Source organism: Homo sapiens (assembly GCF_000001405.40).
Source record: "Homo sapiens chromosome 14 unlocalized genomic scaffold, GRCh38.p14 Primary Assembly HSCHR14_CTG4_UNLOCALIZED".
Taxonomy (NCBI): domain Eukaryota; kingdom Metazoa; phylum Chordata; class Mammalia; order Primates; family Hominidae; genus Homo; species Homo sapiens.
The window spans coordinates 7,867-152,045 of NT_113888.1; the positions used below are offsets into that span (position 1 = coordinate 7,867).

Here is a 144,179-nt window from a genome sequence, read left to right on the forward strand (position 1 = left end):
ACACATAAGCAGACACCCTGTCGAAGCAAAGAGACATCTACTCCACCATTACCACCCATCCCTCTGCTAACGTGGCTGCTGAAGATGTTACCTAGAGCAGAGGACTTTGTGTTCAGCCTAAGCACTTTGTATCCTTTATTTTCAATTGGGTAGGAGATAAAATAATTCAGCAGCAATAAAAGTCACACTTCTTAAAGTTGCAGTCTCACCAATGCACCACAATGTAGCAGTCTCTCTTATGAGGTATCACGTGGAGTTCTTCATCTCACCACCAAGATGATTAAGGAACAGGGACACACGGGTGAGGTTGGAGGGAAAGTTTAATAATCAAAAGGAGGAAGCTCTCTGCAGCAGACAAGAGAGTCCAACTGGATTGCCGTTTTTACTGTTGAATCAAAAAGCTTTTATAAGAAACTCCTCTCAGCTCTATATAAAACTGTCTGCACAATTCCCTTTATATATCCAGCTGTGGGTATGTGTCTAGTCAAGCACAAAGTAGGCTTCTCTTGTTTGTATAACTGTGGGTTTGTTTTAGGTAAGCCCCCCTCCTCCCTGTGCAAGTTCCCACAGAGGCCGCCATGTATATGCCTGAAAAAGGGAGGAAAATTTTACCTGGGAGCTTGCCAATTACACAAAGAACAGAAGGCATGTGTGCTGGACCTTGCATGCTTATCTGTTCAGGACTTATCTGTAGGTGCAGTAGTTGTGATTTTTCAGGCAGACAGCTTCCCTGAGGACCAGTCTCTTACTTGTTTACTGAACTAATTTTCCTTTCCTTCTCCCTCAACATTATGCAGCAAAACAGAGTACACTTCTCTTTCCCAGTAAACCAGGTTGGTACTCCACTCTGAATACTTGTATTATTGGATTTCTTAGAAAAAAATATTTGGGATCATAATTTAGATGCCATCAAACAATGAACAAAAACATGCTACTTCGTTTCCCTTCTCTTCTCTTGTTACCAGACAATAGCTAGTTTTCTTTTCTCTCCAACCCCTTTTTTCTGTGCTTCTACCTGATTTTTGAAAAAACTTCTACACATTTCCAATCTTAGTATAGCAGACATCAAATATGTGGTCAAACTACATACATAGGAAGAATAGAATTATATAATTATATTCAAGCATTTTAAAATAATTCCCCTTCAGTTTGTTTTGCAGTTATTTTACATAATCAAATGTCTTCCTGATATACTTTCCAACCCAGTGGTTGTCAAGCTCTGCTTTGTTTTCTAATTGCATCAGAATTATCCACAAGTCTTTTTTTTTTTTTTTTTGAGATGGAGTCTTACTGTTGCCCAGGCTGGAGTGCAGTGGCGTGATCTCAGCTCACTGTCATCTCTGCCTCCCTGATTCAAGTGATTCTCCTGCCTCAGCCTCCCAAGTAGCTGGGACTACAGATGTGTACCACCATGCCTGGCTAATTTTTGTATTTTTAGTAGAGATGAAGTTTCACCATGTTGGCCAGACTGGTTTTGAATTCCTGACCTCAAGTGATCCACTGCCTGGGCCTCCCAAAGTAGGAATTATCCAAAATTCTTATGATAAATATGGATAAATCAGCACAACTCAAGATTTAAGAAATAAAAATTTCCAAGAGAAGAAACCCAGGAATATGCATTGAAAATGTCTCCCTCAGGTGATTCTGATGTGATATGTGGTCTGAGTTTAAAATGCAAGGAAAATTACCTTCCCTGCCCTCCAGTTGGCCCTTATGTCCAGATGTCCCTCTTCCCCTTTCTCATTGTGCTCTCTCCTTCTGTGCCTTTGTTCTATTCTCCCTCCACTTCTCATCCAGATGCCAAGCCCTCTTCCATCAATTGTCTTAAAACTCCAAATGGTCAGTTGCCTCTAAACTTTCCTCTGTCCCATGAACAAGTTATGCAGGCAAATGTAGAATTTAAGCTTGGACCAAGCTGAATCAAGAGCTGCAATTAAAGGTTTCCCTAAGCCCAGAGGGGACCAGCGAATACTTTACTTATAGAAGATTTTGGATTTCCTCTGAATGCATAAGGCTCTGGGTAACCTGATTCTATAGACCAAATGTTATTGTCCCACTCAAATTCAAGTGCTGGTATCTAATTCCCTATGTGATGATATTTGGAGGTAGGGCCTTGGGGAATGATTAGCTCATGAAGGCAGGGGCCACAGGAGTGGGATTAGTAGCCCCTATTGAAGGCACCATAGAGAGCTCCCTCATCCCTTCTGTCATGTGAGGACATGGTAGAAACATGGCTGTCTATGAACCACAAAGCAAGCCCACACCAGACATGGAATCTGCTAACCACTTGACCTTGAATTTTGCCATCTCCAAAACTGAAAGAAACAAATTGGTTTATAAGCTTCCTCATCTATGGCATTCTGTTTTGACTCCAGATTAGCTAAAAACACCAAAATATCAACTTGTACACCAAATTTTCGAAATGGATGCTAAAACTTTGATAGCAAAAGGTGACTGATCTGCCTGAGAAATGAAGCTACATGATCCCTCTTTCCACAAAGCTGGAGGGAGAGTCAACACAAGCAAAAATAGGTCAAATTCTTCTAAAAGCCATACCTGAAGGGTTTTCAATATCACTTGATCAGATCGTAATTTAATCACACAAAGAGCCATAACAAAACACACAACTATCAGAGGTTTTCAATGTCACCTTAAAAACATCATCTACAATATTAGGGAGTGAAAGAAGTCATGGAAGTTTCAAAAAGTCAAACTTTATTTCAGTGTTATGGTAGAAATTTGAGATTCTTAGTTAAGCTATGAATAAATCCTTGGGCAGGTGCAGGCATGGAGATTCTGGGGTGCAGATGCTGAGTTTAAATCTTCCTTTGGAGATGCCCCCTGGCCCCCTCAACCCCTGTCTGCCTGTCAAGAAGAGGCCATCCTGGGCAGAACATTAGAGGCAAATGGCCCAGATGCCTAGCTGAGGGCAAACCTCCATGCCTGGAGGAGGAGGTCGCCTCTGGGAGCAGGAGGACCTGCTGGAACCCCTGCTCACAGGCTCCTTTTCTTGCTCTCCAGCACCTCCTGTAGGCAGGCAAACACCCCCAGCAGCAGTAGCAGCAGGCTCTTCAGCAGCAGTGCTGCTGCTCTGCTGAATGAGAGAAGTCCCTCTCCAGTGAGGCAGAGGAGCCCAGGTTGCACACCCTGGTCTCTGCCTCCATAGCTTCCACTGTGCCCAGGACTGGGAGCAGTGTGGGAGCTGCTGGCTGGAGCTGTGCTGGTCACCCCCTCTCTGCCACCTCTAGCTCCAGCCACACTTTCAGCTCCAGGGCTGAGGCCGGTGGCTGTACAGGAGGTGCCATGAAGTCAGGCAGCTTCTCACTGGGCTGGTCCTGGGCAGTCCCAGGGCAATGGTAGGAGGGCTCTGGAGCCTCCTCTAGCTCCAGCGCTGTCCCTGGAGGGGGCTTTGACCCTGGTGCTAGCACTGGCTCAACAGCTGGCACTGGAAATAGCTGTATTTCTGCACCTGAAGCAGGAATTGAAAAAGGAGAGAGGTCACCAATATCACTCACTTTCCACTGGAATTTCCAAACATGAAAACAACCTCACTGAATTTAAAGGAATTTCAGCCTGAAAACATTGTCCCTGGAAAGACTTCCAGACTGCAGGTGACCTCAGCATGTGCCTGTGTCTCAATGAGCTCCAGAGGCTCCAGCTGGACAAGGACAATGTGCGGATGTGGCCCTGGTGGGATCACTGGTGAGGCCTGGCCTGGTAGCTCCATCTGGGGCCTGATGTCTACCTGGTGACTCCTGTCCTGTGGTACTTGGGGGCACCTTCTGCTAAATGGCCAGAGGCATCTGGGGTGAGGGATGAGCCTACAAGGGCATTGTCAGAAAAGAAAGATTCTCACTCCTGCCATTCCTGAAGCAGGAGCCTTGAGATGTGGGGATGCAGCACAAGAACATCTTGCTGTCTTGAGCATCTCCCACCAAGTGAGCTGGCTATGGGGCTAACTCTAGGATGTGGGTGCCTGGTTATCGGGATTCTTTTTTTTTTTTTTGAGACATAGTCTCATTCTGTTGGCCAGGCTGGAGTGCAGTTTCATGATCTCAGCTCACTGCAACATCCGCCTACCAGGTTCAATCAATTCTCCTGCCTCAGTCTCCTGAGTAGCTGGGATTACAGGCACAAGACATGCACCACCACACCTGGCTAGTTGTTTTTTTTTTTTTTTTTTTTTTTTGAGACAGAGCCTCGCTCTGTCTCCCAGGCTGGATGGAGTGCAGTGGCGCGATGTTGGCTCACTTCAAGCTCCGCGTCCTGTGTTCATGCCATTCTTCTGCCTCAGCCTACCGAGTAGCTGGGACTACAGGCACCTGCCACTATGCCCGGCTAATTTTTGTATTTTTAGTAGAGATGGGGTTTCACTGTGTTAGCCAGTATGGTCTCGATCTCCTGACCTTGTTTGTTTTTTGTATTTTTAGTAGACATGTGCTTTTACCATGTTGGTCAGGCTGGTCTCGATCTCCTGATTTCATGATCCTCCTGCCTCAGCCTCCCAAAGTGCTGGGATTACAGGTGTGAGCCACCGTGCCTGGCCTGGTTTCCAGAATTCTAAGTTCCGTTAGGGTCTGTTGCCAAGGAAGTGAGGTCGCTTCTTTAAGGTTCTGTCCCCTTGGCCTCCTCCTTCCTGAAGACCTACTCAGGACCCCAGTGGGCTGCTGACTGCTCACCTTCCACACAGGTCAACTCCTTACCTGTACACAGTTATGTCCACCCAGGGCCTGCTTGGACACCTGCACCTGATGTTCACCAGAGGCCTAGGAATCCACTTGGGGCCTGGGAACCTACAGGGGCCTAATGTTACCCTGCAGATTGGGTAGCCACCTGGGGACCAGACATCAACCTGGGTACTGTGGTTGACCTGTGGGCTAATGTCCGGCTGGGGACTGGTTATTCACCTGAGGCCTGATGCTTACCTGGGGCCGAATGTCCCCCTCAGGGTGAATTCCACCTCAGGCCTGTATGTCCACCTGGGGCCTGATGTCTGCCTTAGATCTCTGTCCCACTGGGGCCTTGTGTTCACCAGGGACTGGTATCCAGCTGTGGCCTGATGACCTACTGCATCCTGTTGCTCACCTATGGCCTGGTGTCTACCTGGGGCTTGGTGATCACCTGGGAGCTGGATATCAACCTGGGGCCTGGGTGTCCACTTAAGACCTGATGTGGGCCTGGGGCCTGACTGTCCACCCGGGGACTGGGTGTCCACCTGGGGTCTGATGTCCACCTGAAGTTAGGTATCTACCTAAGGCTTGGTGTCTACCTGTGACCTGATGTCCACATGAGTCTGGGGTTTGGTTGGGGCCTGCTGTACATCTGGGACCTTGGTGTCTATCTGAGGCCTGATGTCTACCTGGTGACTGCCATCCTCTTGAGGCCTGCTATCCACCTGGGAATGGTTTATCCATGGAAATGGTTATGTCCACCTGGGGCTGGATGTTGCCCAGCGGCTAGATGTCCACCTGTGGCCCCGTGTCCACCTAGGGCCTGATGTCCACCTGGGGCATGGTGTTCACCTGAGACCCGGGTGTTTACATAGGGCCTCATGTCCAGCTGGTGCCTAGGTGCCCACTGGGGGCCTTGTGTTAACCTGGGGACTGGTATCCAGCTGGGTCCTAATGACCACCTGGGTTGAATTATTCACCTAGAGTTTGGTAATCACTTAGGGCTTGAGTGTCAGCCTTGGACCTGGTGTCCACCTGGGCCTTGGGTATCAAACTAGGGGTTTGGTATCCAGTTGAGACATCATTTGCACCTGGGGTCTGAGTGTTCGCATGAGGCCAGATGACCACTGGGGGCCTGAATGTCAACCTGGGTTCTGAAATTCACTGGAAGCCTAGGTATCTAGCTGGGGCCTGATGTCCACCTGGTACTAGGTGTCAACATGTGGCCTGATGTAAACCTCTAGTTGAGTGTCCACCTTGGGCCTGATGTCCACTGGGGGACTGATGTTCCCCTTTGATCTGATGTCTACCTGGAAACCGTGTATTCACCCATGGCCTGATGGTCACCTGGGGTTGAATGTCCAACTGTGGCCAGATGTGCACCCGGATCCTGGGCATCCACCTGGGGCCTGATGTTCATCTGGGGCCTGGAGTTCACCTGAGGCACGATGTCCACCTGAAGCCTAATGTTCATCTGAGCACTGAGTCTAATGTACTCCTGGGTTCTAGTGTCCTCTTGGGACCTGATGTCTACCAGATCCTGGTATCCACTTGGGGCCTGGTATCCACCTAGGACTTGATATTCACCTGGGGCCTGGGAATCCACTTGATAACTGGTGCCCATCAGGGTCCTATGTTCACCTTGGGACTGGGTAACCACCTGAGGCCTGATGTCCACTTAGGGCATAAGTGTTTAGCTGGGGTCTAGTGTTCACATAGGGTCTGATGTCAACCTTGAGCCCAGGTATTCACCAGGAGACTAGTGTCCAGCTGGGACCAGATGTTCACTTGGGGCCTGGTGTCAACTTGAAGCATGGTTGTCAACCTAGGACCTGATGTCTAGTCCAGTGTCCACCTTGGGCCTGTTTACTACCCGGGGCCTGTGTGTCCACATAGACCCCGATGTCAATCTGGTGCCTGGGTATTTACCGGAGGCCTGGATATTCATTGGTACATTATGTCTACTGGAGTCTTTGTGTCAATCTGAGCTCTGATGTCCACTTAGAGATTGGGTATCCACCTAAGGCCTGTTGTTTACATGGGGCCTGTAACACGAGGTTCCAGATGAACTCAGATGTCCACCTGAGGCCTGATGTCCACCTGAGTTCTGAGTGTTAACACAGGGCCTGCTGTCAACCTGGGACCTAAGTATTTACCTAGGGCCTGGGTGTCCACCTGGGGCCTGACTTCCAAATAGATCTTGTGTCAACAGGTGGCCTGATGTGCACTTTGGGCCTAGGTAACTTCCTGATGACTAATGCCCACATGGCTCCTAAGGACCATCTGAGGCCTGGTATTAATTTAGAGACTGGTATACACCTGGAGTCCAGGTATCCACTTGGGACCTGATGTTCACCTGGAGTGTACGAATTCACGTGGGGCCTGGTGTCCACCTTGAGTGTGTGTATCCAATTGAGTGCTGGTGTCCACCTGGAGTCCAGTGTATACCCGGGGACTGATGTACACATGGGGCCTGGGCATCCATCTAGGACCTGATATTCAGATAAGGGCTGGCGTTCTCCTGGCCTGGTGTCCACATGGAGCCTGGATATACACTTGGAGCCTGATGTCCCAGGTGGATACCTGGGCCCCAGTGGTCATCAGATCCTAGGAAACTCTCAGGCCCCAGGTGCACATAAAGCTCCAAGTGACCACCTAGGCCACAGGTTGATACACAGGGTCCAGGTGGACACTGGGTGCAAGATGAACACCAGGCCCCTGGTGAACACAAAGCCCCAGGTGTCTACCTAGTCCTCAAGTGGACATCAGGCACTAGATTGACACACAGGTACCAGGTGGACATCAGGCTGCAGGTGAACATCAGGCCTCAGGTGGTTGGGTTACTTATAGCATAGGTGGCCATCAGGTCCCAGGTCTATATCCACTCCCCACCTGAAAATCAGGATCCAGGTGGATACCCATATTCTAGGTGAACACCAGTTTCCAAATGGACATCAGGCTCCAAGTGAACACACAGGCCCCAGTTCAATACCAGCCTCAGGTAGACATCAGGACCCAGGTGGACCCCAGGCCCAATGTGCATGCCTAGTCTCTTGGAATACATCATTTTCAAGATGGACACCCAGATTCCTCGTAGACATCTGGTGCCAGGTGGATATCTGGCTGCAGGAGGACATCAGGCCCCAGGTGGAGACCCAGTACACAGGTGTAAATCAGGCTCCAGTATTTCATCAGGCCCCAGCTAAACACTTGACTAAAGGTGTGCATCAAGACCCAGGTTGACACCCAGGCTTCAGTGCACACTAGGCCCAAAGTGTACACCTGTGCCAAGGTGGGCATCAGGCCCAAGGTGTACACCAGACTCCAAGTGGACATCAGGTTCCAGGTTCCAGGTTGACACCAGTCTCTAAGTAGATCCTTAAGCCCCAATTGGTCATCAGGCCCAAGGTGGATAGATTGACCCCAGGAGGTCTCCAGGTCCCAGGCAGGCCTCAGGTGGACACTAAGCCCTAGATTAACACAAGGTCTGAGATGGTTTCAGCCCCTGTGTGGACTTTAGTCATAAGGAGCTTACCTAGGCCCTAAGAGGACATCAGGTCCCAGGTTGACACAATGAACCATGTAGAAGTCAGGCTCTAAGTAGACACCCAGGCCCTAGGTAAATACTTTGGTCCCAAGCCAACATCAGGCCCTATGTGGACACCCAGACTCCAGGCAGATGTCAGGCCCCAGGTGAACACTGAACTCAGGGTGGTCATCAGGCCCTAGGTTGACACATAGGCCACAGGTAGACAACAGGCATAGGTGAACTTCAGGCTAAATATGAACGTCGGGCTCCAGGAAGAAGTCTGTGCCCCAGTTAAACACCGGGTCTTAGGTAGACATCAGGCCTCAAATGGATGCCCAGGCCCCAGGTGGATATAAGGCCTCAGGCAAACACCAGATCCCAGGTAGACATTAGGCACAAGATGGACACTCAGGCCACAAGTGAACATCTGTTCCCAGATGGACATCCATCCCAAGGTGGACATCAGGCCAGAGATGTACACCCAGGCCCCAGGAGAACCCCAGGCCCCAGGAGGACACTCAAGCGCCAGAAGGACACCCAGTCCCTAGGTAACTAAAAGGCCCCAAGTGGACATGATGTTCCAGATGGATATGAGGCCCCAAGTGGATACTAGGCCCAGGTGGACCCCAGGCCTCAGGGGCACACCAGGCCCCAGGGGAACACCAGGCCCTGGGTAAGCATGCAGTCCCAGGTGGACATCAGGTGCCAGGAGGACACCAGGACCCAGTTGGTCATCAAGCCACAGCTGAACACCAGTTCCCCATGAACACCAGTCCTCAGGTGGGCACCTAGTCCTCCCGTGTGCATCAGGTGCCAGGCTGACATAGGCACCAGCTGAACTCTGGGCCTCAGGTGAACATCAGATCCCAGGTTGTCACCCAGGCCCCAAGTGAATACCAGGTTTTAGGTGGACACGAGGTCCTAGGTGGATGTCTATGCTCCTGGTGAACCTCAGGCCCTAGTGGACACTCAGGCCCTTTATAGACATCTGGCTCCTTGTGCACTCCCAGGGCCCAGGTAGACATGAGGCCCCAGAGGAAAACCAGTCCTTAGTCATCTAACACTGAATTCCCCTAGGGCTGGAGACTGAGTATTCACCTTGGGCCTAGGAATCTACCTGGGGCCAGATGTTGATCTGGGGCCTGATGTCTACTCAGATTCAGCTGTCCACTTAGGGTGGGGTGTTTTTCTGGGACCCAGAGTCTACCTGAAATCTTGGTATCAACCTGGGGCCTATGTGTCCACTTGGAGTCTGATGTGCACTTGAAGCCTGAATTTTCACCTAGGATCTGATGAGCACTTGGGGCGCAGGTTTCCATCTGAAAATCAGGCTCTAGTTATACATCTGGGCCCCAGGTATACCCTGGACACCGAAAGAACTCCAGCCCCTATCTTAACATGAGGTCCTAGGTGGATGCCCAGGCGTCATGTCTACTTTAGGCCTCAGGTAGACACGACTCCAGGCAGGCATCAGGCCTAATATTGGCTCTATGTCTCCACCCAAATCTCATGTTGAATTGTAATCCCCATGGGTTGAAGAAGGGGCGTGGTGAGAGGTGATTGAATCATGGGGGCAGACTTCCCACTTGCTCTTCTCGTGATAGACTTCTTACGAGATCTGGTTATTTGAAAGTGTGTAGCACATCCCCCTTCTCTCTCCCTCCTCCTCCCCCATGGTAAAAAGGGCTTGCTTCCTCTTGGCTTTACATCATGATTGTAAGTGTCCCAGGCCCGCCCAGTCATGCTCCCTATTAAGCCTGAAGAACTGTGGGTCAGTTAAACCTCTTTTCCTCATAAGTTGCCCAATATCAGGTAGTATTTTATAACAGTGTGAAAATGGACTAATACAAGACCTTAGGATAACAACCATGCTTCAGGCCATAGGTGGACATCTGGCTGCAACTGGACACTATTCCCCAGGTGGATACTTAGGCTCAAGGTTGACATTAGTCCCCAGGTAAACAACAAGCCCCAGGTGAATACCTATGCCCTAAGTAGACATCAGGCCTCAGGCTGACACTCAGTCTAAGCTCAACATTAGGCTCAGGTGGACACCCAGACTCCAGGTGGATACTAGACCCCAGGGGTACACCAGACTCCTGGTAAGCATAAGGCCCCAGGAGGACACTAGAATCCAGGTGTACATAAAGCCACTGGTTGACTCCAAGCCCTCAGATGAACACCAGGCCAACTAGTGGACATTAGGCACATGAGAATACTTGGGCACCAGGCAGGTATCAGGCCCCGGGTAAACATCAAACTTCAGGTGGACATCGTTCTCCATTTAAACTCTAGCCCCAGCTAAACATCAGGCTCCAGGTGGAAGCCCAGACCCCAGGTGCACTTCTGGCCACAGTTGGACATCTGTCCCCAGGTGAATATCAGACCATGGATGGATAGCAAGTCCCCAGGTGGACATCAGGTCAAAAGAGAATATAAGTCTCTAGGAAGACATCTGGCCCCAGGTGGATACTGAACTAGAGGTTTACATCAGACCCCAGATTGACATTCAGTCCCCAGGTGGTCATGACACCTCAATTGGACACCAAGTCCTCAGGTTGATAACCAAGTCCCAGGTGGACACTACGTCAAAGATGAACACAAGACCTAAGGTTGTCATTCAAGCCCCAAATGGACACCAGGCCCTAGGTGAATAATATGACCCAGGGGATGATTGGGACCCAGCTGCTTACCAGTCCCCAGGTTTACACGAGGCCCCAAGTAGGTTCCTAAGCTCTAGTTGAACATGAGGTCTCCAGTAGACACCCAGGACTAAGGTGGACATCAAGCATCAGATGGACGTCTGGCTGCGGATGAACATCAAGCCTCACATGGATACCTAGTCCGCAGGTAGGCATCAGGCCCCAGTTTGACATCAGTTTCTGGGTGGATCCTTAAGCCCCAGGTGGATATCCAGTGTCCAGCTGGACATCAGCCCCTCATGGACGCCCAGTCCCCAGGTGAATATCAGGTCTCAGGTGAACACAAGTCCTCAGGCAGACATCAGACACCAGGTGTACACTCAGACCCCAAGAGGACATCTGTCCCCAGGTTGACATCACTCTCAAGGTGTACATTAGGCCACAGATGTACACCCAGGTCCAAGGCAGACACGAGTCCCCAGTAAAACTCAAGGCCCCAGGAGGATACTCAAGCCCTAGGTGGATGCCCAGACCCCAGGTAATTACAAGGCCCCAGGTGGATACCAGATTCCAGATGAACATTAGGCCTCAAGTGGATACCTAGGCACCAGGTAGACACCAGGCCCCAGGTACATCCCCTGGTCTCAGGTGCACACTAGGTCCCCAGTGAACACTGGCTACAGGTAAGCACCCAGTCCAAGGTAGACATCATGACCCAGGTGGTCATTAGGCCACAGCTGAACACCAATCTTGAGTGAACACCAGATCCCAGGTGGGTACCTAGTCCAGGTGGATATTGGGCCCCAAGTGGACACCCAGCCCCCAGGTGAACATCAAGCTTCAGGTGGACATCATGCCTCAGGTGAACTCCGGGTCCCAGCCCAGCTGAACATCAGGCTGCAGGTGGATGCCTAGGTTCCAGGTGCACAACAGGTCACAGTTGGACATTCAGCCCCAGGTGAACATCAGGCCATGGGTGGATAAACAGTCCACAGGTGGACATCAGGTCAAAGGTGAACATCAGTACTCAGGTGGACATCAGGCTCCAGGTTGACATCAAGCCCAAGGTGGACACTGAACTAGAGGTTTACATCAGGCCCCAGGTTGACACCCAGGCTCAGGTGGACATTGGGCCCCAGGTGGATACCTAGGCCCCTAGTAAACCTCAGATTCTAGGTTGACATTCAGGCCCCCAGTAGTCATTTGGCCCCATGTGGACACTCAGGCGCCAGGTTCACATGATGTCTTAACTGGACACCAAGGGGCCAGTTTGATACCCAAGTCCTGTGTGGGTGCCAGGTCCAAGGTTACACTCAAGCCCCAAGTGGACACCAGGCCCTAGGTGAATAATACAACCCAGGTGGTCATTAGGCCCCAGAATGACACCAGCCCCCAGGTTAACAGGAAGCCCCCAGTGGGTACTTAGGCCCCAGGTGGACATCAGGCCTAATGTGGACACCCAGGATCAAGATGGACATCAGGACTCAGGTGGACATCTGGTGACAGGTGGACAACAAGCCTGGTGTGTACCTTGTCCCCGGGTGGTCATCAGGCCCCAGTTCAACACCAGTCCCTGGGTGGATTCCTCGGCTCCAGGTGGACATCCGGTCTTCAGCTGAACATCAGACCCCAGGTGAACACCAGGTTTTAGGTGGACATTAGGCCCCTGGTGGACATAAAGTACCAGTGGACATCCATGCTGCAGGTGGACACCCAGCGCCCAGATGGGCATCAGGCCCCATTTGGACATTGAGGCCCCAGGTGGATATCAGGCCTCAGGTGAACCCAAGGTCCAACATAGACATCAGGCCTTAGGTTGACACTCAAGCACCAGATGGACTGCTGCACCTAAGCAGAAAATAGACCCCTATCTGGATATCTAAGATACAGGTATACAACAAGCCCCAGGCTGACATCCAGACCCCAGGTGGACACCATACCCCAGCTGAACAGCAGGCAACAGTTTGGCACCAAGTACCTAAGTGGAACAAAGCCTTAGGTGATTACCAGGCCATAGGTAGTCATTAGTCTCCAGCTGGACAATAGTCCCTAGGTGGATACCTAGGCCCCAGGTGGACACTAGATCCCAAATTAACACAAAAACCAAGTAAAAAATCAAGCCCCCAGTGGACAACCAGGCCCTAGGTAAATACACAAATCTCAAGCTGACACCAGGCCCTATTTGGACACCCAAGCCCTAGGTGGACTTCAGGCCACAGGTGAACACTGAACTCTAGAAGGTCTTCAGGCCCTGTGTTGACTACCTGGCCCCAGGGGGACACCAGGCATAGATGAACTTCAGGCACCAGCTGTACATCAGGTTCCAGGCAAATGTCCCAGCCCCAGGTGGATATCAAACCTCAGATGAACACCAGGCCCCAGGTAGACATCAAAAACCAGGTGGACACTCAGGCCCCTACTGAATATCCATCCCCAGGTGGACATCCATCCCAAGGTGGACATGAGGCCACAAATGTACACTTAAGCCTAAGGCAGACCCCAGGCCCCAGGAAAACTCCAGGCTCCATGAGAGCACTCAGACCTCAGGTGGATGCATTGGTCCTAGGTAAATACAAGGCCCCAGACAGACATCAGGCCCCAGTGAACACCGGAGCCCAGGTGGGTACCTAGTCCCCAGGTGTGCAACAAGCAGAAGGTTGACCCAGTCCCTAGCTGAACTCTGGGCCCCAGCTGAACATGATAACCCAGATGGTCACCCAGGCTCCGGGTGAACACACGGTCTTAGGTAGACATCAGATCCCACATGAACACTCAAGCCCCAGGTAGATATCAGGCCTTAGGTGTACACCAGACCTCAGGTGGGCATCTGGCTCCAGATGGCCATAGATGGATAACTAAGCCTCTCCTGGATATCAGGCCCCAGGTAGACACCAGGCTCCAGGCGAACATCTAGCCCCAGGGGGACATCCAGCCCCCGGTGAACATCAGGGCTCACATGGATAAACAGTTTACAGATGGGCACCTGCCACAGGTGCCTCACCTCTACTCCCTGAAACCTCACTTCCCCTCATGGGCCTTCTGTCCGACTTGGGGTACCCCTAGCCGCCCTAGGCACACACTGGACTCGAACCAGGGGCGCCAGCGTCCCTGGGGCTCAGCGCAAGGGTTCATGGGAATACACTTTCGTCCGTGGGGGACCCAGTCCTCACTTCTCGGCGGCGCAGTTTTTTTTTCTCTGTCTCAGGTGCCTCACCTTCCCCTCATGGGCCTTCTGTCCACCTTGGGGTACCCCTAGCGGCCCGAGGCATACCCTGGGCTCGAACCAGGGATGCCAGGGTCCCCGGGGCGCAGCGCAAGGGCTGATGGGGAGACACTTTCTTCCGTGGGGGACCCAGGCCCCGTTTCTCTGAGGCGCGTTTTTTTTTTTTCTGCCCCAGGTGCCTCACCTTCACCTCATGGGCCTTCTGCCCGCTTTGGGGTACCCCTAGCGGCTCCAGGCACAAGCTGGGCTCGAATAAGGGTCGCCAGGGTCCCCGGGGCCCAGCGCAAGGGTTGATGGGATGACACTTTCACCCATGGGGGACCCAGGCCCCGCTTCTCCGCAGCGCGTTTTTTTTTTTTTATTTGCCCCAGGTGACTCACCTTCCCCTCATGGGCCTTCTGTCTGCTTTGGGTTACCCCTAGCAGGCCAGAGGTGCACCCTGGATTCCAGCCAGGGATGCCAGGGTCCCCGGGGCCCAGTGCAGGGGCTGATGAGAAGGCACTTTCGTCCGTGGGGTGCCCAGGCCCTGCTTCTCTGTGGCGCGGTTTTATTTTTTTCTTTTCTGCCTCAGGTGCCTTACCTCTCCTCCCTCAAACCTCACCTTCCCCTCATAGGCTTTCTGCCCGCCATGGGGTACCCCAAGAGGCCCGAAGCGCACCCTTGTCTTGAACCAGGGATGCCAGGGTCCCCTGGGCCCAGCTCAGGGGCTGATGGGAAGACACTTTCGTCCGTGGGGGAACCAGGCCCCGCTTCTCTGCGGCACAGTTTTTTTTTTTTTTTCTGCCTCAGGTGCCTCACCTTCCCCTCATGGGCCTTCTGCCCGCTTTTGGGTACCCCTAGCGAGCCCAAGGCGCACCCTGGGCTCGAACGAGGGTCGCCAGGGTCGACGGAGCCCAGCGCAGGGGCTGATGGGAAGACACTTTCATCCGTAGGGGACGCAGGCCCCGCTACTCCGTGGTTCGGTTTTTTTTTTTTCCTCTGCCCCAGGTGCCTCACCTTTCCTCCCTCAAACCTCACCTTCCACTCCTGGGCTTTCTGCCTGCGTTGGAGTACCCCTAGCGACCCGAGCGCACCCTGGGCTCGAACCAGGGATGCCAGGGTCCCTGGGGCCCAGTGCAGGGGCTGATGGGAAGACACTTTCGTCCGTGGGGGACCCAGGGCCCGCTTCTCGGCGGCGCGGTTTTTTTTCTCTGCCCCAGGTGCCTCACCTTCCCCTCAGGGGCCTTCTGCCTACGTTGGGATACCCTAGCAGTCCCGAGGTGCACCCTGGGTTCAAACCAGGGACGCCAGTGTCCCCAGGGCCCAGCGCAGGGGCTCATCGGAAGGCACTTTCTTCCGTGGGGTACCCAGGCCCCGCTTCTAGGCGGAGCGGTTTTTAATTTTTTTCTGTGCTCCAGGTGTCTCACCTTCCCCTCATGGGCCTTCTGCCCGCCTTGGGGTACCCCTAGCAGGCCGAGGCGCACCCTGGGCTCTAACCAGGGATGCCAGGGTCCACAGGCCCAGCTCAGGGGCTTATGGGAAGACACTTTCGTCTGTGGGGGACCCAAGCTCTGCTCCTCTGCAGGTTTTTTTTTTTTTTCTCTTCCCCAGGTGCCTCACCTTCCCTTCATGGGCTTTCTGCCCGCCTTTGGGTACCCCTAGCGGGCCCGAGGCCCACCCTGGTTTGGAGCCAGGGATGCTAGTGTCCCTGGGGCCCAGCGCAGCGCTGATGGGAAGGGACTTTTGTCCGTGGGGAACCCAGGGCCCACTTCTCCGAGGTGAGCTTTTTTTTTTTTTTCTGCCGCAGGTGCCTCACCTCTCCTCCCTCAAACCTCACCTTCCCCTCATGAGCCCTCTGACCGCCTAGAGGTACCGCTAGCGGCCCGAGGCACACCCTGTGGCTGAACCAGGGACGCCAGGATCCCTGCAGCCCAGCACAGGCGCTGATGGGAAGACACTTTCGTTCGTGGAGGACCCAGGCCCCGTTTCTCAGTGGCTTGTTTTTTTTTCTCTGCCCGGGTGCCTCACCTTCCTCTAATGGGCCTTTTGCCCGCTTTGGGGTACCCCTAGCCGGCCCTATTCGCACCCTGCGCTCGAACCAGGGTCGCAGTGTCCAAGAGGTCCAGCGCAAGGCGTGATGGGAAGGCACTTTCGTCAGTGGGGGACCCAGGCCCCGCTTCGCTGCGGCGCCTTTTTTTTTTTCTGCCACAGGTACCTCACCTTCCCCTCATGGGCTTTCTGTCCGCCTTGGGGTACCCCCAGCTGCCCAAGGCGCACCCTGGGCTCAAACCAGGGATGCCAGTGTCCCTGGGGCCCAGCACAGGGTCTGATGGGAAGGCACTTTCTTTCATGGGGAACCCAGGCCTCCCTTCTCCGTGGCGAGGTTTTTTTTTTTTTTCTCCGCTCCAGGTGCCTCACCTTCCCTTCATGGGCTTCTGCTCACTTTGGGGTACTGCTAGCGGCCCGAGGCACACACTGCGTTTGAACCAGGGTCACCAGGGTCCACGGGGCCAAGCGCAGGGGCTAATGGTAAGGCACTTTTGTCTGTGGGGGACCCAGGACCCCCTTCTCCGTGGCGCGTTTTTTTTTTTTTTCTCCCACAGGTGCCTCACTTCTCCTCCCTCAAACCTCACCTTCGCCTCATGGGCCTTCTGCCTGCCTTGGGATACCCCTAGCAGCCCGAGGCGAATCCTGGGGTCGAACCAGGGACGCCAGGGTCCCTGGGGCCCAGTGCAAGGGCTGATGGGAAGATACTTTCTTTCGTGGGGGCCCAGGCACCGCTTCTCCACGGCGCATATTTTTTTTCTTTCGGCTGCCCCAGGTACATCACCTTCCCCTCATGGGCCATCTGCCTGCTTTGGGGTACTCCTAGTGGAGTGAGGCGCACCCTGGGCTCGAACCAGAGTCATCAGGTTCCCTGACGCCCAGCGTAAGGGCTGATGGGAAGACACTTTCGTCTGTGGCGGACCCAGGCCCCGCTTCTCAGCGGCGCGGTTTTTTTTTTTCTTGCCACAGGTGTCTCACCTCTCCTCCCTCAAACCTCAACCTCCCCTCATGGGCTTTCTACCTGCCTTGGGGTACCCCTAGCGGCCCAAGGCGCACCCTGGGTTTGAGTCAAGGTCGCCAGGGTCCACGGGGCTCAGCACAGGGCCTGATGGGAAGGCACTTTCGTCTGTGGGGGACCCATGCCCTGCTTCTCCGTGGCGCGTTTTTTTTTTTCCTTCCTGCCACAGGTGCCTCACCTCTCCTCCCTCAAACCTCACCTTCCCCTCATGGGCCTTCTGTCTGCATTGGGGTACACCTAGCAGCCCGAGGTGCACTGTGGACTCCAGGGTCCCTGGGGCCCAGCGCAAGGGCTGATGGGAAGACACTTTCGTCCGTGGGGGGGACGCAGTCCCCGCTTCTCCGCGGCGAGGTTTTTTTTTTTTCTCTGCCCCAGGTGCCTCACCTTCCCCTCATGTGCCTTCTGCACGCTTTGGGGTACCCCTAGCGGCCCAAGGCGCACCCTGGGCTCAAACAATGGAAGCCAGGTTCCACGGGGCCAAGCGCAGTGGCTGATGGGAAGACACGTTCTTCCTCGGGGACCCAGGCTCGGCTTCTCTGCGGCGTTTTTTTTTTCTTTTCCCCAGTTGCCTCACTTTCCCGTCATGGGCTTTCTGCCCGCCTTGAGGTACCCCTAGCGGGCCCGAGGCGCACCCTGGTTTCGAGCCAGAGACGCTAGGGTCTCCGGGGCCCAGTGCAGGGCTGATGGGTAGGGACATTCGTCCGTGGGGGACCCAGGCCCCACTTCTGGGCGGCGCAGTTTTTTATTTTTTTCTCTGCCCCAGGTGTCTCACCTTTCCCTCATGGGCCTTCTGTCTTGGGGTACCCCTAGCAGGCCGAGGTGCACGCTGGGTTCCAGCCAGGGATACCAGGGTCCCCAGGGCGCATTGCAAGCGCTGATGGGAAGACAGCTTCTTCTGTGGGGGACCCAGGCCCCGCTTATCCGCGGCGCGGTTGTTTTTTTTTTTTCTCTGCCCCACGTGCATCACCTTCCCCTCATGGGCCTTCTGCCCGCTTTTGGGTACACCTAGCGGCCTGAAGCACACCCTGGTCTCGAACCAGGTACGCCAGGGTCCCCTGGGCCCAGCGCAAGAGCTGATGGGAAGACACTTTCGTCCGTTGGGGACCCAGGCTCCGCTTCTCCGTGGTGCAGTTTTTTTTTTTTTTCCTGCCACAGGTGCCTCACCTCTCCTTCCTCAAACCTCAACTGCCCCTCAGGGATTTCTGCCCACCTTGGGGTACCCCTAGCAGGCCCGAGGCGCACCCGGGGCTCGAACAGGGTCTCCAGCGTCCACAGGGCCCAGCGCAGGGACTGATGGGAAGGCATTTTCATCCGTCGGGGACCCAGGCCCAGCTTCTCCTAGGCGCGGCTTGTTTTTTTTTTTTTTTTTTTTTTCCTGCCACAGGTTCCTCACCTCTCCTCCCTCAAACGTCAACTTCCCATCATGGGCTTTCTGCCCGACTTGGGGTACCCCTAGCAGCCCAAGGCGCTCCCTGGACTCGAACCATGGATGCCAGGGTTGCCGGGGCCCAGCACAGGGGCTGATGGGAAGGTACCTTCATCCGTGGGTACCCAGGCCCCGCTTCTCAAAGCTGCGGTTTTTTTTCTCCACCCCAGGTGCCTCACCTTCCCCTCATTGGCCTTCTGCCTGCTTTGGGGTAACACGAGCGGGCCCAAGGCGCTCCCGGGTCTCGAACCAGGGTCGCCAGGTTCTCAAGGCTAGCGCAGGAGCTGATGGGAAGGCACTTTCATCAGTGGGGACCCAGGCCCGGCTTCTCCGAGGCGCTGATATATATATATATATAATTTTTTTTTTTTCTGCCACAGGTGACTCACCTCTCCTCCCTCAAATCTCACCTTCCCCTCATGGGCTTTCTGGCTTCCTTAGGGTACTCTAGCGTGCCGGAGTCTCTTCTGGTCCTTGAACTAGGGTCGCCAGGGTCCAGGAGGCCCAGCGCAGGGGCTGATGAGAAGGCACTTTCGTCTGTGGGAGACCCAGGCCCCGCTTCTCCTCGGCACGTTTTTATTTTTCTGCCGCAGGTGCGTCACCTCTCCTCCCTCAAACCTCACCTTCCCCTCATGGGCCTTCTGCCTGCTTTGGGGTACACCTAGCGGGCCCGAGGTGCACCCAGGCCTAGAACCAGGGTCGCCTGGGTCCACGGGGCCCAGCGCAGGGACTGATGGGAAGGCACTTTTTTCCATGGGAGACCCAGGCCCCGCTTCTTCGTGGCGTGGTTTCTTTTTCTTTTCTGCCACTAGTGCCTCACCTCTCCTCCCTCACAGCTCACCTTCCTCTCATGGGCTTTCCACCGCGTTGGGGTACCCCTAGTGGCCCAAGGCTCTCCCTGAGCTCAAACCAGGAACCCCAGGTTCCCCGGTACCCAGCACAGGGGCTGATGGGAAGGCACTTTCATCCGTGGGGGACCCAGGCCCCACCTCTCCACGGCGCGGGTTTTTTCTTTCTTTTTCTGTGACAGGTGCCTCACCTCTCCCCTCAAAACTCACCTTCCCCTCATGGGCTTTGTGCGCCCAAAGCCCCCCTTGGGGTTCACTTAGCGGCTGAGGCACACCCTGAGCTCGAACAAGGGACACCAGGGTCCCCGGTCCCAGTGCAGGGACTGATGGGAAGACACTTTCGTTCGTGGGGCACCCAGGCCGTGCTTCTCCGCGGCGAAGTTTTTTTTTTTTTCTCTGCCCCAGGTGCCTCACCATCCCCTTAGGGGCTTTCTGCCCACCTTGCAGTACCCCTACTGGCCCGAGGTGCACCCTGGGGTCAAACCAGGGATGCCAGGGTCCCCAGGGCCCAGCGAAGGGGCTGATGGGATGGCACTTTCATCCGTGGGGGACCCAGGCACTGCTTCTTGGTGGCACGTTTTTTTTTCTCTGCCTCAGGTGCCTCACCTTCCCCTCATGGACCTTTTGTTCGCTTTGTGGTACCCCAAGCGGTCCCGAGGCGCAACCTGGGCTCGAACCAGGGTCGCCAGGGTCCACCACGCCCAGCATAGGGCCTGATGGGAAGGCACTTTCATCCGTGGTGGACCCAGGCCCCACTTCTCTGAGGCGCGGTCCTCTTTTTTTTTTTTTTCTGCCCCTGGTGCCTCACCTCTCCTCCCACAAACTTCAACTTCCACTCATAGGGCTTCTGTCCGAGTTGGGGTACCCCTAGTCGCCCGAGGCGCACCCTGGGCGTGAACCAGGGATGCCAGGGTCCCTGGGGCGCAGCGCAAGGGCTGATGGGAAAAAACTTTCGTCTGTGGATGACCCAGACACCGCTTCGCGGCGCATTTTTTTTTTCTTTGCCCCAGGTGTCTCACCTTCCCCTCATGGACCTTCTGACTTTCTGCACCTGCTCCGGCGCTGTGGGCCTCCCTGCGCCTGCGCCGGCGCTGTGGGCTCCCCCCCCCCCCGGCGCCTGCGCCGGCGCTGTGGCCCCCCGCCCCCCGCGCCTGCGCCGGCGCTGTGGGGCCCCCACCCCCCTGCGCCTGCGCCGGCGCTGTGCAACTTTGCGAGGGCGGAGCTGCGTTCTTCCCAGCACCGACACGGAGAGCATCGCCGGGGCGGAGCTGAGTTCTCCTCTGCACACACTTCGGAGATACAGCAAAGGCGGAGCAGTGTTCTCCTCAACACAGACCTGGGCAGGCCGGGGTCTCCATGAGGGCGGAGCTGCGTTCTGCTCAGCACAGACCCGGGGGACACCGCGAAGGCAGAGTAGCGTTCTCCTCAGCACAGACCTTGGGGGCACTGCCTCGCTTTGGGACAACTCGGGGCCGCATAGACGCTGAATAAAATCCTTCCTGTTTGCAGCCCTGAGTAATCAGGGTCAGCGACCAGTAAGAAGGGTTCAGTGTGGAAAAGGGAAACCAAAAGCCCCTCTGAATCCTACCCACCGAGGTTCTCCCCAGCCAAGGCGAGGCGCCGCAGTGCGAGATCCACACCGCAGCCTCAGAAGACAAATGCAACATTCCTAATGCGGACATGACACCCAAAATATGACACGCCCATTGCTCATGTAACAAGCACCTGTAATGCTAATGCACTGCCTCAATACAAAAATATTAATATAAGATCCGCAATCCCCTTGCTGCCATGCAGTCCTAAGACAGATCATAATAATTAACATTGACATAGTCAATACAAACGTAGTAACGAACCTAGGGTTAAGGTTGGTGTTAGGGTTAGGGGTTAGGGGTTAAGTTTAGGGTTAGGGGTTGGAGATAGGTGTTGGGGTCAGAGTTAGGAGTTAAGAGTCAACGTTTAGAGTTAAGGGTTAAGAGAGGTTAGGGGTTAGGGATAAGGGGTTAGGGTTGGATTAGTGTGAGGGTGAGGGTTGTTGTTAGGGGTTAGGCTTAGGGGTTACAGTTAAGGGTTAAGGGTTAGGGTTAGGGGTTAGGGTTAGGGTCAGGGGTTAGGGGTCAGGGGTTAGGGGTCAGGGTCAGGGGTCAGGGTCAGGTTCAGGGGTCCCACTCTGTGAGTTGTCTATTTACTCTGCTGACTGTTCCCTTTGCCATGCAAAAGCTGTTTAATTAAGTCCCAGCTATTTATCTTTGTTTTTATTGTATTTGCATTTGGGTTCTTGGTCATGAAATCCTTGCGTATGTCAATGTCTAGAAGGGTTTATCCAGTGTTATCTTCTAGAATTTTTATAGTTCAGGAATTAGATTTAAGTTCTTAATCCATCTTGAGTAGATTTTTGTATAAGATGAGAGATGAGAATCCAGTTTTATTCCCCTACATGTGGCTCACCAATTATCCCAACATCATGTATTGTAAAGGGGGTCCTTTCCCCACTTTATGTTTTTGTTTACTTTCTCGAAGATCAGTTGGCTGTAAGTATTTGGTTTAATTTCTGGATTGTCTCTTCTGTTCCATTGGTCTATGTTCCTATTTTTAAACCAGTACATTGGTGTTTTGGTAACTATGGCCTTATTGTACAGTTTGAAATCAAGTAGTGTGATACCTCCAAGTTCTTTTTGCTAAGGCTTGGTTTGGCTACATGGCTCTCTTTTGGTTCCATATTAATTTTAGAATTGTTTTTGTAATTCTGTGAAGAATGATGGTGGCATTCAGATGGGGATTGCATTGAATTTGTAGATTGCCTTTAACAGAATGGTAATTTTCACAATATTGGTTCTACCCATCCATGAGCATGGGGATGCGTTTCCATTTGTTTTTGTCATCTATGACTTCTTTTCTTTCTTTTTTTTTTTTTTTTTTCCAGAGGGAGTTTCGCTCTTGTCGCTGAAGTGGGAGTGCGATGGTGTGATCTCGGCTCACTACAACTTCTGCCTCCCGGGTTCAAGCGATTCTCCTGCCTCAGCTTCCCGTGTAGCTCGGATTATACGCATGTGCCACCGTTCTTGGCTCCATCTATGATTTCTTTCAGTAGTGTTTTGTAATTTTCATTGTAGAGGTCTTTTGATTCCTTTGCTAGGTATATTCCTAAGTTTTTTGTTGTTGTTGTTGTTTTTTGCAGCTATTGTAAAAGGGGTTGAGTTCTTGATGTGATTCTCTGCTTGGTAGCTGTTGATGTATAGAAGAGCTACTGATTTGTGTCCATTAATCTTGTATCTGGAAACTTTGCTGAATTCTTTTATCAGTTCTAGGAGCTTTCTAGAGGAGTCCATAGGGTTTTCTACGCAAAAGATCATATCATCAGCAACAAGTGACAGTTTGACTTCCTCTTTACCGATTTGGATTTCCTCTATTTCCTTCTTTTGTCTGATTGCTCTGGCTACGACTTCCAGTACTATGTTGAAGAGGAGTGGTGAGAGTAGGCTCCTCGTCTTGTTCCAGTTCTCAAAGGGAATGCTTTCACTGTTTCCCCATTCAGTATTATGTTGGCTGTGGGTTTGTCATAGATGGCTTTTATTACATTAAGGTATGTCCCTTGTATGCCTATTTTGCTGAGAGCTTTAATCATAAAGCAATGCTAGATTTTGTCAAATGTTTTTTCTGCACCTGTTGATATAATCATATTAGATTTTTTTAATTCTGTTTATTTGGTGTATCACATTTATTGACTTGCATATGTGAAACCACTCGTATATCATTGGTATGAAACCCACTTGATCATGGTGGATTATTTTTTGATATGTTGTTGGATTCAGTTAGATAGTATGTTGTTAAGGATTTTGGCATCTGCGTTCATCAAGGATATTGGTCTGTAGTTTTCTTTTTTGGTTATGTCCTTTCATGGTTTTGGTATTAGGGTGATGCTGGCTTCATAGAATGAATAAGGGAGGGTTTCTTCTTTCTCTGTCTTGTGGAATAGTATGAAAAGTTTGGTATCATTTCTTCTTTGAATGAAAGAAGACATTCTTTGAATGTCTGGTAGAATTCTGCTGTGAATCTGTCTGGTCCTCGGCTTTTTTTGCTGGTAATTTTAAAATTACCATTTCAGTCTTGCTGCTTGCTTTATTGGTCTGCTTGGGGTATCTAATTCTTCCTGATTTAAGCTAGGAGAGTTGTATTTTTCCAGGAATTTATCCAACTCTTCTAGGTTTTGTAGTTTATGTGCCAAAAGGTGTTCATAGTACCCTTGAATAATCTTTATTATTTCAGTGGTGTCAGTTGTAATATCCCCTGTTTCATTTCTTAGTGAGGTTATTTGGATTTTCTCTCTTCTTTTCTTGGTTAATCTTGCTAATGGTCTATCAATTTTATTTATCTTTTCAAATAACCAACTTTTTGTTTTATTTATGTTTTGTATTTTTTGTTGTTGTGTCAATTTCATTTAGTTCTGCTCTGATCTTGGTTATTTCCTGTGTTTGCTGGGATTGGGTTTGGCTTGTTCCTGCTTCTCTAGTTCCCTGAGATGTGAACTTAGATTGTCTATTTGTGCTCTTTCAGACTTTTTGACGTAGGTTTTTAGGACTACAAAGTTTGCTCTTAGCAGTGCCTATGCTGTATCCCAGAGGTCTTGATAGGTTGTGTCATCCATTTCGAAGAAATTTTTTACATTTCCATCTTGATTTCATTTTTCACCCAATGCTCATTCTGTGAGGAACAACCAAATTGTTTTCTGCAGCAAGGGCATCATTTTCTATTCCTAGCAGCCAGTTCATGAGGGCTCCAACTTCTCCACCTCCTTAGCAACATTTATTTTCTGTGTCATTGTTATGAAACCCTTACTTGTGGGTGCAGAGCGGCATGAATGAAGTCAATTAACATGTTTATTACCTCACAGAATAGTTACCTTTTTGTGTGCATGTGTGGGATAAGAAAACTTAACTCTATCCCCTGTGACTGAATAGTGGCCATTCCAGCTGCTCCAGGCTCCAGCAGAGGAAGACCGGGGTAGGTGGCTCCACCAGGGTGATCCTCAGGTCTGGCGCTCACACATTCCAGAGGCCACCCAGACCATGCTCCGCCGCCTGGGCGCCCAAGTTGCAGTCGCCCTCTGTGTGCAGGCAGCAGCTGCCTGGCAACCCCCGAGCCCGCTCGCGCTCCCACCATAATATCCAGGGAGGGAGAGAATGATTTTATTTTATTTTTTTTGAGACAGACCCTCGCTCTGTCGCCCAGGCTGGAGTGCAGTGGCCTGATCTTGGCTCACTGCAAGCTCCGCCTCCCAGGTTCACACCATTCTCCTGTCTCAGCCTCCCTAGTAGCTGGGACTACAGGCGCCCACCACCGCGCCCGGTTAATTTTTTGTATTTTTAGTAGAGACGGGGTTTCACCATGTTAGCCAGGATGATCTCGATCTCCTGACCTCGTGATCCACCCACCTCGGCTTCCCAAAGTGCTGGGATTACAGGTGTGAGCCACCGCGCCTAGCCAGAGAGAATGATTTTACTCCCCATATCGCAGGGGATTTACATTCCCCTGCGTTATTTTTCGTAATATCCAGGGGGAAGATGAAGATATTACTCCCCATATAGCATGGGAGAACAAATCCCTGCGATATTGTTCATAATATCTCTAGGGGGAGAGAATGATATTTCTCCTTTTATTGCAGGAAGTGTACACCCCCCTTGCGATATTGTTTATAATATCTAGTGGGGGAGAGGACGATGTTACTCCCCATATTGCAGGGTGTGTACAACCCCCTAGAATATTGTTCATAATATCCACGCGGGGAGGAGATGATGTTACTACCCATATCGCCAGGGTGTACTGCCCCCTGCCATATTGTTTGTAATATCCAGGCTGGAAAAGGATGATATTACTCCCTGTATCACAGGGGATGTACACCTCCCTGTGACGTAATATCCAGGGTGGGAGAGGAGTATATTACTCCCTATAAGGCAGAGTGTGTATACACCCCTCTGTGATATTGTTCATAATATCCACTGGGAGATATGATATTACTCCCAATATCGTAAACACCTCATGTGTACACCATCTGTGATATTGTTTGTAATATCCAGTAGGGGAGAGGATGATACTACTTTCCACATCCCAGGGGGTTTACACCCCTCTGTGATACAGTTTGTAATATCCAGATGGGGAGAGGGTTATATTACTCCTCATATCGCAGGACACGTACACCCGCCTGTGATATTGTTTGTAATATTGTTCCCAATATCATTTTCCCCCATGGATACAGGAACAACATCGCATAGGACTTGTACACCCCCTGCCATACTGGGAGTAGTAGTGTTTTATCCCTTGCTGGACATTAGGAACAATACCATGGGGGGGTGCACAGCCCCTGTGATATTGACAGTAATATAATCCACTATCCCCTAAATATAGGAAAAATATCACAAGAGGGATGTACACACTTGGTGATATTGAAAGTGATATGATCCTCTCCCTACCTGGATATTAGGAGCAATATCACAGAAGGGTTGTACACTCCCTGCGATATTGACAGTAATATCCTCTACCCCCCTGGATATTAGGAACAATATCACAGAAGAGGTGTACACCCACTGTGATACTGACAATTTCCTCTCCCCCCCTGGGGATATAAGGAACAATACCACGGGGGGGTGTACACCCCCTGTGATATTGACAGTAATATCATCCTCTCTCCCCCAGATATTAGTAACAATATCACTGAAGGGGTCTACAACCCCTGTGATATTGACAGTAATATCCTCTCCCCCCCAGATATTAGGAACAATACCATGGGAGGATGTACACCCCCTGTGTCATTGACAGTAATATCAACCTCTCCCCCCACCGGATATTAGAAAGAATACCACGGGGGCTGCACACCCCCTGTGATATTGGGAGTAATATCACCCACTATCCCCTAAATATTAGGAACAATATCACAAGGCGGGGAGAACACCCTCTGCGATATTGGGAGTAATGTCATCCTTTCCCTGCCCCTGCATACTAGGAATAATATCACAGGGGATGTACACCCCCATGCGCTATTGGGAGTAACATCACCCTTTCTTCCCATGGATATTAGAAACAATATCACAGAAGTGGTGTACACACGCTGCACTGTATAGAACAAAGCAGGCGGAGGAAGGTGGGATAACCTTGCTAGCTGAAGCTTCTGGCTCTCTTTTTTTCTTCTTCCCGTGCAGGAAACTTGCTTCCCTTCTTCCTGCCCTTGGACATGAGACTCCAGGTTCTTATGCGTTTGGACTCTGGGACTTGCACCAGTGGCTTCCCCGAGGCTCTCAGGCCCCCGGCCTCAGACTGAAGACTGCACTGCGGGCTTTCCTGGTTTTGAGGCTTTTGGACTTGGACTGAGCCACTACTAGCTTCTCTCTTTCCCTACCTGGCAGACAGCCTGTTGTGGGACTGCCTTCTAACCGTGTGAACCAATTCTCTCTGGTAAACTCCCTTATACATATACGTGTATCTTGTTGGTTCTGTCCCTCTGGAGAAACCTGACTAATACATTTTGTATATTTTTCCTCCACTGCCCTTTCCTCTGCTTCTAGGCTTACCTAGACCACCACCATTCTTTCCCCCTTTCTAAAGTAAAAGTTGTTTTTTTCTCACTAAATGCATGGTATTCTGCCCATTTTCCATGGCTTCCCTCAGCCCTGCTCTGTTTATTCTTGCTATCTTAAGAGGAAATCCCTGCCTCTTTCATGGCTTTTCCCACTTGGTCTACTTACTGGTTTCTGTTGTTCTCAGAGACACACTGAGACCTTTCACATCTCACTGTCACTTCTTGGAAGGGCTCTCTACCTCGTCTGCCTGCTGAGCAACCTCTTGGAGTGACGCGGGCACTCTTGAGTCACTGAACTTGAGCTATTTGGTGTTAGTATGTTAATTTATCTTCTTAGACCACTTACCACTTCCTTAACTTCAAAAGAAAAGAATAAGTATTATTTTCCATGGTTGATATGAAGAGTAGAAATAACTTATACAAAATACATTGCAGTTAAGTGATAATAAATGGCTGTGAATGTCCTTATTAATGTTATTCTATCAGTCTCAGCTCAGATACCATCTGCTCTGTGAGCTCTGCTCTGAATCATATCTGCTTCTTCTCTGGGTTCCTTGTGCTCTGTTCTTAACTACTTTAAAGCAGTAATTGTTCTGATTCTAATTAGTGATGCTTCCCAATAAAATTTTAATTTTGTAGATCTCTTCCCCCTACCCCTGCCCCAGCCTAACCAGTGTTTTCTTACTTTTTTGTGTACAGGCTACATCACTGGTCTTCTTTTATTTGTGGCTAAATAAATGTTGTGTTAGAAGAGTAAAGAGTTCCCAGTTACATGGGATCTATAGTTCTACAAAATGAATGTATACATAATCCATGTAAATACTTCACTTATTTTAAAACAATTTTTTAATTTTTAAATTAAATTTAATTTGTGCATGTGTGTGAGACCAGAGTGAGAACAGAGATGGCGGTGGTGAGGGGCAGTGGTCTCACCATGTTGCCCAGGCTAGTCTTGAACTCCCCTTCAAGTGCCACCCTCCTCACCTGGCCCCCCTCACCTTGCCTCCTCCCCTCTCACTCCTATGCCAACTCCTGCCATTCCCTACCCCCTCTGTAGACTGCAAGACTCATCAAGTGACTTGCTGAGCAAACTCTGCTGAGAAGAGATCTGTTTAGGGACACAGGAGGCCAAGTACACAAAAAAGCAAAAGAACTAGCATGCCTTTTTCAATGGATGTCTATTTTACAGGGCTGGCTTCAGATTATTATAGCTTTAAATAAAAGGACCGTTTTGTCATCTCGGCCCATGGCCTACATTATTTCTTTACTGTCCATTGCCCTGGGCACTTGACTAATAATTTAACAGCAGTTTTTTTTTTTTTTTTAAATCATGATTCATTGCATTGCTGTAAGAGTAATTAGAGGTAAAGTAGGGCTTGAAACTGCCTGTAGTTGGTTACTTACTGAGATCTTAGCATCATTGTCAGGTGAGAGGGTGAAGTTTTAATTAGCGCTAAGTGGGATAGAAATTCAATGCACTGAAACTGCAGTGTCCAATTCAGTAGGTGCTAGTCACCTGTAACTGTTGAGCACTTGTAATCCTGGCTAGTCCTAATTGAGATGTGTTGTGTTAAATACACTGGATTTTGTCGTTGGAGTGGGAAGAACAGTGTAGAATATCTGCTTGATTTTTTTTATATTTATTACATGTTAAAATTATTACTATGATTACTATTTGGGACATACTGAGTTAAGTATATTTAAAATTAATTTCACCTTTTCTTTTAATGGGGCTTACTAGTACATTTAAAATTACATACGTGGCTCACATATTTATTGGACAGCACAGCTCTAGAAGTTTAGGAAGAAATAAGAAAAATATTGAGAATAGGTAGCGACAGTAGGAAGTTTGACCTCCTGTAAGACTGATTCCAATAAAACTAATAGGTGATAGTTTTAATTGGCTTTTTCCTACTAGAAGAAGTAAGTGTACTTTACATGCCTCTTTGTTCTCCCTCTTTCCCCTTCAATTTAGTGGTTAGCGTGTATTTACTACATCAGGCTTAATATTCACTAAACAGTGTTAGGAAGACTTAGGTAAATGATTCCCTGATGAACACACTTGATATTCAAAGCACTTTCCTAACCCATTTTTAATTGGAATAGAGTCAAATGTAGATGGCTTATTAGTAGTCATCTCATTTAAATCTCATGGAATTTTCCTACTAAATCTCAAAGTAAACAATTTGTTATAGGCTGTTTTGTCAAGTTTATGGAAGGGACAGCATAGGACATGTGGTACTTCATTTCCAAATTGCTTGAGATGGTTTTCATTATAATCATACATTATTTGCTTCTGGTTTTCCAGAAAAGCCAGCTAAACCTGTGGTTCATTTAGATATAAATGAAATATCCACAAAGGATTGCTCAAAGTGACTTATGCAACTTGAATATATATTTTTTCTGTAGGGTGTTTATTCCAAATTATCTGGCCATTTGCTGCAATTTGCAGTTTTTTAGAAAACACCAAATATTTCTCAAGTTAGAGATGTTTTAATAAAAACAGTCATATTGTACTGGCAGCAGACAAATAAAATGGCCCTTTATTTCACAGTTGAGAATTTGAAATTGGAAGGTAATTAACATATGTAAGGATGATGTATTTGCTGCCTGGCTTATAGGAATGAGCCAAGTTGTTTTTTGAGGTATGTTGTTGCTGTGTATGTCCCACCTATTTTGCTTCCTTAATGAACAATGCAAGTTTGAGACAGAAATATTTGAGAACATTTTTATCAGTTGTGACATTTTGATAGTGAACATTTTATATCTTCTGTCAACTTAAAATGTTTGCATCTTCTGTCAGCTTAAAATGTTTAATTTGTTATAGCCAAATAATTTGGCTATAATTGATAATTTAATTTATCAAATTAAATTGCTTTTTTTCCCTTTAGACTTTCTTCAGTCACATCTGAATAAATCCCTTAGAAGTAAGCTAGATGTAATATAATGAAATGCTTAAAAGGGCTGTGTATCTTCATATTACACTTACAGTGATTTTCTCTTGTGCCCATTATATTCTACCTGCAGCTAGTTGAGGTAAAGAGAGGGCATTTAACTGTCAAGGGAACCTGTGAGGAGACTGTAGAAATCTGGAAAGTCTCTTGAGTCTTTGAGGGATTTTGGGATGCAGAGAGTGGGGCTGGGATCTCTGGCTAGGTTGGAGCCAGCCTGCATTTGTATCTTTATCTTGGAAGCAAACTTAGAATGCAGAGATAGATGTGGCCTGGATGCTGCTAACTCTAGCCAACCACTAAATCTTAAGGTGGGAGAGATGCAGCCTTTGGCTGGGTGCTAAGCTGCTGTAGCTGGTTGAATGTAGAGGTCACTATCTTTTCTGAATATTTGTAAGTAAATTAAATCATTCTTTACTCCTGTATGCCTGCCAACCAAATGGGAAATCGCTATAGAAAAGATGGTTTAAATTTTAGTCTTTGAAGTGGTTTATGCACGTTTCTGGAATCAAGATTTAACACGGACTTGGATTGGATATTGAATATTTTTGATTTGTCTACTTTTCTCTCCATAGGGAGCTTATAGCTTCATTGCACTGTGTGTGGCATTTGGGTCCTGTTTGACAGCAATGACTGCCTTTTTGTTTAGTGTCTGTGTGCTATGAAGATTGCACACAGGGGTCCAGATGCATCCTGTTTTGAGAATGTTAATGGATACACCAGCTGCTGCTTTGGATTTCACCCATTGGTGGTAGTGGACCCGCTGTTTGGAATGCAGACAATTTAAGTGAAGACATATCCATATATGTGGCTCTGTTACAATGGTGAAATCTACAACCATAAGAAGGTAGGGGAAAAGAAGCCAGATGTGTGGATGTGATTAAACTTCAGAGCTTGTTGGTTACGATGAGATTATATATTCTGTATCATGCTTTTTACTTTGCAAAGCATTCTATGTTATCTCATTTGCTCTAAGTATGTAGATAGGGAACTGATGAATAAAATGGTGAGTGAAATCACTTGGTCACAAAAAAGTGATAAAAATGGGGATTACACAGTTTCTTTGACTCTTAGAATTTTTTCTCCTTCTCCCCAGCTTTTTGTTTTGAAAAAAATTCTAACATACAGAAAAGAACAGAATAGTGAGCACCTAGATTGAATAATCATTAATGTTTTGCCATATTTGCTTGATTTTTCTTTCTACACACACACACATACACACACACATACACACACACACACAGTTTTTTGCCAAATCATTTGAGAGTATGGTGCAGATTTTGTGACACTCCTAAATATATAAGCATTTATCTCCTAAGAATAAGGACATTTTTCTACATAACATCAATACCATTATTAAACCTAAGAATCCATAATATCACCTGGCTGGGTGCGGTGGCTCACGCCTGTAATCCCAGCACCTTGGGAGGCTGAGGTGGGTGGATCACGAGGTCAGGAGGTTGAAACCATGCTGGCTAGCACGGAGAAACCCCATCTCCACTAAAAATACAAAAATAAAAAAAATCAGCCAGGCGTGGTGGTGGGCACCTGTAGTCCCAGCTACTCGGGAGGCTGAGGCAGGAGAATGGTGTGAACCTGGGAGGTGGAGCTTGCAGTGTGCTAAGCTTCAGCCACTGTACTCCAGCCTGGGAGACAGAGCAAGACTCTGTCTCAAAAATGAAAAAAAAAAATCATAATGCCACCTAATATCCAGTTAATACTTAAATTTCGCTAAGTGTCTGGAGAATTTTTTTGTTTTTTGAGACAGAGTCTCAACTTTGTCACCCAGGCTGGAGTGCAGTGTTGCGATCTCGGCTCACTGCAACCTCTGCCTCCTGGGTTCAAGCGATTCTCCTTCTTCAGCCTCCTGAGTAGCTGGGACGACAGGCCCACCTGTCACCATGCCTGGTTAATTTTTTGTATTTTAGTAAAGACTGGGCCCAGGGTGGTCTGGAACTCCTGAGCTCAGGGAATCTGCTCACCTTGGCCCCTCAAAGTGCTACCAAGAATATCTTTATAGCTGGTATTTGTTTGTTTAGAGCCAGATTTCATTCAAGATTCATGCATTTGGTTGTGATGTTTCTTGGTATTTTTTCTGAGACTTCTTGATAGATACCTGTCAGGCACTGATAGAGAGTTATATCCTAACCATGTTTTGGACATTTTTATCTCTGAATAATAGCTTTTGTCATTGTTTGTTGCCTGCTCACGGGAACACTCTTAATAATAGTCTTCTTGTTCAAAAAGTTTTAAAATAGTTATTCAAGAAATTCCTTTCACACATTTCTTTATTCCTTTATTAAGGACCTAATATGCACCAGATATCATTTTTCTAGGTGATTGTAGATGAAATGGTGAAAAGGAAAGGCAAGAATGGAATTTCCTGCTAGTGGGAAGTAGAAGAGAGTATTAAAACTTTTTTCTTTCTAAGTCAAATCAGTGTCATATGCATGAGAAAGCTAGGTAGTATGATGGCATTATCAGCTTGGCTTTCTCCTTAAATGAAATAGGAAGTGCTCTGTTTTACTCAGATAGTGTTTTTTTTTCTAAAAAGCTAAAATAAGTTAAATATTTTGAAATTAATTAATTTCTGTTCTAAATTAGTCAAAAGTTATATTTGTAAAACTAGAGAAGTTTGTTCCATTGCTTCTACCAAGCATCTCAGCTTATGTAGTTGGGGCAGCTAGAAATCTAATGAACAGAATGCATATTTTAGGCTTATATAAAGTATTCTGCAACATAAGGTCAAAAATACCCCCTACCCCCTTTTTGATAAAAATAAAGCTTACTACTAATAATAAAATACAGCCAGAGGTGTGCTGGGAGTGGAGGGGGACTGAGTTAAAGAAAGTAGGAATGGGGTAAAGGCTGGGACAAAGAGCAGACTCTCTCCCTGCAGGGGAGTATCAGGGGTCTGCAGCCAAGTTAAATGACAGCATGACTTCAGGAGGCCAGATTTGAGGGCTTTTATCTAAGATGCAGCATCGGAGTTTGGTTTAAGAGAGTAGGAAGTGATACATCTGTTACCCAAAGGACACTTCTCTTTTTAGAATAAATTACCTGCAGAGTTTAGGCCAAAGAGGTGGGCAAGGTAGATTTGGGAAACTGTTGCTTGCTAATATCACCAAACGCTTTCTTTTTATACTTGGTGGAGGCTTTAATTGGGGCAAGGACATTTTTATACAAAGATAGAGAAAACAATCACCTATGGAATTTGATTCCTTGCTCCATGCCCTCGCTAGCACCTCTCAACATGCTTGATGATATTTAAAATTTCTTCCTAGGGAAAAAACTTTTCATCCCACAATTAGAATCAGGCTTAACTTGCTTTTTGAAAAGGTAGTAGGCAATTTGTGTTAAGATCTAAATTACCAAGATTTTTATATCTTGAAACAGATTTAGATGATAGAGTGAGGTCGGTGGTGGTGGTGGTTGGTGGGAAGGGGTAGTTTTTTAGAGAGGGTATTAAGAGTTGGGGTTTTCAATGTGAGAGAGGTGAAGGTTTGAAAATAAGTAAGAAAAGCACTAAAAGGGTGAAGTCAAGGGCCTCAGAGAGCCAGGATGATAGATTCTATTTCACAGTTTAACACAGGATCACCATAGACCAAAGCAAGTTTATAACTAAGGCAATGAAGATCATCTGTCTCCTCCCTTCCCCATTAATTGTGAACTTTAGTTTTATAAGCTCCTAAGAGGCAGAAAACAAATTGGAGACTCGTCATCTATTTGGGAGTGTATGGCATGTATTTATTGTCCTAGGTGCTGGGTTTATTTTTTTCAGCTAATGACAGTTTTCCATGCTTTATGGTAAGTGACCATAAAGTAAGTGGTAAGTGACTTACCCTTCAGGCAGTTCAGCCCAGGACAGTCAGCAGAAGACTGTTTCCAGACCCCACCTGCTAGTTACAGATCATCCCTGATAGAGCAGAGAGGGGTGACCAGGTAGTGACTTTATAGTCACTGGAGGCAAAGCCCATTTTTGGACAGTTCATTGAGGGCTTACAGATAAAAGGTTCACAAATTATGCAGTGAGCTGGATGGAGTGTGAAGCGTATTTATGGGTCGTGCACATACATAATAGGTTTACTTTTTGAGATTTCAAAACATGTTTTAAACTTAACCTAGGATTCCCACCTGATTTAAACCTCTTATTTCTCTAATGTCAGCCAAAAATGTGAGTATGACATACAAAGAGAAATACATCAAGGACTTTTCATCCTCATAGTTTGCCAGTGATGCTGGAGAGTGTCAGAATTGGTGAGTAGCCTAATCAAACTTTCTTGCTCTGCATGCAGTGGCAGACAGTCCCTTTGCTGTTCCTTTGGGGCATGCAGACTAATAAAGTGCCACCATCATTTTATCTCTCAGTGAGCAGTAGTTTTAATGCTACTGCAGTGGTGGGAGCACTGGGCGTTGTCGTCCTCACCTGAGGACAAGCAGCTTTGTTTTGGATCATGTATCTGTTATTGTGATGGAGCCATTTATTTTTCAGGGAATGACGCCAAATGATGTTTGTCCCTTTGCTTTACATTTTTATAGCTAGGTCTTTGAAGCTGAACTGGAGGAACTTCTTAGCCAATACTGTCTTCTTAAACCAAAAGTTGACAGTTGCAGAAGACACGTTTTTTAGTGTCACGGCAACCAAGCAACATATTACCTTAAATTAAATTTACAGGTTGAGCATCCCTAATCTGAAAATCTGAAATTTGAAATGCTTCAAAATCTGAAACTTTTTGAGCACTGACATGACACCACATGTGGATTTTGATGTCCTAGTCAAAGTGCAGGTGAACAACACACAGTTTATTTGATGTTCTCTAATGAAAAAAGACCCTCTCAGCCCCCTTCAGCTGCAGTATAACTTTTCTACACATGCTCAGATTTCCCCATGCAAGCACACACACAAAGGGTCACAGAATGGCACATGTGCAAGCTGGACAAGCCAATGGCAGGATCCCCACAGATGGGACCTAAGTGCATGACTCGTTGTGTATTTTTCTTATTCTCTGCTCTGTGGTGTTAGCATACTGAAAATGTCAATAAGGCCTGTAGATATCCCTGCGAGCAGCAATGATAAGGAAAAGTAGAAACACTTAGAACACAGAAAGTCAAGCTGTTGGAGAAATTGGACTGTAGTGTAAAGGTATAGATGACATGGTGAAAATGTGTGATAGAGATATTGAAGATATTGAAGGACTAGAGCTACCTGCATTCATAACAGAACAAGAGGTCATGTCAGTTTATAAAATTAAAGAGAGACTTCCAAGACAAAAGCCCTTGATAATGAGGCAGATGACTCTGGAGAAACATTATAAAAAACCATCTGGCAGAATGCCTCCTCAGCCTCAGAGGACTCACCTCCTAGTTGCTCAACTCCTGATATTTCTTCTCACCTAAAAAAAGAAAAAAAATACAATGTACAGTAACCTTTTAATCAAAACGCAGCCTTGTAGGTGGAGCCTGAAAGCTTGCCATTGTTTATACAGCTGTTTAACAGCTGATGCAGGTATTCTGGTGATGCTACTGTGTTGCTTATTATTTTTTACTGTATTAATGGCATGTCATATTTTTACTTATGTGTGAATAATTGTGTGAAAATGATTGCTCATCAGTAGCATATAAATTCAGAGTCAGAAATGATGGTCAGTGATGTCAGACAGCCACAGATTTTCCACATGGAAGCTGAGATAGTGACACCTTTGCTTTCTGATGGTTCCATGTACACAAACTTTGTTTCATTCACAAAATTATTTGAAATATTATATAAAATTACCTGTAGGCTATGTGTATAAGATATATGAAACATAAGTGAATTTCACATTTAGACTTGGGTCTCATCGCCAAGATATCTCACGTAGATGCAAATATTATAAAATCCAAAAAAAAATTCCGAAACCCTAAACACTTCTGGTTCCAAACATTTCAGATAAGGGATACTCAATCTGCATATATAAAATATTTATGTATCACATACATAGTATGTATAAAATATGAATTTCCATTCCTCTACAGGTTACTATTCTGGTACATTCCCGTTATATTCTGTTTATCAGACTGCAACTAAAACTTTCATGGGTTCAGCTTTATGTTGAACAGAATTTGCAGAATTATGAGTTGAAGCAAACCCTAGGTTGATAATGCTATGATTCTCCTAAATCACCAAAGTGCATGAAATGATTTTAAAGCTCCAGAAATACTGAAGCAACTTTGTGATAAAAATTATTAGTGGATGCACAAGGAGTCTATAATGTCTTGGTTTTGCTATTGCTTACTAAGGTGCAGCACCAGTTTGAATTTGAATACCAGACCAAAGTGGATGGTGAGATAATCCTTCATCTTTATGACAAAGGAGGAATTGAGCAAACAATTTGTACGTTGGTTGGTGTGTTTGCATTTGTTTTACTGGATTCTGCCAATAAGAAAGTGTCCCTGGACAGAGATACATAAGGAGTCAGACCTTTGTTTAAAGCAGTGACAGAAGATGGATTTTTGGCTGTGCGTTCAGAAGCTAAAGGTAATAGTAAATTTACGTATAGATTTTCATTATTGTCTTGGTCGTGTGTTTTCTTTTAAATTATATCTGAAAATCTCTTAGCAATCCAGAATTTTACAAGTGACTAATTAAGTTGTGAGTTCTTACCTTTTTTAAAAAAACAGAGTAGTTTTACTCTCCTTTTCAGCACTTAAATTCTGTAATCCTTGAAGGATGGGTCTTTAGTGTAGTCATTTATTTTTGGTGTGCTAATATGCTCTGCATATAGCTTGATCGTAAGTGCAGTTTTAAGTTTTCCTGTGTCATACTGTAATGATAGGGTTGGCTCTGCAATTATTGCCCTGCAGTACTTTGCTGAAGTTATAGCACAGCAAATATTAGGATTTCTAAAACAGCTTTATTGGCAGTTTACATGCCATGTAATTCACCCACTCGAAGTATATAGTTCAGTGGTTTTCAGTATATTCACAGATGTTGGGAACCAACACTCCAATCAATTTTAGAATTGTTTTTCCACCTCAAAAAAAAATCCTATGCCCTTTAGCTTATTTTCTTTCTATTTATTTATTTATTTATTTTAAGAGATGGGGTCTTGCTCAGTCGACCAGCCCAGGCTGGAGTACAGTGGTGTAATCATAGCTTAGTGCAGCCTTGAACTCCTGGGCTCAAGCAATCCTCCCATCTCAGCCTCCCTAGTAGCTAGGAGTACAGGCATGGACCACAACACCCTGCCTCCTGTGCCGTTTAGCTTTCAATTCTGTCTCTCCACATACATCATCTGCACCCCCGCAGTTGTAGCACTGGCAATCACCAATCTTTCTGCCTCTGGATTCCCTATTGCGTGTGTTTCATATAAATGGGATTATCTATCATATGGGCTTTTGTTACTGGATTCTTTCACTTGGCATAATACTTGCAAGGTTTGTCTATGCTGTGACATGTATCAGTACTTACTTTTTATGGCCACATGATACTCTGTTACATGGATACACTGGATTTTGTTTATGCACTTGTCAGTTGATGGATATTTAGGACATTGTTTACCCCTTTTGGCTATTATGAATAATGCTGCTATAAACATTGGTGTATAAGTTTTTGTGTAGACATTTGTCTTCGGTGTTTATCTAGGAGCAGAATTGCTCAGATGCATATAACTGTCTAATTGAGGAACTGCCAAACTACTTTTTGAAATGGCTGCATTATTTTTTATTCCCTCCAGCAGTGTATTAAAATTTCAGTTTCTCCACATCTTCACAAACACTTACTGTGTGACTTTTTAATTGTAGCTATTATAATGTATGTGAAATTGTATCTCCTTGTGGTTTTGATTTGTATTTTCCTATTGAAGGTAGTGTCTTTTCTCATGCTTATTGGCCATGTGTATATCTTCTTTGGGGAAATATTTGTTGAGATCTTTTGTCATTTTTTTTTCCTGCTAGGGATCATTTTATTTTAAAAACAATAGACTTTTTTTTAGCAGTTTTAGAAAAAATAGAGAGAAAAGTGCAGAGAGTCCACATATGCTCCCTTACAGTGCCCCTGCCCAGTTCTCCCAACTCTTAACACCTTGCGCTACTGTGCTAAATCGATTAGATTTGATGAACTGATACTTATATCTGAAATTCATAGTTTACTTCAGGGTTCACTCTGTGTTTTATAGATTTTTGGATTTGACAAATGTATAATGTCATGTACCCACCATTACAGTATTATGTAGAACAGTTTCATTGCCCTAAAAATCTCCTGTGCTCCACTGAGTCATTCCTCCCCCTCCTCTTCCTCCCAAACCCCCGGTCATTACTAATCTTTTTACTCTCTAATTTTGCCTCTCCCAGAATGTCATATAATAGATCATGTAGTATGTATCCTTTTCAGACTGGCTTCTTTCACCCAGCAGTATACATTTAGGGTTCTTCTGTGCTTTTTCATGGCTTGATAGCTCATTTTTTAAATTGCAGAATAATATTCCATTTGTTTGCATGTATTGCAGTTTGTTTATCCATTCTTGAATTGTCTATCTCTAATTGGGTTGTTTTGTCTTTTTATTACAGAATTGTAATTGTTCCTTATGTACCCCAGACACAAATCCCTTGTGTTCATCAGGGTTGCAGGATACAAGATCAATATACAAAAATCAATAGTATTTGACACACTTTAACTGAGTACTACATACTCACAATGAGCAATCAGAAAATGAAATTAAGAAAGCAACTTCATTTATCATAGCATCAACAAGAATAAAATACTGATATATTTAAGAAGTGTAAAACTTGTACTCTGAAAACTATAGAACATTTTTGAAAGAAATGAAAGAAGATCTAAATAAATGTAAAAGTATCCCATGATCATGGACCTAAGGCTTAACATTGTTAAGAAGGCAATACTCCCTAAACTCATCTACAAATTTAACTTCATCCCTGTCAGAATCCCGGATGAGTTCTCTGTAAAATGGACAAGCTGACTCTGAAATTCATATGGAATTACAAAGGACTAGGAATAGCCAAAATAATCTTTTGAAAATGAGAACAAAGTAGGAGAACTCATACTTACTGACTTTAAAACTTACTACAAGTCAGTGGTAATCAGGACAATATAATACTGGCAGAAGGATAGATGTATAGACCAGTGGGATAGAATTGAGAGTCAGATATGAACCCATACATATATAACCACTGCTTTTGACAAGGGTGCCAAGATTATTCAGTGGGGAAAGAAGTTTGAGAACTGGCACAAGGACAACTAGATATGTAAACATATGCAAATCCTGGAATAGGACCTTTACCCAACACCACATACAAAAACTATGGATGCAAAAAAAGTGGATCAAATGGATCCATTTTGAGCTAATCCACGTAAATGTAAGGACTAAAACTATAAAATCCTGAGAAGCAAACATAGGAGTAAATTGTCATGACCTTGAATTTGGCAAAGTTTTCTTAAATATGAGACCAGCAACAAGAATAAAAATTGATGAATTGGACTTCATCAAAATTAAACATTTTTGCACTTCAAAGGACACCGTCAAGAAAGTGAAAAGACAACTCACAAGATGGAAGAAAATACTTGTAAATCATGTGTAGCACTTTTTGATGATAAACTTGAGGAAGACTTTTTTATTTTTTATTTTTATTATACTTTAAGTTCTAGGGTACATGTGCACAATGTGCAGGTTTGTTACATATGTATACATGTGCCATGTTGGTGTGCCGCACCCACTATCTCATCATTTACATTAGGTATATCTCCTAATGCTATCCCTCCTCCCTCCCCCCACCCCACGACAGGCCCCGGTGTGTGATGTTCCCTATCCTGTGTCCGAGTGTTCTCATTGTTCAATTTCCACCTATGAGCGAGAACATGTGGTGTTTGGTTTTCTGTCCTTGCGATATTTTGCTCAGAATGATGGTTTCCATATATATATATGTCAGTTGCCAGGACTGCTGGGCAAGCCTGGGAAAGAGAGTACCTGGGGAAAGCAGCCTCCTGCTCCCCCGTGCCTTCTTTGAGCCTGATGTTCATTTGATGTGGTACTATATAATCACATCCAGTTTACCCTTTGAAATTCCTTGATTGTTCTTTTCTATTTCCTTGACACTGTCCTTTTACAGACCACATAATCTTATCTGGAATACTACAACAGTTTTCTTTTCTCAGTGATTTTAGAATAACCTGTCAAAAACTCATCTGACTATAGTAGTACCTGCTTACAACCTTTTAATTACTCCCCATTCCCTACCAGGCTGTGTAGCTCACTTGAGCTCTGCTAGGTGGTGAGGGAATCTGGGTCCTTTTTCTGGTATTTGAATTCAGTGCTACATAGGTTACTGGCTGGGTTGACAATCTGAAATTGTAAATCATGAGTATTCTATGTAGATAGACTGTCACGATTTACAATAAAACATTGACATGTCAAAGATCATGGTGATGTGAGGTTGGGTACTGTCTGTGAGAATTAATTGAGGAAATTAAAATTATATGGTTTTATTTACATAGAGTGTATAACAACTAGTTAAGGGATAGATGTCTTCTTATCTGACTTTCAAGTATCTAAGAGTGGATTATTGTGCTTGTTAAAGTTCTGGGAACCATGGCTATTTTCTGAAAATACCTCAGTGATGACAAATGAATGACTACCAGCCTCTTGTAACATTAGGACTCCAGTTCATCCCTTTGCTTCATAGGTGTGTCTTTTCCTTTTGTATATATTTGCTTTAGTGTAGAAAATAGGTTTTCTTGATTAGAAATCTAAGAAGAATAAATTGAAAACTGGAGATTTTTCTATTGCTTTGGATTACCAAAATTAATGTAATTTGGCACTATATCCCTGTGCCATTATTGTCTCTCTGGTAAGTAGATGGTAGGGTTTTGGGTGATTAAATTTTTTTCCCTATTTTGCTTATTTAATGGGCATATGTTTGTATTAAAAAGGGGAAAATAAATAGGAATGTAGAAGATGTTAACTAATCGTGAAAGTTATTGGGAAGGGTTACCTAATTTAAAAGTTGGCCAGCCATGGCAGAACTGCCTGTAGTCCCAGCTGTGGGGGAGGCTGAGGCAAGAGGATGGCTTGAGTTCAGGGGATAGAGGTTACAGTGAGCTATGATTGTGCCACTGCATTTCAGCCTGAGGGACAGAGCCAGACCCTGTCTCAGAAAAACCTAGAACAGCAACAAACAGAGAGAGGAGCCTGGACGGATTGAGCAATATTAGTGTCCGGGAGCTGCTGTAGTGATGGCTTATGACATCACGAATTTATTCTCTCACAGTTCTGGAGGCCACAAGTCCAAAATCAAGGTGTGGGCAGAAATGCGCTCCCTCTGCAGACTCCTGGGGAGGATGCTTGTTTCTTCCAGCTCTGCGACTGTGGTGCCTGCAGCCATTGGAACCAGCTCTGCACGGCTCAGACCTGGGTGATGAGGACACAGCTTTGCAGGTGGGCAGCCACATCCCCAGGGGGAGACTGTGGGCCTGTGGCAGGGTAGGGGCAACCAGTGCAGGGGCTCCCCATTGTTGCCCCTGAGCTCCTGGGGCTTGTGGAGAAAGACAGGTGGATGCACACATACTGCAGCTCCCTGGATCTGAGCCTTGGTTTCCCTACCTGTGAAATGGGCACCCATGGCAGCTCAGAAGTGTCTGGGAGCATCCCCTGTGGGGGAAGGTGTGGGGGGCTGCTGGGGCACAGTCATGGGGAACCCCAGTCCCCCTCTCCATGTGCTTCCCTCAATGCTCCCTGATGCCAGCAGTCCTGCCCCCGAACAGAAAGGGGCATTCCTGTGAGTTCCTTGTGTGGGGGACTGGTCACAGAGACTCCCCAAGTGCAGGGCAGGGTGGAGGGAGGCTGAGGGGTGGTTGAATGGACAGGAGAAGAGCTCTCTCCAGTCCCTTGGGTCTGGGTGGCCTGGGGAGCATCCATTTGGGCAGGCAGCTGGTGGGGCTGGTGGCTGAGCCACTGTGGCTCGGGGACCCCAGGCCAGGACAGAGTAGGGTGGGCAGGGAGAGCAGAGTGCGAGCATATGGGGCAGGACAGGTGTCTCCTGGACAGAAAGAGCCCTGGTCACTCATGGCTGCAGCATAGCCATGGCGACAGGAAAGTGCTGCTGTACATTGTGCTCCTGGGGCTGGCTCCCAATGGACACCCAACAGCATCTCCCCCATTGTACTGTGGGATGCTGGCAGTGGTGCTGGGCACTGGGGTAAGAGCCTTGGCAAGCCCTTCGCTCCCTGGGTGTGAGACTTTGGGCTCCTGGATGCCTGGGTTTCTGTGTCCTATTTTTCCCATGGAAGATGTTTGGGGTGCTCCCAGGAAATGGGGAGGGCCCTGGGGGGTCAGGATTGTATTATTAAAGCCAGAAAGTCTGGGGTTCCATTTTTAGCACAAGGCAGGCAGCCCATGAGCCCCAGCCCAGTGGCCAGCCTGTGTGGGAGGGGAGTGGGGGTCTGAAGGAGTGAGGCTTCTGTTACTGCAGGCTCCACAGCAGCCCCCCAGGGTGGCCCGTGTGGGCTGGACAGCGGGCACTGCACCAGGGGCTCTGGCGCCGACCTTGAGCCATGCATCTAATGCCTGTGAGAGTGATCTCTAGGAGCCACTGCACAAGGGGGCAGATGAGGGAACCCTGACATGGGACAGCCGAGGGCGACCCCAACACGGAGCGGGCAGCTGTGTCCAGGCTCCACTGGATTCCGCAGAGGACAGAACACAGCTCTGACTCCAGGGTGTGGGCTCACTGAGGGACAGGACAGGCTGGGGTTGGGAGAGGGCCATGCTGCAGCTGGGCCAGATCCCACCTGCACCCCTCAGATGGCAGGGCCTGGACGTCTCCATCCCCACCCTGACCCGGTCAGTAACAGCCATGGGCCAGCAGCCCCCAGCAACCCCTCCCTCTGTGAACTGCCAAGGACAGGAGGTACCACAGTCTCTTCCAGGCAAGAGCTGCTGGAGCCTTCTTTATTCTTGTGCTAGAAGCCCAGGGTGGGGAGAGGAGCCTGAGAACAGCCCAGTGTGGGCATCCACCTTCCTGCCCACTTTGGAGGTCTGAGTCACCTCCGGCCACTCTCCCAATCCCCAGGAGCCCAGAGGCTTCCTGGAGCAAGCCACACCTGATCTCCACCATGGGTAGGAGTTCAAGGCCAGGCCAACAGGGACTCCACAGAGGGGCCTGTGGGTTAGCAGCAGCTGCCAGTGTCCAGATGGCCTCAGGGGTGGGGGTTAGACAATCTGGAGGTCAGCAGGGAATTCAGCATGAGGAGACAGCCCTTAGGGTTCTGGCCCAGCAGCCCCAGGTGCTGGCTCTGCACTGAGTCATGAAGTTTGTGGGCCAGGGGCGTTGGCCTCTCTCTAGCTGAGAGTGACTTCCATCACTGCTGTCATTAGCCTCCCCTGCATCAACCTGTCCCTGGGGTGGGAGCACAGTTGGCACAGGGACCCTCAGGCCTTAGTTTTCCCTGCTGTAAAATGCATGTGATAGGCTGTCATGAGGTCTGAAGGAGTTAAAACCTGCCATGTGCTCAGGATGACACCTAGCTCGGTGCCTCCTACCCTGGTGCCACCATCCGGCATCAGAGATGAAATACTTCTCCCAGGCCCCCTCCCCTGGCACCCCCCACACTCAGCTCTCCATCAGCCACCCCCTCCAGGGTGGGACAAGGAGGTCCTGAGCCTGATGGGGACCTGACAGGGCTGGGCAGCGCCACCTGGGCCTGGGCGATAATGGGAGCCTGAGTGTGGGGCCTGCATGGAAGGAGCCATTGTTTCTTGGGCCTCTTAGTGGCTACTTCCCTAGAGTCTGGGAGAAGTGCTGCTGTTCAAGAGGGGACAGTGCCAGCAGCTCCTTCTGAGGCTGGGGTGGGCACAGCGTGGAGGGGCCTCACCTCCACCCACCTCCCATGGAGGTTCCTGGCTCTCCTGGAGGACTCCTTGCTACTGGGCTGAGGCACCAGGGCTGACCAGTCCCAGGATGGTGTTGGACAACCTGCATCCCCCTGCAGCAGGCAGGGAGGGCACTGCAGCCACCACCCACCCACACCTGACCCCTCCCTGGCCATCGTGTCTAGGGTGGCAGGGAGTGAAGCCCCCACCCAACAACCTCCCCCAGCTCAGGGGCCTTTGAGTTCACCACCATCTGCCTCACTGCAGGTTTCCCCTGTGCTGGGGGTGATTGCAGGGAGATGGTTCTTTGGCGTTCCCTGGGCAGGTCATTGCCTCAGCCCCTGCCTGGTGTCCTGGAGCAGCTTTGAGGAGCTACACGGACAGGACACCAACTGTCTGCAGCCCCCAGGTGAGGCTTGGCTGCTGTGTCCCACTGCCTCTGCTCCTGGCTGTCAAAGCCCCATGGTAACAGCATCCAGGGTGAATTTAAATGGCACCCCAAAGAATAAGAGTGGGCCTGGGTGTCACTGTAGTGGCTGGTGGCTTGTGACAAGTAGTGTGGCTTCCGTGGTGATGAGAAGTGACAGTTCCCCCTGAATCTGCACTGGAGAGAAGGTCCTGGAAGCTTTCAGGCCCACCCTCCAGGGTCTGGGTCTGCATCTCTGAGAGTGGCTGGGTGAGCAGAAGAATCCTGACTGCCTGGCAGTCGGGTTTGGAGCTGGGGAGGGCTGGGCCTGGTTAGCAATGAGCCTATCACAGTGAACCAGAGCTCAAGATAAAGCGAGAGGCCTAGCCCAGACACCTCCTTCCCTGGTCCCAGCCCCTGTGCCTTGGCCTGTGCAGTGGAAGCCAGGCTCCCTCCTCCAGGAAGTCTTCCCTGCACTTCCTGCTCACACACAGCCTCTCCCAGATTTCTCCCCATCCAGGCTGAGTAGGATTCCCAAGAAGGCTCCTCCCTGAGCCAACTGCCTGCAGTCAACATTATCACCTCCCCCAGTGAATGGCAGTAGTGTTTTTCATCTTCAGCAGTGGCCTCTGGAGGGGTCCTAGCAGGTCGGGGAGAGAGGTCTGAGTTAGTCCCACGTGAAAGGCAGCCCATGCCTCTCCTCCCAGCAACCCCTAGCAGCAACTTCCACCTGGCTGACCCCACCCAGCTCACAGAGTTGCCCAGCTGGGTGTCCTTGTGGTTGATTGGGGGGAAGGGGCTGTTACCTCCCGGTCCCCTTCAGGCTGAGACAAGAGCCCTGTGGGTCTGGATCTTGCAGATGGGACCCCCACCCACATGCTCTCCAGGTGGATGCCCACCCTGAGCTGTTCTCAGGCCCCTCTCCCCACACTGGGCCCACACCCCGGAGGGAACTCCATGTACCCCTGCCGATCTGCCCATCTGAGCCTCAGGGGTCCTGGGCACTGAGAGCTGGGCTGGGCTGAGCTCAGGTACACACTGTCATTGGGGACGGAGAGGGGATGCTGAAGTGGGTGCTTCTGCGTGGGGCCTGCCTGGAGGATCGCCACAGCAGGTGCACCCAGCAGCCAGACCAGCTTCTAGCAGAATAAGCGCACTGTCACAGGGGTATGTGAGCTGAGGCTGGGGGCCTGGAGGTGCAGGGGGAGGAGTTGGGGAGATGCAGAGGCCCCAAAGATGTCCCAAGTCCCTAAGACTCTGGTGAGGGAATGGAGGAGCCAGCACTGGTGGGGAAGTGGGCAGGGGGAACTGGATGGCCTGGCTCTGAGCTGGACACACGGTCTGCACCCACACTTGAGCTGTGCTGTGAAGGCCCAGTCCCCACCTGGGCATGTCCTGTCCTCTGAGGCACAGGGATTCCTCCCCCTCAGCTCTGACCCCTCATCTCCAACTGTTGGGATGACGAGTCCATAGGCAGAGCCAGCCTCACAGGGGACCCAAAGGCCAGTTCAGATGGACAGCAACTGGAGGTCCCACCGGGCACACACACACACTGTGCAGAAAGCTAACGCACTGTTTATTTGGGGGATTGGGGGGAAGCACCGTGCCGCTGCTCACTGGTAGCCAGCCAGCTGCAGAATGGTGGGGTAGCAAGTACGATGGGCCATGCACTTCTGGCGGTCGATGAAGACACTGTTGGTCATGGCGGTGACGTCCTTCTCCAGGCTCATGTGGATGTCCTTGAGGTTGCGCAGGGACTGCTCCGCTTGTAGAAGCTTCTCCCGCAGCGCTGTGATGGACTTGTACAGCTCCTCCACCTCACTCACCAGCTTGGGGGTGTTGGGGGGTGTGAGCTGGGGCTGGGGAGGGCAGAAGTATGCACCTACTGGGGTGGAGGGGACCCAAAACTCCCAATGGGAGCTGGCAGGAGGTCCTGGGAAGACGCCATGAAAGGATCCTACCAGGAAAGCGGCTCTAGGGCAGAGCATAAATTACGAGGGTCCTCCCAGGGAGCGCGGACCTGAGTGGGAATGAGTGACCCGCGTGCAATCTCGACCCTGACAGGACAGGACTGGCCTCAGCCGACCAGGCTCAGTTCTTTCCATTCCTGATATTTGACGGAAGGAGGCACCCAGTTCCTTGAAGGAACTGAGGGGCAGGGAAGGAAGAAAGGTACTTAGGCTCAGAAGGGGCCACCAGGCATCCGTTAACAAGGGAAACAAAAGGACGGCCCATCTATGCCTGTAGCCCAGGCGTAGGTCATACTTTCCACCAGAGGTGGGGACAGCACCCTCAGGGCAGCAGGGAATGGCCCTCTCTGGCCTCTCTGGCCCCGTGGCCTCCAGGAGCTCACCTTGTCTGAAGGAGCTTCCTCCCGGGAAGATGAGGTAGCACAGGGTGGGGTGAGACCACGTGGGCACAGGTCCCTGGCACGGGGAGGCCCCCGACCCATGACCTGCCCAGTGTCATGTCTATATCTGTGTGTTTAAGGCGTGCTTGCATGTTGTGTGTGGCCGCAGAGTCTCCCTCCCCTCTCAGCACCTGTGGGGGATGTGTGTGTGGAGATTGGAGTGTTTATTGGAGAGGGTCGCAGCGAGGAGGTGGACGGGGGCACCTGGGACTGCCTCAGAGGCCCAGGCAGTACCTGAACTGGGCTGCATCGCGGCACAGCTGCATGTTGGGCCGGTGTGAGAGCAGCTACAGCCGGGTCTGGGCTATGTGCAGAGGTTCCTCCTTGTCCTTGATGGCCTCCTTCAGTGCCACCACGTTGTGTTCCTGATCTGTGATTTCCCGCAGCATCTGCAGACAGGACAGTGCCCCTTGGGCCTGTGCCCCCATGCCCGGGCATATGGAATGTAGAGACCAGTCTGGTCCTACCCAGCTCCTGGGGCTGTGTCCAGAGGGTGGTCCTGACCAGTGGCCCTGGGGAGGCGTGGGTGAGGGGAACAATGTGCACGGGGCCCCCAGCGGGCTCTGGAGAGTCAGGCAGCCTGTTGTCTCTTAGCTCTGGTCCAAGAACCCCCATCCTTGGTGGTCACCAGGACCCAAATCCTGCTCAAGGACTGGGGACTCAGAGGTGGTAAAGGCCATGCTGAGGCCCTAGAGTCAGAGCCCTGCCTGCCAGGCCAGGACTCTTGGGGACCTCCCAGGCAGTCAATGCTCCCCAGACCAGCTCCTGCCTCCATCCTCCCCACAGCTCCTCCTTCTCAGTCATGGGGGTTGCAACACACTGCGATCATACCCAGTGTCACCTGGTTTTACATAGGTTTACGGAGAGGTGACACTTGCTTCTGGGGTCCCTCGGGATAAGTGGGACAGAGGAGAAAGGTGTTGAGGGCCCAGGCCAGGTGATGAGAGGGGGCAGAGTGGTGGGCAGGCGCCGGAGCCGTCTTCGGGGTTCAGGGTGCCCCACCTTGTGCAGGTGGTGCTGCAGCTTGTGCCGCGCGTCCTCCAGTTCCTCACAGCGGCGCCCGAAGGCCAGGTTCACGGCGTCACACTGGAGTCCCAGGTCCTCGGAGGTGTCGCGAAGGATGCAGTCCACCAGCACCCACAGGTTGGCCGAGTCCAGGCGCTCGCGCTGGGCGTGGCACAGATTGTCCTGTGTGAACTTGGTCCGGGTCTCTGGGGTGGAGGCGCTGCGGGGCTGGGGACAGCCAGGAGAGGGTCAGGGAGGCTATGCCAGTGGCTGGGGGCCCTGCCGCGCCCCCATTCCCTGTCTGCACCCCATGCTCCTGGAGGAACTGCATGGACTCCAATGCACCCCGTGCAGACTCACAAAGCCCAGTCCCCCAAGCTCCCTGCCTCCGAGTGCCCCCCGCCCACAACTCCCCTGAGTCCACCCACACCCTACCCACCCCGGGCACTTAGTCCCCTCCTGCCCCCGCGACCCCGTTCCCAGCACCGCTGCCCCCAAGGCCCCCTCTGCAGCACCTCTGTCCCCCGCAGCCCCCCTTCCCTAGTACCCAGCGCCCGCGTCCGCTTCTCGCACCCAGGAGTTTGCTATGCTCAAGTGGGCGGTGTTCGTGCTCCCTCTGCTGGCCTTGGGTGGAAATGCAATCCTGCCGGTGCCTGGGGCTGACCGCACCCCACCCTGTCCTGTCTACGGGCAACCAGGCTGTGCACGCGCTGGGCACTTGAGGAGGTCTTGCATGCTTTCTCATGCCAGGGGCAGACAGTTGCCCAAGTGCCCTCGGGGGCGAGGGCCTCTGGGCCAGGCTGGGGGAAGCAGTGCCGCTGGGGCCCCCAGGCAGAGGGAGGCGAGACCACAGCCAGGGCAAGCACGGGGCAGAGCTGGGGCCCCCCTCTCTTGGAAGGTGGTGGAGTGCCGGATGAGCCTGCACCTCGGTGCTCTGGCTGTGGTGGCGCCCGCAAGTCTTGTCGAGGTTGTAGGCCTCCACCTTGTCCGACCAGTCCATCTCGCAGATCTCCATGTGCTCTCAGTTCAGTCTGGGGCGGGGTGGGGCAGGGCCTTGGTGTGTGGCCAGGGAGGGCCCCGCTGGGGACCCTCCATGCTGCAGGCTAGGACTTCATGCCCGCTTCAGGAGGGAGCTCTGGGCCGGCTGTCCTCGTGCTCAGCAGTGACCAAGAGCTGCCGCCCATGCTGGGAGGCTGCAGAGCAGTTGTGGCACTGGGCTTTGGCCACTCAAACTCAGGCTGGTCCGGAACCTCCCCCACCCAGCCCTGTGCTCCCACTGTGACCTGGGACAGCCCCTGCCGGCTCTGAGCTTCAGGGTCCTGTCGTTCAATGCCTTGCCCCAGGACCAGCCGTGGGTGGGGTCAGGAGTCATCCCTTGGGCAGCCCTCGACCCACCAGATCTGGCTCACTGCTTGCATGATGGCTCTCTTCAGCAGCTCCTGAATGTTCCGGATGAGCTCAGCTTCCTGAGGGAGGAGACGCCCTGAGCACCAGAGCCGGTCCTTGGTGAGGATCCCAGGAGGCCCAGCTGCTGCAGGCCTTGGTCAACACCTGAGCAACCAGAAATAGTTGAATGCCGGGCCTGAGCTCTGACTGTGCAAGTTCTGCTCTCTCACTGGGTTTATCCTGGGCTTTTGGGCATTCTCCTTGGTGCGTTGTAAGTGGGGTGTTTTCCTCCAGGGCCTTCTATGGGCTGCTGGGAAGGTCACTCAGTGGCAGTTCCCACGCCCCAGGCCTCAAGAGTCATCACTGCTGCTCACTCAGTGCACCCAGGAACGTTGGCCTGTCCCTGGCCTCTGGACAGCTCCTGAGGACCCAAACTCTGGGGGCCCAGATGCCCGCCCAGGCTGCCCCTCAGGGCTCTGTGTTGGGAAAGACCATCCTCACACCAAGAGCAGGAGGAAGACCCTGTGTTTCTTCTTACTGCCTGGCCAGTTTAATTTTCTGTGTGTAGGAACAAGACTTTTTTCCCTGTGATTGGGGTCTTTGCCTGGACCACCAGCTACCTCCTTGTGTGCCAGAGCCCGAGTCCTGCACCCCTCTGTCCCTGGGTTTTCCTCTTCCTGCACTGTCAGTGTCTCCATCACTTCGCAGGCACCCTTGTTGCAGGCAGAGGGTTTGCGGGAGCTGCAGCAGTTCTTGAGGCACTGAGAGGGTGCAGGGGGATAGGCCTGCAGAAGGGGAAGGGAGGGAGGAGGGAAGGCATGAGGGGAGGGAGGGACTCAAGGGTTCTTGCCTGAGTTTGGGGGTATGGCAGGAGACCAGCTGCCTCCACCCCACATCTTTCACAAATGTCTACAGGCCTGTAGTGGTTCTCATGGAGGCCCCAGGCTCTGAGAGCTCAGGGAATTCTCCAGAGCCAGCATCAGGGCCAGGACTGAGTTACTTCCTCACCCTATGGGGTTGCCCCATAGACAAGCTGGGCTGGATTGGGAAGTTACAGGTGACATGGAGAAGGGGACCTGTGGGTGCAGATCTTCGTGTCCCTGGCTCTGTATAGGATGAATGGGAGCAGTGGCTCCCAGCCTATCCCACCCTACCTGTCCACACCCGCAGTGCTGGCCCAGACCTCGGTTTCCACCTCGGGAGCAACTGTCCCAACCAGGGAGGGTCTCTGGGGAGCCCAGGGTCAGGATGACTGTGCCAGGACTCAAAGGTATTGGAGGAGGAGAGGAGAAACAGCTGCTTGGAAGTCAGGGGCCTTCTGGGGCAAAACTGCCTCCTGTCACTAAGGGGTCAGATTTCGGGACTCAGGGGTCTCACGCACAGAGGGCTGGTCTCCCGTGTGCTTGCAGCAGCCACGTGGCTTGTCCACATGAACTGCCGGGGGCTCCTCCTCTCTGTGCCCACAAGTCCTGGCCACCCAAGGCTGCTGGCACCTTCAGCAGCTCTGTCTCCACATGGTCACGCAAAAGGTTGGTGTGCTGGTGGCGCTGGCTGCACTGCATGTTGTCAGTGGTGATGGAGAAGGGCACCTCCATGGCATCCAGGGCGCGCTCCAGCCGTTGCTTCTGGGCCAGCAGCAGGTCGGTCTCCGCAGCCAGTGCCTCCACCTCACGCTGCAGCTCCGACTTCCAGCTGTTCGTGTCCTGCAGTCGCTCGCCCACCCTGCACGTGGAGTCTTGCTGTGTCGGCTGTGCCAGTGCCTGGGTCTCTGCGGCCAGCTGCTGGCTCTCGTGCCCCTGCAGCTCCCGCTCTGACTGGTTGCAGTTGGCGAAGGCCTGGCGGTAGCGAGCATAGCAGTTCTGGAACCACACCTCCAGCCAGCGGTGGCCAGGCCGGAGGACGTGTAGGCGCCCGTGTTTCTGGCCACGTCATACTCTTTGCAGGGCAGCTCGTAGGGTGGCACTGTCTGTGGGGCCAGCTCTGGTAGGAGCACATCCGTCTGCACCATGGTGTCTGCCGCCCACCAGGGCCAGGGGAGTGAGGAGTGTGTGTGGTCAGCTTGTTGCGGTCAGCCCAGTGCAGTCATCGGTCGGCTCCAACGGCTCAGTCCCAGAGCAGGACCTGGCTCCCAGTCGCTTGGGTGACACAGTAAACCAAGAGCTTCCTGTTGCCAAGAAACGGGATCTCTTCTCCAGTGGCTAGGGGAGGGGGCATTCAGGGCGGTGGGCAGAATTGCCCTCTTAAAGGGCCAGGCAGCCCCAGCCCCACCATCCCTGTCCCCACCTCGGGGCAATCAACAGTGGCCAAGGGTTCCTGTCACTTAGAGGATCCCAGGGCCAGCCCGTCTCCAGCCTCTGTGTCCCACTCTTAGGGTTCAGGGTGTGGGTGGGGACCTACTGCCCTGGCCCCTTCGTTGATTCATCCATTTGTTCCTAGTTTGCTCTCTGATCCTGTCCTGTGCGGAGCTCTGCGCTCAGGGTGAACAAGACAGAGGAGGCTCTGCCCACCTGCCCCCTCAGGGCAGAGGGCTGTGGCTGTTGTGTGGATGTTGGGTGTGCTGAGTGATAGTGTTACTTGATGCCGTACAGGTGGCTGCTCTCCCTGCCCTCCTGGCCCCAACAGCAGCCTGGTAGCACAGGGAGGGTCCCAGGCCAGGCCCCCTCAGGGGCAGTCTGAGGCAGTTCCTGCAGGGACTCCGCTCCATTTTCTCCTGGACCTAGTGCCTGAGAGCCAGGCCCTGGCCTCTGGCCTTCTCCTCCCAAGTCCCAGCCAGGGTCCTCTCAGGCTGGGCACAGTGGGGAGGGAGGGAGTCTGAGTGTGCTTTTCCCTGGGGAGTTGAATTCAGCCTCTGGGTAAGTGTCCAGAGTCAGATGCCCAACTCTGCCCCACAGGGCGGAGGCAGGTCCTGTGCTGCCGAGGCTGCCCTGAAAGCCACCCAGGGCCATGCTGCCTGGCAGAGGCTGGATGGGCAGGAAGCGCCCCAGGACACATCGGAGTCCCCCAAACCTGGGGCCAGGGGAGCCCCAGCCTAGGCGCGATTCCCCACGCAGCCAGCGGAGGGTGGCGTTGGTCTGGCGGTGAGAAGCCTGCGGCTCCTGGCTCGGCCTCCCCTCCGCCTGCCTGGCGCATGCAGTCCTGGGGACCCCAGCCCCTCCGGCCTCCTCTTCCCTGAGAATCCCGCACCAGAAAGTCCTCGCTAGGAAGTCCATGCCCTTCCTACAGCACAGGCCCCTGGGCCCCTGTTCCTTCCACCTTCACCTCCTCTCTCACCACAGCCCACACCCTCACTCCAGCCACAGGAGCCGGGGCTCCTCCTGGGCCATTTCTACCACCCCGCCCAAGTCTCACCAGCACAACCATGTGCCGGCCAGTGCCCTCCTCCTGGACCTGACCTCCCCCGGACCTGACCTCTCCCGTGGCCAGAACCCTCAGTCCATGCAGCTGTCACCACGGTGCGCCTGGCCTGACACAGCCTCCTGATGGGGCTTTGAGGACAGCAGCCAGTAGACTTACCCCAACCCAGGCCGAGCCAGAACCTATTGCAGGTGGCCTGGGAACCTCTTCTCACTGTCCGTCAAGATTGGGAGGTCAGCGGACCTTCAGGGACTGGTGTGGTCTGAGAAACATCCTTGAGCCTCGCCATGACTCAGTTTCCCCAGATGGCATCAGGCTGGAGCCCATGCAGGGCAGGATGCCAGGCTCCACCTTTTGTCTGGAACCTGCATTCACTGGGCACCTCTCTGTAGGCATAGCAGAGCAGAGCTCCCTGTTTCTGTCCCTGATCTGCAGCCCCAGGAGCCCGAGAGACCACCTAAGCCAAGGGGAAGGCCTCTGGGCCAGAGCCCAGCTCTGCGAAGTGGGAGACCTCTCAGCCACCACTTCCAGGTGCCCTGAAGTCGTTGGCAGGGGGTGCTGCCTACTTGGGGCTCCCAGACTAAGGGAACACATTCACCTGGTGACCACAATAGGCCCTGCAGGCTGAGGCACAGGATTTGACCAAGGACGCATCAGAGTTAGGGGACTGGGCCCTGACTCCTGCCAGCTGCAAACTCCCAAAGCCCCCAGCCCTCTCATGGGGTGAAGACACCCTGAAGGACACTCCAGTGTGCTCCCACCTCTGGGTTCTGCCAGCCAGAGAGTGGGACTCTCAGGCCACATGTGTCTTGCTGGATCTCAGCTTCAGGGACCCAGGGTGCTGGCAGCTCTCTGAGACCTGGGTCAGGGGGTGTCCATTAGAGCACCTTGGTCAGGACCCAGAGATAGGGAGGGCAGGGCTAAGAGCACCCCAGGCAGTTGGCATCTCCAGAAAGCAGGAGGTAGGGCATGGCTCTGTGACAGATGTTCCATGACAGGGAGGATTGGAGGGACAGAGGGACGTGCTCAGGGGCTGAGGGGCAGACGAGGCCACCAAAGGGCACCTTGGACACTGGATGGCCCCAGGAAGGCCCCTGAACCCCATCCTGATTGATCCAGGGCCAGTGACCTTGGCCCAGACTGCAGGCCTGGGAATTCAGGTTCCTTTAGTTTCTTAAGAAACTACTATACTCCTTTTTGGCATAGCTGTACGATTTTACATTCCCACCAGTCATGTGTGAAAGCTCCAGTTTTTACTCATGCTCCCCAGCGTTTGATGTTTTATTTTTATTTTAGCTATTCTGATATATATGTGTTAGTCATTGTGGTCTTAATTTGCAAATTTCTAATGACTAATGATATTTAACATCTTTTCCTGTTCATAATTAAATACCATCTGTATTCCTTTTCACATATCATTAGCACAAATGTGAGATATCAGAACAAAATTTTTCACACAACTTCAAAATTTTTAGAACAATACTCAAGGGAAAAGGTGTTTATTTAGAACAATGAAAACAATGAGACATTAACTTCCAGCTTAAATAAAGTTGATTGTGTGCATAAAAATGGTGAAAATATTGGACTTTCTTGGCAAAAGAAGAAAGGGGAAGACTTTATATTTTCTGACATAATATTCATCATTTGTCTTTGGTTTGTGTATTATGTGTATGATTTTGAAAAAAATGCATCAAAGATATAACTTTCTGGTGTTTGCTTTGATATTATCCTTGCAAACAGAAAAGTTGGCACATGTTTCTGTATAAAACTGGTCAAAGTTGGCCTAGGAATGATCTTACATTGTACTTTCACTTTACATCATACTGTAAGAGTTTAATAATAGCTAAGGCATCAGCATTGATGTGGACTTATTATACCTATTCAAGAGGTGGTGTGAGGTTTAGGAGAGTTATGTGCCCTTTATCATAAAACAAATCTATGAAGCATTTATATAAAAACCCAGTATTTCTGGTTTCAAATTCAGTACTGTGCCGTCTGCTTGATAGATTTGTTCGCAGGTTAGAGACATTTTATTGCATAACTTCCATGAAATATCACAGTTGTACTCTTGACTATGTTTGAATCACAAAAAGACTTTAATCTGCACTCAGTTCTTGTAACTAAAATCTTCAGTTTGAATATGAATTTCACTTAAAGAACATCCCTAGAAATTTCAGAGAGAAAAAGACTTTACTTGTAGAATACAATCTGCATTTGCTTTGACAACTAGTTAGTTCACATATGTAAAATAAGTCTACCTGTCTGTATGCATAATTAAGATGTAACAGTAGTGTGGTAATGACTTGTTAAAGCAATTAGAATGGCAGTGGATCATGGCACAATTTACCTTAAAAGCCGTGAGCAGAATACATCACAAGCTATGATACAATGAATAGTCATTAGGTTTAAAGTAGTATCCACATATAAAAACACAAAGCATATTTTAGCTCTTTAAATGAAAGCTTCATTCAGTCAATATTGGTCTTCCTGTAGATGCATTTATGAAACAGAACCACAAAACATACAGCTTACCCGCTTCTCAAAACTCATTGCACAATAGGTTGAGGGACTTCTCTACACCAGGACCTATTATTAAAACCAGTAAGTCCTCAGTGAAAATCATTTATTTGCCCGGAGTGTCATCTGATGTGTCTGTTGTAGGCAGCTGTGGCAGTGGTGGGTGGTTTAGTGACACGGACCCTGCCCACGTCTGTCCATCCATCAGTGGGCTAGTGTCTCTCTGGCTGCACCTGAGAAGGGTCTATAGGAGTTAACGGCATTAGCATGGGATTCAAAAGAAATCATCTTGGATTCAAACTTCCATTTCAGTATTCATTTCCAGCTAAGTTTGTGTAGCATGCTTAATGTTTCTGAAGCTCAATTTTAGTAATGGTAAAGTATATCTGCCTAAAAGACAGGGACACATCCCAGTTTTGTGTTTTTTTATTTTTATTTTATTGTATTTTTCTTGAGACGGAGTTTGCTCTTGCTGCCCAGGCTGGAGTGCAATGGTGCAATCTCGGCTCACCACAACCTCCGCCTCCTGGGTTCAAGGGACTCTCCGGCTTCAGCATTCTGAGTAAATGGAATTATAGGTGCCCGCCACCACGCCCAGCTAATTTTTTGCATTTTTAATAGAGACGGGTTTCACCATGTTGGCCAGGCTGGTCTTGAACCCCTGACCTCAGATGATCCACCCACCTCAGATGATAATCCCGCCAAGTGCTGGGATTACAGGTGTGAGCCACCATGCCCGGCCTTATCCTCAAAAAAGAATTTATCAAAATTGTATGTGTGTGTGTGTGTGTGTGTGTGTGTGTGTATGTTTTAAGTAGAGTAACACTATATTAAAATGCCACTATATATGTTCTAACAAAAAATCTCAATTTAACAAATGTATGTGGGGAGAGGGAGAGAGAGAGGGAGAGAGAGAGAAGGAGGGAGGCAGAGAGAGAGAGAAGAGAGAGATATGTATCTCTGGTGTCTCTTCCTTTTTGGATGATGACCCCAGTCCTAACAGATTAGGGCCTTACCCTTTTGCCCCTATTTAACCTTTACCTTCTTAAAAGCTCCTTCTCCAAATACAGTCACACTGGGAGATAGGGCTTTAGGTTAGGAATTCTGGGGGGACAAAATTCTCTCCAGAACAGACACTAATATCATGAGTGCTCAGATTGCTAGTGAATATGTTCTTGTTACAATTATTTTCACTTTGCAGTTTTAAATAATGAATACTTGGATAAAAAATACCCACTGTATTCTAATTTTTTCAACACTTCTTACTTGCATGGATTCTAAACAGAAGTCCAATGTAATTCTTATTTCTGTTTCTCTGTAGACAATGTGTTTCTTCCTCTGCCTTATTTTAATATTTTATCTTTGTTACAGGTTTTCTACGGTTTGAATATGATATTCCTAGGTATATTTTTAAAATATTCATCCTGCTTGGTGTTCTCTGAGCTTTTTGGATTTGTAATTTGGTGTCTGTCGCTAATTTGTGTTTTTTTCCTAGTTAAAAAAATGAACTTTATGGATTTTACATTCTCAACTTTCACTTATTTTCAAAATGAGAGACAAGACACCTAAACTCCAAGATTTCAGTCCTGAATGCAATAGTACCAGATTTTCAAGTTACATAAGTGAACTGCATAAACACCACTAGTTTCAAGTGTACCCTATAAGAAACACATGGACATACTTGCGTTGTTTAACCACACGGTGTCATATCAATAAACATCAAAGTATCTGACATATATTTGTCCATTAAAAGTAAACACAACTCTGAGTATCAAATTAAATTAATCATTTGCCTTTTATAATCTAAATCAGAAATTGAAAAACAGGAACATTGTAGAGGTAAGTGGCTGAAAATGCTCTGCTTACTGCACACAAGCACATCATGACAAAGAATGCTAGAAGTAGCTTTCCTCAGAAGTAATAATTGAACATTTAAAATATTATTTTCTCAGAAAAGTTAAAGCTTTTAGTGTAAAAAGCATGGTAAATGACATTTTAACTTAATAGTTAAGTATACAGCAAATTATAGATTACAAGCAATTAGTTACCCACATTTCACCAGAACCTTCAGTGAAAGTGTCTACTCTCAACATTGACCAGAACCTTCCTGTTCTGAAGTGTCTACTCTTTAGAGTTGCTTCAGCTTTACATATCTGTAAAACCTAAGATTACTCAATGAGAAGTTACACCTTATTCTGTACTAGATACACATAATATATATAGATTTAGAACAAATGGATGTTTTTCAACTTCAAAAAAAGTATTTTAATTTACACAATGTTAGATTGTTTTTCACCCATGTGTATACATAACAGTGTTTCCCAAATTCACAGGGTCCATTTCCATGATTCTAAAGCAAAAATAGAGGCACACAAATGGATAATAATTCATAGTTTTATGCCTTTTTTTAACCTATCTTTAAAGAAATTCAGTTGCCATTTAGACAAAGATGTGATGAACCTGTAACAAATTTCTATGACATGGAAAATTAAAGGTCTAAAAATCCTAAATGTAGTAGCTCTGGGCAGTTTGCAATTTGTGCATGGGTTCACTCACCCTATGGTCCGTGAACTCCCTTATCCTGCAAGCTGTAGGTACTTTCAGCAAATATGAGACTCAATAAGACTAAGGAAGGGCTTGTTTAAATTAGTTCCCCTCACAGTTGATTCTAATCTTGCAATGAACAGATTTAATGTACTAGTGAGTTAAATTTTAAAGTAATTATAAAGCCATTTACTCTATCATAAATGAATGAAATGTAAGAATCACACTTAAAACAAGTCTTTCATTTTAATGAATGGTATCTTTCATTTATATACAAAGGAATTCACTTGCCAGCAGCATTTAAATATAGGAATAGTCTCGTCTTTTCTCTAGTGCCTTTTATAAAGCAGTGCCATTTCTAACTAGGTGTATTTGTTTCCCAGCTATTCAGTAACTACACTATAGGTATCTAATAGATTCAAGAAAAGATTGGAAAATTGAGAAGATTTAGCATTTTAAACATTTGAAAAATGTTGCTACAAAGCATAGATTATGAATGCATTAGTAAAATAAATTGACACCTTATGTGAGAATCATTAAGTTGGTTTAATTATATCACAGAAGTATGGGCTCACTAATATTTATACCAATTTATGCTAATTAAACCAGAAAGTTTCTGTAGGTAATTCAGCTCTGAGCACCATTTAATAGGGTTATGCCAAATAGAACCAATGGTTATATAATACCCAGAATATAAACCTCAGCAAATTCAAACTTTTGGAATGGCAACACAAGTGAGAATGAGAGGCAATATTTCATTTCAAAGTACCGTAGGCTGCTAAGAGTGTTCTTTTCTTTTAAAAATTTGTGTGGTTGTTAGTAATGTACCTTAACACTGGTCCTCCTTGACAGCAGTGTTAGAGATGGTTAGGTAGAACCTATATTACGGAAGTCAGCGTTGCCCATTTCTTTAGTTCAGTGATTAAAATTGAAATTACTTTTACAAAACAATTGAACTGCTGCTTACAATATAAATAGAATACCAACAGGATTCCTGTTGTATTCACATTATTCTCTAATTAGTATTTTTACATTTCCACTCTGACCTGACCTTCAGTAGTTCCTTTATTTTTATTTTCAAACATTTTTGTGAGTATATAATAAGCATATATATTTACGGGGTGCATGAGATGTTTTGATACAGGCATGCAGCATGAACTAATCACATCATGGAGAGTGGGTATCCATCCCTTTAAGCATGTTTCCTTTGTGTTACAATCCAATTAGATTCTTTTAGTTATTTTTAAATGTACAATTATTGACTAGAGTCCCCCTGTTGTGCTATCAAATAGTATGTCTTATTCATTCCTTCTGCCTATTTTTGTACCCATTACCCGTGCCCTGTCTCCCCCCATCAGCCCCCTAGTACTTACTATGTCCTTGAGTTCAATTGTTTTGATTTTTAGATCCCACAAATAAGTGAGAACATGCAATGTCTGCCTTTCCGTGCTTGGCTTATTTCCCTTAACATAATGATATCCAGTTCCTTCCATGTTGTTGCAAATGACTGAATCTCATTATTTTTTAGGGCTGAATAATACTCCACTGTGTGTATCTACCACATTTTCTTTAATACATTAATCTGTTGATGGACACTTAGGTTGCTTCCAAATCTTAGCTATTGTCAACAGTGGTGCAACCAACATGGGAGTGCAGATAATTTCTTCGATATACTCATTTCTTATTTCTGGGGTATATATCCAACAGTGGGATTGCTGGATCATGTGGCACCTCTATTTTCAGTGTTTAGAGGAACCTCCAAACTGTTCTCCACCATGGCTGTACCAGTAGTACCTTAAAATGCAAATGCAATTGGTAAAAGAACAAGGCAGCATGTAGTGCTTGCACTTACAAATACTACCAGTTTTGTAACAATTTGCATTTTTTTTTGTCCTTGAAAGAGTAACCACTTACTTAATAAAACTAATATTTAAAAGCGCAATATTCCTTCCTTTGCATGGCATGCAGGAATGGTGAAAACAAAGAAACAGTCATCCCTTCTCTTCCCCCCACTTCTGGTCTCCCGAAATAGGAATGCCAGGTCAGACAGGTGGAGGAGGGAAATGGGGCACAGGTCAAGGTATGATGAATCTCTTAAAAAGAAATCTGGCCAGGCACAGTGGCTCACGCCTGTAATCCCAGCACTTTGGGAGGCAGAGGCGGGCGGATCACGAGGTCAGGAATCGAGACCATCCTGGAGAACACGGTGAAACCCCGTCTCTATTAAAAATACAAAAAAATTAGCCGTGTGTGGTGGCGGACGCCTGTAGTCCCAGCTACTGGGAGGCTGGGGCTGGAGAATGGCGTAAACCCGAGGGGCGGAGCTTGTAGTGAGCGGAGATGGCGCCACTGCATTCCAGCCTGGGCGACAGAGCGAGACTCCTTCCCCCGACCGCCAAAAAAAAAAAAAATACCGCTTTCCCCAGAATGCTAGCCTGATAGGAACTCCACCCCATCCATTCCAACCTAGTAAGGATAGTTTAGTTTGTGTTTTCTGGTCTCACTTCCTTACTTCTAGTGTTCTTTTTTTGTTTCTGTTATTAAATTTCAGAAGACAAACCTTAGCATTTTCTAAAAGAAATTATTTTTTACCTAAATACATTGGACTTTGGTCTTAATGTGAAGGAATAGGATAAGTGGACTTTAAGAGAGCGTTCCTACTCCTTCTCTTCCAGTGGCTGCTCTGGGTCCCTGAAAGAGGGTGTGATGTGGACCATCTGGGTTGTGAAGTGGATTTTGCTGAGCCTGTGTTTTTTAAGTCCATTAGTCCTGCCCGAGGCTATGCGCCCTGGAATCCTTGGCTTCACGTCTGGACCACCTTCAGCCAAGTGGTGATGGTGGAGAGGGTCCCCCCATCTTCCAGGACATGTGAGAGTTTGTAGGTGGTGAGATGGAGGGGGCAGCTTTTAAATCTTCCAGTACCCACCTCCGCTGCTGGCAGTGCTCTCCCCATCGTCTTGTCCAGGACTCCCATCAGGGTCTCAATCTCTTCTGTGATGCTCTGACTCACATGCTGGGAGGCCCTTTCCCAATGTAGTCCCTGATGTCCACATCGGCGTCCTATGTCCCCACTAGCAGCTTCACCATCTCCAAGGTACATGGCTGCCAAGTGCAGGGCGGTGTAGCTCTGGCCTTGCTGTTCCCAGGCAGCAGAGGCTCGTTGGGGAAGTTGACCAGCATGGCCATAAGCTCCAGCCTGCAGTGCTAGGTGCCTGCGCAGGCAGGTGAGGCTGTGATGAAGCCCAGAGTGGCCAGCATGCCGGCTGGCATGGGGACAACCCCCTAAGCTGTCCACTCCCCATAGGAGGCCGAGAGCAGCCAGCCGTGCTCCCTGGTCCAGCTCACCCAGCCCCACAGCTCTCCTCCGCGGACGGGAAAGCCAGCGCTGCGCTGCCAGAGTCACTCGCCTCTGCGGTGTCCTCGGAGGAGGAGCTCCCAGGCTGCTGCCTCCAGGACACAGGTTCCTCTTCAAGGGCAGGGCACTGCGCCTTCCCAAGTCGCTCAAGTTCTGGCGGAACGGCCTCGGGGCGGTAGCCCCCCAGGAGCTGCCCCTGTCCGCCTCCTGGCAACCGTGGGGCGGGGGCTCCAGGTCCTCTCTGGTCTGAGGTCCTGCATCTGGGGTAGGGGCTGGTGGAGCCGGCGAGCTCTTCTTGCATCCCCGCCGCTCAGGGCGGCCCGTTCAGGGGCTGGGCTCCCCCTTGCCCAGCTCGGCCCTGCCTGTGGAGCACCTCGGGGACCGCTGTTTCAGGGAGGGGATGGTGAATGCTGCGCTCCGCGTTCACGTGGACGCGGGACAGGTCCCAGGGGCGCGGCCTCAGGCGGAGGCCCCACCAGAACCTCTTCCTGAGACGCAGGTACTGGGCGCCATCGACGGGGTCCCTGCAGTGGCCACAGCGTTCACCCGGAGATACATTTAAACAGTTTTATTCTCCTGTTTTTTATTTTTTCATTCCAGAAACCATTACTACTATGCAACAAAGTAAAAATATCTAGTTTAAATAATAATTTGATATGGTCAGGTGGGGATGAGTGCACACGTGTGTGTACACACACACGCAGGCTCTAAATGGGATATTTTGGCGGAGCAGAGGGATAAGGCTTTTATTTCGTTGGCGTGTTGAGTTAGAATCGCCCTTCTCACAATTAAATAATTTAAATCAGGAGTTTTATTAAAGCTAATTTGTACAACTAGGCAACATCTTTTCTCCATATATTTATACACATATACACATCTCTAATATTTGCATTTATTACTTCATCTAAAAGAGCTTGGAAAAAGGGTCCTAGGTCTTGGCTAGTTAAGGTAAAAATCTATATTTTAAGGTAATAAAAACGTTTGCTATGGACAGAGACATGCAGACACTGTGGGTGAAGCTGATTCATGTTCCATGGAAGGAAATGACGTGGGGTTTTCTAAGGGAAAGCCCAGCATGCTGCAAGGGAGGGGAGGTCCCAGGAGGGAATTGGAGTCAGCATTAGGATCTAAGTGTCACAGGGGAGTGTATTCCCAAAAAAGACTGTGACTGTTTCTGTGTCCATCCTGAACTGGTTACCATGAGTGTGTGTGTGTGTGTGTGTGTGTGTGTGTGTGTGAATTAAAAGAGGAGTTACATGCTGGGGCATTTCTGGTATCTCAACTGGCATCTCAGCTGCTGGTGATGATGGCTATACATTTTCCTCAGTATTCATTGTGCGTATTTTGAGTTAACAGTCCACCCATTGGCTGAGGCAGGTGGATCATCTGAGGTGAAGAGTTCGAGACCAGCCTGGCCAATATGTGAAACTCTGTCTCTACTAAAAATACAAAAATTAGCCAGGCATGGTTGCAGCACCTGTAGTCCCAGCTACTCGGGAGGCCAAGACAGGAGAATTGCTTGAATCCAGGAGACAGAATTTGCAGTGAGCTGAGATGGACCACTGCACTCCAGCTTGGGCAGCAGAGTGAGACTTGGTCTCAAAAAAAAAAAGTTATTGTGACATGCTGTACACATTCACAAATTCAGTGTCTCCCAGAAGTCTGAGATTCTTTTTTTCTTTCTTTTTTTTTTTTTTGAGAAGGAATTTCACTCTTGTTGCCCAGGCTGGAGTGCAGTGGTGTGATCTCGGCTAACTACAACCCTTCCTGGGTTCAAGCGATTCTTCTGCCTCAGCCCAAGTAGCTCCTGCCTCCCAAGTAGCTGGGATTACAGGCATGTGCCACCATGCGCAGCTAACTTTTTATTTTTAGTAGAGTTGGGGTTTCTCCATGTTGATCAGGCTGGTCTCGAACTCCTGATCTCAGGTGATCCACCCGCCTTGGCCTCTCGAAGTGCTGGGATTACAGCCATGAGCCACCATGCCCAGCCAGAAAGTTTTAAGGCTATGATTATTAGACCATCATACACACAAAAAGTACTTAAAAAGTCTCAGGAATGCAGTCCCTCATTGGCCTGGTATGACAAAGATAAAAAGAAGTTGGTCGTGAAAATTTCTGAATGTGGTTTAAGACAAGGAACCCCAGTAAGATTCAGAGACAACCTAGAAAATTGAAAGACAATTTTACTACCCAAATCACCCTTCTATAAAAAATAATAGAAGATGTCAAATATGAAAATAAAACTGTCCTCTGGGCCCTCAATTTTCTGTGTTATTGGGAAGGCAGACAGCTACTCAGCAGTTATATCCCATAAGAATGGATAACACTAAAACAACTGAAAGCATCAAGTATTGGTTAGAAAGTGGAACTGATTCTCATACATTTTCATTTTAGTTTAAGATGGCACAACCACTTAGGAAAATGTCTCCCTATTTCATACAATGCCAAATATATACTTATTTTATAACCCAGAAAATCCACTCTTATGTACTTAAACCCAAGAAAAGTGAAAATATTATTACAGAAAAATGTGTATATCTGATTTGTTCGTAGAAGGTTTATTCATGATAGCCTCAAATCAGAAACTGCTTTTGTGTCTATCAATAGTGGAGTGGATTATAAACAAAACAAGCAAAGGCCTCAAACCTGTGGTATAGTCATAAAATTAAGTATTACAAAATAAAATTAATGAATAATCAATAGGAGCAAAATGATGTCACAAGCATGTTTAGTGAATGAACATAAAAATTATATAATTTATAGTTTCACTTATGTAAATGGTGAAAACAGACAAAACTATCCTTTTGTGGAAAGAATCAAAACCATGGAAGCCTCTGTGTTCAAATACTGAATGGAAATGGGCATGAGAAAACGTGTTTCTGCCAGATCTTCTATATGCCTGATGTACATTCACTCGATGTATTTTGCATACATTATTTTTGCAAATAAAACTGAGATAGACGCAAAATAACTCAAGAGAAAATAGCTAGAAATAGGTAGAGTTGGGATAGAAGCCTTGGAAGCTCCCCCCTACCTTGCTCACCTGGCACAGGCTGAGGAAGCCCTGGGACAATGCTGTGAGCGATCTGAGGGCCTTCCAGGGGAGCCCCGCCAGCCCATGCTGGTGCCCGAGCTGCCCGCTGCCATCTGAATATGTTGCAAAGACAGTGCTGGCCTGGCAACCGGTGACGCTCCATGCCCCACCCCGACCCCCACTTCTACCCAAGTAGCGGCAACCCCAGAGACAGATGCCTGGGCGTCAGTGGCTAAGTCTGGTAGTTGGCCAGGCGGCCAAAGGACGGGAACTGGCCGTTCACCCCATCCCAGTTTCCACGGAGAACTCAACCACCATGGCCCCTGAGCTGACCCTCAGGCCTGGGCTGTGCTCTGTGCCTGCAAACCTGATGCCATCCAGGGGAGCTCGGCCTTCCCACGCCAGCACCTCAGCTGCTGCAGAAAACTGCAAAACTGCAAGTTGCACACAGGCAGAGATGACGGAGCAACCCCTGACCCTCCGTGCCACTCACCCTACCCGCACACACACTTGCCACGCGGACCCTGAAGCCAGTGCCTGGGCGCCCAAGTCAGGCAGTCCACACAGCAGTGGCACCAGGCTGAAAACCTGCTGCTCAATACCATCCCGGTTACCACGAAGAGCCAGCCCTGGTGGCCCCTGAGTTCTTGGAGGAGGCCAAGTCACAGCAACCCCTCAAGTGGGTGGGCGATGCACTTGACCCTGAGGACATCAGGTACCAGGCCTGCCAGCTGACTCCAGCATCGGAGCCGCAGCTGCAGTCTAGACGTGGTGCACCGGCAATAAGTGACTGGACACCCCAGACCAGGCCCGCCCCCAAGTAGCGTGGATCTTGAGGCCAGACCCCTAGGCGGCAAAATCAGGCGACGGGCCCCGCCAGCAGCCGCTCAGTTTCATCCATGTGGATACAGAGTGCCCAGCTCCCGGGCCCAGGATCCAGAGAGATGCCCAAGAGGAGTGGAACTTGAGGCCAGGTGGGCTGTGCGCTCTGCGACCCTGAGGCCATCCAAGGGAAGCTCCGCCGTCCCACGCCAGTGCCAGATCTGCAGCTGCAAACTGCGCATGGGGCACTGGCAGCAGTGAGGGCTGGTGGGGGAAGGAGCAGCCCCTGACTCTGCCCCCATGCCTCTCCAGCTACCTGACACTAGCCACACAGACTCCAGGGCCAGAGCCTCAGCGTGAAGCCGGGCCATCTGCGAAGCCACCCAGGTGGCCACGGAGTGCCCTTGCCAGCACCCTATCTCCCTTCCGAGGAGGAGCGGGGCGGGCTGCAAGGCCAGACAGGCCCTCCTTCTCAGGCCGGGCTGGCGGCGCTCCTGCGATCCTGGGGACGCCCGGGCGATCCCAAGAGGACCTGCGAGCCCATCGGCGCCCGCCCAGAGCTGCAGCCCCACCTGCCAGCGCGCGCCACCAGGGAACGGCTTCCGGGAGCCGGGCAGCAACCGCGGTGCATGCGCGCGCCCAACGGCTTTGCGAGGCTCACTCTGTCTGAGAGGTCGGAGGCTGCGAGTGTCACTGCTGAAGGCTGTGGTGGACCGGGCTGGATCATGGACTGTGGAGTAGATCACAGATTTGGGATCGCGGATTGGGGGTTGATCACAGATTTGGGTTTGGATCAGGGATTTGGGGTTGGATAGGGGATTTGGGGCTGGGTCGGCCGGGGTCGGGGGAGGGGGTGGGTGAAAAGGTGACAGGGAGGTCGGCCGGGGTCGGGGGAGGGGGGTGGTGAAAAGGTGACAGGGAGCTGCCCCCGCTCAAGAGCCGGAGGTTGGGGGTCTGAGAAGTCACCACTATGAAGTTATTCGGCTTCGGGAGCCGCAGGGGCCAGACAGCCCACGGCTCCATAGAACATGTCTACACGGGTTCCAGATACCGAATCTGGGACTCCGAACTGCAGAAGATCCACAGGGCAGCTGTCAAGGGCGACGCCGCGGGGGTGGAGTGCTGCCTGGCGCGCAGGAGCGGAGACCTGGATGCCCCGGACAAGCAGCACAGGTAGCGGGGACTCAGCCCGGGGTGGGAGGGGGTCCCCAGGCCTGGCTTCCCCACTGCCCCTGGGACGGGGCCTTTCAGGGCTCTGGGCACCCTCAGAGCGGCGGAGCCAAACGGACTCTCAGCTGTTTTCCATCCCTCATAATTCCATGGCTGGAGCAGTTGGAGAATTTGAGTGATTTAACTCACAAAGTTAAGCATACACAGTGTTGTTATTTTTAACGTACACGTTGAAAACATGGTTTATATACATTATAGGAGGTGCCTAATGAGAGAACTTGTTCCCCTATCAAAAATACCGTGAGTTATTTCAGTAGGCAAAAAGTTCTCAGATAAGAGAGCTTACTTGAAAAATATTTACTATATTATATATATATATGTATGTATGTATTTTCTGATGAAAAGTATGTTTTCATTTTATAGGGAATTCATTATATTCTTTTTTTTTGTTTTTGAGTCGGAGTCTCACTTCTTTGCCCAGGCTGGTGTCCAATGGCACAATCTTGGCTCACTGCAACCTCTGCCTGCCGGGTTCAAGCAATTCTCCTACCTCAGCCTCCCAAGTAGCTTGGATTACAGGCAGGTGCCAGCGTGCCTGGCTAATTTTTGTATATTTAGTAGAGAGGGGGTTTCACCACGTTGGCCAGGCTGGTCTCGAACTCCTGACCTCAAGTGATCTGCCCGCCTCCGCCTCCCAAAGTGCTGGGATTACAGGTGTGAGCCACCGCGCCCGGCCTATGTTGTTTATTATATATCATAAGTTATATATATATATATATATATATATAACTGATACGTATACATATATACCAGATATAATATGTCATATATATCAGTTATATATACACATTAGATGAAAAGTACGTTTTCATTTGACAGGGAATTCTTTCAAATCAAATCATCAAACACTCTAAAATTGGGCAAAGTACACTTTTCCAGATCTGCAAGTTACTTGTGTACATAGGAAAAAGTCCTTCGCATTTCTGGTATAAGAATTTAAATTAAAAGAGGAATGAAACAGTTTTCTATCCACAATATTTGTGAGGATGTTTTATACTCCTGCTTAAAGTTTAAGTTGCTGATTACTTTTCAAATAGATAATTTGGTGGTAAGTACTACAATTAAAAAATATGTATGCCCTTTACCCATCAATTCCATTATACTAAAACACCCTTAGGAAATAAAGATACATGCACTTTATTTTTCACCTCACTTATTTTAAAAAGAACCCAAAGAATGGATCCCATAAATAAACTTCAGTTGCATCCACAGGATGGAATAATATGTGACCATTGAAGGTGGCAATAGATACAGAAGTATATTGATGTGCGAAGATGTATTTTGTTATAGCTAGTGAGAAAAAAATCAATTAAGTTATACATACAAACATACTATGGTCTTGTTTTATCAAAAAATATGTACAAAATATAAAATTTGTAATTTCTGAGCATTTGTATTTTAAGTAAAGTTCTTTTCCTTTTTCTTATCTGTGATTGCTGCAGTAAGCATGTACAAAACTTCTAGTAAAGTTTATTAATAAAGAAATAATCCTTGGGAAGACAGGAATATGAATCTTACAATATTAAAAATAATTTCTTACTTTCTATTTTTAATCATTATTGAGTGTATTGTTATCTTCTTTGAACTTTTAGCCTCTTCAGAAGTAAAAAGGGAATATTTTTATCTGTTTCCAGATTTTATTATCTATATATTTTATTATGTACATATGTTTTTCTTATGTATTCATTCAATTTATGCAAACAATGATAGATTAATCATTTCATTTTAATTGTATTCTTAAATAAAAATAACATATAAATATTACTATTGCAAAAATATTGCTTTATAGGCGTTTATTTAAAAATATTGAACTCCCCAACTGTATTTTTCCATTCTTTCATTCCATTTATTCATCAAACATAACCTGAGTACCTGTTATGTAGCAGACATATTCTGCTATCTCTCAGGTCCCTTCTATCCTTAAAAACTTCATGTTTACCTGCCCTGCCTGCACAAGCTGAGAGATTTAAAATAGGAATATTGGGACTTAATCTCCTTGAAACTTTGTCACCCAACTTTCAAACAAAAGCATTTCTGAAGTTAGAAAATAGTAGAAGATAAGCTTTAACTGCCCACTCAAAAGTTTATCAGTCTTAAATACTAATATTAATCATGGGAATGTCTTATTTGCATATATTCTGTAAGCATAAATATTGAATAAAATGAGCCATATGTATTCATTTGAATCATGAGTTTCCTTTGTCTTCAATTTGTTTGAAAATCAAGGAATTAATTTGTTTGAAAAATGCATTATTATTATTTCAGTGTTCTATCCCCATAGTACCTTTAAGCAGGCGGACAAGCCAGCAACCTCACCCACTCAAGGAAACCCAGATGGCCAGGTTCCAATAGCATGAGTAGCTGCCACCTGATGGCTGATGGAGCAGAGTCCTGAGGAAAAGCAGATGGCACTGGGGCCCTAACTCTAGGGCAGAAGAACTGATGTACTGTGACTGGCAGCATGTGAGGTTGGTGATTGGCCCACCTGTTCCTGGCACACCCTTGCAGAGGTGGCTGGTTGCTCTTTGAGCCAGCTTGGCCTTGCCTGGCATGCACAAGCCTTGGTGCAACAACCGTGCTACAAATGGAGCCATATATAGGAAAGGAGTAGGAGGCTCAGGAGCAGGGTGTGCACTGCCTTTGGGGCTCCAGTGCATGCCTCAGGGCTCCTATGGCACTGCAGGCTTCTTTGTTGCCAAGAGGCAGACCACAGGACGTCTTGAGGAAGACTTTATGTACAAGTGCAGAAAGCAGCCAGGATTACCACCCAGGGGACTCGGCCTTCTGTGGCCCTGGCCTGACAGAATTTGGCCCAAGGCAGGACAAGGTCACTCAGAGCAGTGTGTCAGTAGGTGGGGCCTGTGCATGCGAGGCAAGGCCAAGCTGGCTCAAAGAGCAAGCAGCCACCTCTGCAAGGGTGTGCCTGGAGCAGGTGGAACAGCCACCAACCTCACCCACTGAAAGAAGCCAGGATGGCCAGGTTTCCACAGCCTGAGTGGCTGCCTCCTGATGGCTGATGGAGCAGAGGCCTGAGGAAAAGCAGGTGGCATATTTAACTCTTTAATCCATCTTAAGTTAATTTTTATATAAAGCAGATGGCACCAGTCCATGCCTCAGGGCTCATATGGCACTGTGGGCCACAGAAGGGTGAGTCCCCAGGGTGGTAATCCTGCCTGCTTTCTGCACTTGAACATAAAGTCCTCCTCAAGATGGCCTGTGGTCTGCCTCTTGGCCCCACCTTTAGGGTAGAAGAACTGATGTACCACGTCTGGCAGTGAGTGAGGTTGGCAGCTGGTCCATCTGCTCCTGGCACACCCCTGCAGAGGTGGCTGCTTGCTCTTTGAGCCAGCTTGGCCTTGCCTGGCATGCACAAGCCTCGCTGCAACAAGTGTGCTACAAATGGAGCCATATAGAGGAAATGATCAGCAGGCTCAGGAACGGGGCGTGCACTGCCTTTGTGGCTCCAGTCCATGCCTCAGGGCTCGTATGGCACTGTAGGTTTCTTGGTCGCCAACAGACAGACCACAGGCTTTCTTGAGGAGGACTTTATGTTCAAGTGCAGAAAGCAGCCAAGATTAGCACCCAGGGGACTGGGCCTTCTGTGGCCCTGGCCAGACTTAGAATTTGACCCAAGGCAGGACAAGCTGACTCGGAGCAGAGTGTCAGTACCTGGGGCCTATGCATGCCAGACAAGGCCAAGCTGGCTCAGAGCAACTAGCCACATCTGCAAGGCTGCACCTGTAGCAGGCAGACAAGCCAGCAACCTCAGCTACTCAAGGAAGGAGGGATGGCCAGGTTCCCACAGCCTGAGTGGTTGCCGCCTGATGACTGATAGAGCAGAGGCCTGAGGAAAAGCATATGGCACTGGGGCCCTACCTCTAGGGTAGAAGAACTGATGTAAGCTGACCGGCAGCAAGTGAGGTTGGTGGCCAGTCCACCAGCTCCTGGCACAACCTTGCAGAGGTGGCCAGTTGCTTTTTGAGCCAGCTTGGCCTTGCCCTTCATGCACAAGTCTGTGCAACAACTGTGACACAAATGGAGCCACACAGAGAAAATGAGCAGCAAGCTCAGGAGCAGGGTGTGTGCTTCCTCAGGGGCTCCAGTCCATGCCTAAGTGTTCATATGGCACTGTGGGCTTCTTGGTTGCAAAGAGGTAGACCACAGGCCATCTTCAGGAGGTCTTTATGTGGAAGTGAAGAAAGCAGCCAGGATTACCACCCGTGGGACTCGGCCTTTTTTGGCCCTGGCCTGAAAGAATTTGGCCCAAGGCAGGACAAGCTCACTCGGAGCAACATGTCGGAACCTGGGGCCTGTGCATGCCAGGCAAGGCCAAGCTGGCTTAAAGAGCACCCAGAGCATCCATTCTGGTGGATAAGCCAACCACATGGCCAGCTTCTGGGTGTGGACACAGTGCCACATCTTCCATCACTTTCTGACGTATCCCACCAACACTGAAGAGACAGCCTGGAGAGAGTGCAAGAGGAAGGCTGAGAAGGATCAGATAGTGGGTGCTGGCTTCTTTCTGACCCTCAGCACACCCCCAGGTGGTGACCATCAACCTTTAGGGGTGGGAGAGCAAGACTGATGGCTTCAAATGCTTCCCCAAGAAGATGGACACAGGCCACTCAGCTCATCCTCACTGCCAATGAGTTGACAAGCAAGCAGATGACAGTGACAGGCTTTCAGAAAGAGCATCAGAAGGTGGCCAGTTTTTCTTCAGCCTCAGCCAGGCCTTAGAACTTGACTAGGCCATCCACTTCACCAGAGATGCCTTCAAGAACATCAGTAAGCTCTTTGCCAATGAGTCCAGGAAGGACCTGGACCCAGCCATGGACCTGTTAGTGCTGTCTCAGGGACACCAGACCAACATTCTGGACATCATCTTCATACACAAGGAAGCTCTTACCAAAGTCACAGAGAACAGGCAACATGTGGCAGAAGGGAAGACAGAGGTGCAGAGGCTGATGGCATCATTATCACAGGAACAGGATTTCTTTGGCCACTTTGGCTGAAATTCACCACTTCCATCCAATTCACTCAAGCGAGAGACTTGAAATCACAGATGGACCATTTCTTGCAACAAGAGATACTATTTTTTCAAAAAGTCACCTAAAATTTGATAGTGTTGAATGACTAGCTATTCTATTGTGGACTTTTTCCACTTCACGGGTACTTTCTACAGCAGAATGATAACAGTATCAAAGAGCTAGTGCCAGCTATCGGTGGTAGTACAAGGATGACTTTGTGCTCAACTGAAACCCAGCTGAATATAGAACTGTCTAGGAAAGTGTTAATATGGTGATAGAATAGAAACAGTAACAAATGAACTAAATCATACTATGAATGCCTACACTACCATTATAACTTTTTGAAGAATGATAATACCACTTACTTTATTGCTTTTTGAAGTAGGAATATTTTAGTGGATATGCTATAGACCTGAAACCCTATAAAGAATCCCAAAGAAGCTGGCTGGATAAAGCCTGCTATGGATGTCTTTATACTCAAAGACTGATGAGGCAATTCGAATATGTGTCCCCACCAAATCTCATGTTGAGTTATGCTTCCTAATGTTGGAGGTGGATCCTGTTATAAGGTGATTGAATCATGAAGGCAAATTTCTCATGAGTGGTTCAGCACTATCCCCTTGGTACTGTCCTCACAATCATGAGTGAATTCTCGTGAGATCTGGCCACTGAAAACTCTATATCACTCCCTACTCTCCGTGATTTCCTCTTGCCATATGAGACAATTCACTCTTTCATTACCTTGCACAATGATTGAAAGATTTCTGAGGCCCCCCAGAAGCAGAAGCACTAAGCTTCTTGTCCACTCTGCAGAACCATGAGCCAATTAAACCTCTTTTTCGAAATAAATCTTACCAAAAATGGCAAATGAGGACTGGAGCATTGCTATAAAGATACCTGAAAATGTGGAAGCAACTTCGGAACTGGGTAATGGGTAGAGGTTGGAAGAGTTTGGAGGGCTCCAAAGAAGACAGACAGATGAGAACATTTTTGGACCATCTTAGAGACTGGTTAAATGGCTGTGACAAGGATGCTGACAAAAACAAGGACAGTGAAGGCCAGGCTGAGGGGGCCTCAGATAAAAATAAGAAGGTTTCTGGAAAATGTCTCCCTTTTGGATATGGAAAGCTTACACAATGCCTGTACCATCATTGTACCTTAGACGCAGTGAACTTGCTTTTTATTTCAGAGACTCGTAGGCAAAAGAGAATGTAGCCTTGACCCAGATGAGACTTTGCACTTTGTAACTTTGAGTTAATGCTGAAATGAGTTAAGACTTTGGGAGACTGCTGGCAAGGCATGACTGTATTTTGAAATGTGAGAAGGACATGAGATTTGTGGGGTCAGGGACAGAATAATACGGTTTTTCTCTATGCCCCTTCCAAAGCTCATGTGAAAGTACACTCCCTAATGTTAGAGTCGGGGCCTAGGTGGAAAAATCTTTAATCATAAAGGGGTGGGAGTGGATCCTTCACAAATGGCAAAGCACTAAGCCCTTAATGCCATCCTCCTGATAGTGAGTGAGTTCTCATGAGATCTAGTAGTTTAAAAGGCTGTGGAACCTCTTTCCTCTCTCTGTCTTGTTCCAACTTTTGCCATATGAAACATGTCATTGCCGCTTGGATTTCCGGCGTGGTTAGGAGGGGCTTGATCAGTGTGGGCCTGGTCAGTGGACCTAGGTCTGTGAGGACTATTTAGTGGGATTGTGGTCAGCAGGGGTCTGCTTAGAGAGGGTCTCATTAGTGGGGTCTAGTAGTGGGGGTTTTGGTGAGTGGGGACCTATTGGCTGCCAGTTGTTTGGTGTCTGGTCAGTGCAAACCTGGGCTGTGGGGCTTGATCAGTGGAGACCTGGTCAGCTGGGGCTTAGTGCTGGCCTGGTCAGCATGGGCTGGGGCACTGGTGACCAGGTCAAGGGGTGCTATTCAGTGGAGGACTGGGCACATGGGACCTAGTCAGCAGACCCTGGTGGGCGTGTCCTCATCAGTGAGGCCCTTGTCAGTGGGGCCCTGGTCAGGGCAGCCTTGTCAGTGGGACCTAATCTGTAGTGTCCTGGTCAGAGAGGACTTGGTCAGTGGTGACTTTTGTAGCACTGGTCTACAGGGTGACCTGGTCAGCGGGGATCTCAGCATTTGGTGCCAGTTCAGTGGGGTCTACTCACTAGGGTCCCAGTCAGGGGCATCTGGTGACCTTAGGCCTGGTTATTAGGGGCCTGATCAGTGGCAACCTGTTCCCTGGAGGCCTGGTCAGTGGGGCCTCATCTTTGGGGCCAGGGAATGAGGTCATGATCAGTGGAACCTGATCAGTGAGGCCTTGTCAATAATGATGTGTGGGGTCCGGTCAGCAGGGAGGGTGTCATCAGGGAGGACCTGATGTGTGGGGTCTGGTCAGCAGGGACCTGGTCAATGTGGGCTGCTGAGCACTGCTTGGATAAGCCAGGTGCAATGTGCATTATTGAAGGCCCTGTGGACAGCTGGGATAGCCCAGTGATGCCCAAGGGCCTAGTCAAAAGTGGACAAAGCACGTGTTTCGATGGACCTGGGAGATCCTGTTCAGAGATTCTGACAGGACAAAGGTAAAGGAAGAGCCAGAGTGGCTGCAGAGATGGTCACAGTCTATGGGCTGCACAGGATGAAGGAGGCCAGGGAGCAGGCAGGGTGGGCAGTTGGGGTTCAGGGAGAGGCAGGTGCATGCTGGGAGGTCAGACCCTGTGAGGGCTTTGGGGGTGTCAGGTTGGGTAGGCTCCAGGCACTCTCACTCACATAGGATTCCAGAACACTGCTAAAAGGCTCTGAGTGTTTGTCCCTCACATAGGATTCCAGAACACTGATGCTATTGTCTGAATGTTTGTCCCCCACATAGGATTCCAGAAGCTTGCTGCTGGGGTCTGAATGTTTGTCCCCCATCTAGGATTCCAGAACACTGCTGCGAGGGTCTGAATGTCTGTCCCTCACATATGATTCTAGAACATTGATGCTAGGGTCTGTATGTTTGCCCTTAACATATGATTTCAAAACACTGCTCCTGGATTCTGAATGTTTGTCCTTCACATAGGAATACAGAACACTGCTGCTGGAGTCTGGAAGTTTGTCACTCACATAGAATTCCAGAACACTGCTGTGAGGATCTGAATGTTTGACCCTTACATGGGATTCCAGAACACTGCTGCGAGGGTCTAAATGTCTGTCCCTCACATAGGTTTCCAGCACAATGTTACGAGGTTCTGAATGTTTGTCCCTAACATAGGATTTCGGAGCACTCCTGCTGTGCTCTGAATGCTTCTCCCTCACATAGGATTCCAGAACACTGCTACGAGGGTCTGAATGCTTATCCCTCATATAGGATTCCAGAACACTCCTGCTGTGGTCTGAATGTTTGTTCCTCACATAGGATTCCAGAATACTCCTGCCGTGGTCTGAATGTTTGTCCCTCACATAGGATTCCAGAATACTCCTGCCGTGGTCTGAATGTTTGTCCCTCACATAGGATTCCAGAACATTCATGCTGGGGTCTCAATGTTTCCCTTAACATAGGATTTCAGAACACTGCTCTTGGGGTCTGAATGTTTGCCCCTCACATAGGATTACAGAACACTGCTGCTGGAGTCTGAATGTTTGTCAGTCACATAGAATTCCAGAACACTGCTACAAGGGTGTCAATATTTCTCCCTCACCTAGTATTCCAGAACACTGTTGCAAGGGTCTGAATGTTGGTCCGTCATATAGGATTCCAGAACACTGCTGCTGTGGTCTGAATGTTTGTCCCTCACATAGAATTCCGGAACACTGCTACAAGGGTCTGAATGTTTGTCCTTCACATACCATTCCAGAACACTGCTGCCGTGGTCTGAATGTATGTCCCTCACATAGGATTCCAGAACACTGCTACTAGGTTCTGAATGTTTTTCCCACACCTAGGATTCCAGAACACTTCTGCTGGTGTCTGAATGGTTGTTCCTCACATATATTCCAGGACACTGCTACGAGAGTCTTAATGTTTGTCCTTCACGTAGGATTCTAGAACACTGCTCCCATGGTCTGAATGTTTGTCCTTCACATAGCATTCCAGAACACTGCTGCTGGGGTCTGAATGTCTGCCCCTCAAATCAGATTCCAGAACACTGCTGCTGGGGTTTGAATGTCTTTCCCTCACATAGAATTCCAGAACATGGCTGGGAGGGTCTGAATGTTTGTCCCTCACATGGGATACCAGAACACTGCTGCAAGGGTCTAAATGTCTCTCCCTCACATAAGATTTCAGGACACTGCTATGAGGTTCTGAATGTTTGTCCCTCACATAGGATTCCAGAGCACTCCTGCTGTGGTCTGAATATTTGTCCCTCACATAGGATTCCAGAACACTGCCACGTGGGTCTGAATGTTTGCCCTCACATAGGATTCCAGAACACTCCTGCTGTAGTCTGAATGTTTGACCCTCACATAGGATTCCAGAACACTCCTGCTGTGGTCTGAAAGTTAGCTCATCACATAGGACTCCAGAACACTGCTAAGAGGGTCTGAATGTCCCTCACATTGTATTCCAGAACACTCCTTCTGTGGTCTGAATGTTTGTTCCTCACATAGGATTCGAGAACACTCCTGCAGTGGTCTGAATGTTTGTCCCTTACCTAGGATTCGAGAACATTCACACTGGGATGTAAATGCTTGCCCTTAACATAGGATTTCAGAACACTGCTCCTGGGGTCTGAAAGTTTGTCCCTCACATAGGATTCCAGAACTCTCCTGCTGTGGTCTGAAAGTTTGTACTGCACATAGGATTCCAGAACACTGCTGCTGTGGTCGGAATGTTTTTCTGTCACATAGGATTCCAGAACACTGCAGCTGGGTTCTGAATGTTTGTCCCTCACATAGGATTTCAGAACACTGCTACGAGGGTCTGATTGTTGGTCCCTCACATAGGATTCCTGAACACTGCTGCTGGGCTCTGAATGTTTGTCCCTCACATTGGATTGCAGAACACTACTGCTATGGTCTGAACGTTTGTCTTTCACATAGGATTCCAGAACACTGCGGCTGGGGTCTGAATGTCCCTGACATAGGATTCCAGAACATTGCTATGAGAGTCTGAATGGTTGTCTTTCACATAGCATTCCAGAACACTGCTACGAGGGTCTGAATGTTGGTCCCTCACACAGGATTCCAGAACACTCCTGCTGAGGTCTGAATGTTTGTCCCTCACAAAGGATTCCAGAACACTGCTATGAGGGTCTGAATATTTGTCCCTCACATAGGATTCCAGAACACTCCTGCTGTGGTCTGAATGGTTGTCCCTCACAAAGGATTCCAGAACACTCCTGCTGTGATCTGAATGGTTGTCCCTCACATAAGATTCCGGAACACTTCTGCTGTGGTACGAATGTTTGTGTCTCCTGTAGGATTCCAGTACACTGCTACGAGGGTCTCAATGTTTGTCCTCACATAAGATTCCAGAACACTGCTGCTGGGGTCTGAATGCTTGTCCCTCACATACGATTACAGAACACTGTTGCTGGGGTGTGAATGTTTGTCCCTCACATGGGATTCCAGACCACTGCTGCTGGGGTCTCAATGTCTGTCCCTCAAAAAAGGATTCCAGAACACTGTTACGAGGGTCTGAATTTTTGTTCCTCACTTAAGACTGAAGAACACTGCTTCGAGGGTCTAAATGTCTGTCCTTCACATAGGATTCCAGAACACTGCTACGAGGGTCTGAATGTTTGTCCTTCACATAGCATTTCAGAACTGCCATGGTCTGAATGGTTGTCCCTCACATAGTATTCCAGAACACTGCTATGAGGGTCTGAATGTTTGTACCTCACATAGGATTCCAGAACACTGCTATGAGGGTCTGAATGTTTGTACCTCACATAGGATTCCAGGACACTGCTATGAGTGTTTGAAAGTTTTTCCCTCACATAGGATTCCAGAAGACTGCTGCTGGGGTCTGAATGTCTGTCCCTCACATCGGATTCCAGAACACTGCTGCTGGGGTTTGAATGTCTGTGCCTCACATAGAATTCCAGAAGACTGCTGGGAGGGTCTGAATGTTTGTCCCTCACATACGATTCCAGAACACTGCTACGAGGTTCTGAATGTTTGTCCCTCACATAGGATTCCCGAGCACTCCTGCTGTGGTCTGAATGTTTTTCCCTCACATAGGATTCCAGAACACTGCTACGAGGGTCTGAATGTTTGTCCTTTACATAGGTTTCCAGAACACTCCTTCTGAGGTCTGAATGTTTGTCCCTCACATAGGATTCCAGAGCACTCCTGCTGTGGTCTCAATGTTTTTTTAATCACATAGGATTCCAGAACACTTCTACAAGGGTCTAAATGTTTGTCCCTCACATAGGATTCCAGAATACTCCTGCTATGGTCTTAATGCTTGTCCCTCACATAGGATTCCAGAACATTCATGTTGGGGTCTGAATGTTTGCCCTTATCATAGGATTTCAGAACAGTGCTCCTGGGGTCTGAATGTTTGTCCTTCATATAGGATTTAAGAACACTCCTGCTTTGGTCTGAAAGTTTGTCCCTCACATAGGATTCCAGAACTCTCCTGCTGTGGTCTGAAAGTTTGTCCTTCACGTAGGATTCCAGAACACTGCTGCTGTGGTTTGAATGTTTGTCCCTCACATAAGATTCCAGAACACTGCTACGAGGGTCTGAATGTTTGTCCCTCACATAGGATTCCTGAGCATTGTTGCCGTGGTCTGAATGTTTGTCATTCACATAGGATTCCAGAACAGTGCTACGAGGGTCTGAATGTTTGTCCCTCACATAGGATTCCAGAACACTTCTGCTGGTGTCTGAATGTTTGTACCTCACATAGGATTCCAGAACACTGCTGCTGGGGTCTGAACGTCTGTCCCTCACATAGGATTCTAGAACACTGCTGTTGGGGTTTGAATGTCTGTCCCTCACATAGAATTCCAGAACACTGCTGCGAGTGTCTGAATGTTTGTCCCACAGATGGGATTCTAGAACACTGCTGCGAGGGTCTAAATGTCTGTCCCTGACATAACATTCCAGCACACTGCTACAAGGTTTTGAAATGTTTGTCCCTCACATAGGATTCCAGAGCACTCCTGCTGTGGTCTGAATGTTTGTCCCTCACATAGGATTCCAGAACACTCCTGCTGTGGTCTGAATGTTTGCCCCTCACATAGGATTCCAGAACATTCCTGCTGTGGTCTGATTGTTCTTCATATAGGATTCCAGAACACTGCTACGAGGTTCTGAATTTTTGCCCCTCACATAGGATTGCAGAACACTGCTACAAGGGTTTGAAAGTTTTCCCCTCACATAGGATTCCACAACACTACTGCTGGGGTCTGAATGTTTGTCCCTCACATAGGATTCCCGAGCACTCCTGCTGTGGTCTGAATGTTTTTCCCTCACATAGGATTCCTGAAGACTGCTGCTGTCACTATAGTCGTTGCGAGTGTCTGAATGTTTGACCTTCACCAAACACTAAATATTCTGCCCCTTTAGTCTTGGACTTTCCAGCCTCCAGATCTGTGAGCAATAATCTCTGTTGTTTATGAATTACTCAGTCTAAAGTATTTTGTTATAGTAGCCTAAAGAGACTAAGAGAGCATCACCTGCCCTGTCACCTCATCACCGCATTACTAAAGCTATACTAACAGCAGTCACCTTTAGTGGGTGCTTCATGCATGAGAATAAAGGGAAAAAATTGCAAGGCATACTAAAATCCAAAAAAAGAAAAAAATACAATTTGTGTCAACAGAGCAAGCTTCAGAAGCAGACAAAGTTATGATTTTGGAAATTTTTTTAAACCTCTGGAGAATATGCTAAGGGTCTAATGAATGAAGTAGACAGCATTCAAGTGTAGATGGGTAATGTAATCAGAAAGACAGACATCGTAAGAAACTTCAACATAATGTAGTGGTAAAAAATGTGTTAAATAACTGAAGAATACCTCTGATGGCTTATTAGTAGACTGGACTCAGCTGAGTAAAGAATCTCTGAGCTTGAGGATTTATCATCAGAAACTTCGAAAACTAAAGAAAAGAAACACTGAAAAGAACAGAAGATGATATCCAAGACTGTGGGACAACTACAAAAGGTGAAACAGAGTAATGAGAATACCAGGAGGAGAAGAAATAGAAGAAAGTTTTGCAACAACCATGTCTGAGAACTTCCAGTATTTATGTCAGACACCAAACCAAAGATCCAGGAAGCTCAGAGAACACCAAGCAGAATAAATGCCAACAACCTACACTTGGACATATAATTTTCAAACTATATGAAATAAAAGATAAAGGAAAACTCTGAAAGAAACCAGAGGTGGGGCAGAAAACACCTTACCTACAGAGACACAAAGATAAGAACTGCATTCAACATTGCAGAAACTGTGAAAGCAAGAAGACAGTGAAATGAAAAATTCAAAATGTTGACAGAAAAAAACCCACCAACCTAAGTTTCTGTACCCACTGAAACCACCCTTCAAAAGTGAAGGAGAATTAAGGCCTTCCTCAGAAAAATAAAAATTCAAGAAACTTGTTGCCAGGAGACCTGTCTTGCAAGAAATGTTAAATGAAATTCTTTAGAGGGAAACAAAAGATATATAACTGAAACCTGGATCAACATTTTTTTAAAAAGAGCATTAAAGAATTGTGGTACAATAAAAAGCTATGTATTTATTCTTAATTGATCTGACCAAGAAGTTCATAGACAATAACAAATACACACAGATAGATTATGTATGCTTATACACAATTGAAATGAGTAACACTAATACAAGGAATGGAATGGAAGGATGGGAGGGAGGAATTGTGGTACAATAAAAACATGTATTTATTCATAATTGATCTGACCAATAAGTTTGTAGATAATAATAAATACACACAGATAGATTATGTGTGCTTATACACAAGTGAAATAAGGAACAATAATACAAGGAATGGAATGGAAGGATGGGAGGGAGGAATCAGGTGTTTTCTTTGTTAAGCAGGTAGTCACCCATGAAGTGGGATAGTGTTATCTGAAAGTGGACTTGAATTGGTTGTAAATGTATATTGAGGAATTAGGTGTGTTCTTTTTTAAGCAGGTAGTCTTATTTGTGGGATAGTGGGATAGTGTTATTTGAAAGTGGACTTGAATTTGTTGTAAATGTTACTGAGGAATTAGGTGTTTTGTTTGTTAAGCAGGTACTCTTATTCGTGGGATAGTGGGATAGTGTTATTTGAAAGTGGACTTGAATTGGTTGTAAATGTATATTGCAAATTCTGTGGCAACTAGTTAAAAAAAGTTTTAAAAAGAGAAGTACATGCTAAGAAAGACAGGGAAAATGTAGTCATCTAAAATCATCAATGAAAACTGCAAAAGGCAGAAAAAGAGTGGTAGACAAAAGAATCGAGACTGAGGAGAATGAATAGAAAATAGTAACAAATATAGTAGATATTAATCCAATGATATCAATAATCACTTTGAATGCTAATGGTATGAATGTACCAATTCAAAGATAGAGATTGTCAGAGTCTATCAAAAGACAGATACATCTTGTTTCACTGCACTTTGCTTTATTGTGTTTTGTGACCATGTGTTTTACATATTGAAGGTTTGTGGCCACCCTGCAATAAGCAGGTCTCACTGGCACCATTGTTCCTACAGCAAGTGCTCACTTCACGTCTCTGTGTCACATTTCGGTCATTCTCACAGTATTTTAAGCTTTTTATTATTGAATCTGTTATAGTGATCTGTAATCAGTGATCTTTAATGCTACTGTTGTCATTGTTTTGGGAACCACAAATCACACCAGGATAAGACAGCAAACAATTGACAAATGCGTTTGTTCTGACTGCCCCACCAATGGGCCATTTCTCTTTCTCTCTCTTTTTCTCAGGCTTCTTTTTATTAATATTAAAATGTGGCCAATTAATAACCCTACAATAGCCTCTGTATGTTCAAGTGAAAGAAGAGTTGCATGTCTGTCACTTTAAACCAAAAGGAAGAAATAATTAAGCTTAGTGATGAAGGCATGCTGTAAGCAAGACAGGCCAGTAGCTAGACCTCATGCAACAAACACTTAGCCAAGTTGTGAATGCAAAGGAAGTGTTCTGGAAAGAAATTTAAAGTACTACTCCAGTGAATACATGAATGATAAAAAGATAAACAATCTTGCTGCTGTTATGAAGAAAGTTTAATTGGTCTAGATAGAAGATAAAAAAAAACAAAAAAAAATTCCATTAAGCCTAAGCCTAACTCTCTTTTTACTTTTTTTCTTTGTTTTTGAGACAGAGATTCATTCTTCTTGCCCAAGCTGGAGTACAATGGCGTGATCTTGGCTCATCGCAACCTCTGCCTCCCAAGTTCAAGCCATTCTCCTGCCTCAGCATCCCGAGTAGCTGGGATTACAGGCATGCACCACCATGCCTGGCTAATTTTTTGTATTTTTAGTAGAGACGGGGTTTCTCCACGTTGGTCAGACTGGTGTCGAACTCCTGACCTCAGGTGATCTGCCCGCCTCGGCCTCCCAAAGTGCTAGGATTACAGGTGTGACAGCCACCGCACCCGGCCTCCCTTCAATTCTATGAAGACTTAGAGAGGTGAGGCAGCTGCAGAAGAAAAGTCTGAAGCTAGAAGAGCTTGTTTCTTGAGGTTTAAGGAAAAAAGTCATCTCCATAACATAAAAGCACAACATAAAGCAGCAAGTACTGATGGAAAAGCTGCAGAAAGCTATCTAGAAGATAATTGATTAAGATGGCTACACTAAACAGATTTGCAATGGAGACAAAACAGCCTTCTACTAGAAGGAGATGCCATCCAGGATGTTCCCAGCTAGAGAGGAGTTGATGCCTGGCTTTAAGGCTTCAAAGGACATGCTGACTCTTTTGTTAACGCCTAATGCAATTGGTGATGTTAACTTGAAACCAATGATGATTTACTATTCTGAAAATCCAAGGGCCCTGAAGAATTATGATAAAACACAGCTCTGCCTGTACTCTACAAATGGGAACAAAGCCTGGATGACAGACTATCGGTTTACAAATATGGTTTACTGAATATCTTAAGCCCACTGTCGACAACTACTGCTCAAGAAATAAGATTCCTTTCAAAGTATTACCACTCACTGACAATGCCGCTGGTACTCAAGGACTTTTACAGAGATGTATAAAGAGCTGAATATTGTTTTCATGCCTACTAACACAACATTCATTCTGGTGCCCTTGGATCAAAGAATAATTTCAACTTTCAAGTCTTATCACTTAAAAAATATATTTCATAAAGCTATAGCTTCTCTAGAAAGTGATTCCTTTGATGGATCTGGGCAAAATAATTGAAAACCTACTGGAAAGGATTCACCATTCTAGATGCCATTGAGAACATTCATGATTTAAAAAAGATCAAAATAGCAACATTAGGAGAAGTTGGGGCTGGGCTTGGTGGTTCACGCCTGTAATCCCAGCACTTTGGGAGGCCAAGGCACGTGGGTCACGAGGTCAGGAATTTGAGACCAGCCTGGCCAACATAGTGAAATCCTGTCTGTACTAAAAACACAAAAAAATATTAGCTGGGCCTGGTCGGGGGTGACTGTAATCCCAAACACTTGGGAGGCTGAGGCAGGAGAATTGCTTGAACATGGGAGGTGGAGGTTGCCATGAGCTGAGATCGCATCACTGCACTCCAGCCCAGGCAAGACTTCATCTCAAAAAAAAAAAAAAAAAGAGAGAGAGAGAGAAGTTGGGAAGATAATTCCAACCCTCACAGATGACACAGGGGTTCACGACTTCTGTGGAGGAAGTAACTGCAGATATGGTGGAAATAACAAGAGCACTAGAATCAGAGACAGAGCCTGAAGATCTGGCGAGACTGAAGCAGCCTCTGGAGAAAACGTGAGAGGATGAGTTGCTTCCACGGATGAGCAAAGAAAGTGGTTTCTTGAGATGAAATCTACTCGTGGTGAAGACAGTGTAAACAATGTTGAGATGACAACAGATTTAGAATAAACTTGGTACAACAGAAGGAAGGCTTGACAGGATTGAACCCAATGATTTACAATAATACATAAACTTAGTTGGTACAGCAGTATGAAGGTTTGACAGCATTGAATCCAATTTTGAAAGTTCTACTGTGGGTAAAAAGCTATCATCGTATGCTACAGTTAATTCTTTTGTGAAAGGGAGAGTCACTTGACACAGCAAACTTCAACGTTGTCTTATTTTAAGAAATTGTCACAGCCACCCCAACGCTCAGCAACCACCACCTTACATTAACGTAAGACCCTCCATCAGAAAGAAGACTGAAACTTGGCCAGGTTCAGTGGCTCACACCTGTCATCCCAACACCTTGGGAGGCCAAGGTGGGTGGATTGCTTGAGCCCAGGACGTCAAGGCAACATGGCAAAACCCCATCTCTACAAAAAAAAAAATACAAAAATTAGCTGGACATGGTGGCATGCACCTGTAGTCCCAGCTAGTCAGGAGTCTGAGGTGGGGGTTTGATTGAGCATGAGGTTGAGGCTGCAATTACTCCAGCCTGAGCCACAGAGTAAAACCCTGTCACACACACACAAAAAGATTGCAGCTTTCTGAAGGCTCAGATGACTGTTAGCACTTGTTAACAATAAAGTATTTGTAAATTAAAGTGTGCATACTTTGTAGACATATGCTATTGCACACTTTATACAGCACAGTATAAACATACTTTTACATGCACTGGGAAACCAAAAGAAATTGTATCACACTTTATTGCAGTGGTCTGGAACCAAACCCCCATATATCTCTGATGCATGGCCGTCCTGTATTGTACACTTAAAAAAATACTTAAGAGGGTATATCTTAGGTGAAATGGTCATCTCATTTTTTTTTTTTGAGACGGAGTCACACTCTGTTGCCCAGGCTGGAGTGCAGTGGCACGATCTCGGCTCACTGCAAGCTCTGCCTCCTGAGTTCACACCATTATCCTGCCTCAGTCTCCCGAGTAGCTGGGACTACAGGTGCCCGCCATCACGCCTGGCTAATTTTCTGTATTTTTAGTAGAAACGGGGTTTCACTGTGTTAGCCAGGATGGTCTTGATCTCCTGACCTCGTGATCCACCTGCCTTGGCCTCCCAAAGTGCTGGGATTACAGGCGTGAGCCACCACTCCTGGTCTCATTTTTTAAAAAGGGTGAGAATGAGAAATATATGGGGGGTGATGGTCAAGTTTACGGTATTATTTGTTGTGATGAGTCCTGGGGCGAATATTTATCTCTATACTCATTAAGATGTATATATTCGGTGTCACACGCCTGTAATCCCAGCACTTTGGGAGGCCGAGGCAGGTGGATCATCTGAGGTCAGGCGTTCGAGACCAGCCTGGCCAACATGGTGAAACCCTGTCTCTACTAAAAAAATACAAAAATTAGCCGGGCGTGGGGGTGCACGCCTGTGATCCCAGCTACTCAGGAGGCTGAGGCAGGAGAATTGCTTGAACCTGGGAGGCGGAGGTGGCAGTTAGCTGAGATCGTGTCACTGCACTCCAGCCTGGGCAACATGAGTAAAACCTCCATAACACACACACACACACACACACACACACACACACACACACACACACACACACACACGGTATATATTAAATATGTGTAATTTTTGTATGTCAACCACACCTTAGTTTTATTTTATTTTTTTTTTTTGAGACAGAGTCTCACTCTGTCACCCAGGCTGGAGTCCAGTGGTGCAATCTTGGCTCACTGCAAGCTCCACCTCCCAGGTTCACACCATTCTCCTGCCTCAACCTCCAGAGTAGCTGGAACTACAGGCACCTGCCACCACGCCCGGCTAATTTTTTGTATTTTTAGTAGAGATGGCGTTTCACAGTGTTAGCCCGGATGGTCTCGATCTCCTGACGTGATCTGCCTGCCTCAGCTTCCCAAAGTGCTGCGATTACAGGTGTGAGACACCGCGCCCAGACAATTTTTATTTTTTTGAGACAGAGCCTCACTCTGTCACCCAGGCTGGAGTGCAGTGGCACTATCTTGGCTCACTGCAACCTCTGCTTCCCATGTTCAAGCAATTCTCCTGCCTCAGTCTCCCGAGTAGCTGGGACTACAGATGCATGCTATCACGCCTGGCTAATTTTTTGATTTTTAATAGAGATGAGGTTTCACCATGTTGGCCAGGCTGGTCTCAAACTCCTGACCTCATGTGATCTGCCCACCTCAGCCTCCCAAAGTGCTGGGATTACAGGTGTAAGCCACTGCACCTGGCAATTTTTAAATATATATAATTAAAAATTAATAAAAAACAGGTATTTGCAAGTTTCCATTTTGTTATATGCTTATTATTCTTTATCTTTATGTCAGGTTGCTGTGTCAATACACTTAGGAGATCATAGTTTCTAAATTGAAATACAAATAAATATGTCTGAAATTTTTTCTTTTTTCTTTTTTTTTGAGAGGGACTCTCATTCTGTCACCCAGGCTGGAGTGCAGTGGTGCAATCTCAGCTCACTGCAACCTCCGCCTCCCAGATTCAAGTGATTCTCCAGCCTCAGCCTCCAGAGTAGCTGGGATTACAGGCACCCGCCATGACACCCAGCTAACTTATATATTTTTTTTCTATTTTTAGTAAAGACAGGGTTTCACCATGTTGGCCAGGCTGGTCTCCAACTCCTGACCTCAGATGATCCTCCCGTCTCGGCCTCCTCAAGTGCTGGGATTACAGGTGTGAGCCACTGTGCCTGGCCTGGAATTTTTTTCTAAAATTTACATTTCTGAGTTAAGAATGCTTAAAATATTATAAAAATAGAAGCACAATTCATTATGTGTTTCATTAATTACCTTTATTAAAAACAACAAAATTATATTACAATAGGACAAAAAATGTTTAAGCAAATGAAAATGAAACCATGACATACCCAAACTCAGGAGGAGGCAACAAAGGCAGTGCTAAAGGGAAGCTTACAGCTGCAGATGCTTAAATTAAAAAGAAGAAAGGTCTCAAACCCATGCTAAAGGGAAGCTTACAGCTGCAGATCCTTAAATTAAAAAGAAGAAAGATCTCAAACCCATGCTAAAGGGAAGCTTACAGCTGCAGATGCTTAAATTAAAAAGAAGAAATATCTCAAACCCTTGCTAAAGGGAAGCTTATAGCTGCAGGTGCTTAAATTAAAAAGAAGAAAGATCTCAAATCAATAACCTAACATTACACCTGAAGGGGGGAAAAAAAACTAATGACAAACCAAGCAAAAGGAAGAAAATAACAGATTAGAGCAGAGATAAGCAGAATAAGACCAGAAAAAAAAGGAAAAAAACAATGAGTTTGTTTTTTTTAAAGATCAATAAAAATTTTAAAACTCACAGCTATATTAAGAAAAAAAGAGAAATCTCAAATACTAAAATCATAAATAAAATAGGTGACAGTACAACAGATGCCACAGAAATGAAAAAGATTACAAGAGACTAATGTGAGCAACCATATGCCACAAAACTGGGCAACCTAGAATAAATTTATAAATTCCTAGAAACACAAACCACCATACTGCATCACGGAGAAATAAAAAATCCAAAGAGACCTTTAACTAGTAAGAAGATTCAACCAGTAATCAAAAACCCCACCAAAAAGAAAAGTCCAGGTCCAGATAACTTCACTGGAAAATTTTACCGAACATTTCAAGAAGAATTAATGCCAATCCTCTGCAAAATATTCCAAAAATGTTCAAAAACCAGAAGGGGACATTCCAATCCATTCTATCAGGTCAACATTTATCTGGTTCCAGAGCCAGATGAACACCTTTTGTAATAAAAACACTCAAAGAATTAGTAATATATGGAAACTCCTCAGTAAATAAAGATTATACATGAAAAGCTCACAGCTAACATCATACTCAATGGTGAAAGACTAAAATCTTTTCCTCTAGGATCAGGAATAAGATAGCAACATCTCTTCCTTCCACTTCTATTCATCACAGTACTGGAATTTCTACTCAGAATAATTAGTCAAGAGAAAGTAATAAAAAGGATGCAAATTGGAAAGGAAAAAGTACAAAATTTTGTTCACAGACAACAGGATGTAATGGGTAAAAATCCTGAAATTCCCAAAATATTGGTAAAATAATGAAATTCAACAAAGTTTCAGGATACAGTAACACACACAAGTCAGTTGCATTTCCATAAACTAACAATGAACAATCTGCAAATAAAATTTTAAAAAGAGAGGCCAGGTGCAGTGGCTCACACTTATAATCCCAGCACTTTGGGAGGCCAAGGCGGGTAGACCACCTGAGGTCAGGAGTTCGTGACCAGCTGGGCCAAACCCATCTCTAAAATAAATAGTAAAGCTCTGTCTCTATTAAAAATACAAAAATTAGCTGGGCGTAGTGGCAGACACCTGTAGTCCCAGCTACTTGGGAGGCTGAGGCAGGAGAATTGCTTGAACTTGGAAGGTGGAGGTTGCAGTCAGCTGAGATTGTGCCACTGCGCTCCAGCTTAGGAAACTGAGACGCCATCTCAAAGAAAAGAAAAAAGGAAAGAAAGACAGAGAAAGAAAAGAAAAGAAAGATAAAACAAAAGAAAATAAATTTTTAAAAAGAATGACATTTGGCCGGGTGCAGTGGTTCATGCCTGCAATCCCAGCAGCTTGGGAGGCCGAGGCGGGCAGATCACCTGAGGTCACAAGTTCAAGACTTGCCTGGTCAACATGGAGAAACCCTGTCTCAACTAAAAATACCAAAAAATTAGCTGGACGTGTTGGCGCGCACCTGTGATCCCAGGTACTTGAGAGGCTGAGGTTGGAGAATCGCTTGAATAAAGAAGGTGCAGGTTGCAGTAAGCTGAGATAGTGCCACTGCACTCCAGCCTGGGAGACAGAGCAAGACTCCATCTCAAAAAAAAAAAAGTATTACATTTACAACAGCATTATAAAAATTAAAAATAAGCTTAACCAAAAGGGCAAAAAAGATTTGAACACAGAAAACTACAAAACACTGTTGAAAGAAATTAAACACAAATAAATGAAAAGAAAAGCTGTGTTTGCAGATTAGATGATTTCATCTTGGAATGATGTCAACACTACTTGAGGTGACCTAGATTCAATACAATCCTTATAAAGATTCCAATGACATTTTTGATAAACAGAAAAACCTATCCTAAAATTCATATGGAATCTCCAGGGCCCATGAATAGGCAAATCAATCTTGAAGCAGAACAAAATTAAAGGTCTCAAAACAATTACAAAACTGCAATAAGCCAAAAAAAAAGTGGTCATGGCGTAAAGACATACTTGACACACTTATGGACCAACACAACAGAGACCTCAGAAACCAACCCTGGCATATATGGTCTGATGATCTTCCACAAGGATGCCAAGACCACTCAATGGCGAAGGACAGTTTCTTCAACAAATGGTGTTGGGAAAATTGTATATCTACATGCAAAATAATGAAGTTGGACTCTTACCTTACACCACGTTAAAATTAATTCAAAGTGAATTATAAACCTAATTGTAAAACTAGAACTATCAAACTCCTAGGGAAAACAAATTTGGAAAATGCTTTATGATGATGAATTTGTCAACAATTTTTAAGATATGACATTAAAAGCTCAGGCAGTAAAAGCAAAAATATATCAAACCTAAAAACTTCTGTACCACAAAGGTCACAACCAACAGGGTAAAAGGCAAACTGTAGAATAAAAGAAAATACCAGTTGAGTGTCCCTTATTTGAAATGCTTGGGATGTGTTTCAGATTTTGTAATATTTGCACTATTCTTACTGGTTGAGCATCTCGAATTCAAACACCTGAGTCTGCGATGCTCCAATAAGCATTTCCTTTGAGTGTCATGTTGGCACTCAAAAAGTTTCAGACTTTGGAGCATTTGGGATTTCAGATTTTTGGATCACAGACATTCAACCTATAGTTGCACATCATGTATCTCATAAGAAGTGAACATTCAGAATACGTAAAGTACTCCTACAGAGAGACTACCAGAAGCAGAGAGGAGCAAACACATTTTCAAACTAGGGCACCTCCTATCTCTCCCGGATTCCAATTAGGGCAGAGTAAGTGCTAGTTATCTGCCAACCCAGGATTAGGCCCTGCAGCTGCAGTGAAAATAATCACAGAAGAAAACTAAGAACTAAAAAATGGAGAAAGTGAGACATCAAACTAAAATTACTAGAAACCCCCAGGAAGAAGGAAAAAGAAACCAAGAAAACAGAAAAACAATTAAACCAGTTAATTAAACCTTGGCATGACCAGAAGATCAGAGTTTCCTAAAGGAGTGGAAATTCATTGATTTGAAGAGGATTTATTGATTACTGATTTGAAGAGGAAGAAAAACCATGAATGGTCTGAAGCAAAAGCCTAGTGTCTGAAGAAGTCAGTAGGGTGAAAACAAGAGCTGGCCAGAATATCCACAGATGGTGACAAGTTGGCAAAGCCTTTACTAGACTACTCGTGAGGCTAACTAGAGGCCAAGGAGCCAACACTGCTCCTGTCCTTACAGAGAGACCCTACACAGGATTCCCAGATATACATGGAAGGACAACATCTTATCAGGTCTTCTCTGTGCAGATGTGGTTATCATTCCAAATAATGAGCTCCAGCACCAAGACTGTTCCATCCTCAATTGCTTTGAGTGGGCAATGTAGGCTCTCCACACACGAGCTACATGTAGGTTCCTTGGGTACCCAGATGGGAGCCATGAAACACAAACCCTCCATGGTCAGGTCTGTATTTGTTTCCTGCCTTTTTCCCAGCAATCCCCAGGCCCCAGCAGTGGTGGTCTACCTCTGCTGATTCTCATTCAGAATCTAAACTTAGAAACAATTATAACCTAGACCCCAATTCTACCTGAAAGTAACAGAATAACATAATCTATACCCTGCAGCATGACTGTTTGCCCAACGTAATGAGGATGAACTGAGAGATAATGAATCATCATGACCCTGGCCCAAGTAATGAGAATGAACTGTGAGATAAATGAATGATCATGACAAAAACCCCACTACAACCCAACAACAAAATAAAGTGATTAAAAAATGGACAAACAACATTTATCCAAAGATGCAAAGATGATATACAAATAGCCAAGAGATACATGAGATATATGAGAAGATGTGTAACATCACTAGTCATTAGAGAAATGCAAAAAGAAACCACAATGGGACATCACTTCAAACCCAACAGAAAGTAACAAGCGCAGGTGAAACTGAAACCCTTGAACACTGTTGGTGGAAATATGAACTGGCTCCTCAAAAAAAAAATAAAATAAAATGACCATATGATCCAGCCATCCAACTACTACAGAGACAGAATAACTAGTAGCAGGACCTCAAACAGATATGTGCACACCTAAGTTCACAGCAGCATTACACAGCCACAAGGTGGAAGAAACCAAAACGTCCATCCAGAAATAGGTGGATAAACAAAAGCATATATATACATGATATATATTATATATATATTATATATGTAATATATATATAATATATATATGAAGAAATATTATTCAGCCATAGAAAGGAAGAAAATTGTGACACATCTGACACATAACATGGAACCTACTTACAAAACAACAAATATTATATAACCCTAGGGATATAAGCCAAATTTTTAGAAACACAAAGTAGAATAGTACTTGCCAGGAGGTGGAAGGAGGGGGAAATTAATAGTTGTTGAATGGGTATAGAGTTTTCCAAGATAAAAAAAAATCTAGAAATCTGCTACACAACACTGTAAATATTCTTAACTCTACAAAACTGTATACTTACAACTGGTTACGATGGTAAATTTTAAGGTATGTGTTTGTTACCAAAATTCTAAATAATAAATTATTTATAAAAAATGATCTTTTTTGACACAGGGTCTTACTCTGTTGCCCTGGCAGGAGTGCAATGGCATGATCACAGCTCATTGCAGCCTCAACCTCCCAGGCTCAAGCAACCCTCCCACCTCAGCCTCCCGAATAGTTGGGACTACAGGTGCACACCAAGATGTCAGGCTAAATTTTGGTTTAGTTTTTTTGTAGAGAGGGTTTTGCCATGATGCCCAGGCTGGTCTCAATCTCCTGGGCTCAAGCAATCCACCTCCCTTGGACTCCCACAGAGCTGAGATTACGAGCATAAGCCACCATGCCCAGCCTATAAAAAATTATTTCAAAAAGCCAAAATATTAATCAAACTGGAATATTTAGAAATATTTAACCCAAAAGAAGTTAGGAAAGAATATATAGAAGATCAAAACACAGATGAAGGCCAGACATGGTGGCTCATGCCTGTAATCCAAACACTTTGGGAGGCCAAGGTGGGTAGATTGCTTGAGCTCAGGAGTTCAAGACCAGCCTGTGCAACATGGCAAAACCCTATCTCTACAAAAAATATAAAAATTAGCCAGGTGTGTTTCCATGCGCCTGTAGTCCCAGCTACTCAGTGAGGATTGGTTGGGCCTGGGAGGCAGAGGTTGCAGTGAGCCAACATTGCACCATTGCACTACAGTCTCGGTGACAGAGCAAGACCCTGTCTTAAAAAAAAAAAAAAAAAATAGAAAATAAGTAGAAAAATGGCAGACCTAAATCCAACCTTAGCAATGATTAGTTACAATGTAACTGGACAAATACTCTACTTAAGACAGAGACTGCCAGACCTGAGAGGAAAGCAAGACCCAACAATATGGCATCCACAGAGACACAATTTAAATACAGAGACACAAAATATGAGAAAAAATATGCTTTGCAGACACTAATCATAAAAATATGCTATCCAGACACTAATCATAAAAAGCTTCAACGGAGATGTTAACACTAGATGAAAGAGGCTCCAGAACAAAATATATCACCAGAAATAAACAAGGTAATTTCATAAAAATAAAAGAATCAGAGAGGATGATGTTACAATTATAAATTGTGCCTCAAAGTGCACACAAAGTACTCACACACACAGAGCCTCAAATTATGTGAATCAAAAACAACAGAACAAAAGCAGGAAATTGACAATCCAAAATTATAGCTGGTGAATTAATACTGCTCTCTCAGTAACTGATGGAACAACCAGATAAAAATATAGGAAAAATACGGATCTAAATGACAAAATCCTGACCCAAATGGTACTTGGCAGTACCAAGATAGACTGTATGTCGATCAATTGAGAAAATGTTCAAGCATGACATAGTATACAAAGTATGTTGTCTGAACACCTGAAATTAAATTAGAAACCAACAACAAATTGATATCCAGAAAAGCCTCAAATGTCTGAAAACCAAGTAATAAACTTTGAAATACCCTGGGAGTCAAAAAAGTATTCACAAGGGGAACTGGAATGTATTTGGAACAAACTTGTTATAAAAATCATATTTCTGGTAGACTAAAGGTGACAACTTCTTTCCTGCTCCTCTCTCTGTGAGAACCAATTCCCCTTAAACCTTGCCCAGACTACTAACTTGCTTGGCCAACAGAAGGTGACAAAGGTGGTATTTGGGGACTTCAGAAGCCAGGCTGAGAAAACAGAACACTTATCCAGGAGAAAGCCAGTCACCAGGCAGGAAATCCCACTCCCCTGAGACCCCATGATGGAAACCACATGGCCAGTCCATGACTAGCTACATGCATTGACATCCCCCACTGACCCTCCAGCAACACCGACTCCCAACCACTAGTGAGCCTTCAGCAACATCCACTCCCAACCACTAGTGAGCCACCCTGCACACCACCCCACTGTGCTTTCACACAACCCAGCTTGGCTGCAACTGTGTGTGAGATGAGCTGGCCACCAAGACTCTCTAAGCCAAAAAACAAGTAATAATGAGTTGTTTTAAGCTGCCAAGTTTTGGGGATGGTTTCTTCAGAATAGATAACTGGAACAGAATATGGTAGCTGGAAATGAGCCGCTGTGGTAATCAGAAGCTACAATATGTGCCACGACTGTGAGGCTGACCTGTAACTGGGCCTCAAGGAGACCATTCATTCAACCTGGAAGGGCATCAAGACTCTTGGTCAGGGCCTGAAGGACGGTGAGAAAATGTCATTGGAAACTGGGGAAAAGGCCTGAGAGTTATGTGCTGAGGGACTGTGAGAAAACTATGGCCACAACATGGAAACTGAAAGGGCACTGCACCATCTCAGGGATCTGCCTAAGGAGACATCTGGGAAGAACATGGAAAGTGCTACCAGCCTACCCTAACTGTCATTGAATAAATATGACAGGAGAGGGACATGATCTAAAGAAGGAAGTTCAGTTTTCAAACAAAATTTAGAGAAAATATAAAGAAATAATTTCTTGTCTCAAAAGGCCAAAGAAAAAAAAAAGAAAAGGAAAAAAAATTAAAAAGAAGCCATTGAATACCCTATTGACCATAAGAAAAAGGCAGAGAAAGTTGGTCAACGGCAACCCAGGCACTGAAGGAAAAAGAAAATGGAGAATGACAAAAGCCCAGAGGGAGGAGTAAAAGGACACAAACGCCGTTCTCAGGGACAAGGACTGGGCGCCGTTCTCAGGGACCCGGACTGGGCACTAATCACAGAACTGTAACAGGCGCCCCATGGGAATGACCAACTGTTAGACGGGGCCTGCAGGGCAGCACCTCCCTCCTGCCTCCCACCAACAGCTTCTAAAGGGAAATGCCGACTGTTTTCACACCAGTCCCCTCACTGCGGCTGAGTGTGTGGGCACAGATGATAGGTCACAGCAACCTGATTCAGTCCTTACTGTGGCTGAGTGCGTCAGGGGCAGATGACAGGCCACCACAACCTGATTCAGTCCTCACTGTGGCTGTGTGTGGGGGGGCAGATGACATGCCACCACAATTTGATTCAGTCCTCACTGCGGCTGAGTGTGTGTGGGCGCAGGTGACAGGCCACCACAACCTGAATCAGGATTCAGTTGGGCTACCAGCCAGTGCCATAAGGAAAACCATTCTGGGACTCTTGAGAGGGGCAAAGAATAATTTGCATGTGAGAGAAACGTTAATAGTTTGTGGCCAGAGGACAAACTGTGGTTTATTAAAGACTGCTGCAGGTTCCTACTATGCTTCTCATCAAGAGGTGGAATCTAATCACCTTCCCCCCTTGAATCATGTCTGGTCTCAGTGATGAGTATGACTGGACAGTGTGGCAGGAGAGATGCTCTGGGACTTCTGAGGGATGATCATGAGAGACCTTACAGCTTCTGCCTGGGCCTCTTGGACACACACCCTGGGAGAAGCCAGACAAACCTGACTACCTGACACTGCCAGACTGGGAGGAAGTCCGTGCTGGCCACAAAGAGAGGGCTCGGTGCCTGCTCCATGTCCCCAGCCACTAGAGTCCTTCTGGGTGCCTGCTTCACGTCCCCAGCCACTAGAGTCCTCCCAGATGAGACCAGGGACATCATGAAGCAGCCAACCCACATTGCCCTGTCCAGTGTCTTGACCCAGAAAATTGTGACATGTAAAAAGAATAAATTCCTGGTTTAAGCCAGTAAGGTTACTGGTACATTGTTACATTGCAGATAATTAAAACCTTGAAAAACTCATGAGAGATCCCAAGTAAAACCTTGATCTGAAACATGGCATGTGGCGATTTATATTGAGTATTAGGTTAAAAATGCAAGAATGGAGCATAGTTAATATTTTACGTTAAAGCTAAAACTATAATTGCCCACTTAAAATTTTCAGTTTATTAGGTTGTCACTTTTTGTTCTTAGCCAAGAAATCAACTAGTTTTAGTCCATAAACAGTTGGAACTGATGCACACATCCGTTTTTCCTTACTCATTTTAAGCAGCTATCTGAAATAGGAAGCATAATATAATCTTTAAAGAATCTGAAAATATGACAGAAATGTTTAAACTATAAACATATATTGTAAATGTTAGCATATTATATACATTGCATATTAACATAAGCTAAAATCATTGACATAAATTTATATAAAAAAAGGTAGAAAATATGACAATGTTCTTCTTGTTTTTTGTCTTTGCATATTTCTTTATTGGCCCTTGTCAAATGTGACCCACTAACTCCTGAATGCTTTCTCTCTCCCCATGGATTCCTAAGGATGTCACCACTGTGCTGGCCAGATGCAGAGATCACAGGTGACTGAACCTCATCACCCCACAAACACACCCTTCAGGTTTTGCCAAGAATGACACTGTAAATATAACAAAGCTTCTGTGCTTGTTAGTGAACACCAACTCAGCTTCTCTCCTGTATTCGGAAATCAGGATGAGATGAAAACAACAAGCAGGCCAGGCACGGTGGCTCACGTCTGTAATCCCAGCACTTTGGGAGGCCGAGGCGGGCGGATCACCTGAGGTCGGGAGTTCGAGACCACCCTGATCAAAACAGAGAAACCCCATCTCTACTAAAAATACAAAATTAGCCGGGCGTGGTGGCACATGCCTGTAATACCAGCTACTCAGGAGCTGAGGCAGGAGAATTGCTTGAACCCAGGAGGTGGAGGCTGCAGTGAGCTGAGATCACACCACTGCGCTCTAGCCTGGGCAACAAGAGCGAAACTCTGTCTCAAAAGAAAAAAAATAAAAATAAAAGAACAAGGAAACAAAAGTAACAAGGCTTGACACCACATGAGCCTGAATGTAAGCAAGAAAAGCCCAGAAGAAATCCCATTTTGGGTCACTGGCTGCATGGTAGTAATGCCATACACATAAGGGAAGAGAAGAGGATGTGGCTTTCACTTCAAATTTTTTGAGCTTAAGGTAAATTTGGATAGCTACAAAGAAGCATTCAACAGAGAGTTAAACCTATGATGGAAAGACTGAAGAGGTCCAAGCTGTAGAGAAACAGGACTGCAAACCACAAAGGGCTGAATCAGTCAAGGAGAACTGCAGGGCAAGATGAACAGGGACCAGTGGAACATTTGGATAAGCTGTTGAGAAGAAAGGAGAATTCAGAGACAAAGAACTGTCAGTGAGGTCATAATAGGAACTGTTACAGTGAACTAAATATGGCCTGGGAAGGACTCTGTACTTCTAGATTTGAGTCCCTGTGGACAAAGTGCAACCTAACTTAATAGGTAGAAAGACTGAAAACCTAACTTAGGAGTATGTGCCTAAAACAGTAGCTGAGTCCTGGCCAATCCCAACAGCCAAACTTCTGCCACTCACACACTGCTGAGTGTTCAGTTGTGTTCAAATAAGGCAAATGCTGAGCACTGTAACCAGTCCAGTTGTTTCTGGACCTCACTGCTGAGAACTGTAATGGACCCAGTTGCTTCTAGACCTCACTCCTCACTTCAGATTTTTGTACAACATGTTCCCTTTATTGTCTATAAATCTTCCACCATGTGTCTGTGCTGGAGTCTCACTGAATCTGCTGTGATTCTGGGGGCTGCCTGATTCGTGAATCATTCATTGCTCAATTAAGTTCCTTTAAATTTAATTCAGCTGAAGATTTTCTTTTAATAGATGGTGTCAGAAGTGGGATCTGTGGGAGCAGGACTGCTAGGGCCTCTGGAGCTATACTGTGGTGAGCAGTGTTGCTAAGGCTTCTAATGACCCCCAGAGTGCTGAGGTACAAGGAAGGAACCTGAAAGGACCCGTTTGTGATGGCAGCAGTGGCCCACGTGGAGCAGTTGCTATGGAGACACTGGCTGCAGTGGGGAGGAGTGGCTGGGGCTGTGCACTCCTCAAAGCTGGTGGGAGCCAGGAATGGGTGGGAGACCTGCCCCTTCTAAATTATCAGGCAGGAGCCCCGCCCTCCCAGGCACAGCTGCAGCCATCCAGCCATGACTGCAAACCCGGGCATCTCTGCACTCTCAGAGGCCCAGCAAGCCCCCCTGCCCCGCAGGCTCAGTTGTACCTGGTCCTGCCACCTGGCGTCTCTCTGCTTCCAGAGCCCACTCCAAATTCGGATCCAAGTTGAGGCCAAACCCGGGCACAGTCACAACCCGGCCCAGTTTGTGCAAGCTCAGGGCAGTGCTGACATGCCAGCCCACTGCCACCTCGGCCCCCTCCAGACTTTGGGCACTGGCAAGCACAGGAGGGAGGCTGAGGTGGGGCTAAGAGTGGCTCAGCAGTGGCCGGAAGGCCCTCCTCATCTCAAACGCCTGGGCACTATGGGCACAGCTACCCACCATGCGTCTCCTCTCAGCTGCTGAGAGCTGAACAGACGTTGGGATGACCTGCCTGAAGAAAGGAGCTACCCACTGCAGGTCTCCTCTGAGCTGTACTGGGGCTCAATAAAGCACCTCTTCACCTTGTTCACCTTCTACTTGTCCACATACCTCATTTTTCCTGGACTCAGGACAAGAACTCGGGACCTGCCAACTAGCAGGGCTGAAAGAGGTGTAACATAAACAGGGCTGAAACGTGCTCCTTGCTTGCCAAATTGCAGGCAAGAAGAAGAGAAGAGAGAAGGAGAGAAGAGCTGTGTCCCTTCAGGGAACACAGACCTAGGAGCTCCCCCAGCCAGGGCTGTGACACCTTCTTTGGGGCTCTGCAGGTCCTGCATCTCCAAGCTTCTGGGTGCCACTGCATTCCCTGATACCCACAGTGGAAGCTGTTTGCAGTCGGCCTGGTCCAGCTGCAGCCTCACAGGGAGCTGGCATCTGTGCCTGGAGCTGCCCACCCCACTGCAGCTGGCATGCTTGGCTGTGTGCAGTGGCCAGATCCCATGCTCGCTTGCTCACACACCCCTCACTGCTCTGTACCCAGCTCGCCCTTGGCAGGTGTGGGATCCAGACCACTAGCATGAGCTGAGTGGACAGAACTAACCCAGTGGGCCCAAGCAAAACACAGGTAAAGGCTCCACCAGCCAGAGGTTTCAGTCAGAAAAGTGACACCTCAGGATTCTGTAACACTTGTGTCCTTTGATCTCTTGGAGCAGCTGGGGATCATGGTAAATTTTCTCTCGGATTTCAGAGCTCCATGGATTTGTGTTTTGAGCTCTGAGTTTCTTTGAGCAAATTTCTGTTCCAAACTGCTATCCAGCCATGACTGGCTGGATGTTTTAGAAGTTATGACAGAAAAGGGACTGGGTCCAGGATCAGATTTGATCCAGTAGTTAACTGGCTTGAATCCAGTTCCAGTTAGAGGCCTCCTACATCTGACTGGGTCAGAAGGAAAGTGGTAGTAAATGATAATATTGGAAGGTTGTAACATTTGGCTTTTGAAAATTCACAGGGATTTTTGTGTTCTACCCCTTTGTTTCATTTTTCTCGCATGCTTAGGCAGGAAAAAAAATCATTGGCTAAGTTAATGAAGGGAACCTGGGAGTAAAGCCAATATTTTAGGTAAAAATAGGATCCTTAATTTCTGGAAAACTAAGCTCCTTCTGGCTAATACATTAGGCCTGGGAAGCAGCAAAGTCTTACAGAAATGGCAAAATCTTATTAAGATAACTTACAGTGGAACATTCCAAATGAATAATGCCCTGAAGTGCATTTAAAAATGAGGGCTCCCAAATTAGTCTCATCTAGGGATGCCTATTAATATGCAGAAGCTTCTAAAAAGATTTAGAGATGGCACGACCCATCTGGGAGCAAGTTTGAGTCTTACCAGTTTGATACTCGGTGCTGAGCAAAGTGGCACGTGTCTATGTTTTGTCACATGTATTTTGCTCTGGGCAGAATGAAAAATGTTAATTTGGTTACTCCAAGCAACCCCTTGGGCAGCATCTTGCAAAGCTGAGTGGATTATTCCTGTGATTCCATGATTTTCCATTGTGATGCAGCTTGGCCCCCAGAGCTATAATGTGGTGAGGAGGGTGACAGAGCAAGATGCAATCTTTAAAAAAAAAAAATGGCCAGGTGCAGTGGCTCGTGCCTGTAATCCCAACACTTGGGGAGGCTGAGGCAGGTGGATCACCTGAGGTCAGGAGTTCAGGGCCAGCCTGACCAACAAGGAAAAACCCCGTCTCTACTAAAAACACAAAATTAGCTGGGCATGGTGGCACATGCCTCTAATCCCAGCTACTCAGGAGGCTGGGGCAGGAGAATCGCTTGAACCCGGGAGGCAGAGGGTTGCAGTGAACCGAAATCACACCATTGCACTCCAGCCTGGGCAACAAGAGGGAAAATCCATCTCAAAAAAAAAAAAAAAAGAAAGAATAATAGGTTTGTCTATAAGGTTTTATGAAAAAGTAGGTGACATTTGGCTTTCTCTCTTTAAAGAAGATGTTCAGGTAATATTAAAAAATAATGAAAAATTTGTTTGCCTTTTAAATAAACTACCAAAAAAAAAAAAAAAGGAAAAACAAGAGGCAGATCGTTTGTGAAGATAAGTCTTCCCTCTATCAATCAGTAAAGATTTTTGCCCTTTAAAACTTTTTTAAGTCATGATTTTAAGTAAATGAATGACTTACGGTGACCTGGAATTCTATTTCATAACATCAAGTGTTTAAACTTTTAATATATTTAATAGGCTTCCCAAAATCAAATTTCAACTTCAAAATTGTCTTTTCTGACCTCTAACTTTGGGATACTACAGAGGCCCTTGAAGCACCCAAAAGAGAGGTAAACAGGACTATTTAACATGTTAAGTCACATGGGTAGCACTGTCAAAATAAAACATAATGTTGAACCTTCTTCAGGTTATATTTAGTTTATTTCATCAACCCGTTCTAAAATTGTATAGGATTTCTAAAATTCTTTTTTTTTTTTCCCCCGAAACGGAGTCTTGCTCTGTCACCAAGGCTGGAGTACAGTGGCACAATCTCGGCTCACTGCAACCTCCGCCTCCTGGGTTCATGTCATTCTCCTGCTTCAGCCTCCCGAGTAGCTGGGACTACAGGCATCCACCACCATGCCAAGCTAATTTTTGTATTTTTAGTAGAGACGGGGTTTCACCGTGTTAGCCAGGATGTTCTCATCTCTTGACCTCGTGATCCTTCCACCTCGGCCTCCCAAAGTGCTGGGATTACAGGCGTGAGCCACTGCAACTGGCCAGGATTCTAAAATTCTAATATGCCTATATGCTATCTATCATAATTACCTGTTTTGTTTGTTTTGAGACAGAGTTTCGCTCTTGTCACCTAGGCTGGAGTGCAATGGTGTGATCTAGGCTCACTGAAGCCTCCACCTCCTGGGTTCAAGCATTTATCCTGCCTCAGCCTCCCAAGTAGCTGGGATTACAGACAACTGCCACCACATCCGGCTAATTTTTTTTTATTTTTAGTAGAGACAGGGTTTTACCATGTTGGCCAGGCTGGTCTCAAACTCCTGACCTCAGGTGATCCACCTAACTTGGCCTCTCAAAGAGCTGGGATTACAGGAATGAGCCACCACATCCACCCTAATTATGGTTATTAAGTTATTGTAGACCACAGAAATAACCAAATTTCCTTATCAATTGTCTTTAACTATAACTATTTAAAGTCATTTCCACAGTTAATTGCTTAATGGTGATGCAGTTTCTAAAAACTTCACAAGCATGCAAAATTCTAGAATAGAAGATTCATGAAAGAATGAAAAGGACCATGAAAAACACTCGGGAACACAGGTTTCTAATAACTTTAATATCATGGGTAAAAATTCCCCATAAGTTCCCCGATCCCCCAATAATTGGACTGGTTAAGAATTCTCAAAAGTTAGGCTGGGTGCAGTGGCTCATGTTGGCAATCCCAGCACTTTGGGAGGCTGAGGCCGGTGGATCACTTGAGGTCAGGAGTTTGAGACCAGCCTGGCCAATGGTGAAACCCCGCCTCTACTAAAACTACAAAAATTAGCCGGGTGTGGTGGTATGCATCTGTAATCCCAGCTACTCGGGAGGCTGAGGCAGGAGAATCACTTGAACCCAGGAGGCGGGGGTTGCAGTGAGCCAAGATTGTGCCACTGCACTCCAACCTAGGTAACAGAGTGAGACTCTGTCTCAAAAAAAAAAAAAAATCCTAAAGTTTAATAAGAAGACCAACTGGTTTATAAAACTGCTAACCCAAGTAAAACAAAAATTGAATATCAAGGAAATATTTTGCCAGATTCGCATGCTAAATCACCAATATTGAAATTGTTTAGATATATAATTTAAATAAACTCCATGGTCTAAGCCAAATTACCTATAACTCATCAGTTACCAGTGCCATGCACCTAATTTGAAGAAACAGCTGGTATTCAAGAGGATGTAAGTCTAACGTTAATTAAGCACGGACTTATGAAGAACCAGGATGGCCACCTTTCCGTCTTAAGTCCTTAAAACTTTTGTTATTAAAAGTTCTGCATTCCATAACTCATCATGGAAAGAGAAAATGATCCAAATTAAATATATTGCTGTGGTGATCTCTAAATTGCTAAAATAGTTTATAATCAATGTTTGGTTTGTTGAACCTATATTCCTAGGAAAACAATCAAAACTTCAGGTACATTTGGTTACCTGATGGGCCATTTAAACATTTTATAAAGGGATTTCATTCAGTTGTCATTTTCAGTGCATGTTTTCTGATTGTAAAAAAGCTCTTCCATGCAAGAGGGTTGATGTTAAAACAGTAGATTATTATGCTGAAGTGTATTTTCACCAGCTAAAGAAAGCCTTTTATGGTTCACAGAGGACAGCCAACCCCTTCACAATCTAGAATCTGATGACTGGATCTTCTGAGAACATCAGAGGACTGCCCTTGCCATTCACATGACAGCAAAACTTTAAAACCTTAAACTTTGGGTTCATAGTCTTACAACTCAGAAGGGTCCCTCCACACTCGGAACCATACACCCCTTGGAACCCTTAAGGTAAAGCTAACAAGGACAGTTCCCCCCAGAAGAAGATGGCATCCTTAATGTGAACAGCTTTTCCTAAGATCACAGATCAAGACTTCTCTACTATCATGAGACTCTTATCTTAAGTATCTGTGCAGCTGCTAACATGGCATATGGAGAAAACATCGGGTATTATAAAGATTTGGTTGTAGGGAATTAACAAAAAAACCCACTTAGTTAAGCAAGTAAACTCTTTATCTAATTCATTCTTTAATCTATTTGATTTTAGGTGGTTTGATTTATGGGGACCCTGAGTAAGGAGCATATACCAAATTCTTGGTGTTATCCCAATAGTCATAAGAGTCTCCCTGGTGCACTGTACTTACTCAAATGTTTTAAGAGTTTGCATACAGCCATCTGTAAAATGTCAAATGGTATCTCTTCAACTGGAATGACAACAGATTAAAAAAAATGTGCAACCATAAGGACACCGTAACCTATGAGTGACATGCTAAACCAGAAACCCAAAACAATGGGAGTGACATGCTAAACCAGAAACCCAAAACAATGGGACTGATGTACTAAAACCGGAACCCAAAACAATGGGAGTGATGTACTAAAACCAGAACCCAAAACAATGGAAGTGACGTGCTAAACCAGAAACCCAAAACAATGGGAGTAACATGCTAAAACCAGAACCCAAAACAATGGGAGTGACGTGCTAAAACCATTACCCAAAACAATGGGAGTGATGTGCTAAACCGGAAACCCAAAACAATGGTAACTAAGAGTGAGGCTAAGGCCCTACATTTTGGTCACACTCTCAACTAAGTGAGAACTTGACTGAAAAGGAGGATTTTTTTTTTCTGAGACAGAGTCTTGCTCTGTCCCCCAGAGTGGAGTGCAGTGGCATGATCTCGGCTCACTGCAAGCTCTGCCTCCTGGGTTCAGGCCATTCTCCTGCCTCAGCCTCCTGAGTAGCTGGGACTACAGGCACCCGCCAGCATGCTTGGCTATTTTTTTGTGTATTTAGTAGAGATGAGGTTTCACCGTATTAGCAAGGATGGTCTCAATCTCCTGATCTCGTGATCTGCCCACCTCGGCCTCCCAAAGTGCTGGGATTACAGGCATGAGCCACCGTGCCCAGCCAAAAGGAGGAATTTTTTAAGCAAAATTATGGGAGGCCATTGTTTTGAACTAAGCTCATGCAATAGGTCCCAAAAGAACAAACCAAACCAAAATGGAGTCACTCATGCTAAATGGAACATAATCAAACTAAGACTTTAAGGAAACACATAAATCCTAGAACAAACCAGGTTTTGTTTTTCTCCTGTAAACAGGATGTTCCAGCATAAGAAGACACCTTCTACTCAAGTCCTTGTTCCACCTTTTCAAATCTCACTGTTCTATTTCCCAGTGGGTTTCTAAACCAAATAAATACATTTGCAAGGGTAATAGTGACACCAGTGACTGAAGTTTTGGCCAATCTCTCAAAATTGAGAAAATAACCAAAGGGAAGGCATTGTTAAAGTGAACTAAGTATGTCCTGAGAAGGACTCCATAATTATATATATGAGTCCTTGTGGATGACCTGCAACCTACCTTAATAGGTAAACAAGAATGAAAACCTAACTTGAGTGTATGCACCTCAAACAACAGCTACATCTTGGCCAATCCCAATGGCCAAACTTCAACCACTCAGGCACTGCCAAATGTTCAAACTGTGCTCAAACAAGGCAAACGCTGAGTTGTTTCTGTACCTCACTTCCGATTTCGGTATGCCACTTCCCTTTTGTCTATAAATCTTCTTCCACCACATGACTGTGCTGGAGTCTCTGTGAATCTGCTGTGATTCTGGGGACTTTCCGATTCATGAATCGTTTATTGCTCAATTAAACTCCTTTAAAGTTTTTCTTTTAACAGAACTAACACGGAAGAATTTCCAGATCATGAACAGATGTTTTGTAATACCCAACGTTGTATTAACATGAATAGACTCTTCCTTAGATAGCTAACCTTGTTTTTAATATGAATAGACTCTCCCTTAGCTGAGAAAACCAGACAAACTCCATTTGGCTCCTTCATTTACAAGACATCAAGGGCTCCTTACCCACCCCCTTTCCTCAAGGACTTTAACTTGTGCAAGCTGATTTTCAACATATCAAAGAGTGCAATTAACTGATAAAGTGCTGAGGCAAGTGAAGTCCGCAGTTTCCAGCAAATTACTCAGAGATAATATCATAAAGCCCCCACATTTGTCTGGAAGATAATGCCCAGAGCCCCCTCACTCATCACTTTGTGGTGAATTTAAAGCCTCTGCACCTGGAACAATTTGTTTTCCTGTAACCATCTGTCTTTTTAAGTTTTTTGTCTGTTTTTTCTTCTGTAAGTTTATTGCAGCTGGAATCCCCCCTCCCCTCTCTAAACCAATGTATAAAAGAAAATCTAGCCCATTCTTTAGGGCCGAGAGTATTTCCTGTGTTAGCCGTCTCTCAGTCACCAGCTAATAAAGGACTCCTGAATTCGTCTCAAAGTGTGGCATTTCTCTCTAACTTGCTTGGGTACGACAGTTTCAACTATGGTAGAAGACTCGAGTAAGACAAATACAGCCCCCCTAAATTTGACTATTATTTAGGTTAATGGTGAGTTTAGAAGAAATAAGTTAAGACTACACAGAGTGGGCTAAATTGCAAATAAACACTGAAAATATTTCCCAGAAAATATGACTTTGAACAGGCTGCTGCACACCCTGCATGTAGAGATAAACTAAGAAAAATGTGTGGAGAGTTATTTAAGGACCTGTGGTTAACTCAGTCCTCAAGATGTTCCGGGTTTCATCCATAAGTCAAGGAGGACCTCCCAAAAGCTGTTTGGGACCACACTCTTTGAGCAAGGAGCATACCTTATGATGGAAGCTGTGCTTTAGCAGCAGATGACCATTTCCACTGCACAACACGCCGTGCTTTAGCAGACGATGACCATTTCCACTGTACAACATGCTGTGCTTTAGCTTCAGATGACCATTTCCACTGCACAACACGCCATGCTTTAGCGGAAGATGACCATTTCCACTGCACAACACGCCATGCCTTAGCGGAAGATGACTGTTTCCACTGCACAACACTACAAGTGCTTACTGCCAGACCGGTGTGAAATATGTTCCAGCACATAATCTATGTCACCAATGAAGGTGGTGGTTAAGACTTGGTGCACACAAGCTTTCCTGTCCCACAAGAACACAGCATGCTCTCTTTTCGGGTTCCATTCCAATCACGTAACAAACATGACTGCCTTTTTTGTTTCGGCATCAGAAAGATCAGAGGAAACTTTGCACTCAACTTAGACAACTCTAAGCTTTTATAACCTGTCTATATCTACAGGTCAGCTTTATCTTATTTATGTATATTTCCTTCAACCTGAGTTTTACTTATTTCCACTTTTCCTTTTTAATTCACAGACACCCATAAACTCAGAAAATACAGTGTAAAACAAAGTGAAGAACAAATAAACAACTCACCAGAGATTTATTCGTTTCTTGTTGCTCTTGGAAACACCCAGAGGACACTGGAAACATAGCTGGAAGAGAAGGCAAATGACGTCGATTAAGGAGAGAACTGGTGAGGTGTGGTCCCAGATTCTTCTGCCCAACACTCTAGACACATTACCTGGAAAAGCCCTCCTCCCTCCGGAAAAAGAAAAACTTCCCCATGGGAGAAGAGTCCTTCACACCTCATTAGGGGCAGCAAAGACTCAAGTTAAGATAAGATACATCTACAAGTACATTAATTGGTAGACATTAGATGCACAATTTATTTTTGAATAAAAATATGTATTACCTACTAATTTAGTAACAATATTACCTAAAGATATAATCTAATAATTTAATACAAAGAAACATTATAAGTTCACTAAAATAAATGTTATAGAAATATACTGGGCTGTATTAACTATTTTCCTATTAATATGTGGATTCCACAAATAACTTCATATGAGTATTCCCATGACAGTACATCTTGCTTTTCTATACCTGAACATCATGGAAAGTGCATCTTGCAACCCAACAATTTTGGCCTACGTTTTTTAAAATGTACATAATATGTATTTCCTGCAGTACACCATTCTACTCATGTTTCCCAATAACACCTTTCCCTGTATCCAAGCCCTCATATTATGCTCTGACAATAAATTGGGCTTTTCCATCTGACTTGTCCAGTGAATGGACAATGGAAAATGTGATGCAAATATCCATTGGTTCTTGCCTTTTTGGACACAGTCATATTGTGAAGAGGTCTGGAGCTACCCTGTTGGAGACACAGGGCCTAGCCAAGAGTCACCACAAACCACCAGATTGTGAAGGAAACTATCTTAAACCAACCAGGCTCAGTCAAGGCACCAGGTGACTAAGGCCTGTTTTGTGATCCAGGCAACACAAATATATCAACTACCCAGCTGAACCCACCACACCAAAATGCAGATCCACAGAACTTCAAACAAATAAAATGGTGGTTGTTTTTTATAAGCTAGTAAGGTTTAATTAGTTCCTTAAACAGCAAATATTAACTGTTACACCTAAGTGAATAGAATTCAATATGTTTTTAACGAAATTATGTAGGGGGAGAAAGTCTTAAATTACAAATCAAATGCAATCAATAGAACTTCACAATCTATGCTAAATTTGGTGATGGACTAGGTTTAATATATCTCAGACACTGGAAACAACAAGCTAAGTTTGAAGGAATGGGACTGTATTTGGAGAGTATTTCCATCTTTTCAAGTATGACAGGTCACTCCTGCACCCCAGACCACACTTTCAGGCCCCTTCAAATAAGGAATATTTCCTAGGTCCTTGCCTGTTCTTCTCAGCTGAATTCACCTCAACCTTCTGAAAGTTCTTCCAAACCTTTCACTATCACCTAGTCTTTGCAAATCTTGTGCATTCTAGGGAGTAGAATTAATATTTCCTGAGCGAGGAAAACTGGGATCTTCACCTGCGACCTTTTATCCTCCTCTGAAGCACCAGTGAGAGGTTAGACCAGAGGGCTGTTCTTTCAAGTGCGCTTCTTATTCATAGGGAACCCTCCCTTTCAAACTTTATAACACACAGTGAAGACTGAAGTACCCTTAAGGCTGAAGACCATTATCCAGTACCCTATCTCCCTGGCGGAATCAGTGAGTTCCTCCATGGAAACTAGGTCTCGTATAAACTTCCATAAATGCAATCCAGGAGGACTAGGCAGGTCACACAGTGAAGGAGGGAACCAGAAACTTCACTTGCTAAATAGACACCAGGAAACCCAACTAATACAAACGCCCAGCTTAAGACTAGAGGCACACGCATTTCGCACTACTCCTCTGGGAATGGGGAACGTCTCCCCAGAACTGTGTGTTAGCACGGGGACAGATGGGCAAACTGAGCTACATGAGGGTTGGTAACCGGGTCCCTCAGCGGCAGGACAGGAGCGCGGCCTGCAGACTCCGGGCCCAGGGCCACCAGCCTCGCCTACCCACTCCTGCGCCTCTGGAACCCGCTTCACTGCTGGGACCCCACGTCTGTCCTCCCAGCCCCCGCCAGGGTCCACGGCCCGCAAATGCACGTCAGGCCCCTCCTGCCCGCGATGTGCCCACGCGTCTGCCCCCACAAATGGGGAACACTGGTCTGGCCCCCCGGGATCCCCCGAGGCCCACAGGTTCCTCTTCGCCCTCGCACCTACCCACAGGGACATAGAACCAAGCCCCAGGGCTGCTCAGCTACACGACCGCCGCTGGGATCCGCACTTCCGGAGGAAAATGGCGAAGTGGGCGGGGCGGCGCATGCGCAGAGAGAAAAGCTGGTTCCCAAGGTCCTTGATGGTAACATCATTGGAAGGTGACACTACATTTCCTATGAGGCTCTGCGGTCCCCCGTTAGGAACGCACGCCGGACATTCTGTTTTTCCCAGCAGTGAGTCCAGTTACCCGGAGACCCGGACTTAATGGATCAGGACTGGTCCCTACCCACGTGACACAGATGTGGCATTCTGGTTCGTTATTAAATCCTGGTTTCACAGCCTGGGACATTGTGAAAATAATGGAGAAATTCCAATAGAAACCAATTGGTCTATGCTGTTAATGAGTAACTTTTTTTTTTTTTGAGATGGAGTCTCGCTCTGTCACCCAGGCTGGAGTGCAATGGTGCGATCTTGGCTCACTGCAAACTCTGCCTCCCAGGTTCAAGAGATTCTCCTGCCTCAACCTCCTGAGTATCTGGGATTACAGGCGGGCGCCACCACACTTGCCTAATTTTTGTATTTTTAGTAGAAACGGGGTTTCACCATGTTGGTCAGGCTGGTCTCTAACTCCTAACCTCGTAATCCGCCCTCCTAGGCCTCCCAAAGTGCTGGGATTACAGGCGTGAGCCACCGCGCCCAGCCCTCAAGTCTATTTTTTATAGATGCATTCAAAAGCATGAAAAAAATCATGTCTCTATTTTACTTTAAATTTTTAAAAACACAACTAATGAATATGGTAATTCTCTTCCAATCTGTTATCTTTTCTCTCACGAAACTAATTTGTGAGCTTTCAATTTACACAGTTAGAAAAAAATGCTCTAGTGTATATACTAGGATAAAATATCAGGGTCATAAGACAAGTGCACTCCATAATCTTTGTGACAACTTACACTTCCAGTGTCTGATGAACATTTGCCCATAAACTCCCACGTTTCATCCATCCATCCATCAATCAAATCTACCTATCTTTATTTATTTATTGTGCGAAATACCTGAACTTTGCCTTTCCTTCCCTGATTTCTGCCACAAACTAGGCAAGGAGTTCTGCCTAGGGGTTTTTCAGAGCTTCGGTTACCACCGAGGTTCCTAACAGGGAAATTCCCAGCTTGAATGCTTGGGGTTGATGTGGGAGTGCGTGTGAAACGGGTGTGGGGTGAAAGGACAGTGAAATTTGTAGGTGGGTAGATGGGGGTGTGAAGGGCTTTCAGGTAAGAGGCACAGAGGAAACTGGGAGAGGCAGCGAAAGCACTTCATACCTCAGATAACCAGAAGATGCTCCCACCAGCGCCATGACAGTTTGCCAGTGCCATGGCAACACAGGAAGTCCCCACCCCTTGCCATGGAAACAGCTGGAAGTTACTGCCCATTTCTAGCTATTTCTGAGTAACCCGCCCCTTAATTAGCATGTCATTAAAAGTGAATTATAAAAATGACTACAAGCCACCCCTAGGCTGCTACTCTGGGAGCACAACCCACAGAGGGCTCCCTGCCCTGCAGGAGTGGACGCAGGGCTGTAACACCGCCAATGCCTCCATAGAGCTGCTTTATTCCACCACAGGCTTGCTTTTGGATTCCTTCCTGAGCGACGCCAAGAACCTGCCCTTCCTCAGTGTGACTCTTGCCTAAAATCTATCCCTGGTTTTCTCTTTTCCTAAGCATGCCCTGACTTGTTCTTTCATCTCCTCTGAACTTGCAATTGCTCCTCAGTGACTCTATTCTGCAGATCCAGAAAACTCAACCTTAATCTTCCCAGAGCCCTGTTGTCTCCAATATTGGAAACTCTAGCCTTGCTTTCTCAGATGCCTAGATTACAGGCCTCTCTCTTGAACACCTATTGGTAAGATATCCGGGGATCCTTTAAATACACGATGATTGGCAGGGTTTACATAGGGGAAATCAGTGCCTGACAATTCGCCTTCCAGGATATGGATTGTCATTCCCTCTCTTTGTGGGCCCCAGTCTCCTATACATAAAAGTAGAGATTATAATACTCATTTGACTTGCAGATACCTCACCCCGAACCCACCTACTATAATGTAAAAGCCAAGAATGCAAACCCTTTCCTCACCCCGTGAAGGTAAAATCCTCAGAGCCAAGGAGAGAAGGCTCAGGGATGGTACCTGGGTGTTTCCAACACTAACCATGCATTGTAGTTTTTAGTGTTCAAGTTTAAGCTTCTTATGTTAAAGTTACCCCAGCTTTAATTATATTGTAACAAGATTTATTTTTGTAATTCCATTTTTGGATTCTTGATTTCTTGGTAAAGAAATACAGTTATTTTTGTATACCAATCTTATATAGTGTTACATTCCAAAATTTGTTCATGAGTCCTAACACTTTTTAGTAAATTTCTTATGATTTTCTAAATGCAAGATCATGTCATCTGTACATAAAGATAACTGTACTTCTTCCTTTCCAATCTAGATGCCGTTTATTTATTTACATTACCAAGTTGTCCCAGCTACCACTGTTATCAAGTAAAAGGGTCTCACTGCCCAAAGCTCTAGAAGCCAGTAACATGACACTGAGTTTTTGAGAAGAGAAAAACTTTAAAGTCAAACCAAAACCTATGGGATACAGGCCAGGCGCAGTGGCTCATGCCTGTAATCCCAGCACTTTGGGAGGCCGAGTCGGGTGGATCACAAGGTCAGGAGATCAAGACCGTCCTGGCTAACACGGTGAAACCCCGTCTCTACTAAAAATACAAAAAACAAAAATTAGCTGGGCATGGTGGCGGGCACCTGTAGTCCCAGCTACTCAACTGAGGCGGGAGAATGGCATGAACCCAGAAGGCAGAGCTTGTAGTAAGCCAAGATTGCACCACTGCACTCCAGCCTGGGCAACAGAGAGAAACTCCGTCTCCAAAAATAAACAAAAACAAAAAAACAAAAAACAAACCTATGGGATACAGTAAAAACAGTACTAAGGAGTAAGTTTATAGCTAAAAGCACCTACATCAAAGAAAGTAGAAAAACTTCAAATAAACAACCTAATAATGCATCTTAAATAGTTAGAAAAGCAAGAGCAAACCAAAACCAAAATTAGTAGAAGGAAACATAACAAAGATCAGAGCAGAAATAAATGAAATTGAAATTTAAAAATATAAAATATCAATGAAATGAAAAGTTAATATTTTTTTAAAAGATCAACAAAATCAACAAACATTTAGCCATACTAAGAGAAAAGAGAGAAGACTCAAATACATAAAACCAGAGATTAAAAAGGAGACACTGCAACTGATACTGCAGAAATTCAAGTAATCATTAGAAACTATTATGACCAACTATATTCCAATAAATTGAAAAACCTGCAAGTAATGGCCAGGTACCGTGGTTCATTCCTGTAATCCCAACACTTTGGGAAGCCAAGGCAGGTGATCACCTGAGATCAGGAGTTCAAGACCAGCCTGGCCAACATGGTGAAACCCCATCTCTACTAAAAATACAAAAATTAGCCAGGCATGGTGGCATGCACCTGTACTCCCAGCTACTCCAGAGGCTGAGGCAGGAGAATCGCTTGAACCTGGGAGGCAGAAGTTGCAGTGAGCTGAGATTGTACCAAGCTCCATCCTGGGTGACAGAGCAAGACTCCATCCTGGGTGACAGAGCAAGACTCCATCTCAAAAAAAAAAAAAAAAAAAAACAACACAACCAAACCACAAACCTAGAAGAACTGGATAAATGAGATTGAACCCATAATAAAACATCTCCTAGCAAAGAAAAGCCTGGATCCAATGGCTTCACTGATTAATTTTACCAAACATTGAAGGAAGAATTACTATCAATCCTACTCAAACTATTCCAAAAAACAGAGAAGTCTGTAATATTTCCAAAATCATTCTATGAAAAAGACCATTCATCTTGTCTAAGTGGGATTCATCCCAAGGATGCCAACATGGTTCAACATATGCAAATCAATCAATGTGACACATCATATCAACAGAATGAAGGACAAAAAACATATGGTAATTTCAATTGATGCTGAAAAGCATTTAATAAAATCCAACTTCCCTGTGATAAAAAGAAACCCCCAAAAAAACTAGATTTAGAAGGAACATACCACAACACAATAAAAACCATATGCAACAAACCCTCAGCCAGTATCATCCTGAACAGAGATAAACTGAAAGCCTTTCTTCTAAGATCTGGAACAAGGCAAGAATGTCCACTTCCAACAATGTTACTCAACATAGTACTGGAAGTCCTAGCTAGAGCAATCAAGAAAATTGAAAAACAGTAAAGGGCATCCAAATTTAAAGAAATAAAATTATTATTGTTTTCTTGTTTGCAGGTGATTTGATCTTATATTTGGAAAAACCTAAGAACTCCACCAAAAAACTATCAGAACTGATCAACAAATTCAGAGTCACACGATACAAAATCAAAATGCAAAAATCAGTAACATTTCTAAATGTCAAAACTGAACAATCTAAAGAAGAAAATCAAGAACGTAATCCCATTTACAATAGCTACAAATAAAATAAAATATCTAGGAATAAATGTAACATAAGAAGTGAAAGATCTCTACGATGAAAACTATAGAACACCAATGCAAAAAAATTAAAGAAGACACCAAAAAAAAAATGGAAAGATAGTCCATGTTCATTGATTGGAAGAGTAAATATTGTTAAAATACACATACTTCACAAAGCAATCTACAGACCCAATGCAATCCCTATTGAAATATTAATAACATTCTTCACAGAAACAGAAAAAAAATCCTAAAATTTATATGAAATCATAAAAGAACCAGAATACCCAAAGCCATCCGTAGCAGAAAGAACAAAACTGGAAGAATCACATCACCTGACGTTAAATTATACTACAGAGCAATTGTAAGCTAAACAGCATGGTACTGTCATAAAACAGACACAGACCAATGGAACAGAATAGAGAACCCAGAAATAAATCCTTACATTTACAACTAACTCATTTTCAATGAAGGTGCCAAGAATATACATGGGGGAGAGGACAGTCTCTTCACCAAATCGTGCTGGGAAAACTAGATATTCATTGGCAGAATTTTTTTTTTTTGAGATGGAGTCTAGCTCTGTTGCTCAGGCTGCAGTGCAGTGGCGCGATCTGGGCTCACTGCAAGCTCCACCTCCCGGGTTCACACCATTCTCCTCCTCAGCCTCCCAAGTAGCTGGGAGTACAAGTGCCCCCATCACGCCCAGCTATTTTTTGTTTTGTATTTTTAGTAGAGACGGAGTTTCACCGTGTTAGCCAGGATGTTCTTGATATCCTGCTCTCAGGATCTGCCCACCTCAGCCTCCCAAAGTCATTGGCAGAATAATCAAACTAGAACCCTCTCTTGTGCTATATACAAAAATCAAATCCAAATGGGTTAAAGACTTAAATCAAGGACAAGAAACTACTGAAAGAAAACATTAGGGAAACTCTCCAGGAAATTGTTCTGGGCACAGATTTCTTGAGTAATACTCCAAAAGCTCAGGCAACCAAAGCAAAAATGAACAAATGGTATCACATGAAGTTCAAAAGTTTCTGCATAGTAAAGAAAACAATGGACAAAGTGAAAAGACAATCCACAGAATGGAAGAAAATATTTGCAAACTATATATCTGACAAGGGATTAATAACCAGAATATATAAGGAGTTCAAACAACTCTATAAGAAAAAAACTAATAATTCAATTATTTAAATGGGCAAAAAATCTGAACAGACATTTCTCAAAAGAAGGCATGCAGGTCAGGCGCAGTGGCTCACACCTGTAATTCCAGCATTTTGGGGAACCAAGACAGTTGGACCACTTGAGCCCAGGAGTTCAAGACCAACCTGAAAAACATAGCAAATAATTTTTAAACCTACCTGGGCATGGTGATGCATGCCTGTGGTCCCAGCTACTCAGGAGGCTGAGGTGGGAGGATTGCTTGAACCCTGGTAGTCATAACTACAGTAAGCCATCATTATACCACTGCACTCCAGCCTGGGTGACAGAGTGAGACACTGTCTCAAAAAATGAGCAAAAACAAAAAAGAAGATATATAAATGTCAAATAGGTATATGAAAAGATGCTCAATATCACTGATCATCAGAGAAATTCAAATCAAAACTACAATAAGATATCATCTTACCCCCATTAAAATGGCTTTTATGCAAAAGACAGGCAATAACAAATGCTTGCAAGAATGTAGGGAAAAGAGAACCCTCTTACTCTGTTGGTGGGAATGTAAATTAGTACATTCACTATGGAGAACAATATGGAGGTCCCTCAAAAAATTAAAAATAGAACTATCATATGATACAGCAATCCCACTGCTGGGTATATACCCAAGGGAGGGAAAATTAGTATATGAAAGAGATATCTGCATTCCCATATTTATTTCAGCACTATTCATAATAGCCAAGATTTGGAAGCAACCTAAGTGTGCATCAACAGATGAAGGGATGAAGAAAATGTAGTACATGTACACAATGGAGTACTCTTCGGCCATGAAAAAGAGTAAGATTCTGTCACTTGCAACAACGTGGATGGAACTAGGGAACATTATGTTAAGTACAATGAGCCAGGCACAGAAAGACTTTGCATGTTCTCACACATTTGTGGGAGCTAAAAATTAAAACAATTGAACTCATCAAGATGGAGAGTAGACTGAGAGTTTCCAGAGGCTGGGAAGAGTAGTGGTGTTACGGGATCTTTGGAGTGTCACTTTTCTGGACAGAAACCTCTATGGCTGGTGGCACCTTTACCTGAGTTTTGCTTGGGCCCCGCCCACTCAGCCTGGCTGGCTGTGCTCAGCTCATGCTACCAGGTTGGATCCCATGTTTGCCAAGGGAGACTGCGTGGAGTGGCAAGGGGTGTGTGAGCAAGCATGGGGTCTGGCCACTGTGCAGCCAGACTTCCTGGCTGCTGCAGTGGGGCAGGTAGCTCCAGGTGCCAACATGGGTGCCAGCTCTCCACAAATCTGTGGCTGGACCACGGGCACCGCAAGCAGCTTCCGCAGCTGGCACACTGGGAACACAGTGGCACCTGGAAGCTTGGAGATACCAGGAACCACAGGGCCCCAAAGAGGGAATCACAGCTCTGGCTCGGGGAGCTCCCAGGTCTGGGCTTCCCAAAGCGTCACAGCTCTTGTTTCCTTCTCTTTGCCCACAATGTGGCAAGCAAGGGGCATGACTCAGCCCTGTTTGTGTTACAGCTCTTTCAGCCTCTTCCCTAGGATTTGTCATAATTAATTATCATATTGTCTTATTTTTTTACATTTGTTTCAACTTCAGAAGATGCATGGATCTAAACACAACATAATGTGTTAGCTAGCTGCCATATGAATTTCTCCGTGTTTCACCACTATGCAGCCTAAAGTTATTCCGTCATCCATGACTATCCTGGCTAAAGAGTCTAAAGATCTTTGTTTGGTAGCTATGGCTTCAGCTAGTTCATTCGCTAATTTACCTAGAGTGGTTGACAGATTTCTAATTATACATTCATGAGAGGTTACTCCCCACCATTGCAAGTGACTTCTGCCAAACATTGGCCAAAATTCACCTCCTTGGTTTGCAGGTATGGTTTGTCTAATCCTGGAAAGTAATTTCGATGAACTACTTCAGTGTTCAGAAACATTGGAGTTATAAATAGAAAGAGGAAGAGTCACATAACCTAATAGACAATTACTTCTCATATGCCAGCGGTCAACACATTCATAAGCCCATGGGTGGTTGATCCAGGGACCACACAGGGTCCCTGACAGACTCTGAAAGTTAAGGGTTTGGTTTACTGGTAACAGAGACAGGTTAAAGTACATGTCTTCAGTCTTGAGTAGAGTGTAATCAGTCTCATTTTTTTTTTTTAATGAGACAAACATCAGGTAAAGACCTTGACAAGAAGGAAGAGAAATCCCGAGATTCTATAATCATAATAATTGAATTGTAATTGCTAGTTTAAGTAGTCCTTCAAAAATACATCTCATTCCTGACAGGATAAAACAAGTTTTAAAAAATATATTATATTCAGATTCACTAGGGAACACTTGGAGCCAGGAAATAATTCAGGATTCAGCCCAAATTATAGGCAAATAATAAAAACTCTAAAACAATGATCAGGGTTGGAATCTAATAGCATATGTCATAGTTTTCTTTTGGAACATAAATTTTCTCTCTAGTCCATCATTTTTTCAAAGACAAATCATAGTAGGACCAATTTTGTATGCAAAATAAGTTTTAGTCTTATCATACCGGGCCTGATTATTTCCATAAAGGGCAGCAAGAATATTTATTGGCCATATAGGCTTCTTAAAATTGGCTTTGTTGGAAATTTTTAATAAGGAATCTGAGACTTTTAAGAGCCTTGAAGCTAGCCAAGTCAAAGATTTGCATCAGACTGTGTCTGTAATACTTTTTTAACCTACTTTTTAAAATTATACTTTAAGTTCTGGGGTACATGTGCAGAACGTGCAGGTTTGTTACATAGGTATATATATTCTGTGGTGGTTTGCTGCACCCATCAACCCATCTCCTATATTAGGCATTTCTCCTAATGCTATTCCTCTCCCTGCCCCCACCCCCCAACAGGCCCCAGTGTGTGATGTTCCCCTCCCTGTGTCCATGTGTTCTCATTGTTCAACTCCCACTTATGAGTGAGAACATGTGGTGTTTGGTTTTCTGTTCTTGTGTTAGTTTGCTGAGAATGATGGTTTCCAGCTTCTTCCATGTCCCTGCAAAGGACATGAACTCATCGTTTTTTATGGCTGCATAGTATTCCATGGTGTATATGTGCCACATTTTCTTTATTCAATCTATCATTGATGGGCATTTGGGTTGGTTCCAAGTCTTTATTATTGTGAACAGTCCTGCAATAAACATACATGTGCATGTGTCTTTATAGTAGAATGATTTATAATCCTTTGGGTATATACTCAGTAATGGGATTGCTGGGCCAAACGGTATTTCTAGCTCTAGATCCTTGAGGAATAGCCACACTGTCTTCCACAATGGTTGAACTAGTTTACACTCCCACCAACAGTGTAAAAGCCTTCCTATTTCTCCACACTCTCTCCAGTATTTGTTGTTTCCTGACTCTTTAATTTTCGCCATTCTAACTGGCATGAGATGGTATCTCATTGTGGTTTTGATTTGCATTTCTCTAATGACTAGTGATGATGAGCTTTTTTATAAGTTTGTTGGTTGCATAATTGTCCTCTTTTGAGAAGTGTCTGTTCACATCCTTTGCCCACTTTTCAATGGGGTTGTTTTATCTTGCAAATTTGTTTAAGTTCTTTGTAGATTCTGGATATTAGCCCTTTGTCAGATGGATAGACTGCAAAAATTTTCTCCCATTTTGTAGGTTGCCCGTTCACTCTGATAGTTTCTTTTGCTGTCCAGAAACTTTTTAGTTTAATTAGGTCCCATTTGTCAATTTTGGCTTTTGTTGCCTTTGTTTTTGGTGTTTTAGTCATGAAGTCTTTGCCCATGCCTATGTCCTGAATGGTATTGCCTAGGTTTTCCTCTACGGTTTTTATGGCTTTAGGTCTTTTGTTTAAGTCTTTAACCCATCTTGAGTTAATTTTTGTATAAGGTGTAAGGAAGGGATCCAGTTTCAGCTTTCTGCCTATGGCTAGCCAGTTTTCCCAACACCATTTATTAAATAGGGAATCCTTTCCCCAGTGCTCGTTTTTCTCAGGTTTGTCAAAGATCAGATGGTTGTAGATGTGTGGTGCTATTTTTGAGGCCTCTGTTCTGTTCCTTTGATCTATATATCTGTTTTCGTACCAGTACCATGCTGTTTTGGTTGCCATAGCTTGTAATATAGTTTGAAGTCAGGTGGCATGATGCTTCCAGCTTTGTTCTTTTTGGTTAGGGTTGTCTTGGCTATTCGGGCTCTTTTTTGATTCCATATGAAATTTAAAGTATATTTTTCCAATTCCGTGGAGAAAGTCAATGGCAGTTTAATGGGGATAGCAGTGAATCTATAAATTACTTTGGGCAGTAGGTCACTTTCACGATACTGATTCTTCTTATCTATGAGCATGGAATGATTTTCCATTTGTTTGTGTCCTCTCTTATTTCCTTGAGGAGTGGTTTGTAGTTCTCCTTGAAGAGGTCCTTCACATCCTTGTAAGTTGTATTCCTAGGTATTTCATTCTTTTTATAGCAATGGTGAATGGGAGTTCACTCACAGTTTGGCTCTCTGTTTGTCTGTTATTGCTGTATAGGAATGCTTGTGATTTTTGCACATTGATTTTGTATCCTGAAACTTTGCTGAAGTTGCTTATCAGCTTAAGGAGATTTTGGGCTGAGATGATGGGGTTTTCTAAATATACAATCATGTCATCTGCAAAGAGAGACCATTTGACTTCCTCTTTTCCTAATTGAATACCCTTTATTTCTTTCTCTTGCCTGATTGCCCTGGCCAGAACTTCCAATACTATGTTGAATAGGAGTAGTGAGAGAGGGTATCCTTGTCTTGTGCTGATTTTGAAAGGGAATGCTTCCAGTTTTTGCACATTCAGTATGTTACTGGCTGTGGGTTTGTCATAAATAGCACTTATTATTTTGAGATACGTTCCATCAATACCAGTTTATTGAGAGTTTTTAGCATGAAAAGTTGTTGAATTTTGTCAAAGGCCCTTTCTGCATCTATTGAGATAATCATGCAGTTTTTGTCATTGGTTCCCTTTATGTGATGGATTACATTTATTGATTTGCATATGTTGAACCACCCTTGCATCCCAGGGGTGAAGCCGACTTGATCATGGTGGACAAGCTTTTTGATGTGCTGCTGGATTCAGTTTTCCAGTATTTTATTCAGGATTTCTGCATCAATGTTCATCAGGGATATTGGTCTAAAGTTTTCTTTTCTTGTTGTGTCCCTGCGAGGTTTTGGTATCAAGTTGATGCTGACCTCATAAAATGAGTTAGGGAGGATTCTCTCTTTTTCTATTGTTTGGAATAGTTTCAGAAGGAATGGTACCAGCTCCTCTTTGTACCTCTAGTAGAATTCGGCTGTGAATCCATCTGGTCCTGGAATTTTTTTGGTTGGTAGGCTATAATTAATGCCTCAATTTCAGAACTTGTTATTGGTCTATTCAGGAATTTCACTTCTTCCTGGTTTAGTCTTGGTAGTATTCTCTGATGATAATTTGTATTTCTGTGGGATCAGTGGTGATATCCCCTTAATCATGTTTTATTGCATCTATTTGATTCTTCTCTCTTTTCTTCTTTATTAGTCTGGCTAGTGGTCTGATTTGTTGATCTTTTCAAAAAACCAGCTCCTGGATTCATTGATTTTTTGAAGGGTTTTTCATGTCTCTATCTCCTTCAATTATGCTCTGATCTTATTTGTGTCTTGTCTTCTGCTAGCTTTTGAATTTGTTTGTTCTTGCTTCTCTAGTTCTTTTAATTTTCATGTTAAGGTGTCAATTTTAGATCTTTCCTGCTTTCTCTTGTGGACATTTAGTGCTATAAATTTCCCTCTACACACTGCTTTAAATGTGTCCCAGAGATTCTGGGACGTTGTGTCTTTGTTCTCATTGGTTTCGAAGAACATTTTTATTTCTGCCTTCAATTCTTTATTTACCCAGTAGTCATTCAGGATCAGGTTACCCAGTTTCCATGTAGTTGTGAGGTTTTGAGTGAGTTTCTTAATCCTGCATACTAATTTGAATGCATTGCGGTCTGAGAGACTGTTTGTTATGATTTCCATTCTTTTGCATTTCCTGAGGAGAGTTTTACTTCCAATTATGTGGTCAATTTTAGAATAAGTGCAATGTGGTGCTCAGAAGAAGGTATATTCTATTGATTTGGGGTGGAGAGTTCTGTAGATATCTTTTAGGTCCACTTGGTCCAGAACTGAGTTCAAGTCCTGGATATTCTTGTTAATTTTCTGTCTCATTGATCTAATATTGACAGTAGAGTGTTAAAGTCTCCCACTATTATTGTGTGGGAGTCTAAGTCTCTCTGTAGGTCTTTAAGAACTTGCTTTATGAATCTGAGTGCTCCTGTATTGGGTGCATATATGTCTAGGATAGTTAGCACTTCTTGTTGCATTGATCCCTTTACCATTATGTAGTGCCCTTCTTTGTCTCTTTTGATCTCTGTTGGCTTAAGATCTGTTTTATCTGAAACTAGGATTGCAACCCCTGCCTTTTGTTGCTTTCCACTTGCTTGGTAAATGTTCCTCCATCCCTTTATTTTGAGCCTATGTGTATGAGATGGGTCTCCTGAGTACAGCACATTGATGGGTCTTGACTCTTTTTCCAATTTGCCAGTCTGTGTCTTTCAATTGGGGGCATTTAGCTCATTTACATTTAAGGTTAATATTGTTATGTATGAATTTGATCCTGTCATTATGATACTAGCTGGTTATTTTGCTCATTAGTTGATGCAGATTTTTCATAGTGTCAATGGTCTTTATAATTTGTTATGTTTTTGCAGTGGCTGTTACCAGTTGTTCCTTTCCATGTTTAGTGCTTCCTTCAGGAGCTCTTGTAAGGCAGGCCTGGTGGTGACAATATCTCTCAGCATTTGCTTGTAAAGGATTTTATTTCTACTTCAATTATGAAGCTTAGTTTGCCTGGATATGAAATTCTGGCTTGAAAATTCTTTTCTTTAGGAATGTTGTATATTGGCCCCCACTCTCTTCTGGCTTGTAGGCTTTCTGCCAAGAGATCCAATGTTAGTCTGATGGGCTTCCCTTTGTGGGTAACTCAACCTTTCTCTCTGGCTGCCCTTTATATTTTTTCCTTCATTTCAACCTTGGTGAATCTGATGATTTTATGTCTTGGGGTTGCTCTTCTTGAGGAATATCTTAGTGGTGTTCTCTGTATTTCCTGAATTTGAATGTTGGCCTGTCTTGCTAGGTTGGGGAAGTTCTCCTGGATAATATCCTTGAGAGTGTTTTCCAACTTGGTTCCATTCTCTCTGTCACTTTCAGGTACACGAATCAAACATAGATTCAGTGTTTTAACATATTCCTCTATTTCTTGGAGGCTTTTTTCATTTCTTTCACTCTTTTTTCTCGAATCTTTTCTTCTTGCTTTATTTCATTGAGTTGATCTTCAATCTCTGATATTCTTTCTCCTGCTTGATTGATTCAGCTATTGATACTTGTGTATGCTTCATGAAGTTCTTGTGCTGGGTTTTTCAGCTCCATCAGGTCATTTATATTCTTCTCTAAACTGGTTATTCTAGTTAACAATTCGTCCTACCTTTTTTTTTCAGGCTCTTAGCTTCCTTGCATTGGGTTAGAACACCCTCCTTTAGCTTGGAGGAGTTTGTTATTACCCGCCTTCTGAAGCCTACTTCTGTCAATCCATCAAACTCATTGTCTGTCCAGTTTTGTTCCCTTGCTGGTGGGGAGTTGTGATCTTCTGGAGGAGAAGAGGCATTCTGGCTTTTGGAGTTTTCAGCCTTTTTGCACTAGTTTCTCCCCATCTTTGTGGATTTATCTACCTTTGGTCTTTGATGTTGGTGATGTTGATACTATTCCTTTATGTTTGTTAGTTTTCCTTCTACCAGTCAGGTCCCTCCGCTGCAGGTTTGCTCGAGTTTGCTGGAGGTCCACTTCAGACCCTGTTTGCCTGGGTATCACCAGTGGAGGCTCAGTTGGAAATGCATGAACCACCTGCCTTCTGTGTTGATCCCACTGGGTGCTGCAGACCGGAGCTGTTCCTATTCAGACATCTTGCCAGCTCTCCTGTAATACTTTTATGAATGGGTGTAGTCCTATCTTCTCAAGGTCCCCAAATAACTTGAGGTTCCTGGGCCTGTCAGAAAGTGACATTCTTTACTTCTTACCACAAGGACAGCAACTTTGTAAAGGACCCTTGTAGACAAGACACCAAGCCAGTCATTCTAAGGGGCTTTGCATTGGTGCTATAAAGTCAAGCTCAATTCCTTAAAGTGGTCTGGTTGTATCTGCCGTTCGAGTTAAAGCCTTGATAAAACAAACAGTGTCTCCAATTGAATCCTGTTACCAAAAACAGATTCTTATTGAAATTATGCAAATAATTATATTGCCATAATTTAGGAATGCTCACGAATGGCTTCTGAATTCTGGAGAAATCAGTTAGAGAGACAGATAAATGGCTCAAATTTTTGTTCACAATGTAGTTTTTCTAACGTAGGGTAAGTTAAAAATAGCTGAAAAGAAAAAAAATTCTTGACTTTGGAAAACAAAACATAAAGAGAATCAACAATGTTTCCAATGGAAGGGCCATGAATAAAATCTTTTCCTTCTTTTATAAGTTCAGTCCAATGTAACTAAATCTTGTTCTGCTTGATTTCAAATAGCAATTCTCATTCAGTTTTTTGTGTTTTGCTTGATTTCAATTGGAAATCCTCATTCAGCTTTTTAGAGTCCTGGAAGATTTTCCTAGTCCAATGGTATGATCCCCAAAGTTATCTGAAACCATATTTAAGAGAACTTGTCAGAGTCCTTTCCATTAAAAGTAATTTAGATGATAGCTGATTGTAAAGGCTTTTTTTTTTTTTTTTGAGACATGGTCTGGTTCTATCACTCAGGATGGAGTGTTGTGGCATGATCTTGGCTCACCACAATTTCTCCCTCCCAAACTCAAGCCATCCTCCTACCTCAGCCTCCGAAGTAGTTGGGACCATAGGCATGCACCATCATGCTGGCTAATTTTTGTATTTTTGTAGAGACAGGGTTTTACCATGTTGCCCAGGATGCTTTCAAACTTCTTAGTTCAAGCAAGTCACCCACCTCGGCCTTGCAAAGTGTTTTGATTTTTACACGTGTGAGCCACCGTGCCCTGCACCACGCCCAGCACCGTGCCCTGCACAGCCTCCAGCAGCACGCCCGGCCTGTAAAGGGTTTTAGAGAAGAACTTTAATCAATCACCGTGGATGACAAAAACTTAGAATATCCTTTGGTTAAAATCCAGTGGAAGTTCTCGACCTGCGAGAAAATTTAGTTATTTCTATTATATGTAGCATTTTAAGATAACAGCCAGAATCATGACTGACGGCAACACATCAGATCCATCAGACTTCCACAAATTTTATATAATCTTTAGAATATTTATATTAATAATATATCTATACATATACAACTATAGAGAATATTTAACATCATCAAAATTATGACTGATACCATATTAGATTTTTATAATTTATATAACATTTAAAATATGTATATTAATAATATACCTATAAATGTAACCAAAAGAAGATTTAGGCCAGGCACAGTGGCTCATGTCTGTAATCCCAACACTTTGGGAGGCCAAGTTGGACAGATCATCAGAGGTCAGGAGTTTGACACCAGCCTGGCCAACATGGAGAACTCTTGTTTCTACTAAAAATACAAAATTAGCCGGGCGTGGTGGCATGTGTCTGTAGTCTCAGCTACTTGGGAGGTTGAGGCAGGAGAATCGCTTGAACCTTGGGGCAGAGGTTGCAATGGACCTAGATCACGCCACTGCACTCCAGCCTGGGTGACAAAGCAAGATTCTGTCTCAGAGAAAAAAAAAAGAAGATTTAGTGTTACTTATCTTTTGGCACTGCTTCCCATACAATGTTATCAACTAAGATTTAGCAAAGATGTCAAAAAATTGAAAACATTTGACCAAAACAGAATGACAGTTTATTGTTTTTTATTTTATTATTTTTTTGAGACAGGGTCTCACCCTGTTGCCCAGGCTGGAGTGCAGTGGTGAAATCATGGCTCACTGCAGCCTCAACCTCCCAGGCTCAGGTGATCCTCCACCTTAGTATCCCAAGTAGCCAGGACTATGAGCACTTGTTACGACACATAGCTAGCTTTTGTATTTTCAGTAGAGATGCGGTTTTGCCATTTTGCCCAGGCTGGACTTGAACTCCTGGGCTCAAGTGATCCACCCACCTTGGCCTCCCAAAGGGCAGGAATTACAGACATGAGCCGCTGCACACAGCCACATGTCATTTTTAAATAACAGTCATTCATTTAATTAGCATGACAACCAAAAGACATCAAAAGCAACGTAGAAGGTTACATGGATGTGATAACTGAAAACCCTCAGTTTTCCCAAGTAATTAAAAAAAAATAAAGGCAACACATGGATTATCTTGATAAAACCTAAAATCTTTATTACAGGCCAGTCATTTAAAGGGTAAAACTCCTGTGGCATAACTGTGTCTTCTTACGGGAAGCTAATTTAAATCACTTGGAAGTCAATTCCGATGACAAGGAGACTTGAATTTAATTAGACATAGAAAGAGTTTGTCCAGGGTCATGAGTGAGCATAATATTACAAAGGAATGTCAACAGGAAAACCAGAGCATAGAGCAGTGGGGATCCATAGCTCACAATGATAGCAAGAAAGTTTCCTGGTTACATGAAGTAATTAAGACATATTTAAAAGCCAAGAGTATAAAATTAGACCTGATGAAAAAGCTGAAGGAGTTATCATCCCAGCCAAGCAGGAAACCCAAGCCTTTTATTCCTTCTCAAGAAGGAACAGGAGACAGTGATGTGATCTGTGAGTCATGTGTAACATGAAAGTACAGGAGAAGTTGAACTTCTGATATACAAATCTGAAAAGATTTTATAGTAACAGATTTCAGGATTAAAAGTCAATATTTATTACCTCTTATTATGAGCAAATAAATACATTAAGAAAACCTTGTTGTTTTAACCAAAATTTTTAGTTTTTTATCACTGTTTTTAATATTATAGCTAATTTAAATAAACTTTATAAACAATCTATCTGATCTCAATCAGTTTTGGCCTCGATGTAAGATTTACATAAACTTTTAATAACCTTGTATAATTTTTTCATCTTTCCCAACTTTTTATACACATGTAGTTTTATCTATCTTTTTTATTCCTTCAATTTAAATTAATCCTTAAAAATCTCTAAGTGAATTTACTTTCTCTGAAACAAAAACCGGTATACATTTTGCATACAGAATTGTTTCTCTTGTATCTAGTAGTCTTAATCACACATATCTAGCAAGATATTAACACTTAGTAACCCTTATTTTAATAAAAAACCTAGGAAGCAAGAAATCTGGAATTGTCATATAGCAGTATCTTACATATGAGAATAATTTCATAATTTAGAATTGTGTGTTCCTAAAACATATTTTTTAAGATGGATTTTTGCTCTTGTTGCCCAGGCTGGAGTGCAATGGTGTGATCTCAGCTCACTGCAATCTCCGCCCCCCAGGTTCAAGTAATTCTCCTGCCTCAGCCTCCCGAGTAGCTGGGATTACAGGAACCCACCACCACACCTGGCTAATTTTTTGTATTTTTTAGTAGAGATGGGGTTTCACCATGTTGATCAGGCTGGTCTTGAGCTCCTGACCTCGGGTGAGCCACCCACCTTGGCCTCCCAAAGTGCAGGGATTACAGGCGTGAGCCACAGTGCCTGGGCTAAAACATAAGTTTTAAATTGGAAATAACCCAGATATTTAATGAGTATCTATTATTTAATTTAACATAACTAAAATTTCAAAAATAGGCTGGGCATGGTGGCTCACACCTGTAATCCCAACACTTTAGGAGGCCTAGGCAGCAGTATCATGAAACCAGCCTGAGCAAAATAGTGAGATGCTGACTCTACAAAAAAAATAAAAGTTAGCTGACCACGGTGGTGTATGCCTGTAATTAACAGCTACATGGGAGGCTGAGGTGGGAGGATCCCTTGAGAGCAGAAGGTCAAGGTTGCAGTGAGCTGTGATCATGCCACTGCACTTCAGCGTGGGTGACAGACAGAGACACTGTCTCAAAAAAATTTCAAAAATACATTAAGATGTCTTGTATAGACATTTATCCATTTACATTTACTTATTTTTGACAGTTTATCTAGAGTATTTGTGAGAACTGAGGTATTAGACAAAGCTAGTCATCATTTCTAGGTTATTTTCTTGTTAACCATGTTATAGCCTGTGAATATCAGGTGTTCACGTAAGTGAGGACTTCAAAGTTAAATACATGGGTATTTTACCAATAACTCAGAAAATTCCATTATTTTTGTTCAACAAACCATATTAAATTGGTCTTATGTATTTAAAAAATCACATAAACAAATATTCTTTTTTCCTGTGTTTATAGCTTTATAACCTTCATGCCAAACCCTAGCACCTTAAAATATCTAGCAAATGTAAATATAAAACACAGTCAAAAATGTATGCTGACAAGTCTGAAGAGATTTCTATTTTCTATTTTTATTTTATCAATACTTTTTAAATTATTTGTATTTATAAAAGAACTCTTTTGTCTGGGCACAGTGGTTCATGCCTGTATCCCAGCACTTTGAGAGGCTGAGGCAAGAGGATCATTTGAGCTCAGGAGTTTGAGACCAGCCTGGGCAACATAGTGAGACCCAATCTCTACTAAGAATAAGATAAAAAATTGCCAGGCATGGTGGTGCATGCCTATTGTCCCAGCTACTAGAGAGGATGAGGCAGGAGGATTGCTTGAGCCTGGGAGGTTGAGATAACAGTGAGCTACGATCCCACTACTGCACTCCAGTCTGGGGAACAGAGTGAGACCTTAGAGTGAGACCTTGTCTCAAAAAGAGAAAAAAATAAAGAATTGTTTCATTCTTTTGTTTTTCTTCAGCCAAGTGACCTTGAATTAGTAACACCACAGACAGTAAGTCTTATCTCAACACCAGTAGACAAATCAGCAGATTCAAAGTAGGCAGGGAAAAAAAAATAGATAGGCAAAAGAACTGAGACTTTTTCACTTTAGGGTTTTTAAAAATAGTAACTATTTGAGTTCTGAATTTTCTTTCATGTAATTTGGCCATCAGGTTTAAAGTGTGCACTAGAGGTCAGGTGCAGTGGCTCATGCGTGTAATCCCAACACTATCGGAGGCTGAGGCAGGTGGATCACTTGAGGCCAGGAGTTTGAGACCAGCCTGGCCAATGTGACAAAACCCCATCTCTACTGAATATACAAAAATTAACTGGGTGTGGTAGTGTGCATCTGTAGTCCCAGCTATTCAGAAGGCTGAGGCAGGATAATTGCTCAAACCTGGGAGGCGGAGGTTGCAGTGAGCTGCGATTGTACCACCATACTCCATCCTGGGCAACAGAGCAAGACTCTGTGTCAAAAAGAAAAAGGAAAAAAAAAGTATATATATATGTATAGGCTGGGCACAGTGGCTCATGCCTGTAATCCCAGCAGTTTGGGAGGCCAAGGCGGGTGGATCACTTGAGATCAGGAGTTAGAGAGCAGCCTGGCCAACATGGTGAAACTTCATCTCTACTAAAACCACAAAAATTAGCCGGGTATGGTGGCGCACACCTGTAATCGCAGCTACTCAGGAGGCTGAGACAGGAGAATTGCTTGAACCTGGGAAGTGGAGGTTGCAGTGAGCCAAGATCACACCACTGCACTCCAGCATGGGCAACAGAGCAAGACTCTGTCTCAAAAAAATGTGTGTGTGTGTGTGTGTGTGTGTATGTGTGTGGCTAGAATGGTCCATAATATATAGCCAGCTCGAGTCCTAGAAAACCTAGCAAGCTTAAGGTTAGAGCTTCTCATTTTGGCCTTTTCAAGATTAAATCTCCTTTAGTAGGCCCTTCCCCTCTAGGGAGGTACTTGCCGGAGCGCTGCCTGAAGTTGGTTTTCTGATGCCCTGTTGTTTCTGTTCTGAATGGTTTATTTCTCATTATAAGAGCTCAGCAAAGCAGGCAGAGTTAAAAAGCAGAGACATGAAGGCTTTAAAATCATGGACTTCACTCCTACACTGAATCTCAGGTCCCCAGAAAGACAGAAACACCATGGGACCACAGCAAAGGCAGAAGGAGGAGTGAGAGAGGGAGGTGGACAGAACAACAAACAGGAGTTGGCTCTCATTTTTTCACGCGTGCCATTTTCTTTAGGTTTTTCTAGTTTATGGAGTCTCTTTGTTCCAGTTGAGCACACAGATAAACTAGAGATCTCAAGGCTTTTGCTGAGAACATCAAAGCCTTTAACCTCTGTTGGGCCAAATATTTAGACCAAAAATACAGACAGACACACAAAAGCCAGAACCGGACCAGATTGAGTAGCTTAGTGGCTACAGCCTTTATTCCCTTTATTCTTTAGGATACGAACTCAAACCAGATTCAGGGTTCTAACCCAACCAGGACCCCCCTGGGGTGAAACTGAAACCCCACAGTCTAGACAAGGTTGGGGGTCTTTTTTTATTTTTTATTTTTTTGAGATGGAGTTTCACTCTTGTTGCCCAGGCTGGAGTGCAATTTTGCAATATTGCCTCACCGCAACCTCCGCCTCTCAGGTTTAAGCACTTATCCTGCCTCAGCCTCCCAAGCTGGGATTACAGGCTTGTGCCACCACGCCCAGCTCATTTTGCATTTTTAGTAGAGACGGGGTTTCTCCATGTTGGTCAGGCTGGTCTCGAACTCCCAACCTCGGGTGATCCGCACACCTAAACCTCCCAAAGTGTTGACATTACAGGCATGAGCCACCGTGCCCGGCCTGCTTGTTCTTTTCATTTCATCCTGATCTCCGAATACAGAAGAGTAGCTGATTTGTTGTTCACTAACAAGCACAGAAGCTTTGTTACATTTACAGTGTCATTCTTGGCAAAACCTGAAGTTTTGCCTCCCGGGTTCACGCCATTATCCTGCCTCAGCCTCCTGAGTAGCTGGGACTATAGGCGCCCGCCACCTCACCCAGCTAATCTTTTGTATTTTTAGTAGAGACGGGGTTTTGCCGTGTTAGCCAGGATGGTCTCTATCTCCTGACCTTGTGATCCGCCCTCCTCGGCCTTCCAGAGTGCTGGGATTACAGGCGTGAGCCACCGCTCCCAGCCAGAAGCTCTAATTTCAATGATGATTGTGCTTTTTCTCTCTTCCTCAGCATCTGGCTCATGATAAAATTTCAGGTGTCTTGATGGTATCTAAATCAGTTGTTGATTCGGTCCTGGAGAAACAGAAGCATAACCTCTATGCCAAGTTATAATTTTACCTATTTCCCAACTTTTTGTTATTTGATCTCTCCACCAAACCAGTTGGTCTGCTTCTGTCTTTGCAGCTGGTTTCTGTAGATGCTGTTCAGCTTCTGGTAACATCTGGCCTTTGGGCAGGCTCAAAAATTTGAAAGTTAATGCAAGATTCAATTGTGTATGGGCTATCCCGTAATCCCTGTTTCTCCCCCTTTTTTGTTTTTTATTATCAGTTGTTCATCTGTATGAAATCTTAACTGAGCATTTTCAATTAACTGTGTGGAATGACCCATGTATGAAGAATCAGAAATCACATTAACAGGCATATCAAAAGCAGTCAACACCTCAATTACAGCTACAAGCTCTGCCTTTTGAGCTGAAGTATAGGGTGTCTGGAAAACTTTAGCTTTTGATCCAGAATAAGAACCTTTACCATTACTAGACCCATCTGTGAAACAATGAAAACGCTTAGCAGGCTGCAGGTTGTTTACTGCAGGAATTGTAAATGCAAACCGTTCACAGTCTTGCTCAGCTAAAAGGGTAGTAAAGAAACAGTCTTTTAAATCTGTGACTATTAAAGGCCAATTTTTTGGAATTATAGTAGAGAAGGGAATCCTGGCTGTTATATTTCCATAGGTTGTATAACTGAATTGATGGCTCTTAAGTCAGTTAACATTCTCCATTTACCTGATTTTTTCTTAATTATGAAAACTGGAGAATTCCAAGGGGAAAATGTTGGAGCTATGTGCCCATTTTCTAATTGTTCAGTAACTAATTTCTCTAAAGCATCCAGTTTCCCTTTGCTTAGCAGCCATTATTCTATCCAAATTGGCTTATCTGTTAACCATTTTAAAGGTATAGGTTCTGGAGGCTTAACTATGGCCACCATCAAAAATTGTATCCTAATCTTTGGCAGGAACTTTGTCTTTCCGTTTGAAGCAGTTCTTTCAAACCTTGCAATTTTTTTTCTACTCCTATACCAGGGACATGCCCCATTTCGTGCATCATATGTTGACTTTGAGGGCTGTATAATTGTTATGGAATTAGAACTTGTGCTCCCCATTGTCATAATAAATCTCTCCCCCATAAATTTATAGGTACAGGAGTTACAATTGGTTGAACAGTCCCAGGTTGTCCATTGGGCCCTTCACAATGCAAAGTATAGCTACTCTGATAAACTTCTGGAGCTTTAGCAGTTTCCACTGTGTTAAATTGAGTGGGTTGAATTGGCCACGTGGACGGCCAGTGCTGTAGAGAAATAATTGAAATGTCCACTCCTACCAAAAAAAAAAAAAAAAAAAGTATCTACCAAACCTTTAAAGTTCTTTCCCTGGATAGTTATTTCACAGGTAGGATGTTTATCAGTAATTTGATTTACCCAATAAGCTGCCTTGCCTTTTTTATTTGTGCTTCCAAATCCTCCAGTTCATTTAATTTCACTTTTTCCCATTCCCACATATGGCTCACTCAGGAGCTGTGCTAAGGCACACTCCTGGCTGTGCTTTCCAGGGAACAGAACTAAATATCACAATTTGAATTTCCTCATTGTAATCTGAATCAATGACTCCAGTGTGTATTTGTACCCCTTTTAAACTTAAACTAGACCTTCCTAAAAGTAATCCCATTGTCCCTCCTGGCAACGGTCCACAGACTCCTGTTGGGACCTTTGGCGGGGGTTCCCCAGGCAGAAGGCTCACAGCTTTTGTGCAGCATAGATCTACTGCAGCACTATGGGCTGTGGTGGGGAAAGATAACGTATGGGGGTGAGGGAATGGCCTGAGATGGAAATGCCCTGGTTTAGAACAGGGCCTGGGATGGGCCCCTCAGGGAGTTTCCCAAAATCGGGTTCCCTTCTTTATCAAACTTAGAGTGACACTGATTAGCCCAAAGTTTTCTTTTTTACATTTTGGACATATTTCAGGATCAGCAGTTTTGTTTTTTCCCCTATCTGGTGGCCTGACTCGGTGATTTTTTTTTTTTTTAACATTCTTTTTAGTATGACCATGCTTCCCACAGTTAAAACAAGCTCCAGGAAATAGAGTATTTCCTTTACCCACTCTCAGTCCTGCCATCGCCTGTGCCAACAAAGTAGCTTTATGTAGATTATCTCTGATATCATCACAGGCCTTGTTATAATCAACTAAATGTGCTTTCCCTCTGATAGGTCGCAGAGCAGCCTGGCAATAAGGATTAGCATTGTCAAAACCAATAACTGCAACACTATATCCTAAGCAGCCAAATCTGCAATCATCTTTTTAAGAGACTCCTGTAACCAAGCTATAAAATCCACATATGGTTCTCTTGGTCCCTGTTTTATAGCACTAAAGGAAGGGTATTGTTCTCCACATGAAGTGATTTATTCCAAGCTCTAATGCACACTCCTCTAAGCTGTTCTATGGCATCATCCTGCATGACCACTTGTTCATGTAAACCAGCCCTGCCACCAACCCCCAAAAGTTGGTCTGTAGTTATATTAATTTGAGGTTGGGCCCAGGCATTGCGAGCAGCCTGAATGGAAGCTTCATCTGCCTACTAAGTTTTAAATTGTAAGAACTGAGCAGGAGTTAGACAAGCTAGAGTAAAAGTGTCCCAGTCAGTAGGAATCATCCGACTGGAAACAGCAACATTCTTTAACAGTCCCATTTCAAAAGGAGAACCTGGTCCATACTGATTTATAGCTTGTTTAATTTTTTTGAGTAATTTAAAAGGAAAAGGCTCAAATGTAGCTATAATATTTCCCTGTTGATCTGGGGGGTGTATTCAAACAGGGAACTGCCAAGCCTCTAAATCCCACTTTTATCTAGCTTGCTGTATTCCTGCCTGAATAGAACTAAGAGCAGTCGCTCAAGGCGCTGCTCGAACAGTCACCAGGGCAACTACTTTTCACCCAGTGTCCTCCAGAAAAGAAAGATCTGGAGGGTCGCTTTCTTCAAAATAGTAATGAGGGTGTGCAGAAGAATAGGGATGAACCTCTCCCTCCTTTTCTGCTTTAGCTTTAGGTGACAAATAAACCTGGTCTGTAACCTCTGCTGTTACTTTGTTATACTCTCCTTCCTCCTCATCATCAGTGTGAAAAAGTTCCAAGGTAGAACGAACCACAGCCCACACTTGTCCTATTGCTACCCTGATGCTTCTGAGCTCCCCTTCTTACTCACCACGAGGATTGCTTTAAGAGTACTCGGGTGTCCTCCAGCTAGTTCCACATTCTCCAATCGTTGCTCCAGCGATCCTTTGACCAGTATTTGAGCCCCCATGAATGGGCACCACTTGCTGAGACCAGGTCGGTTGGAGAGACCCTAACCCAGCAGCACTAGAGGAATTAAAGACACACACACAGAAATATAGAGGTGTGAAGTGGGAAATCGGGGGGGTTGTCTTACAGCCTTCAGAGCAGAGCCCTGAACAGAGATTTGCCCACGTATTTATTAACAGCAAGCCAGTCATTAGCATTGTTTCTATAGATATTAGATTAACTATAAGTATCCCTTATTCTTAAGGCACAGATCACTCATGCTATTGTTTGTGGCTTAAGAATGCCTTTAAGTGGTTTTCCACCCTGGACGGGACAGGTATTCCTTGTTCTCATTCCAGTAAACCCACAACCTTCCAGCGTGGGTGTTATGGCCATCATGAACATGTCACAGTGCTGCAGAGATTTTGTTTATGGCCAGTTTTGGGGTCAGTTTATGGCCGGATTTGGGGAGGCTTGTTCCCAACAGTTCCTCAGGGTAAGGGTGCCCTAACTCCTGTGGGGACCTTCTTTGGTGGCTCCCCAGGAAGTAAGGAGATGGGAATTGTGCTGTAGAGGTCTACAGCAGCACTGCTTGCTGAGGCGGGGGACAATTGCTGTACATTTGTAAGGGCAGTGGCTGTGCTGGGTATGCCTCAGTTTGTTGAGGGGCTTGAGGCGGGTCCCTCTTCCTATTTCCTGAAAGAGGTTGTCCATCTTTGCTAAATTTAGAATGACACGGACTTGCCCAGTGATTGCCTTTCTTACACCAGGGACGTACATTGGGACTTTTCTGTTGATTGATGGTAGTAGTTTTCATCTTTTGAATTCCTTTCTACATTCCTTTCTTGTGTCCAATTTGCCCACAATTAAGGCAAGAGCCTGAGAAATGAAACATATTTTTTCTTACTCTTAATCTAGCCACAGCCTGAGCTAAAAGAATAACCTTATGTAAATTATCTCCAATGCCATCGCAAGCCTTAATATATTTAGTTAAATGGGCCCTCTCTGTCTGGGATCTAATAGCAGTTTGACACTCTGCATTAGCATTATTGTATGCAAGAAGCTGTATTACAACATCCTGAGCTGTTTTGATCATTTACGGCTTTATACACAGCCTCTTGGAGCTGAGCAATAAAATTAATATATGGTTCTTTAGGTCCTTGTCAGACAGAACTGAAATAAGGATACTTTTCCCCGGTAACATTTATCCTTTTCTATGCATGTAAGCACATGAAGCACAGCTGAACAATGGCAACATCTTCCATTAGTGCTTGATTCTCTAATCAACCCCAGTTAGGGCCAACTCATATTAACTGATCAAAGAAAACAGGCACAGGTGGCTGCACTTGTGTGTTTTCTTTTGCCTGAGTTTGAGCTTCATCAGCCTACCAAGTTTTAAACTGCAAGTACTGAGATGGAGTGAGAACAGGTTTTGTCAAAGTATCTTAATTATATGGTAGTAATCTATTATCAAGAGCCATATTTTTAAATAAAGTTTGCACAAAAAGAGAGTTCAGTCCATATTGACTAATGGCTTGCTTAAATTCTTTAGTAACTTAAAAGAGAAAGCAGCCTAATTAGCTATATTCTGTCCTACTTGCTGGATTATAGTAACGGGAAATTGCCATGCTTCAAGGTCTCCCTTGGCTTTAGCTTTTTGAATAGAATTTTGTCTACCACCACCAATTGCTCCAGGTTTTAATGTTGTAACTACAGGAGCAGTAAGTTTTTCAGCTAATTTATTTTCTCACCCATTTAGAGGAGAGAGAGGAGGTGGCCATTCACTTAATTCAGCAGGTGGAGCCAACGGGCTAGTAAAACATACTTTTTAAAGTTTTTCTTTCTTTTGTTTAATCTCCTCTGGTAGCTGCTCCCCACACTCAGAATTTGAAGTTAGTTTTTTACACTCATCCTCCTCTTCCTCATCTGAGTCTGCCTCATCATCTGTTTGAAATGGCTCAAGGGCTGCCTTTATTAGTGCCCACACTGACCATACAGAAACTAGAATTTCTGCTCCATCTTTATATGCCTTTTAAAAAATCTCTTCCAATTCTCTCCCATTCATCCAACTTCATAGTCCTTTGTTCTGGAAACCATGGGCAAAACTGCTTTACTGTACTAAAGAGTGATAACAAATTCTAAGTACTAATTTTCATTCCCCATCTTTGTATGTCCTCGGGTGTCTTTTGATGTTGTGTCCTCTGCTTTCACATGCTCCAGCCTTCCTTCACCGGGTCTTTGTCACCCCATGTTGGGCGCCAGGAATGTTGGGGTGATCAGACCCCACACTAGGTCATGGGGGTGATGAAGTCCGGAAGAGTCAAAGGAATGAGAAAAAGACAGTTTGAGAGAGAAAGTGGGACCAGGAGACCATCACGAGTGTGGAGTCTGCAAAGTCCCCAAGCTCTGGGAGCCCACGCTATTTGTTGGTGCTCAAACAAACAGGTGGTGAGGATTTAGGGGTTGAAAGGAAATGGTGTATCAAGTGAATGAGAAACATATGGCCCTGCCTCAGCTTCTCTTCCAACACTCAGTTTTTCTCCCAACACATTCCCCTTATGAACAGGAATAAAATAGGGATGCCTGTTCTCACCACCCCTGTTTAACAAGTCCTAGCCAGAGCAATCAGGCAAGAGAAAGCTATAAAAGGTATCCAAATAGGAAATGAAGTCAAATTATCTCTCTTCACTGATGATATGATTCTACACCTAGAAATCCCTAAAGACTGTGCCAAAAGGCTCCTAGAACTGATAAAAAAAAACTTCAGCAAACTTTCAGGATTAAAAAAAATCAACATATAGAAAGAAGTATCATTTCTGTACACCAAAAATGTTTAAACTGAGAGGTAAATCAAGAGTGCAATCCTGTTTACAACAGCAACCCCCAAAATAAAATAAAAGAAAAGAAGAATATGTCTAACCAAGGAGGTAAAGGATATCTAAAAGGAGAACTACGAAACACTGCAGAAAGAAATCATAGATGACAAAGCAAATGGAAAACTATTCCATGCTCATGGATTAGAAAGATCAATATTGTTAAAATGGCTATACTGCCAAAAGCAATCTACACATTCAACACTATTCCTATGAAACAACCAATGTCGTTTTTCACAGAATTAGAAAAAAATATATTCTAAATTTCATATGGATTTTTAAAGAGCCCAGACAACCAAAGGAAACCTAAGCAAGAAGAACAAAGCTGGAGACATCACATTACTTGACTTCATACTATACCCTAAGGCCACAATAGACAAAATAGCATGGTAGCGATATGAAAACAGACACAAAGACCAGTGAAACAGAATAGAGAACCCGAAAATAAACATGCACCCACAGCCATCAGCTTTCCCAGGATAACACAAAGAGAGCCAAGTGGCACCTGCACATTACGCTGTGGAAGAAAAACCCAAGCTCAAGAAACCCCAACTTGTATTATGGGAAGTTCACTTGGCTGTACCCTTCCCAAGAGGGAGAAATTATCTGCATTATACTATACAGTAAATAAACTTTTCCTTTGTTCCAGAAGGAGGTACTGGTTTTCTATTCCAAGGCTGTTTTCTATACAAACATGCTTGAAAACAATCATTTGGAACAAGAAAGTCAGCGTCCATACTTGCAAAATGTGCGGAAATTAAAGAGACCCAAAAATTGTTTCTCTACCAATTTCTATTTTTTTAAAATCACATTTTCCCCATATAATAAGCTTTTAATATATGATAATATTCTGAAATTGTCTTAGCATTTACCCCCATTTCTGAGTCCAGAAGGATACAATAAATTTAATTTAATTTAGTAACACTTCAAATAGTAGTGATTGTAATAGCAGAGCTAGTTTGTAGCATAAAGAAAAAATAATAATATTAGGTGACACAAATAATGCTAGCCACCATTTCTAAGTGTCATGGTAAGTACAGTGATTATTTTCTTTTTTTCTGACTCTTTTTTATTGTATTTTTAATTTTTTTCCCATAGGTTATTGGGGTACGGTGGTATTTGGTTCCATGCATAACTTCTTTACTGGTTATTTGTGAGATTTGGGTGCACCTATCACCTGAACAGTGTACACTGCACCTTATTTGTTATCTTTTATCCCTCGCCCCCCTCCCTATTAAATAATAGACAAAAAATAATGGGTTTAGAATAAATGAGTTCAAATGAATTGTCAAACGTATGTGGGAAAAGTGGAATCAGTTTGTGAGAAAAAGGAAAAAAACTCAACAGAAATGCTGATAAAGCATCATCCCTTCATGGCTAGAGCTGCCAGGACACTAGAACACCAAAATCAGCTAGGGAAATTTTGTAGAAGTCCCAGATGTACTAGATGTTCTGTGAATACACAGAGATATAATTATAACTGTTACCTGCATGTAGAGTAAAGATGAGAAGGCATTGGTCATGGTGGCAGCTACCTCAGGAGTTACAAAGCAGACGTGGTTCCAGGACAGTGTATGTCAGGGCAAAGCTGTCCTAGTAGGCTATTAGGAGTTGGTTACGGCACAGACATTGTAAGTCAGATGGTCTCATTACTTTCAATGACAAAACCAAAATTACTTTTGCATCAGCCAATACAACGGCCTGGCAAGAGCACAGAAAAAGGCCCTGTGCTGTTAGGTGGGGACCTCTGATGCAGCACAATTCCTTCATTCCCTTCTCCAAAACCTCCTCTTCCAATTCCACTGAAGAGAGAATCTGATGGAAGTCCTGTGTAAGCAGGCTCAGATATATCTACCACTATAGATAGTAGAGGTGATTCATAAATCCAAGCCTATCAAATACATCATAAAAAAGTTACACGTTTAATTTTTTTTGAAATTAGGGATCATGATATGAAAGTTATCAGAATCAAAACTGTCAGTAATCTTTAAAAAGAAAAGAAAAAACCTGGACAAATAGATTCAGAGAAGGCCTTGAAGAGAGGGTTCTCATGCTTCTAGGCCTGATACAAACTATCACAAAATACCACAAAATCCACAACCTTGCACAAAGGCCATAGCAACCTTACACGAAATACACTTCTGTGAGGACATCTATCCAGCAACCACCTGCTCAAACTTCAACTGACATCGACCTTGTTGTTGATCTTTATAGTCAAAGATAACTATAACAAAACAATTATAGAAGCCTCTTCATTTTTCCTTTATTTATTTTTTTCTACTCCCCCATAATTCCAGGTTGATCGCTTTTCTTTTAAAGACCTTGTCTTCCTTTACCATTTGAATCTACACAGTTTGCTTTGTCATGCATATTCCCATTGCAGCGCCCTCCTCCCTAAGATGTGTCTTTTTCCTTTAGAGAACCTTTCTCTGTTTGTTATTTAGGTTTACAATGAGAAGGCGTGTAAAGTAATTTTACTGTCTTCCTAGGAAAAAATCACTGACTTATAATATTTATATTTATTTATTTACATTCCTGGGGATGAGGAATTAAAGATTTCACAAATTTTCTTATTGAGAAGATCGAAGTTTTCATGTGAGCAAAACTGAATATGCAAATTGATATGTAAATTATGCTGCAGATAATATGCTCAAATGTTTACTTGTATTTAATTTGTTACACATGAATATTGCATATGTAAGATAATATACTAAGAAATTATCACATTTAATGAAATGCTTTAATCAAATTACTGATTGAATTTTTGATATCAATATCTTTTTCCTTGTTTAATCCATCTTTAGAGTGAACAGGGCTGTCTAGGCCAAAGTCCTCACTTCTATCTAAATTGTCTGAGTTACAGAACTTTTTGAATTTATTATGTTGTCACAGGAAGTTTCTTATTGCCTTTTTAAAGGAGTTGCTCTCAATATGATGCGGAATCCAAAAGCACTGAAGGGCATATATCCTGAGTTTCTGTTACTGAAGCCAAAGGTTGCCAATTTCTTGTAGATCCTGCTAGAGTTAAACTTCATTTAAGTAATCATTAAAAGCTGCATTTATTCCCTCACTTGAACTTTTGATTTCACACTATTAGGACTAATCCTCTAAGTCTTTGCTAAGTTATGTTCCTCCTTTTCTTGTGGCTTGACTCTGATGCTCTCTATATGCAACATCAATTGATGTAAAGTACATTCAGGGCAAGAGAGTTTCTTTAAATATTACTTTGTTATTCAAAATAATCACAAAAGCACTCATCGTAGGAAAACTTGTGAGGACTCAAATATAGGGAAATACTTTTTCTTTCTAAGGCACAATTCTCTAAAGAAGTTCACCTTAATTTGAATATACATGGGAAAATATCCTTGTTCACTAATAGTCTATATTCACTCTGTTTTCTTCCCTCATAGACCAGCCGGTTCACTATTATTTTCCAAATGATGTTTGCCTCTCTAGAGTCCAGGCTATCTGCATATCTACTTTTTCCCACAAATTACTGTTTTGAATTGCACTGAATTCAATTCAAAGGGATGTCATTTATAAACAGTGCAAATATATACTGCACGAGGGATCTTAGAAATCATACACATGGTTTGATCCATAAGCTCATATGAGCGTGCAATGTCAACTTCTTTCATGTTTTTTTAAGTCCACTTAAATTCTATTTTAAGCCACCATCTGCCTGTGCTGTTAGGGCAGTTAGCCTTCAATCATTTTAAGATGCTCCTCTCTAAGTACCGTGATAATGATAGAGATATCACCAGTCAGGTGTCCTAGGAAGCCGACTCCGAGTTGGAGATTTGCATGCAAGGAGGTTGAAATGATATTCCCAACACCTGTGGAAGAGTGAAAGCAATAGGATTGGGCGGAGCAGGAAGTCGGCTAGAATGCAATCACTATCATGGCTGCAGTCCACTCTACAGGGATCTTGGTGAGTTTACCTAATGACCTCGAATTGGAGCAAGAAAACCAGGCCATTATATTTCTGTACCAAGCAGTTCTCGGATGTGGGATGCCCTGAGAAGGGACATGAACTTGGATGAAGGAACTTTACTGTGCTGTGAGTATTGTTGCCAGGAGTCAGCTGTCAACACTCCCAGGAGACGGGAAATTATGCTTTAGTCACTGAGGCGGCATCTAGTGTCAGACCACAGCCTTGTTAAACAGAGCCAGACTTTGGAGGATGGTTGGTGGGTTTAAAATTTGGGGCTTGACATCTTGTCCCCACAAGCTGCTGCTGGCCTCTTCCTTGTCCATTTCTGTGTGGCCTGTTTAGGCCCCCCAGCTTCCTGCTTCTTCTTTACCATATTTGGAATGCAAAAATCTACACGTAATTTGGCCCATGGTCCCTTCTGCTTAGACATATCCTTGTAGCTATTTTTTTTTTTTAAAGATGACTATGTCTTCTAGAATATTTCTAAGAAATTGCCTAAGTCACCACTGCTCACCAAGAGGCCTTTGTTTTTTCCTCTTCTTAACCATGGGAAAGGAATGTAGGAGGGTAGGGAGTGGATATTTTCTAACCTGGAAAAAACTCATTTTACCCTATATAATTTTTTTTAGCAAATTCCTTCTTTGCACTTACTCCACAATCTTTCCAAATTCTCCCAAATGCTCAAGCTTTTAAAAAACAAAAGACAGAAAGATAGCAGGTTATTAGGTTTTCCACCAAACCTTTTCTTTCTATTCCTTTACATCAGTGAGCTTAGAATAACTCTGCTCCTGGAACTGGGAAAGGGACTTGGGAAAAGAAAGAAAAAAAAAGCTCCCAAAGTTTAGCATCACAAAACATTATAGTCACTGCTATTTTATTATTTATTTATTTATTTATTTACTTTTGAGATGGAGTCTTGTTCTGCCACCAGGCTGGAGTGCAGTGGTGCGATCTCTGCTCACTGCAACCTCCGCGTCCTGGGTTCAAGTGATTCTCCTGCCTCAGCCTACTGAGTAGCTGGGACTACAGGCGTGTGCCACCACACCCAGCTAATTTTTGTATTTTTAGTAGAGATGGGGTTTCACCGTGTTAGCCAGGATGATCTCGATCTCCTGAATCTGTGATCCGCCCGCCTTGGCCTCCCAAAGTGCTGGGATTACAGGCATGAGCCACCGTGAGTGACCCTGCTTTGTAAGTTTTACATCATATATCCCCTGTGTTAGACCAAGAGCTTGTAAAAGCCAGAAGACATACACCAGTTATCGTTCAATTAGAGATGTTCACTGATAAAACTGATTCTTCCATCTGAGGGTGGTAATTGTAGTTACAGTAATGTAGATGACAATCTAAGTTATGTTCTATAAACTGTGTCACTGACATCTCAATCTACAGCTAACTTTGATTTTTTAAAAGCAGAGGAGTGGGTTGTATAGGTTTAGAAATACATCCATCAAGCTAGTTAAGTGAGATGGATTCAAGCCTTCAACTCACTGGAATATTTACCAAATTGACTATTCATTAGCTAAAGGAGCCATATAAACAAGGTACTTTTTAAAATTCAAAATTATGTAAGGTTTTATTTCCTTTTTATGTTGTTATGAATTGGATTGTAGAGGTTATAAGGTAAAATAAGATTACTTTTACAGTAAAACATACAACACATTGTCGCAAGAGGGCAGCCTTTGAACACGAATTGCTTCTCAGGCATTCCTTGAAATTTTGAGACAGTTACTTTAATTAACACAACAAAATAATAAAACACTACAGAGGATCTAAGAAGATACTTTGACTTATGCATATTGTTACTTTTTTATTACTGCTAGTGGAAGATGTAATCGACAAGGAAGGTAAGGGCTGAATTTGTTTTATGTAAAAAGACAAATTTCTTTGGGTTTTAGCTTTCAAACATCAAGATAGTAGGTCAATGTCTAAATGAGTGTATCAAAGTTCTCACAATGGCACATGTAAATCCACCTCTTGTCTACCCAAAACTCTAACCAAGCAAAGGCAAGTTGGAAGAATCAGACAAATGTAAGTCCCTAGGATACATAAATGCCACGGGATTTTATGTTTTTAACTTTCAACCTCCTAAGTTTCACTAAGAGACATGTTATTTGGAGAGGTTGCTAAAGTGTATTTGTATGATGTCTCTGTTTACGGTTGGTCTGGACCTCTTTCTGTCCAGTGGTTGCCCTCAACTGATGAGAGTCACCTCTCTAAAGATCATGCTTACGTCCCTGGAGCAGTCCGCAGCACTATCAATGTCTGACGTCCACCTTTTTCCAATTAATATTTCTGTACTTACTGAATTGGAAAACATACAGGTGTTTTTTGCCTGGTCACTTGTGGTTTTACAACACTCCCCCCGCTTCCCCACCACTGCCCCAGGTGATTTTGATGCCAGCCAAAGTGTGAGAACTACTGGCAGCTGCTGGCCGACAGCAGCAAAGGCCCAAATCCTCTGTGTGACTTCAAGACCCGTATCTGGTTTTCAGCCATATTTCCTTCTCCTTCTCACAGCTGAGTCCACTCCTCCTCCCTCACCACCTGTAGGCTATGCTTTCCAGCCTGTGTCCAGGATTAGTCCTGATGTAAGGCACGTGGGGTTTAAGGAGCTCTCTCTTCAGTCTTATTTCCACACCATCTCTGACAGATATATTCCAGTTGTAATCATGGGGCTACCTCCTCTTGTTTCCAGTCCCAATCTCGTTTTCTCTATCACATTCTACCTTGTAATAACCTAAATCTTCTGGTGGGCAAGCTTCTTCCTCAATCAAATTTGTGTTTATGATTGTGTTGGGGATTGGCATAGTAATCCAGGTACTGCTACTGCCTTGAAAGCGGAGACTGCATCCTTCTGTCTGGATATCTTGAGTTTCTGGATTGTAAACCTTATTAGGGCCCATTTTTCCTAGAATTGGAGCCTCTACTTTGTTCTTGCTACTTTAGTTCACCCAGAAAGCACGATCTCTGCCTGAATTTCAAAGTGTTGGCTAGTTTAAATATCCATTTGTGAGACTTTTGTCTTCCTGCGGGGTGATTTTTTCATCTTACATATCATTGCTAATCTTTTTACCTTGAATATAATTGAAATAGTTTTAATCTGTGTTACCAGCAACAAGAACCCCTTTTATGAGATGAAGAGGCCAGGTCAGTCTCATAACTTGTGTACCCCTCCGTGTGTTGAATTTATGTCAGAGCCAGGTTCTTTCCTATTTGATGTCTCTCACCAAATTCCAGTGTTTATGTCCTAGGAGGTGCCCAATAAATTCTAGAGTTGATACAAGCTGTAATTTTAGAGAAATTAAATTAGCAAGTAGAATTAGATTATATACAACCTAATCAACTTTTTTTTTTTCCCTGAGGATGACCAAGATTTGGGCTTCAGTGACAATAGTTATCCCCTAAATATTTATACTCAATCTAGGATCACCAGTAAAATGTTGAATAGAGGTGATGAACACACACATCTTTTTCTTGTCCTAATCTATGTGGTTTAAACATTTACGCTTTCACAATTAAATATAATATTGTTTATATGTTTTGTTGTGGATGCTTTCCACCACTTCTAGAAAATTTCTTTTTCTAACTTGCTGAGAGTTTTTTTTTTTAATCAGCAATAGATATTTCTCCAAAGAAAATATCCAAATTACCAACAGGTACATGAAAAAAATGCTCAGCATCACTAATCATCAGGGAAATGCAAATCAAAACCACAAAGAGATATTGCCTCAAGCCTGTTAGAATGGTCTGATTAAAAGAAAAAGATAACGAGTGTTAACAATGGGGAGAAATTGGAACACTTGTACAGTGTTTCTGGGAAAGTAAAACTGTGCAGCCTCTATGGAAAACAGTACAGTTGTTCCTCAAAAAAATTAAGAAAGTAGAACTACCATATGATCTAGCAATCTCACTTCAGGTTATTTATCTGAAAGAATTGAGATTGGGATGATTCTCAGGCTCATTGCAGCATTATTTACACTAATCAAAATGTGGAAATAAGGTTAATGTTTATTGGCAGATGAATAGATAAAGAAAATGTGGTATATTCATACAACGGAATATTATTCAGCTTTAAAACAAGAAAATCCGGCAATATGCAACATGGATGAACCTAGAGGACATTAATGCTACGTAAAGTAAATCAGTCACAGAAGGACAAACTGTATGATTCCACTTGTATAAAGTATCTAAGATAGCCAAATTAATTAGAATCACAGATTAGAATGGTGATAGCCCTTTAAGTTGAAATCAATTTTACATTCCTGGGTTTTGTAGTTTTGCTATCAGGATTCTGACTCATAAAACAAGTTTGGAATTCCCCCCTTCTTCTGAAATAATTTAAAAATTTTATTTTTTTAAAACGTTTGAAAGAATTCACCAGCAAAACTCTTTGGATGTGGAGTTTGCTTATTTTTTTATTTCTTTAGTTTTATGTTTTTATGTGCAGGTATTTGACAATTTAATTACTTTAATAAATGTCAATTACTTCATATATTCCATTTAATCTTGTGAAATTTTTTATAAGTTTCTTTTCAAGGAATTCACCCTTTCATCCAAGTAATGAAAATTAGTATAAAATGTTTCACAATATTCTATTATCTTGTTAATGTCTCTTGTGTCTACAACTGTACAATCTCATTAATCCCTGATATTTATAATTTGCGTTTTCTTTCTTTCTCACAGAACTAACTTTTGGCCATGTTAATTTTCTCCTGTGTCTGTTTTCTGTCTCATTGATTTCTAATTTCTGTTTTATTTTCTTTCTTCTACTTGTTTTGGACTTAATTTGCTCTCTTGTTTTAGATTTTCTTTTTAAGGTAGAAAATTAGTGCACTTGTTTTGAACTTCTCTTTTTTAGAATAAGCATTTATACAAAAAATTTACTCTGGGTCTGCTTAACTTATCCCACATATTTTGATATAGTATATTTTTATTTGTATTCAGTTCAATGTATTTTAAGGTGTTTCTTATGATTTCTTCCTTGAGCTAAAGGGCATTTTAAGGTGTATTTAAATCTTCCAATAGTGTAGACTTTCCTGGGTAGCTTGTTTTCACCCATTTCAACTCAATTTCATTATGGTCAGAAAGTATACTTTCTATGATTACAGTGTTTTGAAACTTCTTGACAGATATTTTGTGGTCTATAGCCTATTGATAAATGTTTCATGTGTAGCATAATAGAACATATATTCTATTTTCTTGGTCAATATCGATTAGGTCAGGGTGTTGTCAAAATTATTTTACCTTAACTTTCTTTAGTTATTCTATCAGCAATACAGCATTATGTCTTCATAATTACTTGACATTTTATCATTATGAAATAGCTTTCTGTTGTAATATTGCTTGTTTGGAGGTCTACTTTTTCTTATATTAATATAGCCACATAAGATTTCTTGTGCTTGTTGTTTCCTTGGTATACTTGGAAATTATTTAACTCTCAACTTATCTATACCATAATATTTGGCATGCATCTCTTATAGGTACTTTTATTATATAGTTGGACAATCAGTGTTTTATTTGGAGTATTTAAATTACATTTGAAATAATTATTGATAAGGTTGGAGTTAAGCCTACTATTTTTGCTTTTTTTTTTTTTTTTTTTTTTTTTTTTTTTTTTTTTTTTTTTTTTTGAGACGGAGTCTGTCCCTGTCGCCCAGGCTGGAGTGCAGTGGCGGGATCTCGCCTCACTGCAAGCTCTGCCTCCCGGATTCATGCCATTTTCCTGCCTCAGCATCCGGAGTAGCTGGGACTACAAGTGCCCGCCACCATGCCCGGCTAATTTTTGCATTTTTAGTAGAGATGGGGTTTCACCGTGTTAGCCAGGATGGTCTCGATCTCCTGACCTCGTGATCCACTCGCCTCGGCCTCCCAAAGTGCTGGGATTACAGGCTGAGCCACCGCGCCCAGCCTATTTTGCTCTTATCTTCTATTTGTTCCATCATTTTTTGCTCCTCTGTTCTTTCTTTCATGCCTTTTTATATTAACTGAACAATATTCAGCGTTCCATTTTAATTCCTTTATTGGCATTTTAGAAGAATATCTTCATATAATGTGGTGGTTCTCTAGGGATTGTAATAAACATCCTGGGCTTATCGCAGTCCACT

General features: G+C 44.9%; 1 long non-coding RNA gene and 3 pseudogenes across 5 annotated transcripts; 1 reads left to right on the forward strand and 3 right to left on the reverse strand.

Moving 5' to 3' along the window:
• Positions 1-2,694: 2,694 nt before the first annotated feature.
• LOC100996703 (uncharacterized protein C2orf27A-like) lies at positions 2,695-6,294 on the reverse strand (annotated as a pseudogene).
• A 16,628-nt stretch (positions 6,295-22,922) lies between these two features.
• Positions 22,923-54,159, forward strand: LOC105379274 (uncharacterized). Its single transcript, XR_007068493.1, has 7 exons — positions 22,923-22,964; positions 26,575-26,827; positions 30,478-30,749; positions 34,069-34,159; positions 36,179-36,416; positions 41,162-41,328; positions 49,016-54,159. It is a non-coding gene; the product is annotated as an uncharacterized LOC105379274 (long non-coding RNA).
• MAFIP (MAFF interacting protein) lies at positions 45,723-107,207 on the reverse strand (annotated as a pseudogene). 4 transcript variants are annotated; one of them, NR_046439.2, is made up of 8 exons: positions 107,120-107,207; positions 104,926-104,984; positions 50,462-51,132; positions 49,589-49,753; positions 48,156-49,133; positions 47,580-47,810; positions 46,812-46,966; positions 45,723-46,026 (listed from the first exon to the last, which is right to left on the reverse strand). The product of NR_046439.2 is annotated as an MAFF interacting protein, transcript variant 1 (transcript). The 4 variants fall into 4 exon arrangements; NR_046440.2 differs by lacking the exons at positions 48,156-49,133; positions 49,589-49,753; positions 50,462-51,132; NR_046441.2 differs by lacking the exons at positions 48,156-49,133; positions 49,589-49,753; positions 50,462-51,132 and having other exon boundaries at positions 45,723-47,810.
• Positions 58,010-63,885, reverse strand: LOC128966559 (ankyrin repeat domain-containing protein SOWAHC-like; annotated as a pseudogene).
• Positions 107,208-144,179: the final 36,972 nt, after the last annotated feature.